This window comes from Cupressus sempervirens, chromosome 6, assembly GCF_028749045.1.
Source record: "Cupressus sempervirens isolate cs-2001-9-10 chromosome 6, ASM2874904v1, whole genome shotgun sequence".
Taxonomy (NCBI): domain Eukaryota; kingdom Viridiplantae; phylum Streptophyta; class Pinopsida; order Cupressales; family Cupressaceae; genus Cupressus; species Cupressus sempervirens.
Window position 1 is genome coordinate 368,785,617 of NC_143123.1, and position 144,179 is coordinate 368,929,795.

The 144,179-nt window shown below is 36.2% G+C and overlaps 1 protein-coding gene across 2 annotated transcripts; it reads left to right on the top strand.

The window, feature by feature from the left end:
- The first annotated feature begins 6,874 nt into the window (after positions 1-6,874).
- Positions 6,875-114,881, top strand: AN3 (SSXT family protein). Of its 2 annotated transcripts, none has more exons than XM_089788204.1 (4): positions 6,875-7,248; positions 53,638-53,714; positions 113,869-113,953; positions 114,082-114,881. In XM_089788204.1, the coding sequence occupies exons 1-4, from the start codon at positions 7,165-7,167 to the stop codon at positions 114,571-114,573; spliced, it is 738 nt and encodes a 245-aa protein (XP_089644330.1). In that variant the 5' UTR covers positions 6,875-7,164; the 3' UTR covers positions 114,574-114,881. The 2 variants fall into 2 exon arrangements, with proteins under 2 accessions (XP_089644330.1, XP_089644333.1); XM_089788207.1 differs by lacking the exon at positions 6,875-7,248 and adding an exon at positions 7,799-7,940.
- Positions 114,882-144,179: the final 29,298 nt, after the last annotated feature.

A 144,179-nucleotide genomic window follows, 5' to 3' on the forward strand; every position in this document is an offset into this window, starting at 1 on the left:
ACAAATGGCATACATCCATTAGGATTATGTCATAGAGAACCTCGTCATGGTAACTCCTAATCTTCGAACTTTACCAAACATTGTTCACTCACCAGGACCTTATGATCATCCTGCACCCAAGTAATCTGATATGGATGGGGGTGTTCCTCTCTCTTGAACTTTAGCTTTGAGACCATCTCCTCTAACACCAAGTTGTCACTGCTCCCATCATCAATAATCACATCACAACATTTACCCTCACACTTGCACCTAGTACGAAATAGACTCCTCCTTTGTCCAGGTTCAGTCTCACCGCTCAACAAGACCCTTTCATTAACTAGAACTACTCCTCTTTTTGCATCCTTTGAATGCAATAACTTAGCATCATCATCCTCATGAGCAACCCTTGCTTGACCATCAGCTCTCCTACCTATCCTTCCATGGCATTGAGGGAACTCATAGGTGCGATGGCCTTCTTTGTTGCAGTGAAAACATGTATCAAAGAAGCCTCCTCTTCCCAAACCTTGTCCATATCCTTTATCTCTTCCTCTTTGGTCTCCAAAGTTTTGATCACAAGAGCAGTTGAAACCCTCATTCCTCTAGTTTTGGTTGGCACCCACATCTTCATTTTTCTTGCGATCCTCATTTCGACCTCCCAATGTGATGCACGAGTACCCTAGGGTTATTACCAATCCTACATGTTGGAGGAATTTTGGCTAGGAGTTGTGGAATCAATGACCAAAGGAGCGGTTCTCGATCATTATTGGATGTAGTGTTGGCCAAGGTGCTTAGTCATTGAAGAGTTTGGTTGCTCAAGGGATTCAGCATCTACTATTGCTTGACACTCACTATAGTGCTAAACATATGTTGGTTACTCGATACCTATGGAACTTGACAATGCTTTTGGGAGCTTAGCAACACCTGTAGTCTTGTTGATGCTCATCAATGTGGCTTACGGGATAGAGTTCTTGTATATTTCCTTGAACAATTTGGTGTAGTTAATGCATGTAGCATGTGATCATGACATGGATCACTTTGGGAGTTTGTATGGACCTATTTGGGTCTTGGTTGTCTCTCCTATGTGCATTTTATTTGTGTTGTAATCCTTCTAAGGCATTTTGGTATTTAATATCTGTTGGAGGCCAACTTGTGGCTCAACATGTATTCAATGTAAAAGTTTATTTAATTTGTAGCTTACTAGGCCGACTTGTGACTTAGTTGGGTATAAGTAAGGGGGTCTTGTGTAGTCTTTTGTTATTATCATCTAGCTTAGAAAGAGGATGAAGAGGAGGAGCAAACTTTGAAGGGCTAGTAGCTGAGGCTTGGTAAACCAAGAGATTACTTGGAGGGCTTGTGAGCACAAGTTGAGATTTCCTTGGAGTTTTCTACCAAAGTGTGGATCTGGACTAGTTAAGGTTTGGATTGGATCTTGAGGGATCTTGATGAACTATTACTTTCTTTATAACTGGTCGTAACCGGAAGGCCTTACAGCCCAACACATTGCATGTAATCAGTTATTTTACAAATAAAGAGTTGTGATTTGGTATTGGATCTTGCTTTGTTGTTGTGTTTCCACTATGTGGTTATTTTTTGGGGGCTAGGACATCTCCTTTGGGGATTCTCCTGGCTTGCACTACATCAAATAGTATCAAAGTGAAGGTTTTCCTTAGTGTATAGATAGGTCACCAAAGTTGAGGCAGCTTGCATAAGGAATTGGTTAAAAGTTGAAAGTGAAGGTTGATCTTGTGGAGCTGATTGATCTTCTAGATTTGTTGATTTGTTGTAGAGGGTTTTGCGAAAATCTTGGAAGATGCCTCCAAGAAGATTGGGCCCTAGAGCAATTGATGATCTTAGTGATGATGTAGAACAAAGGATCTAAGAGAAGGTTAAAATAGATTTTAGATCTAAAATGGAGGAGGTTAAAGCCAGTTTCAGATCTGAGATGGCATTGATGAAGAGTGACATTATTGCTGAAATTATGAGTGCTTTAAGTGGTGTACCTAGAAATGCGGGTATTGAATATGGTTATGACGAAGTAGCTAAAGACTTTGAAATTGTTGGATCGAGTGGTGAGGACATAATTGATTGTGTGGAGAGACCTATTGGAACTAGGGCTAGTCAATTTGCTAGGCCTAGATCTCAATTGAAGTTGAAGCATAAGATGGAGGTTTCTAATTTCTCAAGTACTTGAATCCTGAAGACCTGATTGATTGGATTGGTGAATGAGAAGATTACTTTGAGTTTGAGATTGGAGATCCACTCAGAGTAAGGTTGGCACAAACTAAGTTGAAAGGACACACTACTCTTGGGTGGAAAGAACTACAAAGAGACAGAGAAGAAGAAGGTGAAATGAAGATCACTAGATGGAGGTTGATGGTAACTAAGTTGAAGGATAAGTTCATTCCTACTAATTATGAAATTGAGTTCAAAAGGTTCCAGAATTTGAAACAAAACGATTTGACTATGAAAGATTATACCGAGGAGTTCTATAAGTTGACTATTCAATCTGGGCATTGAGAATTGTCAAAGGAGAAGGTAGCTCGGTATATTAATGGTTTGAGATTCAATATCTAGGATGAGATTGGTATGCTAGTTATTTCTTCGATCGAGGATGCTTATTAGTATGCCTTGAAGGCAGAAGATAAGTTAAAGAGGAAAATTCAAGGTAATTCTAGAAGGAAGGAGAAGCAAGATAGCTTGGTGAAAGTTAAACTGATTGATGAAGATGAACCAAAACCTGTTGATTAGAAGAGAAAGACAAGTAGAGGTGAGTTCAAGGGTACTTGCTACAAATGTGGAGAAGTAGGGCATAGATTTTATGAATGCCCTAAATCTGCTGATAGAAGAAATGTGTTTGTTAATGAGGTTGAAGTCCAAGATAGTCAACTTGAGCAAGGAGAGAGTTTACTAGCTCGACAAGTACTGATTGGTCAAAGGACAATGGAATCTTATCAGAGGACTAGTTTGTCTAGGACTCATTATAAGTCTAGTGGTAAAGTCTACAATGTAATTGTGGATGGTGGTAGTATTGATAACCTTGTTGCTGAGGAGATGGTTCAAAAACTTGTTTTGAAGAGAATGAGACATCCTTATCCTTATAGGATTGACTGGTTGCAAGGCGAGCATGCTTTGGAAGTGAGGGAGTAGTGCCTTGTTGATTTCTAGATTGGGTAGTATAAGGACCAAGTGTTGTGTGATATTGTGGATATGAATAGTTGTCATTTGTTGCTTGGTAGAACTTGGTAGTATGATTGCCAAGTTGTGCATGACTGTGTCAAGGATGTGTTTACAATTGCGAAAGGTGGCAGGAAGCATTCCTTGACTCCTTTGTAGAGTAAAGAGCTCGGTAGAAGGAACTTGAGTATTGGTAGTCAAGTTGAGTTGGTAGATTTTGAAAGGGTTAGAGATTAGTGTGGACAACAAACTTGTGGAACACCAAGGATGGATGTGAAGAAGTAGAAGAAGGTCAAGGGAAAGAGTGTACAAGTTAAGGACTTGGAGGATATGTATGTGAAGAACCAATTTGGGATTTATGTGCTAAATCCTAGAAGAGGTTCTTCCAACTATTGAGAACATCTTTTCGAACTTGGGGTGTCTGATGCAGGAGCATCCTAGCATTGTTAGCAATCCTACATGTTGGAGGGATTTTGGCTAGGAGTTGTGGACTCAGTCACCAAAGGAGTGGTGCTTGGTCATTATTGGATGTAGTGTTGGCTGAGGTGCTCAATCATTGAAGGGCTTGGTCACTCAAGGGGTTCAACATCTACTATTACTCAACACTCACTATAGTGCTTGAAATATGTTGGTTGCTTGACACCTATGGAACTCAACAATGTTTGTGGGAGTTGGTAGCGCCTATAGTCTTGCTGAATCGATAATATGGTTTGCAGAATGGGGTTCTTATGGATTTCCTTGAACGATTTGGTGCATTTAATCCATGTAGCATGTGATCATAATGTGGATCAATTTGGGAGTTTGTGTGGACCTATTTGGGTCTTGGTTGTCTCTCCTATCTGCATATGATTTGTGTTGTAAGCCTTCTAAGGAATTTTGGTATTTAATATCTATTGGAGGTTGACTTGTGACTCAACATATATTTAATGTAAAGGTTTATTTAATTTGTAGCTCAGTAGGTCGACTTGTAGCTTAGCTGGGTATAAGTAGGGGAGTCTCGTGAAGTCTTTTGTCATTGTCATCTAGCTTGGAGAAGAGGATAAAGAGGAATGAACTTTGAAGGGCTAGTAGTTGAGGCTTGGTAAACTAAGAGATTTCTTGGAAGGCTTGCGAGCACAAGTTGAGATTTCCTTGAAATTTTCTACCAAAATGTGGATCTGGACTTGCTAGGGTTTGGATTAGATCTTGAGTAATCTTGCACAACTATTACTTGCTTTATAATTAGCCATAACTAAGAAGGCCTTACAGCCCAACACATTGCATGTAATTAGTTATTTTATGAATAAAGAGTTGTGATTTGGTATAAGATCTTGCATTGTTATTGTGTTTCCGCTATGTGGTTATTTCTTGGGAGCTAGGACATCTCCTTTGGGGATTCTCTTGTCTTGCACTGCATCAAAATGACCTACCACCGCCCCTTCCTCCTTGATCGTGTCCTCTTTTCCTTCCATCAAACTTTTTGTTTAGCTTCTCCTCAACTCGCAAGGCAATCTAGTATGCCTCTTCAATGCTGGTCATTCTAACCAGACTTAGCTCCTCTTGAATGCTAGCTCTTAACATGTTAAGGTAGCATACAACCTTCTCCTTGTCTTCTTCAACATGCCTTGTCCTAATAAGGACTTGGTAAAACTCCTTTGTATATCCCTAGATAGATTTGCCCACTTGCTTTAACCCTTGCATCTTCTTGAACAAATCAAGTGCATGGTCAACATGAATGAATTGCTTCTTTAGTTTGTCCACCATGTGATCCCATGTTGTGATTTTCTCCTTCCCTCTTCTATTCCTTTCTAATCAAATCTCTTGCCACCAAATTTTGGCATGGCCCTTCGATTTGGCCTTTACAAACTTAACCCTATTAAGGTCCTCTATATCCTCATACTCAAAATATTCCTCTAGCTCATTGGTCCAATTGATCAACTCATCCAGGTTTAGATTTCCTGAAAACATGTCAACCTTAAGTTTAGGTCTTTTTCCTAACTTGGAAATGGCTCTAAAAATCTTCTCCTCAGCCTAGTTTAGGACTTCTCCTTCCTATTCTCCTTCCTGCACAACATTTCCTTCTTCATTTTCCTCCTCACTTTCACCCCTTATTACAAGATTCATCCCTCTATGAATCTCCTCTTGCAATGCTTGAACTTGTCTCTAGAGGGCTCTAACCTCAAGGGGAACACCTTCAACCCTTCCACCATGCTTTGTGTGGAGGGACAAACTATCTATGGAGTGCACCCTTTTAACTTTTCCAATCAACTCAAGGGCTTGCAAGATGAGATTCCACAAAAATGAGGTAGATCGCTGATGGTAATTCATCTTGGGGTTGAAAGAGCCAAGATTTCTTCATGGAGTGTTCAAGAGACCACACGATAGCTTTGAAGTTACAGTTTTCAATTCACTAAAACTATCTATTTATTATCTCTTTATGGGTTATAGGGTTAGCCATGAAGATGAGAAATAAACCTTTTTGGACCATTCAAAGAAAAATGAATTGAAAACCTAAGTTATCATCCTAGATATCATGTAACCATTAATTCAAAAAAGCCCTAGATAAGAGTTTAGTAATTTCTTGAGTGACTAGAAATATGAAAAAATCTTTAAGTCTATTATTTTAAAACTCTATTGTAATGAACATTTGTAAATTATGTTCGATAATACATATAGTGGATGGAGTCTTACCTCCATTACCATCACAACTAGGTTGTTCTACACATTGTTGGGCTAGGCGTATGAATTTGGCTCCTTCTGATAGTGACTTGTCATTTGAGAGTGTCTCTTTAAAGGATTTTGAGTGGCTTTGTCGTGCATCTCCATTTTTGACAACAATATCCTTGGTAGGGTTTTGAAGGTTGACAAAAGAATGAACGTTGGCTTGCTTTAGGGAATGGGAGGATTTAATAACTTGCCCATCACCTAGAGTGTTAGGCGCTGTAAATGCGTCTTAGAGTAGCACTAAAGGAAGGCCTTCCACCAATGGTTAGATCTCCTCACCCAACTTATGCATAGTAGGTTGGAGAGTTGATTCTCCCATCTTTATTGTCCAAGAGTTGTAAAATCTAATATTTCGTTTAATGTTGTTTTACACACACACACACACACACAGTTTGACTATTAAATTAAAGAGAGAAATAAGTAAGCATTTAATAATTTGAAGTCTAATTCTATAGTTTTACACCCTTCAAATTGAATTAGTTGTAACTTTAATCTCAAATAGACATTGTCCATTTACATATAGTTTCTATGTAAATTAACATCATATATGATTATACATTCCATTCATTCATGTTCTTTAATATTCTTTTGAACATTTGTAGACCACCAATTTATCTCAAAATATTCATTCCAAACAAAAACAATGTTTATTTCTTCCTATTTTTCTTCTAACTTTTCTATAGTCTCTTACACAAAACGTATATTTTATTGACTAACTATTACCCCCTTTCATACAAAGCCCGATTAATTATAATTAAATAAATAAATAAATTAAAAACAATCTCATTAAACTTTGTAAATGGTCTCCCCTAAAGACTATCTAGGTCAACTAAAGAGTCAAGAATAGACCACTCAAACTTTGAAAAGTCACTGTCAAGTTAAATATACCGATAGTAACTCATAATCACAAATGTAAATATTTAATGGTATACTATTATGTTAGAAGACAAAATATTAAAAAAGTACAATACAAACGGAGGAAAAGTATAATAGATGCCATCGCCTTAATGCAATGTTTGCTTACATTTCCTTTTCATCGATTAATTTTGTCGGCACGTACAGACCAATTCTGATCCCTGGCGTCTTCGCATTTATCTTTGTACCTCTGAATACTGAGCCGCTGTTTCCTCGTCCCCTATACGGCCTCTGCCTCACTTATTCAAACAGCCTTTGTTCATATCCACTCTTCCCACGTGACCGTGGGGCTGAAATGGATCCGCTTGTCTGAACCGTCATCCCAAGCCGAGGAAGGAGCGGAGCAGAAAGCAGCAGAAGAAAGTCAGTGAGAAGCAGAAAGGGGAAGGAAAAATGCAGCAACATCTCATGCAAATGCAGCCTATGATGGCTGCAGCCTACGCTTCTAACAATATTACAACCGATCACATCCAAAAGGTAATGTAAACATCAAATAACTGCAACATTCTAATGTTTATTTTCACTCCTGAAACTCTCAGGATTAGCATGACTATCAAGGCTTTAGTATCCCATCTCTAGGGTTTCATTGCGTTAGGGTTTTAAATGTTGAACTTATTTCTTTTAGCGTAGGACTGCAGCCGGATGGGCCCTTTTTGGCTCTATTATTTAATTTAACGAAAAAGCAGAGGGCCCATATGGAGGAAGATGCCATCTGACTTGAAATTTGATTTTCCCAACTCTTTTCTTTTCCAAAGTGACATTTTTTGTTCTTTTAATTTTGTTTAGAAGCTCCCCTATTTTCTCTATTCAAGCTTCTCCAAGTTCGTATTTGTTCTCTAGGCACGCGTCTTCAAAGAGGATGGGTATAGAGTCTGTTTGTGGACCGTCCAATTAATAAGCTAGCTCATCGAACTGTCAGAGATGATGTTAGTAGATTAGCAGTTTTATTCTTATCAATTTACTTTTCTGTCTCCTGTAAATTGGTAAGACCTTACACCTTTCATCTAACTTGATGTATGAGAGAGCGCATTATTGTGCATACCATACCATTTGGCACAGAAGACTTCCAAGAAGTGCCAGCTTTGTCAAAATTCACCTGGAAAATGCATTTAGTCACGTCTGGGGTGGTGTTATCGCAGCCTTATTGATGCAGAGACCATGCCCTGCAGGTATTGAACTGGGGCCATCATCGTGCCATTAGCTCCTCCCTATCTAGATGGTAGACCATAACACCCTGTTTTGTACCTATATGAAATCACTGGCTTTCTTCTTTAAAAATAAGGAAATCTGATTATTTTAATTGTTGTGCCAATTTGCTTTGCTTGAGTTCTACATATCAAATTAGTTTAGTTGTACTAGCGTGCTATTCTGGTTTACAAAAATCGTCAATCTCTCTCTCTCTCTCTCTCTCTCTCTCTCTCATTATAAGGCACAAGCAACTGTTCATGCAAGAATACTGTTTACCAAATGCAAACTGACAAGGATAATAGAATAGTCAAATGATGAGTCTGGCATTATCGACTCTCAAGTTAAGAGAACTTTTTTTCTTTGTACCCATGAAACCTTATGATCATTGCCTGTGTGGAGCACACTTCTCGAATGACCCACATATCTTCATCATGTCAATAATACTGGGGTAGTTTGTTTTGTTTTTTGTGTAGGAAATCTAAAGCTCGCTAATATAATATATATCTGTAGTTGTACCCTTAAGAAAATTAAGAACCTTGTTATAATGCTAATTATAATAAATGGAAGACAAGGCATCTAGATAGACCATGCCCTCAATGCCTTAATCTATATTTTTGCATTCTTTTTGTTTATTCTTTGCATTTTTATACGGATTTTCAATTAGTGTTGCCTGGGATGCAATAAAAAAAATTGTTTTCTTATTTACTCATGTGGATTATAAATTTACACTTCATTTTTCTGCAGAGAGTGGAGCATTTGGCTTCTGATCCTCTTTAAAGTGATAATATCTCTAGAGTCCAAATCATAATTGATGATGGTGATTAATTTCAATTTTCCTCAGACCTCAAACCAAATTGGTCTGTATAGCCATAAATTTTGATAAAAATGTGATTTGCTCAGGCTGGCTGGAAATGTGATCGAAAAGTTGTATTTGTTGGCAAAATTATCTTTGAGTTCTTACCAATTGAAATAGCTTGGAGAGGTTGTAATATATTACACCCAAATTAAGAGAATTGTCATGGTTTAACCTTTCTTGATTGCTAGGTTTTTTTTTTAAAATTATCCTAATGCGTACATATTATATCTTTAGTATTACGGCAATAGAGGTTCTTGGAAATTTGGAATGTTATAAAGTGTTACTGGAAGGGATAAATGGAAACTGCAATGACAACATAGATGTGATGAGAAATGAAGTATTCAAAACTCGTGTATAATAAATGGATCTTGTGTACACACAACTTTTCAAAATTTTAGATTTTTATGAAGATTCAGTTTATCTTACACATTGCTCACATAATGCATATAATATATTATAAAACTTTATTCCACATAAGTGGAGATGCCTGTAAATCAAAGTATGTGAAATCAAAATCATTAAAAAAAAAAAACACCAAGAGAAATATTACTTTTAATGAAATATTTAAAACTTTAAAATTAAAATTAAATTGCGTTATCGTAGCTGCCTGCAATAGTATCAATAATTTGAACTTCAGTATTTGAAGGATATAGCATCAAAATATATTTTTCAAATCTGAATCATACTTCAATAGATCTCTCTCCATGTTTGGTGTTGAACAAACACTTTTGCTTCCTAGACCTTTCCACATTCCATCTCTAGTTTGACATGCCTCTACATTCTCTCTAAGTACTTTTATTAATTTATCATTTCCATTATTCATTGAGTTATTGCTGTCCCATATCATATGAGGATCTAATTTAAGTAACCAATGAAAGCTCAAGATAAAATATGAAGTTTTGAATGTACATGCATTGCTCACATGTCAAGGCATTAGAACTCTATTTCTGTAAAATGTGAGTAAACTAATATTACGACTCTGAAATAAATTTAGTATGTTTGAGCAAGCTCCTTGGATGAGAACACTAGGGGATGGAGGGACATGATTTTGTGGTGAATTTTTGGGGAGGCCATTTTAAACTGACAGCAAGGGATGGCTATTAAAAGTGAAAAAATATTGGACATTTCAAATTTTAATATGAGTACATTGAAAAGTTATTGATCATATACATTATTGAATTTAATTTAACACTAGATTTGGGCTAAGATTTCACATGAGGGTTGAGAAACGAATTAACAAACTTCATGCTTTCATTATTAATTATATAAAAATAACAAAATGCCCAAAAGCTTGTACAAAATGACAAAAATGTAGAAAATATGTTGCTACCCTCAATTAACATCCTACTAACATTGATCAAAATCAGAATCTTGAGTCTAAGTCATTGCCATTATAAGGGATTGTCTCAATGTTAAAATGATTAAGTTATGGAGAGTGACACACACCTTGAAGGTTTGTGTGGTCTTAAATGCTTCAATTTGGGCGATGATGGGGTGTCTATTCTTTAGACCCAACACACATAAAGTATTTAGGTCAAAGTTTTATATAAAGTATTTAGGTCAAGTTTTATGTATTTAGGTCAAGTTTTATGCATGAGCCAACTTGAGAAATTTATCTTGATTTCGTCATTAGGATAAGATAATTTTCTTGGGATTTGTACAGATTATTGTGGGGTCATTCTTCCCTATTCTATATTGATCTAGAGTATTCTATAAGTTGTTTTAAGTTGTTTTTCCTATTTTGTAATAATCTAGAATTTTCCGTAGACCGTCTTAGCAAGTATAAATAGAGTTTTAGGTTTAGGTTTAGGTCAAGCTTGAGAGCAAAGTTTCTGGATACAAAGTTACCAAGAGAAGAAATCTACAGGAAGAGCTAATGTATGTACTGTTCATTTGATAAATTAAATATAAGCATTTTATAATCTATCTCTTGCTGGTGCTGGTTCCTATTGCTATTGTGTTTGCTTCCGTTGTGTTTTACCTCTACATCATTTTTGGTATCAGAGCTTGGGGAAAGCTCTTGAGGCAATTAGATTTTATGTCTGGATCGAAGTCAGAAGCTAAAACATCAAACATGGTCACCAATGCTGAATTGGCAAAGAAGATGCAAGAACAAGAGAAAATCAATAAGTGGTTATTAGATGAATTTGAGAAGATGAAGGGCCAGATAGAAAAGAAAGCAAAGGTTTCCTCAGAGCAAGAGGAAGAAGGGGAAGAGGAGGATACCCCAAAGCAGGAGGTGGTTAACTTACCTGTAGACCAGAGATACTTTATAGAAGCCCTTGAGAGAGTTGGTAAGAAGGATGCCAAAGGTGACCTACCCATCTTCTCAGGAAAGATGGATGCTGATGTTGTTGTGGATTGGATAGAAGCCTTGAACAACCATTTTGAATGTGAAAATATGGCAGAGAAGGATAAGGTAAAAATTGCCAAGTCAAAGTTGAAGGGACCAACCCTCACTTGGTGGAATTTCATTCAAGGAGAAAGGGTCAAAGAAGGTAAGAACATGATAACTTCATGGGAAAGGATGTGTGCCAAGGTGAGAGAAACATACTTACCTGAGGATTATGAAATCCAACTTCATCGAAGGAGACAAAGTTTAAGACAAAAGGAGCTAGATGTCACTGCCTATACTGAAGAATTTCAAAAATTAAGCCTGAGGTCAAAGCAGAGTGAATGTGAAAGTATAAAAGTTGCTAGATATCTCAATGGATTGAGGTTGAACATTCAAGAAGAACTTAATTTATTATGTCCAGATACAGTACATAAATGTTATCCACTAGCATTGAAGGTGGAAGCCAAATTGAAAAGGAGGCAAGAACAAAATAGCAGAGGAAGAGGAAGAAATCAAAGGGGAAGAGGAAATTTCCAAGGAAGAGGACAAAACCATGAAGATCATAAGGAGATAAAGCAAGAAACCAGTCAAAGTGAAGGAAATTTCAAAGGTAACTTCAGAGGTGGAAGAGGAAATTCAAGAGGTGGATTTGGTGGTAGAAGGTCAAGTTCAATTGTTTGTTTCAATTGTAATAAGGAGGGACATTATGCATCTAGGTGTCCACATAGAGCAAGTTCAAGTTCACAAGGTGAAAGAAGAACCCATTTGGTACAAGATGAAGACTACCAAGAGAAGGAGATGGCTGACTCAGATAGTGTACCTGAAAGAGGAGAAAGTTTAATGATGAGAAGAACACTTTTGAAAGTGCCTACTACCATGGAACCACCACAAAGAAAAACTATCTTTGACTGCTTGCAAATCTGGAGGTAAGGTATGTAAAGTCATTATTGATTCAGGATCTACTGAGAATTTAGTTTCTCTTGAGATGGTTGAGAAGTTAAAACTTAGGAGAATACCTCATCCTTTTCCTTATAAGGTTTCATGGCTAACGAAGGGTCAACAAACTCTCGTAAATGAGCAAGCATGGGTTGATTTTCAGATTGGAAAGTATAAGGACAAAATTTTGTGTGATATAGTTGATATGGATGCATGCCACCTATTATTTGGTAGGCCCTGGCAGTATGATTTACAGGTACAACATGATGGAAAACTCAATATATACACCATCAAGAAGGATGGAAAGGTGATTAGATTGATTCCATTTGCTGATCATGAGGAAGTGGAAGAAAATAAGGAGAGGGAAGCCAAAATTATGATGGTTAATAAAAAGGAATTCTTACGAGACATGAAAGATGAACCTAAGCCTTGTTTTCTTTTGATGCCTAACCCACAACCACAAGAACTCATTGGAAAAGATAGAAAGGAGGTTAAAACAAAGAAGGCAATTCCTAATGAAGTGAAAGAACTTTTGGATAAATATGAAGTTTTGATTTCAAAAGGCATGCCAAAATCTTTACCACCTATACGAGACATTAGTCATTGTATTGATTTCATTCCTGGAGCTACTTTACCCAATAAGGCTGCATACAAGATGACACCACAACAAAATGAAGAGATTGCCAGACAAGTAAAGGAGTTACTCGATTCTGGCTTGATTACGAAAAGTTTAAGTCCATCTGTTGTACCTGCTGTTTTGGCACCTAAGAAGGAAGGAACCTGGAGGTTATGCATTGATTCTAGAGCCATTAATAAGATTACAATCAGATATAGGTTTCCAATGCCAAGTATTGAAAATTTGCTTGATTGTTTGGGAGGTGCAAAGTATTTCTCCAAGATTGACTTAAAAAGTGGGTACCATCAAATAAGGATAAGAGCCGGAGATGAGTGGAAGACAGCATTCAAAACCAATGATGAATTATATGAATGGAAGGTAATGCCATTTGGACTCTCTAATGCTCCTAGTACCTTTATGAGACTTATGAATGAAATACTCAAGGACTTCAATGGCAAGTTTGTCATAGTATATTTAGATGACATATTAATTTTCAGCAAGACAAAGGAAGAACACCTAGAGCACATTGACATGGTTTTGAGAAGACTTCATGAGGAGAAATTGGTAATAAATTTGGAAAAATGTTTGTTTATGCAAGAGGAGTTGACATATCTAGGTTTTGTGATCTCCCAAGGTTGCTTGAAGATGGATAAAGAAAAGGTAAGTGCTATATTATCCTGGCCACCTCCAAAAACAGTTGGCGATGTTAGAAGCTTTCATGGTCTTGCTACATTTTATAGGAAATTCATAAGAAATTTCAGTCATATATTTGCTCCTATGTTAGAAACTATTAAAGGAGGAAGGAAGTGTAAGTTTGCATGGAGTCAATCAGCAAATGAAGCTTTTGAGTTACTTAAGAAAAAGGTTAGTGAGCAGCCAATTCTTTCTTTACCTGATTTTAACAAAGTTTTCCAAGTAGAATGTGATGCTAGCAAAGTTGCTATAGGGGCAGTTCTTAGTCAAGAAGGAAAACTAGTGGCTTTTTGAAGTGAAAAACTCAATGAAGCCAAGCAGAAATACTCTTCATATGACTTAGAAATGTATGCATTGGTTCAAGCTCTCAAAAGTTGGAGACATTACTTATTGCCAAAGGAGTTTGTTGTGTATACCGATAACCAAGCACTTAGTTTTCTAAATAGCCAAGACAAATTAAGTCATAGGCACATGAAATGGATGGAGTATTTACAGGCCTATACCTTCACCATCAAGCATAAGAAGGGTATATCAAATAAGGTTGTTGATGCTCTTAGTAGAAGGAATCTGACTGTCTCCCACATATAGCTAGAAAGTGTGGGAATTGAAGCACTCAAGGACATGTATGTAGCAGATCCAGATTTTGGTGACATCTACAAGGTATGTATGGAGTTTGGTGAGAGATACCATGCTGATTTTCCTGATTTCTTGATACAAGACAGACTTCTTTTCGAAGGAGGACAGCTATGTGTACCCAGGTGCTTTATGAGGACAAACATTATCAAAGAGAAGCACAATGGAACAATGGGTGGACATTTTGGTTTGGATAAAACCTTAGAATTGGTTAGAAGGTACTGCTATTGGCCTAAACTTCAGACTGATGTGAGAAACTTTGTGGCAACATGTATGATTTGTCAAAGGGCCAAAGGAAGGACTACAAATGTTGGGCTTTATCAACCTTTACCAATACCATCTAGACCTTGGGAAAGCATAACGATGGATTTTGTAATGGGCTGCCACGGACACAAAAGGGGTATGATAGTGTATTTGTTGTAGTAGATAGGTTAAGCAAAATGGCTCACTTCTTACCCTGTAAGTCACCAATGATGCTTCTCATATAGCAAATCTCTTTTTCAAGGAAGTCATAAGGATTCATGGGCTACCCCTCAATATAGTTTCAGACAGGGATGTGAAGTTCGTAGGACACTTTTGGAGAACTTTATGGAGGAAACTTGGAACCAATTTATCATTTTCATCAGCCTACCACCCTCAAACTAATGGCCAAACATAGGTGGTTAATAGAACATTGGGCAATTTGTTAAGAACACTCACAAGACAACATGCAGCAAAATGGGATGTAATCCTACCCCAAGTTGAATTCGCATATAATGACTTCATCAATAGAAGTACAGGAAAGTCACCATTTCAAGTGGCATATGGAATTCATCCTAGAGGGATTTTTGAGTTAAGAGATATGAGTTCACAGCAACCAGTTAGTGCCCAAGGAGAAGAATTTGTTACTACCATAAAAGCAATCCATGATGAAGTCAAAGCACAACTTCGAAAAACCTTTGACAAGTATAAGAAGCATGCAGATCAGAAACGAAGACACTTAGAATTTGAAGTGGGAGATTTAGTATGGGCAAATCTCAAGAAGGAGAGGCTACCAAAAGGTAAATCTACCAAACTTATGTTGAGAAAACTAGGTCCTTGTAAAATATTAAAGAAGTTTGGACCAAATGCTTATGAGATTCAATTGCCACCTGAGATTGGCATTTCTCCCATCTTCAACATAGTAGACCTCACACCATTCAAAGCACCCATTGACGAAATTGATACAGGACAGATTGCTGATATAGAAGACATTCAACGTCTACCATTTAAGCCGACACCACAACTAGATAGGATACTTGACACCAAAGTCATTAAGCAGCGAAGAGGAAAGGAGTCCAATCAGTATTTGGTAAAACTCAAAGGTTATTCGGATGTAGATGCTGTGTGGATGATTGAACAAGATATCAAGAAGCAAGGTACCACTCTACAAGAGCTCATCTCAAGTGGGCTTGAGATAAAATTTCCTAGGGAGTATGGTGCAGGAGCACCCACATAAAGTATTTAGGTCAAAGTTTTATATAAAGTATTTAGGTCAAGTTTTATGTATTTAGGTCAAGTTTTATGCATGAGCCGACTTGAGAAATTTATCTTGATTTCGTCATTAGGATAAGATAATTTTCTTGGGATTTGTACAGAGCATTGTGGGGTCATTCTTCCCTATTCTATATTGATCTAGAGTATTCTATAAGTTGTTTTAAGTTGTTTTTCCTATTTTGTAATAATCTAGAATTTTCCGTAGACCGTCTTAGCAAGTATAAAGAGTTTTAGGTTTAGGTTTAGGTCAAGCTTGAGAGCAAAGTTTTTGGATACAAAGTTACCAAGAGAAGAAATCTGCAGGAAGAGCTAATGTATGTACTGTTCATTTGATAAATTAAATAGAAGCATTTTATAAGCTATATCTTGCTGTTGCTGGTTCCTATTGCTATTGTGTTTGCTTCCGTTGTGTTTTACCTCTGCATCAACACCCGTGAGAAATGTTGCTCCTTGTCCCCACTTACAACAATTAAGAGCAGTAACTCTAAAAAATTAGAGAAGTTGGCAGTTGTGCAGTATTTATCGCATATGGTAAACTAGTTTAATGCACACTATAGTACTCATAAGAAAATATAATGCAGAAGTAATTGCAAATGTTTCAGGAAACCATCATTGTATATTTCATTATTGTTTTTCAAGTACATCACATGACAATACAATATCAGAACCAAGATAAGATCCCAACCAAGATACTTTTCTCGTTTGTGACAAGGTGTACATATACTACCCAAAGGGTTGCGACCAAACCATCATGTCATAGTAGATTTCCCTTCGGTTACTTAACAACTTCCTAACAACATATTTAACTATTCTTGAGAGACAATACAATTTTATGGACAACACATGGCACATCCTAACTTCAGAATTGACAGTCCTAAATATGATCAAACTTGAACTACATCTCAAGTTGTTGATCCCAGAGATGCCAAACAAGTTTATGAGTAAGTGATATGAGATGAATTGGCTGGGTTTCCATAAGCATGCTTAGTTTCTTGCTGATGGTAACAGTAGCTGGGGAACTTGTTGGTTGAATAAAAGTAACTAGAGCTCTTGATGGCAAATTTCAGAGAGCAAAGAGAGGAACCTTTTGAAAGGAGGAGCAAAACTCTGTTAATTAGATCTAGAAAATAATATGAAAGCACGAATATGAAGTGGGGATTGTATTGGAAATAGCTGTGTTTAAAGCCTCACGTGTGTAAGAAAGGGCAGCTTTGAAAGAAGTATATACAGTTTATGTGCTTAATAATATATTTCTAAGCATGTTCTTTCAAACATAGGAAAATAATAATGTTCTTTATATCTAGCATTTTATTGCTTCTTTTATGTATGAATATAGATTGCTAGACTAGATTGTTTGGAATATGATTCCTTACTTTAGGACTGCATCAACAGAGATATGGCAGTTGAAATCTGAGTGACAAGATGGCTGTACGGATTTATGTCCCTTTTGAAGGTGTGGTTAGATCCAAAAGCATGCAGAGAATTTGCCGAGTCTCAGTATGACTAGTGATGTATATGATAAGATTTCTTCAGCAAATTTAGACTTTACCTATATAATGTCTTGGTTTGTGGATGCTACTAAATTGATCCACTGGGTCTTCAAAATGATCAAAGTTGGTTGAGTAAATCAACTAGTAGGAGTGCTTGTAACATTTTATTACATCATTACGTAGGCCATTTCTAGGGACTGAAAAGGGAGACATCTAAAGTGGACTTTCATATCATATTTAGATTCATTTTGAAATAATATGCACGTTAAATATATAACGCCCAATTACTTGTGCCTATGCAAAAGTTGTAGACTTTACATCTAGCAGGAATTGTGGAATAACATAGTAGTGGTTTTTGTTGATGTGAATTTGATAACCACACAATGTGTAGGATAGAATATCAGGTATTCGACCCTCTTTGGAACAAGGAAACCCCAAATATTAAACCATGTAACAAAATTGTGAGATCAAAATACAATATGTACTTGTGACTTTTTGTTGGGCACAACTCAATGTTATGATGTTGATGCAAGCAATGGATGAATAACTAGGGCCAAAGGCACACCCAACTATCCAAGCCACCCTGCAAGAGTTAACACAACGGAAGAAAACATGAAGAACAACACCAAGGAAAGAGAGAACAAGGATATATTTATTGATTCATCAAATATTTAGCATACATGCCCAGCTGTAAGGCCTTCTGGGTTACGGCCAATTACAAATGTACAACTTCCAGATCTCCAAATCAGCTTTTTAAATCCACATATCTCTTTTTCTTTTGAACTCTCCCCAAAAATCTGCCCTAACCCTAAACCTAAACACCCTACTTATACTTGCCAAAATGGCTTACAGATAATTCTAGAACATAGAGAAACCACAAGTCGGCCCTCATCAAATATAATTAACTATACCAAAATTAAATGTGAGCAAAGTTGGCCCAATTGGAACTAGGCAGAATGAACTAATGTGCAGGATTACAAAGAAACCCAGGATGCTCTTGCATCATATGTGATTTGCTAGTAACCATGGGGGGACTTGCACTTCTTTTGTGGAGGATCAATCAACTTTATTTATGATAAATGATATGGCAATTTGAGCTCTTCAACAAATAGTGACAATGATTTGAAAAAAAATGAAAAAAGGATATGGGTTTGGGAATTCGAGCAAGAGAAGGTGCCATCTTCAAAGGGTGCACAAATGATTTTCAAATTACTCATACAAATCAAAACCATAAAGTATGCATATTAATGACCATGATACAATTGAAGTTAAGTACTTGGCAATGACTTCGGCCTAACCTTTCTTTGTTACTTACAATTACCATGTACTAAAAAGTATAAATGTAAAGATTTACTGTGAATCAACAATAACATTTTCCATCATTTACTTGGACAAAATAACTTTTATAACTTTTAACTTTGACTCAACATAAACAACCTTTAACTAAGTGAGAAATATGGATCACATGCAACACTTAAAAACAACATAAGTATTCATCGAGCTTCAATGAATTTGATTGATTTATTTCGACACTATTTTGGCAAGAATTTTGCAAAAATTCTCCTTTACAAACTACATTACACAAAAATGTGTTTCTTGTCCCTAGAGGACTCACTTCCATCCTCGAAACGTTCGGGGACGATGAGACGAAAAGGAAATGTCCCCTATCTGTCCTTGATTTCAAAAACAATAGGAAGCTATAGGAAACGCCTCCTGCATTTGGGGATGGTGATCCATTCCTAAAATGCCTAGGGGATGCATGGAACGTTCCCAATCTGTCCCTAAACAAGAAAGGGGAGGCACGCCTTGATTTCAAACATTCTCCACTTGCCTAGTCTTCCCCATGTTGAAGAATTCAATGAAGATACCGAGGTGTACGATTTCTAACCTTGTCTCTAGCTATAGAAGAGCTATGCGAAATTTGTAAAGGTGAATAATGCCTTCACCATGAGACCATATCAGGAATTGCAAGGCTTCGTCTAGAGGAGATTATCCCATGAAGCCATTTTCGGTGTCACTCAGTTTGGCAGTTATTTCATTCAGTTCCCTTCCTTCTCCTATATTAGGATAGCTTGCTTCAATGACTTCCCGTGCAAATTACCAAGGTACTTGGATGATAGGATAATCCAAGTGGAGCTTTGCCAATAAATCCTACAAGTGAATACTCTTTGTGTCGATGCACAAAAGGCGGGCATTCCTTTTCCTTTAACCATCAAGACTTATTCATGTGCATCAAGGGCGAATGAAAATGTTGAAGGCATTCAGGGAGAAATATAAGATGGACTTCTATTATTGAGGCTCAATATGACCCCGTGAATCACATCAGAGACAACTTGGAACAGGGTCCGATCTTTAGGCATGTCCTTGATTTTGAAGACTATTGGGCTGATTGTGCCACAAAACTAGAGAGCAGAGAGATTTTTCTGGAGGCTGACAGTTCAACAAATAAACTTGTATAAGGTGAACATTTATGTGGAAGGAATTGAAGATGATGGGCAATATATATGCAGTTGTCAACATACATAAGGGAAATCAAGGATACCCCCATTGATTCTACCCCACCTCTGGTGCCTACAGCTCAAACCTTGGATGAGCTGATGGTTGGCATCATCAAAAGAACATACTGTTAGAAATAGGGAATACTGAGAGGGGGGTCGGGGGTGTGAATTAGTATTCTACAAACTTTAGCCCAAAACTGGATATAATTAATTGCCTTATAAGTTGCGTATGAAAGCAAACTAATTATACTGAACAGTAAACATAACCATGTAATAAGAGAACTCATAACACCATATTTTGTTAACTAGGGAAACCTTGGCCAAAGGAAAACCCCAGTGGGGATGGTACCCACAAAATGATCCATTAATCAAAATTATCTGGTTAAAGATATTGACCTGTTAGAAGTCTATTACGTGCATATAGTGGCTCGGTCCTTGTTAGAAGCCTCAATCCTATTAGGAGATGTTATGTACAAGTACAAAATGTATGCAAAAAGAGCCCACTGCCCAAACATGCAATATACAATGTAATTCCTTGATACAAAAAGATGGATACAAAAACCTCTTTGCTTGCCGCTGATATCTTCAATATTTGATATACTTCTTGCTGCTCTTCATAAAACTCGCAATCCTCTGATCATACATCAGAATTCGCATCATATAAAGTTCGCATAGTCTTCCTTAGAAGCACACTTAACTTCGCATTTAGAAACTTTCCTTTATAGCTTTGTAATTCTCAAAATACTATCCAATCAGCCTTCAAACTTTCATACGCTTGACAAAATATATTATTACAACTTGTTGTCTTAGGGATAACATCTAGGATGTCGTCCGTAATTAATTAAGTAATTAAACAAAATAATTCCTTAATCTGTGGCTACCCATTTTTTGTCATACTCTGTTCCTGTCTGTATACTGCCGTAACTGGTAAAACTATTATATCTCCTTCCATACTGATCGTTTTGGACTTGCAGACTTGAACATGTCATCCTAACATTCTGTTTTGTCTGTACCTAATTGCACACGTGCCCATAATACCTTTGTCAACTGCACATATCAAAACTGTATCCGCTATGCCAAATAAACTAACTGCTACTTAGACAATTTTCTAAGCATGAATGTTATAACTTCTTCTTCAAGGTTTGCCTTCTTCATACTGAAGATATGTTGCCATAAATGACAACATTCAATATCTACTTTAGCCAAATTGCCAACACATACAAATAGGTAGAGGGGACCAAGGCGAGGAGGAAAAGAATAGGAGTGTCGCCTTTAACTCCTAATCCTACATAGGCCTAAGGCGAGCCAAAAAAGTGCTAAGCTGGTTGATGATGGAAGCCAAAACATTTCAGCTGCCTAGACTTAATCATTGCTCTGTTCCGAAATGACAAGTGTCATTCTCCTCCCCTTTTGGGCTTATCCTCTACCTTCTTGAAGATGCTATCTTTGTAACAATTAGAAGTTAAAGGGCCTATATGTAATGTTTTGAAAATCCATGAAAATGAGATTTTTGAGGCATTTTCATTTGGACATTTATATTGATCGACCATGGTTTTGATATTTGAAACTATTGTTAAAATGTTGTTATACCGTTGCTATTATCATTTATGTTGTTATACTATAGTTATAACTTGTGATACAATGATTTGTTTGCATGTTGTCTTGTTAATAATCAATTATTGACATCTCTCTCTCTCTCTCTCTCGCTTCCTCCCTCCCACCCTCTCTCCCTCTATAACATATTGATATATTTTTAAAACTTCACACATGTATGCACACACATATTTTAAAAATTTGTATATTGTCATCCTTGAAATGTCGTGGAACATGGTTTAAAAATGAATGAGCAAGCCTTATATAGAAGCTTCAAGTACAATGGATGGCTTAGATTGATTTAAGGTCAACAATCAAGATTATTGAAAATAACCCTAATCAGGGTTTGCCTTAACTACCATCTACACGCATTAAATGATGTCCAAAGATAAAATTACATTATTCTGAGATACATATCCTCATGAGGATAGACCAATGAGAAAATTTATGGGGGAATGCATTAAATGTGTTTCGCATGTCTACTTGGAACAACTTGATTGGTGGAGATGAGTGGGCACCTCTTGTAAACTAAAAATTAACTCCCCTTCTTGATCCTCATTTTAGATCATTTAAATGTTCTTGAAAATGTTCTTGTTTTGATATCTTGACCTCGATCCTTTTTCGTGATTTGAACTGGTCAACCATCACTCTCTTGTTTGGGCTTGATTATGGTGCTATCACTTGCATTGTTTGTTCATCATCATCTTCGATGTAATCACTTTGTCTTTGAACTTGACTTTCCTTATTCCATGGAATGTGTCTATTTGCAATTCAACCATCACCTTTGGTTGTGGTTTCTAACAAATTTGGATATAAAACATTGATCATCATAATCCTTTCATCTACATTGTTGAAGCTATAGTGTTACAGTGGTTCCTCCTTTAAGCCTTGTCGTTGAACTTCCATTTCGTTTTCCAATTCTAACCTTCTTTGTTAACTTGATGAGTCAATATTGACCTTGATGTTGAAATCACCTTGTTCGTGAAATGCTTTGCCCCATGCCTTCTTTCTTTTCATCTTCCTCTTGAAAATCACTTTTCAGTTGACCTCTTCCATGTGCGAATCCTTGCAAAACAATAGGAAATAGTTGTGTTAGAAGTGAAGCATTTTGTAAGAAGATTATCACTAACTACTAATCAGATTTTGAAAGAAATCAACTTATGAAGATATCTTGTGCATGATTTACAAACTTTCAACGTTGTGCATTTTATGAAATCTGTCATGTCCCCACTCTAGCTCAGTCTAACAGAGACATGTGAGTCAGCTTATTATGGGGTCTTGTAGGCTGACAGGGTTGGATAGAGACCCAATATGGTTATTCAGTGTTGGGGACTTGGTTTTCTGGTGGGTATTGATCAGTTGGGTGATGTTCCTTGTTTTTAGGAGGCAGTTCCTACATTTATGGGGTTCATTCCTACTTTTTAGGAGGTATGATCATGCCCAGGGTTGGGTTTCCATGAGATGACCCTTTGGGTTCAGCTTCAGAGGGATAGGGCTTGTTTCCTAAATTTTAGGAGCATCCCTAGATTTTAGGGATGAGACTGCCAATGGATCCTTGATTTTCGACTTCAGTCACAGACAAGTGATAGGATGATTTTATGGTTTGTGATGTCAGTTAGGCAGTTTGTGGCTATTTGGGTTATATTTTTAATATTTCCTAAGTTAGCGTTTAATATTTAAATAAGGCTAAGCCATTTTGGAGTAATAAGGGAATTTTGGCCTCATGTGGATGCGTATCCCATGTTATGATAGCTCGTTGGAAAGGTCTTGAAATTCTCTAAATCTTCCTCTTTGGTCTCAGGGCAATTCGGTGAGCGGATTTATTACTATGGTGGAAAAGGTCATTTTCTAGTGACATGGTCACTTTAAAATAAGATTTAATTCATTTTTATAGCCAACGCCAATTGGGGGTCACTTTAGGGTTCGAATTGCTTTGCAAGGGGTTATAAGGAGATGGGCGCCATTTCTCATGATTATGCATATTTTTCAAACACTTCTTTTCAGATTTGCTCTGCTGGAGCGATTTGCATTCTGGGACGCAAACCCTAGGGTAATTACTGGGTGGGACGTAACCCTCAGCAGCATTGGGTATTGGTTTGTTAGTAGTTTCAATAGTATTCAGGAGGAAGGTAGACGCCACTTCAGTTTGGGCCTACAGTTTGTTTTGTTGGGCATGTTCTTTGGCGTATGGAAGGTGAATTCTAGCAGCCGTACACTACCATTTCTTGCAGCCGTACTTGCAGCCGTACTCTATCATTTGCAGCACTTGGATACATAGAAAAATCGGTTACTCAGCAACAGAATCTTGCATCTTATCAGCCCGTTTTCATCAGCCAGTTGTGGCATCATTGTTAGAGGAAATGTACTGGATCTTTTATTTGGCTCTTTAATTCGGAGATATGCCTGGTACGATTTGTATCAACTCTGACTTTACTGCATATTGTTATTTATTTTCAGACTCTTTTCTTGCCATTTGTTACTTCTCATTTCTATGTGGAATAATCATCAAAAACACAAAAACAAACAAACTCTTCTGCATTTTCGTCTAGTTCTACAAGAAAATATTAATAAACAGGAAAAACAAAAATAAAATAAATCTACAACAGATTTGCAGCAGAGATCCATCAGGGATCTTTCAGTGGTATCAGAGCTTACATCCTGCCAGCCTGTAGGGTTTGTGAGAAATTGTCACAACAGATTTTGGCATCTGGGTATTGGATAAAAGTTTTTGATAAATCATTTCAGCATCTAGGTAGTCACTAGTTGGTGGATTGAATACAAATCTATGCATCCTGGTGGAGAAATACACAGATTCTACGAGCGCAGGAGAAACCAGTGGCAAGCAAAGGCCGCCAGAGACGCACAGATACCAGCTATGGGTGAGGCACAGGGTGCTGCTGGCGACGGCATGCCTACAGAGGCAGAAGAAAGAGAGATGGTGCAGACCCTATTCACTACTCAGCCCAGGATCGCTCAGGCTCTAGACAGGTTACAGGATACCTTGGAGCGTTTGGAGATGGGTGGACATAGAGGTAGGCAAAGTAGATCAGTTTCAGTGGCTGGTAGTCAACGCAGCCATCAGTCCCATTCTTTAGTTGGGAGCTCCCTTCATTCCAGTAGGAGGCATCGTCATCGTACACCTACTACGAATAGGCCATTGCTTCCCCAATTCATACCAGGTGAACGGCTAGCGCAGGTGGAACCACCAGAAGTGGGGTTTCAGGAGTCAATTTTGACGGCCACAGCTGAGTGGAGAGCTCTACCTCTTGAGGTTAGGGACGTCTTCCCTCTTCCCCAGTATTGTGCACAGCGTAGAGATACAACCAAGTTCAGGGGAGATTGTGGTAATAGACTACCACAACAGTAGCAGAATTATGACCTCAATAGAGCTACTGGGAAGATTACATTGGCCCCATATAATGGCTCAGGAGACACTAGTGCACGAGCTTGGGTCCACAAGCTGGACATATACCTTTCATTGAGGCCCATGCCTGAGTGTGAGGCTATTCAGTTTGCTGTGTTGCATTTAGAGGGGATTGCCTATGATTGGTGGCACCATGGATTGGTCACCCAGGATCACGCCTTAGTTCACTCCTATGCTGAGTTCACCGAGCGACTCATTGCACGATTTGACTGTAAGGATACAAAACTTTATTACAGGGAGTTGGCTCACCTTAAACAAATTGGTCATGCAGAAGCCTATATTAATGAGTTCCAGCATATTGTAGTTATGGTACCGGATATGCCCCAGAAATGTAGTGTGATGTTGTTCATTGAGGGTTTGCAGGATAGACTAAAAGGATTGGTACGTGCTTTCCAACCAACTACTCTTAAGGAGGCTATTGATGTGACATTGAGATTGGATACTGTTCCCACTTCTTATCAGGCGGATAAGAAACCATTTAGAGATTCACGGCCTGCACAGAAGGCCAATATGACATAGAACAAAGGAGGGACCTCGTCTAAAACTCCTTGGATGAATCAGGAGACGAGGAATGAATTGAGGAGGAAAAAGTTGTGTTTTTCCTGCAAAGAACCATGGGAACCAGGACACCGTTGCATGGGTAAAGGAAAGGTTCATTTGATTGAGGTGACTTCTGAGTTAGGAGATGAGGAGGTTCCTGATACTGATATTGAGGATAATACAGAGGATGTTGAGCATTTTTCGACACAGTTGGAGTTAGACACCGCTGAGCCTGTGGCATCAGCTAAAGTAGCTATGGCTACCCTCTCCAGTTATCCTAAGTTTCATGCCTTCCGGTTGAAAGGTACACTTAAGGGTAAGCGGATCACCAGTTTGGTAGACACAGGTGCTACGCATAACTTTATTGATCAAAAATTAGTTGAGAGGCGTGGCTTACAGTACGAGGAGTTTGGTGGTTTTGGAGTGAAGGTGGTTGATGGTGCCATTTTGGGTTGTACCAAGCGGATTCCACAGCTTAGTATTCAGAAGGGAGATTATACTTTGACTGATGACTTCTATGGGCTTCCCATAGAAGATTATGATGTGGTTTTGGGCATGCAGTGGTTACAGGGTATTGGGCGTTACATTATTGATCACCACCGTATGCAGTTAGAGTTTCTTTCTGGCGAGCAGAAGGTGATTTTGAGGGCAGCGTCAGATGGTGGACCCAGGGAGGTACTTAGCATAATGGAGAGTCAGTCTCTATTTGCTAAGCTTTCCAAATGTGAGTTTGGATTGGGGGAGGTGTTATATTTGGGTCATGTGATCAATGCTGAGGGGGTGAAGGTGCATGAAGAGAAGATTCAGATGATTCAGAATTGACCTGTCCCTCGGAACATTACTGAGTTACGAGGGTTCCTTGGATTGTGTGCTTATTATAGAAGATTTGTGAAGGGTTTCTCACAGTTGGCAGCACCTTTGACAGATCTCACAAAGAAAGGATCGTTCAGATGGACAGAACAAGCACAGGGGATCTTTGATAGACTCAAGGAGGTTATGAGTACTTGCCCCGTTTTGGCACTACCTGATTTCTCACAGCCATTTGTCATAGAGTGTGATGCGTCGGGCTTGGGTATAGGAGCTGTGTTGATGCAGAATAGACACCCCATTGCCTATGAGAGCAAGAAGTTGCAAAACAATGAAAAGTTGTACTCTACCTATGATAAGGAAATGTTGGTTATTATGCATGCGTTAGCCAATTTTAGACAGTATCTTGTTGGCAGTAAATTTGTGGTGAGAACAGACCATAACAGTTTGAAGTATTTCCTAAATCAAACAGAGCTCAATGATCGACAACAAAAATGGGTTAGCAAAATTCAGGCTTATGACTTTGATATCGAATTCATAAAGGGGAAGAATAATAATGTGGCTGATGCACTCTCTAGGAAACCTTCATTGGCTGCCCTATGTTCATTGAGCGAGATTTCAGCAGATTGGAAGGCTCAACTTTTAGTTGAATACTCCAAAGATCAGCATGCTTGTGAGATTATGGAGGGATTGATAGTGGATGACAGATATAGTGTGGTAGATGATATTATCTACTATAAAGACAGGGTTTACCTTGTTCCGGGTTCTCAGTTGAAGGAACAAATTTTGCATGCTCTCCATGATATTCCTACAGCCGGACACCCAGGATATGGTAAGACTTACAGGTCGGTATGTGAGAGATTCTCTTGGAAGGGTCTCAAAGATGATGTTTTACGCCATGTCCGTGAGTGTATGACTTGTCAGCAGAACAAGTCGGAGCATACCTACCTAGCGAGATTATTGCAGCCCTTGCCTATACCGGAACAGAAGTGGACAGGGATCTCCATGGATTTCATTACAGGTCTTCCTCGGGTTTAGGGGAAAGATTGCATCTATGTTGTTGTGGATAGGCTAACGAAGTATGCCTACTTCTTTCCCATTGCATTAGATTTTACAGCATCGCAGGTGGCTGAGTTGTTCTTCAGGGAGGTGTTTAGACTTCATGGTCTTCCAAAGACCATTGTGAGTGATAGGGACAGCATATTCACGAGTTCTTTCTAGTAGGAACTTTTTACACTAGCTGGTACTTTGTTAACACCTAGTACTAGTTACCCCCTCAAACGGATGGGCAGACAAATGGTTAACAAATGGGTTGAGGGATATTTGCGTAACTATGTGTCAGGGCAGCAAAAAGCATGGGTGCATTGGCTGCATTTGGGCGAGTATTGTTATAATACTACGCATCATATGTCCATTGGCATGACGCCTTTCAAAGCTCTCTATGGATATGAGGCATTATCTTTCATTGATTTGGCATTTGGTGACAGTAGAGTTCCCTTGGCTCAGGATTGGTTACAAGAGAACTAGGATGTCATGAGATCTCTTAGGGAGAATTTACAGCAGGCCCAAAATCAGCAAAAGATGTACGCTGATAGGCATAGGATTGAGAGGGCATTTGAGGTGGATGATATGGTCTTTCTGCATTTACAACCATATCGGCAAAGCACCCTAAAAAGGGGGGGGAGCTGAGAAGCTCAAACCACGTTTTTATGGTCCATACAGGATACTCAGGCGAGTGGGAGAGGTTGCATATGAGGTTGAGTTACCACATGGCAGCAAAGTTCATAATGTATTTCATGTATCTTGCTTGAAAAAGGCCCTTGGACAGCATATTATAGTTTCACCTGAATTACCTCCTATGGATGAGGAAGGTAAATTGATTTTGGTCCCTGATGAGATTCTTGAGGTGAGGGAACGACGGCTGAGAAGCCGGGTGATTCGAGAGTATTTGGTTCGATGGAGAGATCTTCTCATAGAGGATGCCACCTGGGAGGGTGAGAGCATTTTACAGCATCCTGCATTACAGTTGCTTGTGGGCAAGCATCTCCGAGAGGGGAGGACTGTCATGTCCCCACTCTAGCTCAGTCTAACAGAGACATGTGAGTCAGCTTATTATGGGGTCTTGTAGGCTGACAGGCTTGGATAGAGACCCAGTATGGTTATTCAGTGTTGGGGATTTGGTTTTCTGGTGGGTATTGATCAGTTGGGTGACGTTCCTTGTTTTTAGGAGGCTGTTCCTACATTTATGGGGTTCATTCCTACTTTTTAGGAGGTATGATCATGCCCAGGGCTGGGTTTCCATGAGATGACCCGTTGGGTTCAGTTTCAGAGGGATAGGGCTTGTTTCCTAAATTTTAGGAGCATCCCTAGATTTTAGGGATGAGACTGCCAGTGGATCCTTGATTTCCGACTTTAGTCACAGACAGGTGATAGGATGATTTTATGGTTTGTGATGTCAGTTGGGCAGTTTGTGGCTATTTGGGTTATATTTTTAATATTTCCTAAGTTAGCATTTAATATTTAAATAAGGCTAAGTTAATAGCCATTTTGGAGTAATAAGGGAATTTTGGCCTCATGTGGATGCGTATCCCATGTTATGATAGCTCGTTGGAAAGGTCTTGAAATTCTCTAAATCTTCCTCTTTGGTCTCAGGGCAATTCGGTGAGCGGATTTATTACTATGGTGGAAAAGGTCATTTTCTAGTGACATGGTCACTTTAAAATAAGATTTAATTCATTTTTATAGCCAACGCCAATTGGGGGTCACTTTAGGGTTCGAATTGCTTTGCAAGGGGTTATAAGGAGATGGGCGCCATTTCTCATGATTATGCATATTTTTCAAACACTTCTTTTCAGATTTGCTCTGCTTGAGCGATTTGCATTCTGGGATGCAAACCCCAGGGTAATTGCTGGCTGGGACGTAACCCTTAGCAGCATTGGGTATTGGTTTGTTAGTAGTTTCAATAGTATTCAGGAGGAAGGTAGATGCCACTTCAGCTTGGGCCTACAGTTTGTTTTGTTGGGCATGTTCTTTGGCATATGGAAGGTGAATTCTAGTAGCCGTACACTGCCATTTCTTGCAGCCGTACTCTATCATTTGCAGCACTTGGATACATAGAAAAATCGGTTATTCAGCAGCAGAATCTTGCATCTTATCAGCCCGTTTTCATCAGCCAGTTGTGGCATCATTGTTAGAGGAAACGTACTGGATCTTTTATTTGGCTCTTTAATTTAGAGATCTACCTGGTACGATTTGTATCAACTCTGACTTTACTACATATTGTTATTTATTTTCAGACTCTTTTCTTGCCATTTGTTACTTCTCATTTCTATGTGGAATAATCATCAAAAACACAAAAACAAACAAACTCTTCTGCATTTCCGTCTAGTTCTACAAGAAAACATTAATAAACAGGAAAAACAAAAATAAAATAAATCTACAGCAGATTTGCAGCAGAGATCCATCAGGGATCTTTCAAAATCAATTTTGATTTTTTGTTCTAATTCCTGATTTTTCACTTGAACGCAGCAAGCATATTGCCCAATTGGCTTTAAACTCAAACCTGGTCGGAATTTTGAAAATTTTGGGTTGTCACAAAGTTTTATTCAGAGTCTTCAGCTTGTATTTGGAAAATCTCTTTGCCTTAATTCTATCTTAATCCAACTTGAATGTTATTAGACACTCAGTTTGTTCTCTCAATTTTGATATTTGCTTCTAATAAGTTTGCTCTCCCTTTAATTAAGTTGCTGCTTGTTTGCCTTGGATGATTGAAGTGAAGTGTTGAATCTCTCTCTTTTGGGCTGCCCTCAAAGAGTCCATGTTTGTTGGGGTTCAAGAAGGCCAACCTGGTCTATGAATTCCATTTCGTTTAATTTTCTCATACTCCTAGAGGCTGACCCTTTTGTGGTGCGAATTTCTTCTCAAAAGTGATCAATTATTTTGAAAAGGTATTGAATATCTAGCCGAAAGGAGGTTGGATTTCCGACCTTGCTTCTGCTTATTGCAAGTCCATGCTTGTTCTCGAAACAAATTGAATTCCGCACTGACTTTGGCAAATTGGATTTTTATTCCATTGTTTGGATTTTCACCTCATTATTCATCGAGTCTCACTTTGCAATTGGAAATTTTATCTCAATGGCTGAGCAGAAATCTTTGCATCTTTGGGCTTTTATCCCAAGGGATGTCGAATCTTTGTCCTCTCTTGGAAATTTTCATTGAAATCAGTATGCCAAAATTGCAAGTGTTGGAAAGTTCTCCTGCAATGCTCAGATTTTCATCTTGCTTTTAGGTTTTTACTTCAACATTCAAATTAGAATTCCCATCCTTGATTTAAATTTGCAGAAGTGCCATTTGAAAGTTGGATTACAATCAAGTTAAGTTTGAAAAAATACTTTGTTTCACCTTTCTCTAAAACATTTTATCTTAGTTATCGGGTTCGGACCCTGTTGCCCGGATCCAGGTTTGGATTCATGTGGGTCCGGGCAAGTTCCTTATTTTGGATTGTGGGTCCACCCGGGTTCGTGTCAAGGCAAACCCGAACGGACCCACAACGAACCCAGGCGGACCCCTGGCGATCCAAGAGGACCCACAACGAACCCGAGAGGACCCACAATGAACCCAGGATGACCTGCGGGTTTACATTCACGAACCCACCCACGAACCCAAATGGGAATTTTTTGTTTGCCCGAACCCACAAATCCAAACCTGCCCCCCAACCTGAATTGACAAATTAGCATTTTATTGATTTGCAGGTTGGATTTCACCCTTGGGTTGGGAAATTTAGCCCAATGGAGGTTGAATTTCCGACCTCTTTTGGTCGTTCACATTAAGATCAGCTTCAAAAATTTCATTAAGTGTTGAAATTCTCTTCATCAAGCTGGGCAAAAATCATCCTTGACTTAGGAATCTTGCCATGCCTTGCAATTTTCCCTCACAATTTAGATCAGAAGGAATTTGCTCACACACTAACTTATATCCTCAAAATTCTTGAGAATCCCACTCAAGACTGGGTGGAAATCCTCATGTTGTTAGTATTTTCTTTCCCACGTAAACTAGAAGTGAGCAATAGATTGGAATTTCCACCAAACTAGATCTAAACTTAAAGAAACTTTACCCAAAACAAAGGCTAGGCCTTGGCAATCCACTTGTGTAACTCTGTCTTGTAGGTCGAAATCTCATGACCAACTGGACAAACCACTCAATAGAATTGAAAATCTACTAGGCATCATGGCTTGACAATTGAATCTTCTAACTTCCTCAAAGATCCAAACTTAGAAACCAAGAAAGGACTTGCACGTCTGCATTGCCCAACCTTCCCGCCTTATCAACCTTTGGAACTTCAAAGTTGTGACCAAGCTAAAGACTAAACTCGCAAACTACTGGACTGCCAAGCAAAAAGAATGGGCTCCCATTTGCAATAGGGCAATGGTGTGAAAAGGTCACAACAGTTTTTTTTTCATCACTTGTTGAAAGGGTGGTTTTGTTTTTGTCATATGCACAAAGAGGTGCTTTTGTTTTCATCACCTTTGTAATCAACCAATTTTGTTTTCATCTTGATATAAAATACAAGTAGACGAAATGACTAGAACATGTTTTGTATTCATATCAAAAACATTTTGCCTTCAATTTTGAGTCTAAGCATGGTGGCCTAGATATGCAAAAAAGCCAAGAAGGTTGAAAACTTGAAGGTGACAATTGAATGCCTCAAGAAGGCAAAGTTGCTTTTCAATTCTTCCCAAGCGTTGAGGAACCTAGTGAAGAATTCCTGGCCAAGATGGATGATACTAACCAAATTTTCTGAGAAGACAAAGTGGATTTTAGTAGATTGGAACGTATTTGCATGTGTTTGGTTGCTGTAGAAGAATGAAGATATTCTTGAAGGCCATAAGAAGACAGTGAGTTTGTAAAATTGCAAGAACATAGTAGAGATGAGGAAACAAATTTTTCACTTCACAGGTTATGTTTCTGTGTAAGTACTTGTGTTTTTCTCTCATTTGTTAGTGTGTTTTTATCCAGTTGTATATATAATATTTCTATGCCATGCTTAATGCTCTACCTCAGTCACCTCATGGAGCATAGAAAAACAAGTAGGATCAGTAACCACCATAGAGTTTTTCGGAAAATGTGTTTGTTGCAAGATGTTTTCCAAATGAAGAGTTTTACTGTTACTTACTTTCAGTTTGCTTTCATGACAAGATAACAAGCAAATGACAATATATTTTGCATAAAAACATTGAGAGTGAAGTGCTGATCATGATATGTCCTCATTTGATTTTCATAAGATAAATTCATACATTACAACTAAACTAAATTGTAGACCTGATATAAACTCCAAACAAAAATTAGAATACTCAGTTCTTATCCCATGTTCAACCTTCAAGCATCAGTAACAATGGTAATCAGTATGAAGTTCCCTAGTCTCCGAAATCATATAGGTCTGCTCCAGCATTGATAGAATGCTTACCAGGAGTTTGATGCACCCAAGAAGGAAGAAACAGAACTGACTAAGTGCAGGTTTCAGACCTGATACAATCTCAGCAACCTAGAAAAATGTATGGCCCTCCTAGAGTAGAATGGTTTTCCTAGAAAATATAATTCTTCACCAAGTACTGCAAACAAGTTCTAAAAATGCACTGCTCAGCAAAGAGGAACATTAAAAATTAATACCAAGAACCCTAGCAGTCCAACTTCTAGAGATATGAGCAGAAATTGATGACCAGTACCTTTGAAATGCACTACAAATTTTGAAAATTCATTCCAGCATTTCTGTGAATGCTTCAGAACTTGCCCAAAACTTAATCCACACACCAAAATAGAACATGACACCAAAATCCATTAATCCACATCAGAAAACTGTATGTCTCCATTTTACTCAACCTTACAATCACCCAACAAGCCGAAACCACCAAAAGATCTCAAAAATTGAACACCAATCAGCTAGGGTGGGTCACTCTGTAATACCCACCCGTAGTTTGCTTTTATGTTCTGATTGTCAAATCCTTTTAGGCTGATTTTGTGCATTGATTAGTTTTAGAGATACTAGATTTGCAACATTATGATATTATTTTATGTCTTGGATACAAATATATCGGTTATAATTGCTTAGTTGATTTCATTTCATGTTTTGTTAATGATGTCTTGATGATTCCTAATTAGTAAATGTGGTTTCTTTCATAACAATGTTAACGTGATGTCTTTAATGATTATTATGTTGTATTGATAGAGATGCATTATTGTACCTGAGCATTTGATGTTAGATTTGTGATTTTTATGATACTTACCCCATACTTGGATGTGTATGGTGCACGTGTTTGTCTTATCTTTCTGTCTGACGTGTTTGATGTGGTTAAGGGAGGGAGTCGTAGTCACTTGCTATTCGGGATCTACATGATGAACCACTCCCCGCCATTGCCTGTTTAGTTTAGATATATATTATATACATGTACATGCTCGTCTTTTATGCAGGATGCAGGTACTGGGCATCGACTTCCCTGAATTGCTAGGATGAGTGTGCCCAATTACAAATACTCAAATGGTGAGAATGGGAAGATAATGATCAGGTCCAATCTCAGCCATAGCCTAAAATACTTGTCCTGCAAGGAGGACTTGTAACAGACTGTCTACCCTTTTTAAAATTCATGAGCCTTTTGTGCGTATGTTGTTTTATGAGTCTTTGATGAATTTTCTATTAATTAAGTCTAATTAAAAGATTAAATTAATGATTTAATTTAATGAAAAATTATTATGACATTTTAATATTGTTAAAGTATCAAACTGTGAGACTTGTATTACTTAGAACAACTTCTTGATATACAGTGAGAATATGCTGCGGGACAAATTTTCTGGATGGTGAATAATGTTACTGAAATTATTTCTAATTAAATGCTGATCTACCAAAGCATCCACTTGAAGACTTTTTGAATTCTGTGTTCATTGTGTGTTTGGAGATACGTAGAGTAAGGAAATATATATGCGGTGAGACAAAACAGAGAGTCACGACCGATATCCGTGACTCATGTTTGAGTCATGTCTATCGGGCATGACTTTCTATTACCTATATGACATGTTAAACCCGACATATTATACCAGTGGATTATATTATAATGTTTGAACCATTGTAATCTCAATATGTTAAATCCGACATGTTAAACTGCCAATACAAGTTAGCAAGGTTAACAATGTCATTTACTTTGATTATCATAGGTTTATTCTATTTACATTATTAAAATGTATATGTAAGTCGAAACAACATATATATAAACATAAATAATAATAACATAATTATACACAGGATTCATAATTAAATCTTTATAACTAATCTATACATTAACACTCCCTCTTATATATATATATATATTTTAATATCTAAACATATATATATATATATATATATATATATATATATATATATATATATATATATATATATATATATATATATATATATATATATTTTAATATTTAAACACACACACACACACACACACACATATATTTATATATTTTAATATCTAAACATAAATAATAATAACATAATTATACACAGGTTTCATAATTAAATCCTTATAACTAATCTATACATTAACACTCCCTCTTATATATATATATATATTTTAATATCTAAACATAAATAATAATAACATAATTATACACAGGATTCATAATTAAATCTTTATAACTAATCTATACATTAACACTCCCTCTTAGACTAGTAATAAAAATACACAGAAGAAATCTTTGATCAGAAGACTTCTTAATGTCAGATATGGTTGATTCATCAATGAAATGATATTTATCAACTTATATTTGACATCATATAACATGAGAGTTGGTCTATCAGAATATCTATAATAAGATATTCACCAAGCTCTTGAGAGTAATGGCCTATTAGAAACATCAATTTAATGATGATCACCAAGTACTCAAAATGGTATTGGCCTATCAGAATATCAAGGCAAGATATACACCAAGTACCAAAAATATATCTATACAAGCAACTTGTAGATAATCAAATTAATGATATCAATCGCCTAGTTGTTGATTTATAAGATAAAGCCTTTACATGAAACAATTTCGCAAAAATGAATCATGCTACAAGTTATTGTAAGGACGCCACTTTACAACAACTTCTCCTAATACAAGTGATAATCATTTAGAAGTCGTCACTTCTTCATGACGTACACAGGGGACAGGCTCATACATGTATGACATCAAAAGTTCACATGAAGTCTCCACGAATACTATCATGTGGTCTTGTCACAACATTCACCATAAAACATATCAAAGAATAACGTTTCTCCCTCTTAGTTTGATATCAACTTTTTTGACCTCTTAGCACAAGGTTCTCTTTGATGAAGTATTAGACTTCCTCTGAATCTGTTATCATCCTTCTAACCTCTTGGAAGCAAGTCATGTCATGCTTCCCTAGTTCAATGGGTATCCTGATAGCAGAAAGCCTTCCAGCCTACATAGATGAGACTTTATCTCATGAATCATAGTCCTTTAGCTATTATAGTTTCTGACTAGTGTTGAATCCATCAACAAGGTCCTACTCCTTCTGAACCAATATCATCCAAAGTTTGATTTAAGCATTTTTATTTTCTGCTCCCTCTCTTTCTCCAAGGTTGCCTCTAATGAACTGTTAGACTCACGTTCATAATTTCAATCATCAAGGATATTTGCTTCAAAAAACTCACATTATCCAGCCTAATCATCAGATGATTTGTGAATCTTAAATCACAACATCTTTGGAGCTACTATATAAGATTGAGTCTGTACAATATTTGGTAGCATGCCTAATGTACCGATCTTCTTTATCTACAAGAACATCCTCAGAGACAAAGGAAAAGATCAAGGCAAATAGCTCTTTTATAGTAATTATAGAAATACAAAATAAGAGAGAGACTACAATGAGTAGATACATGCAATACCCGAGGATAATAAATACTTATCTGCAATAATAATATAGGTTGCTCCTATGAAGTTCCATATGCATCAAATCAGGAAATGCCTCCATGTAAGAATTTGTCAAATTTGAGTACATCTTTTTTTTTTGCTCCCATATAAGGACGGTTCAAATGGGAATAGAACATTGGTTATCATTCCCTCGTACAATGTTAGATTCCTACTCTTATATTATTGAACATATAGGTACGCCAACAAAGTTGCATATATTCGGACACATAGCCTATCTCTTTGTAACTCAAGTCACATTCGTATGGCTTTCGCAATGTGTCACATGCCCATGTATCAAATTATGCTTGTTTACCATCATTTCTTTCTCCATTTCCAAGAAAGAAAATTATTATCAATATTCACACCATCTAGACATCAATGTCGTTCCACCAAATACATCAACTCCTGTTTATTCAGATCTTGTGGGCCCTTGTTCCTTTAATGGATTGGTTTCTTAGTTTATAAGCAGACCTTGCAATATTCCTTGCAAAGACCTCGTCACTCGATCCTTTCTATGGGTCACGAGTCTTGGATATATGCCCTCCCTCTAGGTCTACTGCTTTGATGATAACTTCCTTATTGCCTCGGATATGCTCCCTCTTCTCTTTGTGTCCCCACATCATGTGAGTGTGGGTGCCTAAGTGAGTCGTCAAGTGTGAGAGAAAGAGCTTCTCATGTTGTCATCTTGGATTTTGGTCAGTTTGTGTTGTTAGGAGGTGACAGTCTATCTGAGATTATTTGGTAGAGCTTCGACCATCCTACTGGGGATGAAGTTGCACAGAGGCCAAAAGTTGATACCATGAAACAATTTTCTTGAGCCACTTCTAGGACTTTTCTCCTTCCAAATGGATGGAAACAATGGTTCTGTGAGTCTCATGTTACTTAATTACTAGAGAGTTGAATTCATCTATAATTCACGTTCTTTGGTGTGAAGCCTCCAATGTTATAGCTCCAGAGCACATATATATATTCTTTACCAATAATTATAATTTTATAATAAGGCTCCTCCCAAAGTTCTGGAACAGATTATTGTCGTCTCTCCATTTTTGTTAAGAGATTCGAGTTTCTATACATACCTGAAATGTATTTAAATATTTATAAATGCATAATTTCGTGCAAGATTGTCTAATTGTTCAAGAAATATATGCATTTATATCTTTATTCCCGTAGAGTGGTACTGCTCTGTATTTTCTTTCTTATTTCCTTTTCGTGGTATTGCTGAATCAATAGTTAGTTCTATATTTTCTAACTGTTCTTTTTATTTCCATCTCTCTTATTTGCACCTTTCCATATATTAACCTTTTCCATAAGATCTCCATTACATTATGGTAGCATAGTCTTATAAAACATGCATTTAGAGGAAATCTCATCTAGATTGCAACACAAAGGCACATAATCTCTCCATTCCTATATGGCCTAAACAAGAAACTCTCACCCCATATTTATAACATCGTTTTGGGATGATGTTGTTGCAAGGAAAATTTATAGTAGTATGGGAGTCCAATATCTTTTACAAATTCTTCAAGGAGTCTACTGATAGGCCTCTCCCTACTTCTCGTCCATATATGTGGTCCATTTGCTATGTCAAATTTATACATCATGAATTAGACAAAATTCCTTTGTAGTGTATATCTCATAGAACATATGTACACTGTCCAGTTTGATCGCTATTAGGAAATCCAGAACTACAAACTTCTTCTTTGATGATCTTAATATCATTGTATGTATTAATGTGAAGCCTAGTGCGTATGAGATCATGTGGAATGTTGAAGACACAATGATATCTCTATTGTTGGAGTATATAGGACCGCTACTGAATCCACAATTTGGCAACTGATATTAAATTTGTCATTTAATCCATGCAGGCACACAGATGGCTCTTGTGCACATAATCAACATTAGCAATTCCCATATCTCCTTTCTTTGATGATATACACTCCTTATTAATTCCAATGCCTTCCTAATTATAACCATATAGTTTAGATGGCACTGGTGCATGTACTATCATTCATTTATTTATTCAATAGTGATTTGGTAATTTTGCTTTCCTTTTCTCCAAATTGGTTGTGGACCAGTGGGGCATTGAAATCTTTGTTGTAGGATGGAGTAGCAGGTCTAATGCTTTGTATTGTTAAAATTTTAAGTGCATATTTTATATTAGACTGTTGTTCTTATTCCCAGGGGTTCGAATCTGCTCTGATACCATGTTAAAGTATCAAATTGTGAGACTTGTATTACTCAGAACAACTTCTTGATATATAGTGAGAATATACTGTAGGACAAATTTTCTGGATGGTGAATAATGTTACTGAAATTATTTCTGATTAAACGCTGATCTACCAAAGCATCCACTTGAAGACTTGTTTAATTCTGTGTTCACTGTGTGTTTGGAGATCCGTAGAGGTAAGAGAATATATATGCGGTGAGACAAAACATAGAGTCACGAGCCATGACTCATGTTTGAGTCATGTCTATCGGGCATGACTTTCTATTACCTATATGTCATGTTAAACTCGACATATTATACCGGTGGATTATATTATAATGTTTGAACCATTATAATCTCGATATGTTAAATCCGACATGTTAAACTGCTAATACAAGTTAGCAAGGTTAACAAAGTCATTTACTTTGATTATCATAGATTTATTCTATTTACATTATTAAAATATATATGTAAGTTGAAACAACATATATATATATATATATATATTTTTAATATCTAAACATAAATAATAATAACATAATTATACACAGGATTCTTAATTAAATCTTTATAACTAATCTATACATTAACAAATATTTAATTAATTGAGAAATTAATTAAATAAAAAGAATTGAATTTGAAGATAAAAGTTATCAGAATAAATTTAGAACGTGATAATATTTATTTAATTTAATAATAATATATTTAGAGTTCATTTTTAAATAAATGCTAAATATTATTGTTATTTAAGTTTATAAATATTTATCAATTAAATGCTCAAAAATAAATTAAGAAGTGAAAAGATATTAATTTATGACAAAGATTTAAGTTTGCATGATGCATGCATGAGATTAAAATATAGGAAATTAATTAAAAAGATAAAATATGTGAACTTAATAAAGATATTTTCATAAAGTGCGCATAAGGTTTAAAAGTTAATAAATTAAATAAAAGAGGAGCTAAGTGAAAAATTAAATAACATAATTTAATAATTCATTTGACGTGCATGAAAGGGATAATAAAATAATATCTTAATTAAAAGCAAACTAATTGTGCGTTAAAGAATTAATTAAATAAAATAATTATAATTTTAGAGATGTAGAGACAAAAACCCTAAAAAGGTAATTAGAGTTTATATTAGAGGGTTTTCGGGTCATTATTACACACACAAGTTTCAGGGAACACAGGTTTTGGGGAGCAACTTGAAGGGTTTGGAAAAGAAGGGAATTTTTCGTGGCTTGAAGGATTTTGCTTAGGAATTTTCATCTAGCTATCAGAGTTTAGCATCAGTACGAGGTAGGATTTTGAAATTCGAACAATGTATTTTCAGTTGGAAAAGATCTGTTTGCTCCGTGTTTGATTGGGTGCTTGAATCATGTTTGTCACTCTAGTTATTCTTTTCTCCAGATCTATATGAATAGAATTTGATTGTTAATTGTTCTGAGGAGAAAGATATAGAAGAAGAACATACTATAGATCGTTTAAGGTTTGATTGAAAATTTTACATAGATTTAATTTACATCTTAGATGCATCATTTATATATGTATCTACATATATTCATGTACATATTTATTGTACAACTTTATGAGGAAAAGATTAATAATGAAATCTACGCGTGTTGGAAAATTACCAGACTGGTACCTGTAAAAAGAACCAAAAATAAATTATATATATATATATATAAAATCTAATTTACGAGAATAAGAAATAAAACAAAGTAAATATAATACAAAAATATTTATGGATAGAAAAAGAAGAAAATCATACAATAATCATTGAGTAAAGAAAAATTATTATTTTTATTTAAAATATTATTATTGATATTTAAATAAAAATAAAACATACATTGGAAATATGTTTTTAAAGTTTTTGTAATAAATAAAATTTAAAATAATAAAATAGCATGTCTTTAATTAAAAACAAAAAAAATTAAATAAAAATAAAAATATAAAACAAACTTAATACCCCACTTATCACTCGGCGGCACTGTGCTGCGCTGACTGCAGTAGAGACTGCGGCAGCAGCAGCAGTACTACGTACTGCTGCTACGGCCACAGCTGGCCTGCGGCCAGCAGCCTTTTTGAAAGCCGCACGGGCTTTAAACACAAAGTTTAAGTTTATTTTTATTTGTTTTTTTAAATTTAAATTTAGTTTATATAAATTTATTAAATAATGTTAATTAATGATTATGTTATATGAAATTTAATATATATAAATATTAATAATTTTTATTATAAAATGTTAATAAATTATTATTAATTATTCTTTTATTAATAAATTAATAAATTGATAATTGTTTAATGATAATATAAATTATTATTTAAAAAAATTAAAATTATTATTATTATGAGATTCAATAATATTTAATTATTATTGTTAATTAAGTTATTATTAAAGTATTTTAGAACCATAAATTGTGTATTAATTTGAATACGTTATACAATTATTAATTAATTTAATTAAATATGATTTAGTTAAGATTAATTAATAATGAAGGACGTTCATTTAAGTTCTAAGCTTATATAACTTCACTAATATTGATTTTAATAAAATTATAAGCTTCTTGTTCTAAGATCAATAAGTATTATTTAATAATTTAAATAAATAATTACTTTCGATTATTTTGAAAGAATTGACTTAAAAACGAATGGAGGTAATTATGCAATTTATAGGAATATAAGAATGGGTTGAATTACAGGGGTAAACGATGAATCTTATCTACTTGAATCTTACACTGAAAACATAAACTAGAGACCTTATTGTTAGACTCAAAATTTTGTATTTTCAAAGACAAACCCAAACTATTAAACTGTACTGGTTGCTTGTACTGTCTATGCTTTTGGATTTTGGATTTTTGTGGTTGATTAGATGTTGACCAGTCTAGCATGTACACCAGAGGCTTTGTGAGATTTCTTTTATACTATTTATGTGGCTAGATGTCATGATGTGTTTTGTGATTCATATTGGAGATTATATTTATGAGATTTGTTTGGTGGAGCATTTATGTACTTGGGTTTGGAGAACTATCTTATTTTTAGGTTGCCTGTTAAGGAACCAAGTTTGATCATTACAACTGTTGTGGTATGGGACACAATTGTGTATTTATGTGCTTAGGAGAGGTTGTCTAGGTACATGTCTTTGGGAGTGGCTTGTAGTAGGGGTCCAGGACCCAAAGTGGTCAGTGCCAGGGTAACCTATTGTAAGTTATGTAATAATTGATAATTTAGTAATTAATATTTTTGGGGGGAAACACACTAAAAAGATAAGTTAGAAATATTTGATCTACCCATGCCTTGAGTGCTTGTATAGACTAAGGATGGGAATGGGATGACAGTATAATTGGTTGCCTCGTCTTCTTGAGAGGGGTTTCTAGTTCCACATGTGTTATGTTGAGGCTTCGGGGTTCAGAGTAACCAGTCTAGGGTAATTCAACACTTGAGGGTTCGGGGTCCATTGAGAGACCAATCCAGGGTAACTCAAGTAGTTTGACCATGTGATGGCACTCCCTAGTATGTAGCTTGAGTCTCCTCTGTAGATTTTGTGTACCTCTGGTGGTGTACTTATTGTTGATGTGTTTATTGTGGTTTTTTACTTTCATTGATGATGATTGGTGATTCATGGATGATGTACTTTTGACTTGTGGCTTTTGACTTGAGGTGAATATCTTTCGTTGACTTTATCTTATGATCTTGGTATTCGATTTATACTTGGTTCATGTATGATGTTTGGTTATGAGGTGTTGGTATTGGATTGAGTGTTTCTTTTTTTTTGGATTAACTTATCTTCTTGAGTAGTATGTGTTACCTTGAGGTAGTGTTGGCTATTAGGAATTCCATGCCTAGGAATGTTTTATGTTTGATTAGCCGTATATGGATCGTTCATTATCTTCCTTGCACGGTGGGAGTGGAAGCCTGACTAGGTAACCACGCGGTCGAGAGGTAGTGTCTTCTTACCATTTGGGTTCCCCCTCACATTGCCAGCTATTGGATGATCGTTGCAGAAGATGTACCTTTATCATTATTACTTCTTATCTCAGAGACTTCTTTTCAGTTGATGTATATATGTTATCATGTATTCTGGTGTATTGTACTTATTCACACATACAATGCGACATGTGCAGTGGATGTTATTAATTGGATGTACTTTCGTTGTATTAGTTATGCTTTGCTTATGTGATTATGTATCTGTTATTTCTTTATGATCATGAGGCATTGTACTTGAAACTTAAACTAATTAATTTAAAATTATTAAATGTGACTCAACGTAAAGGAACCGTTGAGGAATTGAAACTATATCTGTAATTGCAGATGTGTATTTGATTTGCATGATTATATTGCTTCCGCATTAATGTTATCTTGATGTTGTTTAAACTTAAAAAAAAAAATAGTTCAGTAAACATTGTAACATGTTAGGTTTATTTCTCTTGGGTTCCTGAGCGGGGTGTTACACATTCACCACTGAAAACAGCTATCTAGCAGAGAGTTCCTGTCCTCCAACCAGTAAGGGTTTTGGAAGCATTCCAGCAGCATAAACTTTAGTTATTAAAACCAAGCATGCCAAATGACAGTTAAAAATGTGGATTTAAAGAGTGAAAGAGAAATTAAGGGGACCCCTCTTCAATTTTAGATCACTTTCCCCTAAAACTGTTTTCAAAGCACACAAGAAAGCCTCCAAAAGGTTCAAGCATTCACCACTGAAAACAGATATCTAGCAGAGAGTTATCGTCCTCCAACCAGTAAGGGTAAACTTTGGAAGCATTCCAGCAGCATAAACTTTATAAAACCAAGCATGCCAAATGACAGTTAAAAATGTGGATTTAAAGAGTGAGAGAAATTAAGGTGACCCCTCTTCAATTTGAGATCACGTTCCCTCCAAAACTGTTTTCAAAGCACACAAGAAAGCCTACAAAAGGTTCAAGCACTTAGAGTCCTCAAAATATGTTATTACATCTGAAACATGAATTGTCTTACTCTTTCTCACTTTTATGAGATGTGTAGAAAGATGTTAAGCTATATAAAAGAAACTGTAGGGAAGCTTTGAATTATGACCATTTTGGTAAGAATATCTGTTTCTTTGGGAGTTGTAGAAGTTGGTAAAACAAAATCTCTTGATTATAAAGGATATGTCCATTGTGCTTACCTAAGTCTAGAAATCTTTCTTGTTTGTTGTAATCTAATTTTAATAGAAAATAATTTTCTTCTGGAGTGTTCCTTGCTTATGATGTTGAATTCTTTTCGACCTCCTAACTGTTCCTTTCAATGCCCAAATGACAATATTACACATAATGGGCAGCATTTATATCAGCACCGACAGCTGCACGGTACTGTGTGTCCTATCTTTGCCTTCTTTGTACTCTGGGACAGAATGACATACAAGTATTTATAGAACTCTTTGCCGGCTTTCAGTCTTTGTCTTCTGTTCAAGTTTTCTCTGTATTCAAATACGAATTGGTGAACAAATCAAAACATGAACCAAAGGACTGTTCAGTTTTCCAACAATGAGAACACCCTAGCAATGGGCAAGCGCTTGAAACATATCAACAAATGCAATGGAAGTCGCCTTTGTGGAAAGAAAGGGTGTGCTATCTGGAAGCAATTTGACATGTGCCCTTTTCAACACATTTAATGTGAATAAAAGCCAATATGTTTTTGAAATGAACTTAAGGAGTGCCTTCCTCCAAGCAATGTGCTCTGTATTTAATATAATTCTCAGGTGCCTGAAACAATCTGGTTGCAGATTGAGAAAACTGACTGTGGATTATCTATCATGGCAGAGACAACTTTATGCCAACAGCTTATATTGAGTTTGGAGCAGGGGTATGAGAATCTGAGAATGACTGGGATTTCCATGTTAATCTGGGTATGACGATAAATATGTCCTCCATTCCACATCGTCACTATCAATTTACCCCTACTTTAATTTCTGAAGAATTGAGATCTTGTTTCACACCATTGGAAAGCAACTTTATGAATAATATGCATTCATTTTAATAGATCTATAAGAAGTTTCAGATTCAACACCACCTTTTGGGGCATAAAGACCTATTGATGTGAGTTTTATGCGACTACAATATGCAGGAGGAAACACTCAATGCTTCAAGATAAAATGTTGAATATTGAATCCTCTCTTGAATAGACACCATGTATGCTAAAGATTGCATGAAAAGATCATAGAGGTGGCTCTGAGGTTTCTTCAAATGGTGAATTTAACTCAAGTGTTATGATATGAGTATGTTGGTCTCATGAGTGGACTTACACTAGCTCACTTATTCAATTTGACCTTTGGATGGAATGGCTTTACAATATGCAATTAAAATATTTTAACCCTCAACTTATGAAATGAAATGAACTTAAACTTACAATTCTAAACTACTTTACTTCTACCCAACGATGCAAGGGATTGTGATATGGCTTTACAATGTGCAATGAAAATATTTTAACTCTCAACTCATGAAATGAAAACAACTTAAACTTACGATTCTAAACTACTTTACTTATACTCAAGGATGCAAGGGATTGCGAATATTTTTATGACTCTACTAGATGCAGTTTCCTCATCAACTTTACCCACCTAGTGCAATTGTCTAAGATGTGTTTGAAAGACGTTTAAATTACTACCATCTCATCAAATCCCATTTATGGATGCAAATCAATGAGGAAGTATCAAATGAAGTTAAATTCATAATAATGCCATTTGACCACGCAAGACAAGACTTACAACCAGTAAGAAACTAGCAGTTTTGTCTATGATAGAGTCAAGAAAGGATGCATTCATAATTAATTTTACCCAACTAAACTACTCAAAGCAAATTCTAACTAAATACTTGAAATCAAATTTGCTTTCAATGAAGAATGTAAGTCATCATGCAATACTCCAAAAGAATATACGTATCAAGTTATCAACCATGCACAACACAACAATGAATATAGAGCTAATTTGGTAGTATATTTGTGAAAATTCTCCAACAATCTCCTAGTAGTTCCCTATACAATGAGTGACCAAGATTAAAATGGAATCAATGGCCCAGTTTTATCTACCAAAGCCCTCGTACATCTAACTGCTATAGGCGTTAAATGCTTGCCCAATTACCATTAAAGCACCTTCATTTGGGGCAATTGAAAAATAACATTGCTTCCAAGCGCCAATAAGAAATTAGCTATGTTACCGGGTTTGGACCTTGGAGCTCGGGTCCAGATTCGAGCCCGAGTTCGGGTAGGGTCCCTGATTGGGATTGTGGGTCCGCCAAGCGCAAATTTGGGCGGACCCAGAGTCCCAATCAGGGACCCTGCTTGGACCTGCCGCGGACTTGGGGGGATCCGCGGCGCATGGGGCCATAAAGTGGTCCAAAAAACAATAAAATATGAGTTTTTAAATTATTTTTTTGTTTCTAACCCTAAAGGAAGGCAAATAAGATACTTTTCATTCATCTGATCTCTCATTTGCTTTCTCATTTTGGTGTGGCCATTTTGCAAGTTTGAAGAGAAGGTTGTAAAGATTGTTTGTGGAGTCTCAAATCCTTGCAATTATCAGTGCTGAGTGTTCCAGGTATGCATTTGATCCTTCCTTTTGCTTCTTTCATAGTTTGTTTTTTAGTTTTTTTTATTGTTCTAAATTGTTATCAAGTTTTGTTTAAAATTCTGAAATATTTTATATTTTATTTTTGTTATAGATTGCAAGAATCGTAGAATGAGTAGTTAGAGTTCAGTGGGTGGGGAGGGATCCCAAAGATTTAAAATTGAGAAAAGTTCTCCTTTGTGGAAGTATACAACAAGAATTGAGCAATGTGTTGGAGGGGGAGGGTGTATATGGAAATGCAATTCTTGCCAAACCCAATATAGAAGCTCATATTACTGGGTTAAACATCATTGCATAGGCCCACCAGGTAAAGGGATTAGCATGTGTGAGGGGCCTCGAGAGAGAGGTAAAAAGGGGTTATCGGCTTCTCAAATAGCAGGCATGTTAATAGAACAACAAGAGGTTGATAGGTTAGTGTCAAAGGGGAAAAATGATAGATCAAAGCAAAAATCACCAGCACCACCCTCTCATACAACCACTAGACAACATCCCTTCCTACCTACTCCATCTACGGATGAAGATGAAATAGAAACACCCCCATCTCGCAAGAGAGGCCCATTAGATAAGGCATTTCAAAATGAATAGAGAGAAATTGCTGACATAAAGGTTGGGGGTTGCCTCATTACGAATGGTGTTCCATTCAATTTAGTGAGATAACCTTATTGGAGAGAGATGGTGCAAGCAATAAGTTAAGCACCTCGTGGTTACCAAGCCCCTAGATAAGAAATGTTGAGAACCACCATATTGCATGATGAGAGAGAATGTAGAAAACCTCCTCAAACCAATAACAGATTCTTGGATCCAAACGGGTTTGAGCATTGTCTCTGATGGATGGAAAGATTGCAAAAACTGTCCATTAATAAATGTGATTGCTGTTTGCCCCAAGGGGGCAATGTTTTTAAGGGCGGTAGATTGTGAAAGTCAGGTAAAGGATGCAAATTTTATTGTCCAGCTTCTCATTGAATCCATAGAGTCTGTGGGAGTTGACAATGTTGTCCAAGTAATAAAGGACAATGCTAACGTTTGTAGGGCTGTGGGTGCTTTGGTAGAAGCACAATATGATCATATCTTTTGGACACCATGCACCGTCGACTCCTTGAACTTGGTGATGAAAGCAATTGGCACCTCAATTGAATGGGTCAAAAAAGTGTATGAGGAGGGTGAGGAGATCCAAATGTTCGTGACAAACCACCATATGTCACAAGCAATTTTCAGAACTTTCTCCTGCTTGGAATTATTGAAGGTAAATTTTAAACTTTATTTAGTTTCATTTATCATTTTGTGTCATACTTTACATAATTGAATAAAATATTTTTAACTTTTAACTTTTTTGTGTTGATTACATATTTGATATTTGAAAGTTGTTATTATATGAACTTACAATTTGAATTAACATGGCAGTAGGTTGTTGGAACAAGGTTTGCTTCACACACAATCATCCTTAGATGAGTTGTGAGGGTGAAAGAAGCATTGTCCTAAATGGATATTAGCAGCAAATGGGGTGGATGGAAGCAAGCCAATACAGAAAGGGCTAAAATTGTAAAGGATATAATCTTGAGTGATGATCTTTGGAATAGGGTGGAATATGTATTAGAACTCACTGAGCCCACCATGTCTATGCTTCGGTTTGTCGACACTGATGAGCCTTGTTTGGGGGACATATGATGCCATGGACTCCATGCTAGAAAGAATGAAATCGATAAGTTCAAATTTTTATACAATACTTTATCCTTGTTTATTGAGAGATTTTGATTTTTAATTTTAATTAAGTTATTAGCACTACATCAAGATAATTTACATGGACATCATTTGACATCCCAGGTCATTCAGAGGAGAGAGCAGGATCCTGAGGAAACCTTGTACAATCAGGTGAAGAAAATTGTTCTACATCGCTGAAACAAGATGACTGCACCTTTACAACTCCTAGCATATGCACTTTCTCCTAGATATTATAGTGGAGAGATACTTTCTATTCCTTGTAGAGTGGCACTATACAAAGATTCTGAGGTTGCTGGTGGGTATAAGATGGCATTTAGCAGGCTCTTTAGTGATCCTGGTGTGGCATCGAATGTTAGGAGAGAGTTTGTAGATTTTGTCTCAGGCTAAAATGCAGAGCCTTATGCAATCAATTACCAAAGTAGAATGGATGCCATTGGATGGTAGTACTTACGGGCAAAGTTACATGTATGTCAACCTCTTGCCATTAAGATCTTGTCACAAGTAAGCATTTAAGTTTTTTTTTCCTTTTCTTATGGCCACTTAGCTTGTAGAATTAGCACTCTTAAATTCCTTGTATTGTAAATTACAATTTCTAATTTTTTAAATTGTGTTGGTTGTCTCTTTAGGTTGCGAGGTCTTGTATTGTTGAGTGGGTTGCTAGATGTTGAGGAGGACGAGGAGAAATATGTGGCTGCATTTGGGGCTAGTGGAACTGGTTTGGGTTCCAATGATAAGGAAAATGATTTAGATGAGGATGAAGCCATTGATCCCTCATATTTTGATGACCCATTTGACCCTTGAAGGGCATTTGCATCTTTTATACTATGAGTCTATGATCATTGATAAACTATTAAACATTTGTCATTGACTCATTTATCACCATGTTTCAAACTTTATTATCTGTCAATTTGATGAAGTAGTCTATGTTTTGAAATTTCATTTTGCATTTTAGTAATTCAATGTATGATTTTATTTACAACATTAACATAGATTAATGATTGAGTATTGTTAACCAAAAATGCCTCCTTGCCAAATATTTGAATTTAAATGCCATAGCCCACCCAATAGTCATCCCACTTTTAATATCAAATAATGCCAATGCAAATACAAAATAAATGAAATAAAAACCTTATTGTATTTTCATATAAATCCAAGTTTATTTTTCCAGCCCCACAACTTTCTTAACCGTCATATCTTGCACAGATCTATGGTGTTCGCTTTCCCGCATTCTGACATTGCTCAAACTTCAAGCAATGCGGGAAAGCGACAATGTGCCATGTGTCATGTGTGTCCTATTTTCTTGCGGGCCGCAGACAAGGCAAGAAAGCTGTTAGAAGAGTTGGCGCATGACAAGCATTTTATTGGCTGAGTTTCTGACATGGTCGGTAGTGTGGGCCGCATGTTCCTAGTTTCTACCTTCACCGTCAGATCTCCCAAGATCAACGACAAGTGCTTTCTTGCTTTATCAAGATGCAAGGCTTTTAAGGAAAGCGGGTGAGTGCCTTGCCACCACATGGATTTTGGTGGACCCTTTCTTGTCAGAGCCGCAAAAGTTAAACTTGTCAGAACGACTAGGCAATTGTTAGAACACGTTAGTAGTTTGGGTGTATTTTATTGGACGAGGATGATGACTGGGCCAGGTCATTACGAGGGTCTTGCGTGACCGTCAATCTTGTGATGATCGATGGTTATCGCTTCCCCGCATTATGAAGTTGGAAAGTTTTTAAGGAATGCGAGGAAGTGACAATGTGCCATGTGTACTTGCGTGTCCGTCCTTCCGTGTAGGTCGCCAAGGTTGAAAAGAATGCCAGGTAGTTGCTGAGGTGGAATATGTGTCAGTTGCTTTGTACTGATTTGCCAAAAGCTTACATGGATGCTAAGGAGGATGCCGAGTGTTTAGTGGGCCCAAAAGTTTTAAGGGCATCTGCAGTAATAACAAAGGTTTTTTGTGATCGTCAATCTTGCAGGATCAACAATCGTTGCTTGCTCGCATTTTGAAGATGCGAGGAAATTAGACAATGCGGGCAAGCGCCTTGCGGACACGTGTCCTTGCGGGCCCAGGTGGAAGTTAAACAGGGAGCGATAGCGGTTAAGTTGGTAGTTTCATGAGGTGGCGCGGTTAAAGTAAACATGGCGGTCAAACACTTGAGGACCTCACAGGGTGGCAAAAAGAAATAATACCATTAGGCCACGTGGCCGATTCTATGAGTTTCTTCATAGACTTGCTGATTTTTCAGGGTTTTGACATGTCAAAAGGTTGGAAGGAAGCAACATTCAATGGCAAATCCGATATTTTGATCGATTGCAACCACTCTGCGGTTCCCCCCATGCACAATTATGGCTAAGCTTTCTTCTTTACCGTCTGGGTTGCCCATTTTTCTCCATTCTGCATTGATGGCGCCGTTTATGTCACTTTCAGGATTTCTCCTAGTTAGGCTTGATGATTTTCTTGCATCTGAAAGTGTACCCAGGATTAGATCTTTTTGATCTGTATGATTGCTCTCAGCAATCTTAATGGTGGTAGTTGTGCTTTGCCTTAGGGTAGAAGCTATTTGAGTTATGCTTGAACTATAAAAGCAAATTTTGTAAATTTTCTTAGGGTCAGTTCTTCTCTGTTTCTTTGGTATGCTTTGGCATGCACATTGTAAATTCCATTTGCCTCTGAACTATTTATGATATTCTGCCTTATCTCTTTCAGCCATTGATGTACTGTGCAAGATCTATTTGCCTCTCTTCAATGTTTTGTGGCTATCTGCAATTTGCATGACTGTATCTCTTTTGGCCTATGAATGATATATAAGTGAACTCTTTTCTTCCTTGTGTCATTCATTTTGGTTGTCTGATTTGCATGTGATTGTTGGGTTTAAGCAAGTTTGAATCTGTATATCTTTTGGTGTCATGATAGTTAATTGTGCATGTATGGGCAGATAGAGGATCAAACACTCTATTTTGATGCATCACCCCTTAGGTTATAATAGGTAGATTTGCTTTTATGCATTTCGTCTCCCTTTTCCTCTCCATGTGTAGTTAGTTGCATCCTAATGGTAAAGGAAGCTGACCTTCTCCAGAGACTCAATCTCAAAGTTCAGGTCCCACAACTTGGAGGTTGCTTCCATGTTTCACAAGGTTGCTTGAGATGCATTCCCTCAGGCAAGGTGCATACTTTTGTGACAACAAGTATTTAATGTTTATCTTTGACATTTGGCATTGATCATTAATCATGTAACATTGATATTTTCATACTATAAAATGACTTAGTAAGTTAGTTTTACAACTATGCAAGTTTCTCTTTTTTTTGCCCAAACCCACGAATCCGAATCCGTCCTCGAACCCGAATCAACAACTTAGGAAATTAGGTTAGAAGAAGCCACCAATCAATGGGCCAATAGGAATGAAACACCACTTTGTGGGCCAATAGGAAAATTGTAATGCTTCAACTGGCCAATCAAAGGATAGGTTAGGTACAAGGCACTAGATGCCTTCCACATGTGCACTTGGCGCGATTTGATTGGTTGATCTTTGACATGTGCAAACCTGATTTTTTTGATTGGCTGAAGACGAGTGGGTGCCAATTTGCAAGGTAAAAATAAATAATTAAGTTCAACTTGTAAAATAGCAAGTGTGAATTAAATTAAAATAATTTATGACAGAGGCCCCTTTATAAAATTATGTTTGAAAGAAACCTATTTTTCGCTCATAATACCCACATCTCTGCATTATAATGTCAACCCCTCAAAAATCATATAATTCCCAAAATCAGATTAAACTCTTTTCTATAAATACTTGACCACTCCTATCAAAGCTAGGCAACTTTATTGAACGGAATCAACTCCATTTAATATTAAAAACTTTGCTGGTTTAAATCGATTAATATTTTTTCGCATGGACTCTATAGCAATTTCAAACCCACATTTTTTATCATGCATATACCTGTGCTGAAATGAGAGGTAAATAGGGCAAAGACATATTGAGGGTGCAGAAATTAGAGGTAAATAAGGCACTTATACAAGCCTTAGATTGGATTTGTAATGAAATAAGGCACTCCTCAATATGCCTTGGGTGGTAAATGCAATTAAACAAGGCAAGATCAATAGCGGTTGAGTGGAGATTGCATGGTAATAAAGCGAAATTAGCATGCCCGGGAATCTGATAATTCATTCCAATAAGGCATCTTCACTAAATCTTGAGCAAAAATTGCGCACAAATAAGGTGTACCTTTTATGCACAGAGCAGAAAAAAGCATCAAGGCAAATTCAGTATGCAAAGGGCAGAAATCACGAGTGAATAAGGTGTATGCCTTAAGTGTAAGTTGGAATTATAGGGGCTATGTGGCAAGGTGAGATGCATAAAATATAAAATTTATGTTACATATAATGGAGATTTTAGGTTTTTGGAGATTCTAAAAAATTGCTGACTCTGCCAAATTTCAAGAAGCAACACACCTCCATCAGTTCTCTTCAGGTTAAAACTTCATCTTCACTCCATCTTTTTACACTTTGGCCAATTCATTTGATCACAAATCTCTTGCCTTCAATTCCACATCCTTAACTAACTTGATCCAACTCTCACTACTCATATCCCTAAGTGATTTGATCCCTAGCGAGCCAAAACTTCTCAAACTCATCTCCTAGACTCAGAGATTTGAAAATTGTCACTGAACTAAGAGTACACCGGACAATTACCCCACTTCCAAGTGAAAAAAAGGGTCCCCGTTTGCAATGGGGCGATGACGTGAAAACCTCACAACAAAACTAAGGAGAAAATGAGCAATGCAAGAAATCTAGAGTTACTTGAGAAATCTTTAGAGACTAATAGTCTCCCTTGCTAATTTCAATTGCTTGAGAACAAACCATCGGCTTTTTAGAATATACAAAAGGCAAAGGAGGGGCACTGATTAAATGGTCTTAAACGCCAAGGCTTCTGAAATGCAGGGGCTGCCACAAGAATCTTTGACGAAGAGTTTAAAGTTGAAGATTACTCCATTTGCTCGGTTTGTGAGGCTGGTTTGAATGTTGACACCAATCAATCTGATCATGTGCTTGCAAAAGATAAGAACAGCATCTCATCTAGTTTTTCGCTTTTTCAAAAGTAGTCTGATAGGTAAACCTGTCACTCGTACAATTAAGAAAGTGTTCTATCACTGGGCTGCTGCTTCTGTTTGTTCTCCTACCATAACTTCTCCAGCATCACCATTCCTTTGTCGGTAGACAGCAGAGCCACTCTTTTACCATCCAACACATGTTAGGTTTGGAGGTCAGATAATGCTTACAGAAAAATCAGCAGTCTTTGGAGATGTCTTTCCTGCTTCCAACCAATCCTTGAAGATAATGTCCTACCTGCTCCCAATCCCGATGAAGACAATGCATCACATTCCACTAGACAATCTAGTAGACTACAATCAAAGAGTCCACTGCCCGTAGGTTTGGCTAACATCAATGAGTTTTGATAGCTTCTGCAGAGCTATCATGTTCTAAAATTCTCAACAAGAACACATCTCTCATCCTGTCCACTTTGCTTCTGAGCAACTTGTAAGCTATTACAGAAACCAAAAGGCAATCATTTGTTACCTTCATAAGTAAGAGGAAGGGCCAGCTATCCTCAGACCTTGCAACCAAAACCTGCTCAATAGAATGGAGGTCCAAGAGAGGATCCTCCAGACTGGTTTGACTTTCAAGAGAGAGAACTGTATGCGCACAACATCTCCAGCTGTAATACACACCAAAAAGGCTTCAACTTCCAAAGAACTTGACTGTTAGTGGAATTGCTCGCGAAATGAAACCATGGTATGTATGGCCTGATATTCTTGGTGAAGGAACTAGTATATAGAATTGGATACTTAAGGGAATACTCTGCCTCAGGTCAACAAGAAATGCTTATGCACCCTTAGAACTTGAAGATAAAAAGTTTCTTTATGATCAACTTTATGTAATGGCTCAGAAATTCAGTCTTCGTTTTTGTATTCCAAATAACCCTCAAATATGCAACCTTCCATCTCATAGGTTGTTCTCAGCACTTCAGTCATACATTATGTTTCTTTCCTTTGTGGTTGGGCACCCTTCTTTATGGTGCTTTAGATTTCCTTTAATAAGGTGAATACTGTTGAAGGTATCTTGTGTCTTCAAACATTTATCGATATATGCATACACATAGATAGATCGACTGGTGTGTATTTCTTGCTTGTTATTCTTTATGATTCAGTAGTATTTCTTTGTAATTCAAATAGTAATTGAAATGCTACCTTTGTGTCTGATAAATAATGTTCAAGGATTGGATTTTTTCTGTTGCAGTACTTGGATGAGAACAAGCAGTTGATTCTAGCAATTATGGACAATCAAAATCTGGGAAAGCTTAATGAATGTGCACAGTAAGTTGTCATGCCTTTAACAGTTGCTATCTTTTTCTAATTGTACTTAAGTTGCTTCTAAGAATTTTTTTTAATCTCATTTGTAAATATATAGATGACATCATGTCTCAGGACATGCTAGTTTTGCAGAAAAATTCCCTGAATGGCATATGTACATATTTTTTGCCGCTTACTGATATCCTTCTGCGATTTGAGAGAAAAGGAACTTTTTGTCAATAGGATGGACTGGTTTACCAAGGTAGCTGGCTGTATTCAAATTTCTATGAAAGTAGAGAGTTGTAAATGACAAATATATGTCCAAATTACATAATACAAGCTATATGTAAGCCTAACATATTTGTGTCAATCCGAAAACCTTTGCAAGAACTGAGGATTCTCTAGCTAAATGAAATTCTGAATCATCAATTCAATTTTTATATTTATGCCTATGTATACATTAGTGGCCCGAGGAAACAGTGGGAACAGAAACAGGCCACTATCATCTTTTTTAATCTAGGTCTGTTTCTTTTTGGTCTACAATACAGTATTAATTATAGTCAGTAAGTTCTCTAGTAGATATTTAACAATAGTCTTTCTATATTATTGGAAATCAGGGATATTTTTCGTTGGGTTGAAGTTAAAGAATTTAAAGCTCTTAAGAAGATCAAGGTATTGAGGATGAATAATGTTGGATAATTTTGGTCAATGGAGCTTTTTATAATTTGAGCAATGAATACAATATTGTGAGGCATGAGGCGACTTTCGACATCCCTTAGGAGAATGGAGTTGCCAAGAGATTCATTATGATGATGATGGAGAAAGATAGGGGGCAGTAGTTTGGACAAAAAAATCAGGGATGCACAACTTCTCACTTGATTAGCAGGTCTCCTACTTAAGCTTTTGTTTGTTTGGAAAGAAGCCTTCATTGAGCATATCAAAGTTTTTGATTCTGAGTCACATAAATCTATGTGTAAGAAGAAGAGCTCAAATTGTGGAATTTAAAGTAGAGGAGACTGTTTACATTAGCTAGGAGATGCATCTCTGACCCCTTCCAATGTTTCTGGGCGATTTGGGCATGTTTCTTATAATAGAAACTGGTGCAAAGACAACCCTTCTTGAAAGAATGTCCTGTTCGGTTTCACTTTAGTCTCTGCTAGAAAAAAGAAGTCAATAACCTGTGTCATATGCCTAAAATAATAGGAAAACAAAATGAAAACGAATAACCCTATAATTGTGGTATGAGTTCACTTTTCAACATTCCAAATAGATGTGATTTTCAATTCCAATTCATGTGTCATGTTGGAGCAAATGTGATTGTAGATTTTCATTGACTAGTTCGAATGCCACACACGAGTATATATGGGAGTGTCAAGGCTTCAATTTATATTGTTATTTATTTGATTTGTTTAGAATGTTAGGTTGGATGAAAATAGAATTTGTAACATTTGTGGAAATGTTATTTGAATGAGCCAGAACAATATGAATATAATAGGGACCAAGAAGGGCTTATGGGAAAGTTTTGCATTCAAGATCTCATGCTTCGGCAATAGGGGCCTCAACAACAATGTTGAAAGTTGGAGATGGATGTGACTTCTAGAGATGTGATAAGAGAAGACGTAGGTCTTCTTGCAAGAGGCCAAGCATTGGTAGCTAAAGCCCCACTACAAAATTGTTTGATATGCAAGGTTGAGATACGGTTGATGCAACAATTGTATGCTTCTTTCATGTATATTAAATACCATTTAATGTTTGCTCACTCAACTATCAATGAGGAGATGGTTCAAGCTATCCATAATTCTATTCAAGGGTATGAAAAGCTTTGCACTACTACAATTGATAATGAAAGTGTTTGACCGGAGCAACAAATTGTACCGATATGAAGAGTTTTGTTTGTAGAGGGATCCAACATTGTGGTGGTTGGGTGGATAGATGTAAAAAATTGCCCATTTAATATTATGGTAACATGCAACAAAGACCTTTATTTTTTGAAGGAAAAGATTGTATAGAGCAAGAAAAGAATGCAAAATTCTTTCATAACCAACCATCATATGTAGTTCAAGTTGTTATAAATAGTGCCCCTGTTTGTAAAGTAGTAGTCTTGTTGGTACAAAAATGGTACAAACATATATCTTGGACACTAGTTGTGTGCATTTATTGAATAATGCACTGAAGATATTGGCAAATTTCAATGTATTTTATATCTCGTTGAAATGAGTTACAAAATGTAAATGTTCATATTTAATCATCACCACATACAAGACAAGGCATTTTATTGCAAATCTGTCAAGGGAGACCACCTCAAAGCCATTTATACACATTTTCTTCTAATTCTATACTACTCTAGCATCTTTATACACTAAAGAAGCTTTGTCTTCTATAGTAAGTAGTGATGCATGGGCATCATTGAGATAATCTATATAGGTATTGTAGTCGAGGTGAGAGTTATGGTTTTTGATGACCATTTGTGCATTGATGTTAAATTTGTTGTTGACTTTATCAAACCATGTTTGAGAGATTCGTAAGGAAAATGGATTTAGTGTGAAAGAATAAAGAAAAAACTAAATGTTGAGATCTTTCTCTATGAACTTTGATAAAAGAAAAGATGCATGGGAAATAGAACAAAATTAAGACATCTCTTTATTGTGTTGCTTATTTCTTGAATTCTAGGTTGTGTGATACATAATCAAGGTTACTAGGAGGTAGGGTTACTTGGAGATTGGTACTGATGTGACTAATTTTCAAAATCAGGAGACTAGGTATTTGGAGATGCCAATTTTTTTAATATAATTTAATAATTAGAGATAATAACAAAATGTCTAATGTCATTGTGTCAAAGAGTGAAAGAGTTAAAAAGCACATATTTCATATGAGATTATCACTACATATTGAAATTCACAATTTTGATGCTAATACAGAAACAAAAAGCAAAAAATTGGAATTCTTTGGCCTCCTCTTATACGTTTTATCATCCATACCAATGTAAGGAAACTTGGCAATAAAGAATATAACCGTTTCCACATAACCCATAATAAATCTAAAATAAACACGGAATTAAAATCCACATGCAAGAGAATAGACAACATACCCACAAAATTGTGACACAAGATATACCCTGGGAAACCCTCATTGAGGAAAAAACCCAGCCTCCAAAAGCATCCATCAGCATGTATTATTCAGCAAAAAATACCATTGCCATACAACCATGGAAGCCTTCATGGCCATAGCCACAACCGAGAAAACTATGTGAACAAGCATGAATCCACACATCCCATGCCATGCTTTCAACCTTCACAAATGCTCCCTTGGCTAACCTGTCAAGCCTTGTCCTGCTCGACTCTTGCCTTTTGTCTTCTCCTTGTCACTCTCTCTCTCACTCTACAACTACCCTTGTGGCTGCTTATATAGTAGCAAGTCCCACAAAACCACTAAGTGGTATTACATAAACCATGTGCTAAAACCATGTGCTACCTAACCCACTGACCCCACATTTAATATTGGGCATTTAATTATTTTCCCCCAATATTAAATAATTACATGAAATATTATCACAATGTTACAATACAACTCATCAAGAATATTCCATGAGAATCTTTACATGTTGCACGTCCATCTAGGTACAACATTACATAATAAAAAATAAAATAACAATATTATGCAATGTGTGCAACACCCATTATCTCAACAACCAAGGTTCCTCTAATGGTAGTATAATTGGGGACAATTCATAAAGGTCATATGGTTGAACCGCTTCATCCACTATGGCTGTAACTTCTCCATCGAGTGGATGTGGACTCATTTGGTTGAAAGACCCTCCATGAACCCAAGATCAACATGAGAGAGAAGACAAAGTGAGCTATTAATGTAGACCAAGTTCGCTACTTTCTTTGACCCTAATCGGTTCCTCTTAGTGAATGAATGAAACCACAAGTACTCCAGTTTCTCTTACAGGATGAAGAGCTAGCTACTCATGAGAGCAATTTGATTGCAAGTGATTTTAGTTCAGGGTTCTGCCCTGCATGGTTCCACCACCACTTTATATAGTTTGTATTTTTCTGCATATCATATAAAGCTTCTATGGAAGAAAAATCACTATACCCATGTGAAAATTTACTCAGTTGACTCCTTATAATTGAGGCATCCTCACATTGAACATAAAATGTTTTTATTGCAGCCCAACTCCCTTTTTTGCCTATATATCCTCATAAGGAGCCCTCTTAGTGGTCTCATGTATTATACCATTTAGGATTTAAGCTAAGTTACCGAATTCTCTCCAATAACCCTCAAAGTCTGGTCCTTGTCAAATTCTCCCCAAATTCTCCCCAAATTCTCGTGCAGAACTACGAATTCGTTGCAAATTTTGTCAGAGGAACCTAGGCAGAATTTGGAGCGAATTTTGAAGATTTGCTGCCCAATGGTTGAACCTGGGCTGAATTTGGTCTAGAAACATTTTTTATTAGATATTTGCAAGTGTTTTTTTTGGTCTAATTTGGTCTATTCGATGCTCCCAACCCTAAATTGACTGCTAAAAAGACCAAAAAAGATGGTTTATATATCATTTATGCATTTGTAAATGAAAATGAACACTTGCTTATAGAGGAAATCCGAATTGACAATAGGTGATATCCAAATTGACGATTAAAGAGGAATTTCTTTACAAAAGATACCATATCTTTGAATCCAGGGCTTAAATTTGAATCTCGACTTTTAATCTAGCCTGGTTAGAAATCCTCTAACCGATAGAAAATAAAAACTTCGATAACTGCATTTATCTTTTCACAAGTTCTTTCATTCTCAGATTGTCCTCTTGATATGGAAATATGTTCCATGCATGTGACCAAGCAAGTGCACCATGTTGTATTTACGAAATGGCTACGCAGCAACCAAAATGCACCATTCTTTATATTTTAAATAAATTAAAAATTATGAAGTAGCTGTATTGTAATTTTAAAATTAATTATTAAAATCAAACAATTGGTTAAATCAAGTGCAAATATGTCGCTACATAGACACTGCTGTTGTATTTATGGCTAAATGATGCAATTAATATCCTATTGAATGGAAACATAGATATGGTGTTGTATTTTTCTATGTTGCTTTACTATTAGCATAGTGATGTATGGACTTTTTTGTTGTTGCATATACACACACACATACATATTTAAAAAATATATGTTTTTGTACGGCCCAAAACAAATCTGAATCCAACCCATATATGTTTTTGTACGGATGAACCCAAAATGAATCCGAATCCAACCCCCAAAAAAATTTGGTCGAGTTTCGATCCAGATTCTTAAACCCGCATCTATTCCGGAATCCGAACAAACAACTTAGGGTTTAAGACATAGGAAACACAATGAAGGGGTGTTTTAAGTATGTTCCATCTTCCATGTAACTTTTCTTCTATCAAGGGATATAAAAAATGTATCTTTTGCCTCTATATTTTCTTGACTCTTTCAGTCATGGAATTTATTTCTTCATAAACTTCTCCTAATCATGGCTTGTCTGAATGTGCAAATTTAAGCACCTCACATATAGGCCCAATGAAGTCCATAAAAAATCCAACATCACCCCAAAGACAATCATCAAGGACCAAACCTCTCACCTAAACTAGTATTTATGAAGATCGTCTCCAAGCCACCAATGCATCAATAACTATTGTGGAACACAAAGCTCCTTTTACTTCACACAAATGATAAAAAAAAATACATTAAGAAGCAAACCACATACCAATAGGTCTCTAAAGTTCCACCTTGGAAAATCCATTGAAACTTGCCAATATGTGAGTGCACTAATTAATAAATGCACCCACCATGGCGTCCAAAATATATGCTTGTACTTTTTTGGCATTAACATACCTATTGCTTTATCAGTAGGGCCAACATCAATAACATCATAGACTTCATGTGATGCCCCATTTCCTGATGTAGGAGTATCTCCGATGAATTGGTGATCGACATCAACCCAAAAAAATATTGTTTGTTTCATTTAGTTTTGTTTTGGTTCGTCTTGGTCTCAATACCACTATTAGTTTTGCATTGTCTTTGTTTCGTTGGCTCCAACTCATAACAGGAAAGTTGAGATGATTGTGAGTTTTATACATTGGCATTGCTTCATTAGAAGTTAAAATGCAAAGTTAACATATTATTCCCTGAATTTATTATGGACTCAATAAGGTTTCACCAAGTGCCAAGAAAAAAATATATAGAGGCACCGGCTAGAAGATCACAGCTTATGGATGTGTAGACAGGCCATGAGGATTGTTTGACATAATAGTTGCAGAATATATGCCAAATGGATTATAGAAAAGGCTTTAGTTTCTTTCAAGTAACTGAAATGGACAGGTGTAGAATTTTTTTTTGGGTAAAACAAACCTTCCAAAACGAAGGCCAAGCATATTGGAAACGGTTGTTTCCAGAAAGTGTCAAAGCAGCCAGCAAGAGAGGAGCATTGTGGTGTTACTTGGAGGCCAGTGATATACAAGAGGACTACATAGAGAACACAAGAGGAAGCACACAAAGGGAGGGTGGCTGCACATACGTAAGAGGATGAATGCTGTGTAGTTGGGCTGTGTAGTAAGGGGGATTGATTGTGGGTATCAAGTTGGTGTGGGAAGGGAGGCATAAGTAAAGGTGGATTTCTATTTCAGAGTTGCATAGAAGGTAAAAGGGCAGCCATGGGTATTTAAACTGTCCTTAACTCACACCAAAGGAAACAGGGATGAGGAGTAGCGGGGGAATGAAAGAACAAACCCTGGCGTGATAGAGAGAAGGCAGAGAATAAAAAGTCCAAAGAGTGGGCTTGTATTGTAATATGATTCAAATTGTGTGCATTAAGAATTCACTATCGTATGTCTTTTAGATTGTAACCTTAGATTGTTGCTATATCTGAATTTTGGGCAGAGAATTGCCTGTTTGAATTTGAGAGTTGTGTTTGTCGAGCGTAGGGGATTATACCCTTTGCATTACCTTCTCAATGCTGTCCCATAGCTGGTTATGAAGTGATTCTATTGTTTTTTCAAGCCCTGAAGAATATATTGCTGTCAAATAATTAAGGCCTTCACTGCATGTCACCATGACATTAATTAGTAGAGGATTTCTAACATCTGTCCACCCATCTGTCTCATACTAGCATCCTTTTGTAGACCACACTGTCAGTTAGAATAGTGCCAAGCTTTTCAGATCCAGGCAGTTTATATCCAAAGGTGAGCAAGCAACATTGAACGGTATTCCATTTGCATAAAATAAGCATTGAATCACTGCAACAACTGCCTCTCAATATGACACATCAACTTCCAATGGTCTTTGAACTGCCAACATGTGGTCTTCTGTGATACTATTGTGTTGGTACATCTCTAGAAGACACATTTGCCTTTGTCTCTCTATTCTGATTATGAGTTGTAGCAGTTGCCCCTGTCATTTAAGCATGGGAGGAGCTCATATTATAAACTTTTCATTAGCCCTATCTTGATCCCTCACAACGTCACATCGTTTTACGACATTTGGACAAGGATTGACAACTTTTCCATCTATGTGAAAGAAATGAGTCTCACCCTCGTGCAAGCGCCTTGCCATGCCATTAGACAGAGCTTACATTTGATTGTGGTTGTTCCACCTGCATTTTTTTGCACCAAAACATGATTACAATTCTTCCACAATTGGTACAAGGCTTGTTCCCCCTCTGACATTTTCCATGGAAAATTATTGTTTTTAGCAGTAGCTCTGCTATTCCCCTTCTCAGTGCTTATACTTTTTCTAGCATGTTCAATATTTCAATGAAGTAAACTAAAGAAAATATTTCTACAAGTGAGCTAGCTGCTAGCACGTGCAATATGAATTATATGCAAATTAATGAAATGTAATACACAAATATTTTATTTGTGTATTGAAGATAAATTTTGCACTGATTGTTTGCAAATGAAAGACAATTTATGCATTTAATAACTCGTTTTCAGCTAAATCTTGAATTTTATGAGTTCTGCATGTACAAAACCCTGTTGTATGAGGATGATCATATTAAAATTCATTGAACTAACAAGAATTTTTATTTTTTATAAATATTTGCATACTTGATTAAGGGATGAGAAGAGTTTTTTGAATGGATTTAAGTGGAGACGTGGACAGGAAATTGCTTTTGTGCATATGCAGGAAGCAATATATAGCATGTATAATGCTTTTTTTAAAAATAATTTTTTTCTCTTACATGGTGAATTGCTCTAACGAATCTGATCAGTTATGGATTGTTTCATTTTATGAGTTTCTTGTCCATTCTAGAATCCAAGCAGCTCATTGTTCACATTGACTTCTTTCTTTCTATTGCTTGAAACTAAACAACAGCATACTGTTCCAATGTCGGAAGCTCTATTCCTTCTCCAGAGGCTATTATGTAGTTATATACTCAACTTCTCTTTGCTGCACCACATTTTTCACTTTTTCCTTAGTTTTTCTAAACACATTTTACCCCATTGTTTTTCTAGAGATGTCAAAAACTCATTGGGAGACTTTGGAGTTGTTGGGCTACATTGGAATTGTGGACCTTGTAAACCCAAATGCCTTTGGAGACGTCTTGGATACTAGAGACACATCCGAGTCCTCGAGATGCATCCTAGGGGCCAAAGATGCATTCTCTTGGTAACCTTGTACATAATTCACCAAGGGGAAGTCTCAATATGAGGACAGTATTATTGAAGGGGTTTTGGATTGTGGTGAAAAAAATTCATGGCTAAAATGAGGATTCTTCAATTATTAGGACTTAGTGCAATAAGATTCCCACGGGTTAGGTGATTTTTCTTTTGTGGAAGTCTTATAGCACATGCACGTAGAGAAAGATCTTAGAGTGGTGGTGGAACCAAAAAAGTGAAGTGCTTGATTTGCAATCATTTGCAATCAGATAGTTTTGACAAGTTTCCAACTCTTCATCTTGCGACAGGATTTGGAATGCTTATGGTTTCACCCATTCACTTAAGGGAACTGATTGGGGTAGAAAAAGAGAACCTAGTCTACACATAGCTCACTTTGACTTCTCTCATGTGCTCCTTAGATACAAGGGGATCCTAAAGCAAAATGGGACCATATTTGACTTGATGGAGCGAATGCAGTGTTGGAGCATATGAACTGGGTGATGTAGATGGCCTCATTGAGTTATCCCATTTATTACTCAGAGGAACTTGAGCGTGGGAGCGATAAGCATTTGGAGAGCATCATAGTTGAAGACTTGGAAATTGACAACATAGATAATGTATGTGTTGGCAATTTGGCTAAGGAGAGTTGTTAGCGTTGTCATTAATGGCAACATAACATTGATTTTGAGATGACAGAAGTCAAAGTTAAGTTTGGAGGAACTATACTTAGAAAATTGTCCAAGTATAATACTGGTAAACAAGGAACATGCAGATAATTTTGTTTGGTGAGCTTCACAGAAAGCATATCAGGTTATGCGAGCTTAAAGGTAGATAGTATAGACACTATAGATGACGTATGTAAGGCTGCTAAAGATTATGTTATGATTTGCATTAGTTTTGGAAGGATTTCTAGAGACAGTTATAACAATGCAAAACAGGGCAACTGACACAGTATTCGGTTTTTGGTTAAGGAAATTTTTTGGCTTGACAAAATAAATACTTAATAAGGTAAGGATGACCTCCTAGATGTTAATCCTCACTTGGCAAAAGTTAATTTGATGATATAGTAACATGCAAGACAGCACAAGGCCGATAGTTCAAAGATTATGGTATAAGGAAGATCTTTTTGTTTAGTGAAGTTGCCAATTGTATTGTAATGATATGATTGTTATATGTTCACTTTGTATGTCCTGTATAGATGCAAAATTGATGATATCAGCAGAGCAGAGCAATTGTATGAATGTTTTGTGAAGTGGAACTACAAGGACAAATCAGATATTGAAGATATCAGCACTGTCAAGGTTTTGTATCTATTCATATAACTTGTAATGTTGTATATGCATGTTTGGGCAGTGGGGTCAGCTTCTATTTTGTATTTTAATACTAATAACAACTCCTAACAGAGTTGAGGCTACTAACAAGGTCTGGTCCTCTCACAAGGACAAATACACTATACGGATGTAATAAACTCCTAATAGGGTCAATATCTTTCACAAGATATTCTTGATTAGTGAATCATTTTGTGGGTACCATCCCCACTGAGGTTTTCCCTTGGCCAGGGTTTCCCTTATTAACACAACATGATGTTATGAGTTTCTTTATTTTGTGCATGGTTTTACTTTTCAGTTTACTGTTATATGCAAGTTTAAGATTAGTGAATGATATCCATAGTTGGACAAAAGTTGTTTAAAGCATGTAAGTGATCCCCCTCCCCTCCTCCCCCCTTAGTTATATTGGTGGACTTCACCTTCTAACAGTATGTTTGGAACCTCATCCATTGAATGGCATCATATGATCACTTACATTTATAATTTTTTTGTTTTATGTATATAGATCAGCATTTTGCCTTGTAGCATAGCTCTTGAGCCAAGGGTCTTAAACGTTGACACTATATTGATCTATTATATTAGCTTTTATGTTTAAACTTGAAAGTTCAATGTTACGGTATTGATTGTCAAAGAAATTAAAATAAAAAACAATCAATCTCTCTAGTTTTCCTCTCATAAAACTTAATGTATATTTTAAGTTTCAATATATTATATATTAGGGAAAAATTGGCATGTCAAGTAACCATTGCTTATTTTCTTTTTTTGTAAAATATGAGACACTGATATCAAGACTCTTCTCCTGTACCAATACTAATCTTCTGACTACTATGGTACAATCACAATGTGAGAGGGTACACGCTTTGGAATCTGAAGACTAGAAAGACATTGTATAGTTGGAATGTGATCTTTATAGAGTTTAGATCATTAAAGCCTTTGCAACAAAAATATGAGAAAATAATGATATAGAAAAATTCAAAGTTAGACGATGTTATAGCTACTTCTAATCTAGAGATTCAAAATAGACTAATGTGAACAGTTTAGCTAATATTTAGGAAGGAGAACAACCTCCAATCCCAATCCCAAGGAGCTGAACTTGACAAAGAATATATTTTTGAACCAAATATATGACTTAGATGCATCTTGTCATTGCCTTCTAACTTGAATACAAAGCCTTGTGGTAAATTTGTTGTATCTTACTGTGAGTCGGCATTTTGACCACCAATTTTAAGCTTGAATATCCAGCCTTCCTAATGACCCTCCCTTGGAATATCTCAGTATTCCCCTATGATTTATATTGAGAATGTTATGTAAAATTATGTTGTGGAAGGCAGGTTTCAGATGAAGTTTCATGACAATGAACCAAAATGCTCAAGCACACAAGTTCAAGGCTTTCCTTTGTAAATTTGGAACCAATTGAACAAGCTTCAATGGTTCAAAGGTTCAATAGTTCGAAGTCCAAATGCAGATCCAAGTCAGATTTTGATATGCAGATTCAAGTACCCTAGTTTGAAGTTCAACTTCAGATTCAGAGTTCAGCTCAGAGACATGATCACGGCTGCAATTCAATGGTTCAAGAGAAATGCGAATTCCAATTTTCAAAGTTTAGAGTTCTAGGTTTGAAGTTTTGAATTGGGTTCAAATTATTAGAATGCAGATTCATAGATATTCAAATTCAGGTCAAAGACATGGTCATTCTTCCCAGAGGTAGAGAGCAACACAGGCACACAGTTCAAAAACATATAACCAGTACAAAGAATCTGATCCACTGATTTGAAAATGATAGTTTAAACTCAAAATCATGGTACAGGGATTCATATTTTTGAGTTATATGTGGATTTAACAAATCATCAAGGATGTTTCCTCCTATTCATTGCTATTTTGAGGATCAGGCAATAGGGGCAAAACCTCAGCTCTACAAGTGTTATGTTCTCACTTGAACTTAAGAATCTATTCATCCTCAAAACCTAACTTGGTATGAGGAAGGTATGAGCACATTGATGGTGCAATGAGGTATGATAGTTGTAGAAGAACTCTTAGAAAGAGTGGCTTTTCTTCAAGAGACTTTCTCTTTTATGATTTGATGAGAAAAGCCTCCCAATGAATGAAACAATACATCATGTGAATAACATGTAATGGTCAGTCTTTGAATCCATAGAACAATCACATTAGTGATGCTTGACATGTCATAGGGGAATCATACCAATGACCATGGGACTGTGCATTGACGAAAGTTTGTGTAAATGCAATGGAGATCGAGATGTAATGGACAGTTTGAAAGAAGAGATTGCTTGATTGATACTAAACCGAGATCAAAATATTTATTGTAAGTGTTGCAATATGCCAAGTTGGCATCCTATTATATTGCAAATCATTCCAATATATTTCATGCAAGTCCACATTTTGACGATGGAGGTACTAAGGCTATCAACAAAGATCGGGCCACAAACTTTTATGAATAACATTGTCATCAAATCATATTACACACCATAATGGATATAGTACAGATCCAAAGGAAGGTTGTGATTCTTCACACTATAAATCTAATGAATGGGAGCACCGATGATGTATAGATCATTCATTGTGATTTCCATGAACAGAGCATGTGAGCTCAAGTTTCTTGGTAGAAGACGACTTGGAAAGACATAGCCCGGGAAAGCATTGAAGAAGGGCACTGACTGCACACATGATGACTGTGGACCAAGCAAACACATGTCATCATGTACGGGGAGATACTTTGCTAAGTGTTGTAAAGGATAGTTACAATCGGGCAGAACCATGGAGGCGTTGACATTGCCCAAGATCTGTTTAATAGAATGACAGTCATGGCAAAACATGAAAATCCCAAGTGTCTCGATGGTTACAATCATTGACACATGCATAAGACAAAGGAAAATCTCTTGAGGATGTCTCCCCGAATGCATATTCTTCAAGCTTTACCATGGCACGTGAAAGATACCGATATCAGGTAGCTTGTATCGTGCTTGGTTCAGATGTCATAGTGTGGTAGATAATGCAAAGAGGAACACGACAAATGAATGCGAAAGACCTAATCAACTGTCGATGATGAGAACACGGGATACATGTAGCATGCTCGACAGTATGCCCTTGGCATCCATTCCTCTGAGAAATGAATGTTGTAGTCTAATCGGTCTCTGTTCAAAGTAATGGCAACAAAACCATTATTTCTCCCCCATATTCACAATATCAAAGTCAATATATTTGAGGTGGAGAAAGAAACCCACAGTGCGGAAACCACATCCAATGAAGAACATCGCAGCAAGTGCCAGTAAACACCCTCCAAATCCGTAGAATACAGACAGATAGATTTCATCATTTACACTAGTATCTCAATAAGTGGTAAAATGGCCTTGGGAATGAGTTATTTAAAAATGAAGAAATCCCATTCGAATACCAATATTGAACAGGGACTTTCTTATATCCACGACTCTAGAACATATAGTCTGCCCAAACCCGATCACAACAACTTTACGAGTTGAAAGAACTTTGATCCTTCAGTAATGTACAACATCGAATGATAAGTCTGATGTTTTATGTGGGCTAGGGATTGCCTACTCTTCTCAGTGAAGTTTTGAAGAGGAAATGTAATAGATTTTGTTGATATTGATAGCTTGAAGAATTATAAAGGCGGTTTGTTGAGACCTTTCTGGTGTATTGTCCAGTGATAGTGAGTTTTCCATTTGAGACTCAAAACAAGAGAAATAAGGCTTAGTGATCAAAGATCCCATAATAAGGAGAGTTGTATCTTCAACTATTGACCTGTTGAAAGACATGAACAAGGAAGCTGATTTCCATATGGCTTAGTGTCTTTTCAGAGTGCTCACATAAAGATTGGGAGGATAAACATGTTATGGATAATATGTGTAAGCCATGGTTCTTTCTCAAGGAGACACTTATTAGTCAGGTGTTCCATCTGTCCAAAGAGTGTCATTTTATCACTAGAGGGTAACTTTAATGTTGATAAAATATAAAGTCCTATATTTAAAAAGATAATCTTTAAAGACATTGAAGAGTTAGTTACTCAAACTGAAAGGAATCATTCGGAAAAAGAAGATAAATATGCAAATGGAACCCAAGTCGAGGGTTCTTTTCTTGAAGGAGGTAGACTGTGTGTTGCATGTGAGGGGAATGTAGAATCTATATTGATGAGCAATTTTTGATTGTAATCAGGGCTGTTGGTTCTAAGTTAGATTTCTTTTCCAGTTTTCTGCAAGTATTTTGATTTTCAGTAGTATTCAATTGGATAATTTTTGGGTTGAATGAAGATTCCATTATTTCGAAGATTATGCGCTTCGGATCAATCTTATTCTTGGTTTATGTGTGAATCGGGGCTGAGTAATGGAGTTAAATTCTACTACTGAACTTATTTATTGTAGAGGTTGTTCTTGTTCGATTAATCATTTCTTGAGCTTTCTAATCGCATATATGAGGTGAAAGACCTGTGTGTGTTTTCATTGTTGTATGTGAAGGTCATTTCTTTTCATTTCTGTTTAGTCATTTACCCCCTATCCAAGAATAGTGAGGGTAGCCTTTGCTTTTAGGTTAAAAGCATTTCTTAATTCCATTCTTTGCATATCCAATCGAGGAGCTATACCTTGTAAAATTCAGAGGGTGCTTGCATAACCTCATTGCAATGTGACCCAACTGTTGGTGTTGTTTTGTCTTCGAGCTTGGGCGTTTTTGAGTCATCTTGCAAGCTTTTCGTGTGAAGACAAATATGTTTACAAACACTTACCCACTCTTCATCTGCAATTTGTTTTTCATTGGATTGATGGTGGTCAAGTGAACGTAGGCATCATAGAGTAGTCGATCAAAAGATGCAATGTGTATTATGATATGTGAAGGAGACTTTGTATTTTGGCTTTGAGTCTAACATAGGAGACCATATGTGTCAGTTGGCTACATAGATTTGGATTGGGTACTTGATGATAGGAGATCTACTTGGGTATATGTCTTCATGTTGATAGAGTTTTTGATTTGGTGGTCTTCCAAGAAGCATCACAGTGTCAAAATCAACAACAAAGTTAGAGTACTTTCGACAGTCTCTAGAATTGAATGAACTAGTGTGTTCTTGGAAGATAGTAGATTATTTGTATGTGTTAAAAGACACGTCGACGATTCAATGTGACAGTTTGAGTGCTCTTTAGATCACGAAGAATCTTGACTTTAATGAAAGGACTAAGTATATCAAGGTCAAGTATCATAAAGTTTCTGAACTATTGCAGCTTTAGAACATTTTGATTGGCTATGTTCGGATAGAGAATTGGGTAGTGGTTATCTTTACCAAGCATCTGATGGAGAGTAATATCGTCAAGTTTTGGGAGCAGTAGTGTTTACTATTAATAGCTTGTCATTTATGCGTATTTGTATCATGACATTCCCTTACTCATCTATGTATTGTAAATATATTGTATATCCTCCAATTTCACATTAAATAGGAATACTGGAATTGGAATTTATTACACATTTATTGCTTAATGATGTATTACAATGTTGAATTAACATTTAAGTGTGTTGATTTATCCAATGCAAGTTGTATTCCTAAGGTAACCACTCAAGTGGCATGCTACAACAAGGCTGATGTATGTTATCATCAATCTTGCACGAGACTAATGAAGCAAAGTTACCTAATGTCATGCTTGTGTCTCATATCAGGCATCCTTCTGTTTGACAACATAGGCCTTGGGCTTATGATTATGCCTGTTTTTATAGCAAAAGCAAAATTCGGTGTTGTTTGACAACAAGACAAGAGATAGAGTTGATCAACTATTTAGATAAGATGAAACTCTTCAACCAATACAATATGATTAAAACCTTAGCCTTAGCAACCTCCCAACTTGACTTGATTCGAGGTTTCAATTTGTGACTTTGAAACACCCCTTCAAGCATGAGAGAAGCTTACAAAAATATCTAAGAAAACATATGTTGCGAGGGGACACAAACCGGAAAATTGTCTCATAACTTTGAATCCTCAAGAATTCAGCACTATTGATAATTTAACCCCATCTTGATGTTAATCACAATTGCACAGATTGCAAACTCTCTGAGTACTCTCCCAGTAGTCAAGTACTCTCTATTTTCTTGTTGGGTGAGTTTTCACAAGTTTAACTTTAGCTTTTTATAGGCATAGAAAAATGTAGGTAATAATGTCCACATGGATAAAACACTGTATAAATTGCATTTTCACATGTTTCTTTTGTTATAAAATCATGTGTTTTCTCTTTCAACATGTCAATTTTTAATTGAGCTTCACAAAATTATTTCTTTACAATAATTTTTAGTACTCTAAGTTGTCAAATTTTTGTGGATTTGAAAATTTTGGGCTTGCTGAGTACTCTTTGAGTCCATAGGTAGGACAAATAATTATAATCTTCTAGAATTTATATTGGTCTCCCTAAAGTTTTCATTTTATGTGATACAATCTTTTCTAGAATTCTAAGTGTATTTTGTTAATCTTTTTAATAAATATGTCCATGCAGCCATCAAATTTAACCATTGATAAAACATAAGGATAATTCATAATTGAGCACTTAGAACACATCAATAAGAACAATGGTTAATAAAAAGGCAATTAGTCAAATTCTGCTTCTTTGTAAAAGTTGAAGAAGCAAATAGTGACCTACATATTTTGCAAACACTAAGTTATATGGACCCCATATGCTAGTAGAATATGGCAAATTAGAATGTACTCTAGAGAAGAGCAATTTGAGGTAGGATGAAGATGATGTTCCTACCTCATAGGATTCTTTTGCTAACAAGAAATTAGTTGCCTCTGTTCTCTCATCCCTATTTTTTGACATACACATTGCTACAACTTGAGTTTCCCCTACAACTGATTGAAGCATTAACTTGGGGATCATTCATTGTGTCAAAGTCAATCTCATTTTTCTTCTATCATTGTAGCATTGACAAAATATTTTTCATTGACAATTCCTCCAATGTTTTAAGATAGACCATGTTGAGATATTAAGGGATAGTTTCAAAGGCCTTTATTATATTGATCAACGAAATCGTAATTTACTAATTGCTTGGGCTTATGGGCTCTATATTGATGGAACAAAATCAAAGCAAGGCACAATACTGACTAACCTTGTTGAAAGAAGTATTTGGCTGCTTCTAGGTATAACTCCCATGCACAAACAACATTTTACAATATTGGACCTTGGACTTAGGATTGCAACTTTCACTAGATTTAGAGTGGGGTGCTTTTGGTTTGAGGAGACTCATAATTAATCACTAAAAATATCATGAGCAAGTTCTTATGCATTGCCTCTTATCGTAATAAATATAAACATAGAATTTGGAACCTCATTCAATCTTTTAATTTGAATGCCTTTGACATTCAGTTGTTTGTAGAGACGAATGCTTTGGCTGATTCCTTTGCCTCTTCAACGTAACCATTCTATCTCTTTCGAATGAGTTTGAGTAGAGGAAAATTACCATAGAAATAATCCACCGTTCATTCGTACTTGAAATTGGGATTTTGTAGCAAATTATCAAGTTGCTATCACCAATGTTGAAAATGCTTTTTTCTCTCGCGATGACCTCCCATCTGCATGTAATCGTTTCCCATGAACACCATTTCGCATGCAATTTTGGCTTTCTTTTCCACGCATGGCTTCTTTGATCATCTCGAGCTTGGGCGTCCTTCGCAATTTGCTGGTGTGTCTCTCTCGTGTGGGATCTATGTTCATACTCGAGCATCCTTCATTTCGCGATTTGTTGGTGTGTCGGGTTGATCAAAATGCGGGTCTGTGTTTGTTTATAGTGGCTCTCTCACGCGGGTCACGTGGGGTGTGTTCGTGCTTGGACATCCTTCATTTCACAATTTTCTGTGTTCGTGCTCAGGCATCCTTCATTTCGTGATTTGCTAGTGTGTCGGGTTGATCAAAACGCGGGTCTGTGCTTGTTTGTAGTGGCTCTCTCATGTGGGGTCTGTGCCTTCGTTCTTTAACTGTTCTCCCTCTCTCTCTCTCTCTCCCCATGATTGTTCCGACCCTCATTCCTCCTCTTCTACTCTGTAGTTGATTGTTCTGACCTCTTCCGTTGTTGCTTGGTGTCTGGTTCACATTGCTCGAGGGTTTGTTTTCGATTGTCTTAGGTTCAGGTTACAGATTGAAGATGACTGTAAATGGAGACGCAAGCTCATCACAATCACAACCTCTGACCTACTAGAGGCTCTGTGATCGGTTTACTAAGCTGGAAATGGATAATCAAATGCTCAGAGAACAAATGCTATCATTGACCAAGACAATTACAGAACTTGAACATGCCACAAGCTCGAATACTTCTTAGATCAAAGGTTTCTCTGATACTTTCACTTCTGAAACTGTAGGCTTAAAATCCCATTTGGAATCCATAATCAAGCAGCTTGAGGGGTTAGATACCATCAAAGTACAACAATATGAAATTGCAGCAAACACTCCTCTGATTTTTGAAGTTGAACAGAAAGTGAAATCATGGGCCTCTCTCTGCAATAACACAGTTCCTACTGCACCTTTATCGAGTTTAGATAAGAATGTTTATGGGAAGATAGAGGATGAATGTGTGAGACGTGCTCGTGAGCTCAACCTGCGAGACCATGGTCTCCCTCCCACTTCTGACCCTCTCTCTACTGGACGTTCTTTCCTTAGTGATCAACTTGGTATATTCAAGATCATACTGGATAAATGCTGGATTGGTTATGGCGAGATCCTTTTCATCCCGTTTCTCACCTTTTCATATAGGCTCTGTGCTCTTAGAGCGAAGAGGAAGTTGTTCTTTCTCCCCTCTAAGAGTTTTCTAGATGAAGATCTCACGAAGGCACAGATAACCGAGCTGAAACATGCTCATGGTCTTGTGGCGAAGGCTAGACGGGCTTGGAGATGGCTAGTTATCAGGAATCTCAAAGCAATTATTCGTGATTCCCCCCTAGTGGATGGGAAGTGAGATAGGCCCCCAAGACCAAATGACAGTCTCGCCAGCAGTCGGACAAGAGGGAGACCCCCACTTACTCTCTTCTTGTTAATTGCTTGAATGGTAATGATTCCCTATGATCATTACCCGATTTCTTCCACGATGCGATGGGATCTGCTGACGTACTGGTCATCACTGAGACCCATGAGAGTCCCGTGCATCCTCTTTTAGGGTTTGCAGGCTACCAGTGGTTATCTGTTTGTAGAGAGGAGGTTTGTGCTTCTAGTGGGGTCCGTGGGTTTGGAGGTGTTGCTTGTTTGATTAGAGATGATATATTCAGCTTTACTTTTGTTGTCCACTCCGATACATGTGCCAGATTCATGTGGGTCCTTATTGACCGTAAGAGTCATCGTTAGAGAGATATCTTCGTTGCTGTTTGCTACTTCTCGCCAACCTCTTCTCCTTATGCTATTCATGGCACCGAGGATGGAGATCCATTTGCTGACCTTTATGAGTGTGTCTTAGTTTGCCGCTTCGGGAGACATCATCATTCTTGGGGATTTCAATGCGCGGACTAGAGAACTCCAAACTCCGCTTTATGATTGATGGTCTGATTCCATCTGCACCTCAGAGATTGATCCTACTAGTTTGGGACTTCAACGTATTTTTGATGATGCTCTTGGGCTGATTTCTCACTATGGTCGCCATCTACTACAACTTTGAGTCCTCTGGACTTGTGATCTTGAACGGTCTTTCATGCCAGTGTTGTGGACTATGCCCTCACCTCTCCCTCCTTCATCCCCTTCATTCACAACTTCACCATCTCATGCCTTCCTCTTGCGAACCATGCTATCCTCAATATTGCTCTTTGCATTTCTCCTCACTTGTCGCCTCCTCTCCAGTCTCCCCATCTCTTCAAGTCTGGTGTCCCGATCCTTGGCTTATATCTCTCTATACTCTTTAATAGAGTGGTTTGTATTGATTTTTCTGATTTTTGGTCAAGGCAGCCGATTTATCCAATTCACAAGACCTGTCTTGTCTCTGACCCTGGTAGCTAGAGGACCATTATGACTGGGCACACATTTGCCAAACTATATGCTACAACTGTGAATGCTATGTTATCCAAAGAGCTTGATAGGAGAGGTTGTAGAGCTAGAGGAGAGGCTGGTTTCCATGTTGACTAGCAGACTATGGATGATCACATTTTCACTTTACGGGCTATTATTGAGGAGGCTAGACACAGATCAATGAAAGTATACTGCTGCTTTATTGATTTTCGCAAGGCTTTTGATTCCATTTCTAAGATGGTTCTATTTCAGAGGCTTCGTGTGATTGGGATTTCAGAGATGCTACTAATTGCTATCATTAGATTGTACGAAATTGTGGTGGATAGATTCAAAACTCCTAAGGGATTCTCAATTTTGATCTATAGCACCATTGGGGTTAAACAGGGCTGTCCTCTCTCCCTCATTTGTTTGGTTTGTATATTGACGAGCCTGAGGACTTCGTTTTGAACTCCTCGCTCCCAAGTGATGGATGCTACTTGCATTAGGTCTTGATCTCCATTCTTCTTTTTGCGAATGACGTGGTTCTTCTAGCTTCTTCTCCAGAGAGTTTACAGAGGCTTCTTAACGGTTTGGCTTCCTTTTGTGACCAGCGATAACTTGTGGTTAGCCTGGGTAAGACTCGGGTTATGGTCTTTAATTGCTTAAAGACCTCTCATCTTCACTTCTTCTTCCAGGGACAGGAGATTGAGATTACTTCATATATGTATCTAAGAGTGAAGTTCTCTCGACCCCGTTTCAGTATGAGACCGACAATTCACTCCAAAGTCAGTAAGGATATGGGATCTCTTGCTATGCTTGAGAGATAGTGTTTTAGACACCATTTTCAGGATACCTCGTCCAAGCTATCCCTCATAGACTCCCTAGTTCAACCAACTATTCTTTATGGCTCAGTGGTTTGGGGGCCTTCTCTCCTTGTCTCAGATTGGGCCTCGATCAAGCGGGTGTAGACATTGCTTCTACGACATATCAATAGATGCCACAGGTTAACTCTTCATAGTATTATTTTAGCCGAGTTCGGTGCTCATCCCTTTAGACTTGTGGCCATATTTGACATGATTTGCTTCCGTCATCGCCTTCGCGGTTTTGTGGATTCGACTGGAGATCGATATAGATACTCCTACCTGGCTTACTACTCTTCTGCAACAACTACGAGTTCTAATACTAGCTCTCGAGCTCACTGTTGGTATGCTCAGGCATCCTCTCTGTTGATCTTGATTGGGAGTGATATTGATCGCCTCCCTCCATACCAGTTCTCAATGAATGCCCCTGCTCATCTCCTCCCCTCACGTCAGGAGTTAAATGAGCACGTTAGACTTGATATCTACAGACAATACATTATCACTACTTGGAGTAACCCTCTTGGAGGTTTACGTTCGAGGATGGTCTTCTATGCTGATCACTTTCTAGAGATCTGTGATGGGATTATTGTTTGCCCTACCTACCTATCTTGACATTGGTGTCATGCCCTGTGTATCTCTCTGGGATCCTTTAGAGTTGGTTCTCACCGTCTTCCGGCTCATACCGACCATCATATGGACAATGGGGAGCGGATCTGTCAATTGTGTACTTTAGCGGAGGTTGAGATAGAGACTCACTTTATTTTTCGTTGCCCTATCTTCTATGAGATCAGAGGGAGATTTCATTGTTTGTTTCGTGACTGTTTTTCTCTTTCAACTTTCTTCAGTTACATTGACCAACAATGTCTCGCACTTCATCTTCAGGAGCCCACCCTGCTTCACAATAGTACTTTACAGTCATTACTTCCTTACCGACATACCTTTATCAGGTCATCATTGCCTCTTTCTCACCCTGATCTTTGTTAGGTGGTGTGAAAAGGTCGTCCAGTTCCACCGGTCATTCCAAGTTTGCAAGACCCCGCAACAATTTCTTTCGACACTCCTCCAGGAGCTCACATAGACAGATCAGGGCTCATGTCCACCTGCAGTCATATCCTTCTGTGACTGATTTTCTTTTTGCCAACGAAGGACTCCTAGTCTTTGCCTTGGCACTTCTCTTTTCTTCTTGTTTATTGTTTCTTGTTTGCTTTTCTTAGACACTATTTGGTGCTCCTGCTTTTGTTAGCTGTCTTGTTGTAAATTCTTAGGTCCATAGACCTTTTGTGGTCTTTTGTTGGACATTGATATTATGATCTTATCTTAGAGGAACAACTTATCCTCAACTTCATGATCGACTTTGGAACCTTTGAACCACAAATAGTATGAGAATCTATTAGGGCTTACAAAAAAGGAAATACTTGGACAGCAATCAAATATGAACCTAGTGGCCAACAAAACACTCAAAGGTTTGACTTCACTTGATACTAGAGAATCACTATAATCACACCACTGCAATTCTCAAATTATGGCTTGCCCCATTTTGCCAAAGCCAAGCACAGAACCTTCTAGACATAAACAAAGGCCCATCAACCCAATTGTAGAGTTGTCTATTAATCCATACATAAAGATACAAAGAAGCTGTTGTCTGCGAAGTTAACTTTACCAAACTAACATTAAACTTGGGTAATGAATCTGGCCCCGGTTGATAAAAAGAAGTAAGAAATCAAGTTATGTTCGAATTGTAAAAATCTTAACCAAGCATGTGAGAATGACAATCATCCTATGCCTTAAGTAGATAAAATCCTTAAACTGTAAATGGCCAAAAATGATGTCATTTCTGGATATAATGAAGTCTTAGTTAGAGGGAATGATCACATAAAAATTCCTTTCACCACCAAGTAATGCTTGTGCTTTGGGCTCATAAGTGGGAGGCACATTTTAGAGAGCAATATGAACTTTTCTCTCCAAGGCTCTATATATATATATATATCCTCACAATCTTCTAAAGCTGCAAGCTTCAATGTTGGAAACATCTACAAACTGTCTTTGAACAATATTGTGAACATTGTAGAGAGCAATATGAACTTTTCTGAGGCACATTGTACAGAGCAGTATGAACTTTTCTCTCCAAGGTTTTCCACACAAACACGCACACATGCACGGACGCATGCACGCACACACTTTTCTCTCCAACGTTTTCCACGCATGCACATGCACACACACATGCACCTACACACATGCACATATGCACACACAAACACCCCCACACGCACACACCCACACATCCACACGCACACACCCACCCACATGCACACACATGCACGCACACACACACACATATCCTCACAATCTTCTAAAGCTGCAAGCTTCAACATTTGAAACATCTACAAACTGTCTTTGAACAATATTGTCAACATTGTATTTCATTAAATTTAAAAGCATCATCTTTTGCATGATAAAAAAATAAGCTTCTGGGAAGTAATGATAATGCACACTATATCCATTAACCTGAAGAGAGAGGACTCGATTGCTAAAATTCCCTTGCGAAATACAAAAATAAGCTCAGGTCTTTCTTTGGTGAAACTGATATTAGAAATTTTGTTTCTGGATTTACTGAAATTGTCAAACCATTGATCAATATGCTGAAGTAGGATGTAAAAATGTGATGGACTACTGAAGCAAAATCAGTCTTCCAAGACAACAAAGCTGCTGTTGCAAAAGCTTCAGTGCTGGCTAGTCCAAAATTAACAAAAGATTTTCACTTCCATGTCTGTACATCAAATCACACAAGTTGCAGTAGAGTAAGAAAAAGCATGAAGAAGATGAGAAGCTGAGCATGTTTATGACTCTATGAGCACCAACCTGAAAGATGCAGAATATGATGAAAATCTGCATTGGTCAAAATGGCAATGCCTTACTTCATGTAGTTAAAAAATACAAACACCACACCTAAGAAGCAAGATATACACTGTGTGCTTGATCCAGTGCTTAAGATGATGTTAAAACCATAGTTGAAAACCTTGAACTCGGCAAAAATTCAGCAAGCCCTAAATATGCGACTCGGCATGAATTTGCAACTTAAAAAATTCCATTAGAGACCCATTTCTTTTTGCAAAATTCAATGACAAGATGTATTCAATGAGTCCATATATGAGTACAAAAGTGATTTCTATTAAATTTTGTTTGATTTCAGTGCAATTTAAGTACCAAATGGTATACTCATGTGGAAGCTTAATATAATAGTTGGCTGAAAACTATAATGAATTTATGATCATTGACTTTTAGTGTCATCATTATTCAGCAATAGCATAATTCATAAATTACATGTTAGAACATTTACGTCTTCCTCTTTCCTATTCTAATTAAAATTTTGGGAGACTTTCTAAATTTCTAATAATCACATTTGCATCTTGGATACCGATTGTATGAATTTCACCATTGATCAATGGTCTATAATAGTGATAAAATTAGTTGTCTAAGTGTTTGCTATGATTTTTCAGTACAGAAACTTGCAGAGAAATTTTTTTCGCAAGCTTTTAAAAACTTGTGGAGTTTTCTGAGTGTCTTTCATCTATGGCGAAGACAAAATAAGCTAGGTGAAATGCCCGGGAAGCGAATGGAAAAGCTACGGTAGTTGGATCAGGATATCAAAGTAACTGAGCCTGTCAGAGGACAAGGCGATCATCAAAATTGGTCCTGTAATCATTGTGATGCAAATTGAGAAAAATAACCTGGATAGTGGTGATTGGTAGGAAGATATTGACTTTTAAGTTATTAACTCTTCAATGTTTATTGTTCGTGGCATTTAAATTTTGTTTAAAAGGGAGCCTTCCATTCAAATCAACACACTTTATGATTAAGGGCAATAGTTTGAATAGGAAGAACTACAAAGAGGTAAGTTCAGTCTTCGACAACTTTCATGAGAAGCTAGGGGCTAGTCATTTCTTGGGAATGCTATCAAATGTCAACTTTTGGGGCTGGATGTTATTGGATGACCTGGTTCAAAGATGCTCACACATGTTTGGATATGACACAAATCTCAAGCTTTCTTTGGGAAAGAGAAATATGTGGCCTTGCCTTTGCATACCATCATAGAGACTATGGCTCTAGCATGAAGGGGTCTAGATATTGTTGTGGGAATCTGAATAGTAAATCTCAATTTTCTGGGGAACACAAGTTTGTGCTGCTACAATGGACTGTTGTAATAGACAATGAGTGTTTGCGGCTATAAAACACAACTCAACACAAGCTGTGCCATTAAATTCCCACAAGAAAACATCATTTTTTTTGGTCATTCCCTTCACCTTATGCATGAAAAGGGTCTGACTTTCCAACCTATTGAGTTTACTAAATGGTCAACTGACCATAAGATCATCCTGAACTTTTCATTCAATTATTATCCCCAAGAAAATGGCCTTGTAGAACTGACAAATAAGAATTTGATCTGGACTATCAAAATATTTGCTAACCATCTCTGAAGACTGCCCTTAATTGTTGAAATATGTTCGATGTACAAACTGGACGGGGAATACATCAATGATCAAGACTTTTTCAATTCTAGTTGGTGTATGGGCTAATGGACTCTAGTTAACATGAAGATATTGTCAAGAGTTGGTTTGACAAAAGAGCCAAGAGTAAGGCTTTTAGGAGCTCAAATTTCATTCTAATGTATCACAAATCTTAGGAGAAGCAAGGGCAACACCACAAACACAATCCTTTGTGTTTAGATTTGTATCAGATTTCAATGATTTTTGGGACATAATGGAATCAAGTTGAAAGATACTCAAGGAAGAAAGATTTTCCATTCCTAGCGAGCTGTCAATTCTTGAAGTATTATTTATCATCTATTCCTCCATCTATTCCTCCTCTTCAAGCCTAGCATGGGATCCTTTTTCCAATTTTAGTTTTTAATTTTATTTCACCTTGTTTTTGCTATGGTTGATGCTTTGTTTGACAATATTTTACAGGAAAGTGTTAGAGATGTGTGGTTTATGTTCTTTTACATCAGATTCTCTTTTCTTTGAACAATCTAGTCATGATGAATAATTTAGCAAATTGGAGTTACCCGCCATGTCAAAGGAAAATAGTGTTTTTGATGTACATGAAAAATCCATGGGCATACCTCTTAATATGTAGCCTACCTAAATGAAAAGGGAGATTGAAAAGGATGATTTTTTTGGATTACCCATTGTTATTAATAGAGTTGCATGTAATTTCTTGGCGGGGGCACATGGGGACATGGGGACGAGTTTCTTGACCTGCGGACCAAGGACCTAAAATTGGGGATGACGAGGAGACGGTGGTGTGGTGGAGGAGACGATGGCCTTGATATTCAAATTGAAATGAATTAAAATCTTCAAGGCATAATTTGCAATATAACATCTTTGCAAGTGCCCAATGAATGACAAATTAACTTTCTGAAATTAAAAGTTGCATTTAGTATCTAATGGCATGTGCCATATAGCAAGTGACCCTGGGGTGTCCTTGATGGAGGTGGTGCACTTGTGGAGGGACATTTTCCACAAGTCCTCTAAATCTAGAATTGTATTCCTATAGGGGATGTGGGCTTTTTGTTTAAGGGGGGAAAGTGGGGGGTACCTACCCCTGTAGAATAATTATTATATATTTTAAGATGATCTTGCTCTTTTGGAGGATTTTATGTTTGAAAAGATCAACTACCTTTGTGTGCTTAAAGGCTTTGGTTATGTCATAATTTGTAAATTCTGCAAGTGATTTGACTTGTCAAGTGCTGTTTGGATTTTTTGCTTAGTGAGTTTTTTAAAAGTTTGACTCCCAAGTTTTGTATGAACATAAAAAGATTGTAGGTAAAATCACCGACATGAATAAAACGTTTGTTAAGACACATTTTTCACAATTTTTTTTCTATAGAACCCCATGTCTTTTTAGATGTCAGTTTTAAATTTAATACATATTGTAACAAAATTCTGCAAAAATAAAATGTTTAAAAAGTATCTAAATCTTGAATAATATTATAAAGAAGTGAAGGTCACCATTTTTTAAGATGGGCATTGGCTAAACAAGAAGCTTCATCATTCTAAAGCCATTGAGTCATTAAAAAAAACTGCGTTGATGGCATTATAAGTGGAGGCAACAAGAAGAACAAGAGTAAAGCTCTAAATAAATTAAACATGCCTCCAAAGGTAATGAGGACAAACTCAAAAAAGTCCTTTCCTGCAAGGCAAGCTCACACATAACCTGGTTCCAATGTCTTTCCTTAGTTATTGCTTTTTAGCAATCACGCAATAGATTGTAGTATTCATGCAAGAAATTTTGGTTGGAAAACAAATATATGTCCTATGGAGTAATTTATAGAGACTGTAACTCTTTTGCCCCTCTTGTAGGCTACAACATTATATGCTAAAAGTACAATGAATTTGGGCACATTACATGTCGTAGAAGTGATTTTGTAGAATGTCCCTTGAAGAATAAGGAGGATGCTATGGCTAATCAATAGGAGGAAAGTACATAAATACGAAAGGAAATAGAGAAAAGGGGATATCAATGTTTGTGCAAACTGCCCTACATACTCAAAATGGGAGAGACCAATGGTATATTAATAGTGGTTAGTCAAGCAACATAACTAGTAACAAGAGCAAATTCCTCAAGTTTAAGAAAGTTAATGAAGTGACAATGAAGTTTGGCAAGAATGTTACAACAAATATATAGAAGGAAAGGGTACTCTTAGTGTGGATGGAAAATATAAACTAAGAATGTTCTATGTGTTGAAGGTTTGAAGTATGATCTCTTAAGTGCGAGTGAAATATGTGACCAAGGACACAATCACATTTCATGTTAAGGGATTTGAATTCAAGAAGGAAGGAAAATTGATAGATGCGAGGAGAACAACCAATAACCCTTTACATTCTTAGAGAAATCAAAGTTGAAAAGTGTTATATGGGGCAAGAAGACGGGAGTTGGTTATGATTAATTTGTGTACATACAAAGATGAAGGATATTGAGCTAGGGAATGCTAATGCACAAGAAATGGATTTTGTATAGGACCAATAGTGAGAACAAAATGGTAAGGAGACTCCAAGATACTGGGCTTGGTGAGGTTGCTTTGTTTCCTATTTCAAGTCAAAGCATGAAACTATACACGTATTACTATCTCAAGTGATCAACTTCATGACAAACACAAATATGAACATGAAAGCTCATCAACTTTATCTTCACACTTTCCAACACATACTATTCCACATGATTGCACATTTAATCCATGCATCAAGATGCAAAAATGATCTTCTATATGTATCAAGACAATCACCAAAAGGGTACTCTTAGAGTGGATGGAAAAATAAAAACTAAGAATGTTTATGTTGAAGGTTTGAAGCATGATCTCTTAAGTGTGAGCCAAATGTGTGACTAGGGATACACATGCATTTCATGTTAAGGGATTTGATTTCAAGAAGGAAGTAAAATTGATAGATGCGAGGAGAACAACCAATAACTATTTATATTCTTCGTGAAATCAAAGTTGAAAAGTGTTATATGGGGCAAGAAGGTGGGAGTTGGTCATGATTAATTTTTGTACATATAAAGATCAAGGATATTGAGCTAGGGAATGCTAAAGCACAAGAAATGGATTATTGTATAGGACCATTAGTGAGAACAAAATGGCAAGGAGACTCCAAGATAATGTTCTTGTTGAGGTTGCTTTGTTTCCAATTTCCAGTCAAAGCCAAGAGTTCGTCATCACCTGGATTAAGAACTGTGGCTTTGATAAGCGGAAAACACACTGGATAAGCTATCAGATTCATTATGAACTTTTGCGGATTTAGTGAGTGTTCTTCAATTTATTGCTATTTAAGGAGACAAAAAGAAACAAACCTAGAAGGATATGAAGATGTATGGAACATTTGCCAATTACTATTTCATATTTGTATATTTATCCAACTTGTTTGTTTTCTTTGGGAATTGATTTTTTTGCATTTTTTCTCGGAATTTGGGGACTTTTTTTATGATTTGCACATCTCCTAAGTTTCAAAACAAGCTTTGGCTTTAATCACATTTCTAGAAAATTTTCACAATTTTATTTTAAATTAGCTTTATAATTTACACATTATTCTTGGACTTTTGCACAAATTGTGATGGTGAGTTAACAAGATACACAATTTTCAATTTAGCCTAGAATTTTTTTGGCACCAATTTGCCCAAGCTTGGCATTAAATATAAAATGTCCTAAAACTTTTCACTAACTTTATGTTTTCATTGATTCACATGGTTCCACCACATAGTAGTTGGACTTTGGACCTAGAGCAACTGACAAGAGCTTGATTTGGTCTTTTAATGGACTTCAATATTTAGTTATATCAACTTATATGGATATGAAGTGAGACTGTAGGAACAAATCATATGCTTGTTCACTGCAAGCAATTAGCTTTTAGCATATGCATAAATCTTTGAATACCTTATGCTATACTTTTTTGAATGTTGGATAAATGCTCCAAGCCAAGGTGCATAAATCTTTTGTTGTTTCCTATTGAATGTCATTTTGGAGCTTTAACATTTTTGGTAAGTCGCGGTGTGCTTTAAAAAGTATTGTTGAGGTCAAGAAAATCTATAAAAATAATTATGACCAATGTGCAATTGTGCTATCTAGTGTTAGAAAGGGACATATCTCTGCCCTTGACCCCTCGAGTTCCCAGTAGGAGGATGTCCCTGGGACAGGGGTACCTAGTCCCCATGTCCCCCCATGCCTGCTCAATCGCCGCTTAATTGCTGCTAGAACACGGGGATGCCAAGGACACCCTTGAGCATCTCAGGGACTTGAGGAAGTCTCATGTCCAAAGACATTCAAAATGTTTATGTAATTTAAATTTCTTTATATATATATATATATATGTTTGCAAGAAAATCAAATATATGCATATTTTTGGTTGATGGAAGATCATTTTAGTTCATTTGCAAATCTAAGACATTTATATCATTTTATTTAGTATTTTAATTAATAATTTGATATTCAATGTTCATCGTTCAATGTTCAAGTGTTTAGTATTTGGTTCTTAATAGCCTTATTCATCTTTTTGTAACTAGCATTTTATGTACTAAATATATAGTATATAGTATATACAACACCACCCCTGACACCCCCTCAGTGGCATTTGCACATTGAGGCCCTTTGTACTCCTATACTGGAAACTTGTTCCGATGTCACCCTATTCAGAAACTTGTTCTTATGACCCCCTAACTTGATGGTCCCAATGGGTGGGGTAACTATAGTGTTATCTAAAAGAAGTCATCTCGCATAGATTGCTAACTTCTGTGCCTCAAGAGATCTAAAGTACAAAAATTTAAAAATATAAATAGAATAATCTTGAAGTTTGAACATTTTTATTTTTGTTAATAAGTCAAGTAAGGATTGCATCTTTTTTGGCTCCTATACATCTGAACCTTATGTAGTTGAAATAAGAAAAACAAAAAATGAAATTCTTTTTTGAAGAATAAGTTGATTAATGGTTTTTTAAATTTTCCATTGTGTGATTTTAGGAATCACACAAACAACTGAAGGTTGAAGATATTTATTCTTTGTTTTTATGCTTCGTGTGATTTGAAAGGAAAAGGAAAAAACAAAACAAAAATTCTTTATTTGTATGCTTCGTGTGAGTTGAAAGGAAAAGAAAAAAACAAAAGGAAAATCCAACTCAAAAGTGAAATCCTCAAGTCTTAATAGCTTGCATTAATTTATATTGTAAGTTAAACTCCAATTTTTTGTTCTTGCAAGATCATAATGAGTCTGGAGAAGCTAAAAATAGACATTGAAATTACAACATTCATGACCTAAAAATAGACATAGGATTGTTCCAATTTTTAAATGGATAGTTCTGACTTTTCCACCTTGAGTAGATAATTTATCACCGTGCCTAATATCGTAAGATAAAGACAGTTTTCATAATTTGTTTCACCTTGGCCTAAATAGCCAAGGGTTTCTCATACATTTAACATTCATTCTATTTGCATTCTTGATAGGAACATTTTACTATGTTTTCCATCAGCTCTCTAGATTGTCGATGGCTATCCCCATAGCTAGATTTTACATGGTATCAAAGCAAGTTGGGTGCCTTTTGTTAGTCTTTTTGAGAGATCTTGAGTACAAAGCTTGGTAGATATGCTCTTCTCTTGCATCAAATGAGGACTTGAGTAATAAGGAAAATTCGATAGAAATACAAATTATTGGGAAATCCTCTTTGTAGCTTTGTATTGAATGTCAAATCGGAGCTTGCTAGAGCAAATTTGAGCTTAGCATTGTGTTCAAAGGATTTGGGAAAGTCAAATTTTCTTTTTCTTTTATCCAAATTAGACTTTAAAGGCTAGAATCATGAAGGGTTTGAAGTTGGGAGGTGGTTACTAGGTCTCGAAGGTAGGGTGATTTTGGAGCGGTTTGGATCAAATCTAACATTGCAATCACATTAGGAGGCCCAAGAGCCTAAAGTTTGGCTATTTACTAATCAAAATCTCCCCCCCCCATGGTTGTACAAACACAATAAATATGTAGGTTGACTAAATGGAAAAATCAAACAACCATGGAGTATACCAATGTTTCTAGATTTTGATATTATCTTGATATTAACAGTCTTTTAATTCCCCCCTCTTGCGCAACTAAGGCCTAATAGAATTTTGTACTATTTGCAGCGGTGCAAACAAGCTTTGATTTTGGTGTCTTGGTTTTCCAAAAATTGCAAATTCTCCTAAGTGATTTTGAGTAGTCCCCATTTTAGGAAATTCTGTGGCTTTGTTTGGGCTCATATATTAATACTTTTGGGTGACATTTTATTTTTTGGAAGTGGACAAGTTTTTCTAAACTTAAGTGGTGTAATTAGATTGATATCATTATATATGAAAAATTGTACATTTAACTTGTGACCAAAGTTGGGTAATCTATGTATCAAGACCACTTTGTTGTTTTTGGCAAGTAGCATTTGTAATCACACTACTCACAAAGTGACAAACATTTATATTCTATATCTTGTTGGTGGTAATGGTGGTGGGGGTGGGGAAGCTTTGTTTGAGTGAATTTTTGGCCAATTCTTCTTATGTTTGTGGTTACATTTCTCTTGACTTTTGTTCTCATTTCATCACTGAGCAATCTCCTATTCCACTTATAAGACCTTATAACTATTTTAAATGGAAATATGATTTGAACAAATTGTTAATGATAACCAGATTGTGTAGGGTAATTCATGGGCTTGATGGTGAAACAAAAGCTATGAAGCTAAAACAAAATAAGTGGTTGAATAGCTATGATGAAGTAACTGGATGTCTATGGCATATGCTAGTATGAGAATTTCACATTGAAAGATTTGATTAACCCTTGTTGTATGGAACAAATTTTTAGATTTCTTTGGGGTAACAGATGAAATTCAAGAACATGTGTTGGATAATGAAGTGATAAGTCACACAATTGAAATAGTGTAAAATTGAAAAATAAATCAAATACATAAATGGTGCTAAGCGTTCTTCGAAAGCTAAGACCTCGATGGTAAAATTAATTTTAAAATAGATACACAATTTGTGCTAGTTATTCTTTCAAAGCAAGGACCTAAATATTTAGCATTTGTGCTAATTTCTATTCTACAAAGAATGCCTTTAGGAGTAAAATTGGTATACCTTATTTTGAGGATTTTGCTATGCAACTTAATAACGAGGAAGATAAGCTTATTCAACATTGTGTCATAAAGTATTCAAAATCCCAAACCTTGATTACAAAGATGCAAAGATGAGAAGTCTTCTAGTGACAAAGATAAGAAAAATAACAATCCTAAGAAGAACACACAATCCACATCTCTAATTTCACAGGAAAACAACAAACTCTTTAATAAGGGGGAGTCATCTAAGAAGGAGAAGCTGACTCGTGGCATATTGCAAGAAGATGGGACATGAAGATCACTATTGTTATAAGAAGGATATTGATGAATTGAAACATCTTCTTGAGATGAATAAAATCGATTTGCCTTCCAGATTGTATGCCCTAGCTTATTTAAAAACAAAAAAAAATTAATAAGGAAAGAGTTACACTTTTTGGACAAGTACGAACAAAGGACAAGCTCTTTGTGCTTCTATAGGCCATCGTTCAAGGAAATGGCTTTTAGATTCACAAGCTTTTCATATATGGCATCTTCATAGTCTAAATTCTCTTTCTTTGAGTCTTGTAATGTGCCAACTATTCTAATGGGCAATTACACATATAAATGTAATTGGGAGGGGATCTAGGAATATTGGGGATGATACCTTATATTATGTTTTATGTGTACCTCACTAGCTTACTAGATCACTCATTAGAGACTTGGAAAGTAGAGCAATCATTGCTATTGGGGTGGTGGATTATGCATTTTGGTTGTGATCTTTTTTAGACTTGTTCTTTATTAATGACTTTTATTCTTTAAATGGTGTTCACACTTATAGTGTAAACTCTGATATTTAGAACTGTGGTTACATGAACTTGGCTGTTCTCCCATGTGATCCAATTTTTGAGCCCTGCATTCCATTGCCTCCATCTACTGCTGCATTTAATGATACTTGTTTATTTGTAGATTTGGCTTCTTGTGATTCAACGTAGTAGGATATACATTGCCTTCTATATGTAGTGACTTGGGATGACTACTAGATAGATATTGCAGGTTTGTTTGTGGAGTCCTATCTTGCAGACTTGAGAGACACCATGGATGATATACATCTTATCTTTGATAGAATTGGCACTTCTTTGGTTGTTGTGAGGGAACATTCCCCTGTTCATTCTTTACATTATCATTCTTCATACCTTGACATAAGTTTGGATACTTTGGAACAACAATTGGCGTAGGCATCTTTTTCTTCGAAGGAAATCTTCAAGTCTTTGCATCTTGTTGTTCATTTATCTTCACTAGAGCTTGGATTTATCTCTCAACTGTGTGTCCTAGAAAGCTTGATTTGGAAAGGGCAGCTTTCAACCATGGACATGGGGATGCTTGAGCAACTTCCAAGGCTCCATATAGTTTGAGATTTCTTCCTACATCTTCCCTCTACAAATGGGCAATGTCATACATACACCTTCGGTTTTCTTTCTTCCTAAGGGGAGAAACATTGTGGAATGATTGTGAACCATCTTCTACATTCCGTTTTGACCATTTACCATTGGTGCATTTTCTACATTGATGTAACATCCCATTTTCCCGGGTCTTAATTAACAACTAACATACTCAAAGAAATATAGTTATCACTTCATCTTCATAGGAAGTCAGTTAAATCAGTTTCGTTCATATGAAAGGGATTGACGGTTAAAAACAGTTAAACAAAATTTCTTAAAGAAGATGCTGAAAACACCATCAATGCATTTGCAACCACTCGAGTTAGTCCACAATACCACTATAACAATATCACATGACGACTACCATCTAAAAACCGCTATCTCAAAATCAAATGATGATTACGATTAAATACCACTATATTTAAAATTAGGGCATCACATACCACTGTATCAATTAGGGCATCGATTATCGTTGGATCATTTAGGGCTTTTGATACCACTGATTCAAATAGGGCTTTCGATACCACTGATTAAATTAGGGTTCCAGTTGTCACTGAATCAATTAGGGCTTCAGATTCCTTTCCTTCTGATTACTTAACTACGACAGTAACTCAAGATTAGAAAATATGCTCATATTCGATATTCATGAAAATCACTCCATAAATCTATCCCTTGCATCTAGGTGTAAAATATTTGTAATGATGAAATAACTCAATTAATCTTACCTTCTTGCATATATATCATAAATGTGATCATACCTGTTTTTGATAAACAATTGAATGTATAGCTTATCTTTCTCTGATGTACGTCCGACAACTTGGGGAGAGGTGAAACATTGTTAGGGGCTTAACCCTCCAACCTCGGACCAAAGTTTATTTTCCCACACAATCTCCAACGAGAAAGACCCTCCCTACTCGGAATAAACAGGGGTCACCTTGTCATCAGCTGAGCATCCTGGTAGCTAGACACATCTCTCGACTTGATAGCACGAAATTAAAATAAACGAGATCATGCATGAGCTATTAATTATTCATTATTTAGATATTCGAATTTGATTTCATTATTGGTTCTTGCAAGTTAACTTCACCTCTTCATCATTGTATGGCTTCTATGCTGGGTGAATCCTAGGTGCCTGAAAGATTATGATCATCCTGTTATTATTTACACTTCTTCACCATTTCCATGGCTTCATCGCTGGTGAATCCTAGGTGTTAGAGAATCTATAAGTATTCTGATCTTGTTTTACACCTCTTCACTAATTCATTGGCATCTTGCCGGTGAATTCCTTGGTGCTAAAAGTATTCTGAAAATGTTCGGAAAATTTATAAAAGCATGTGCATTGATATGGATTTATGTAATCAGTCATGTTTGATGCAATTGCCAAATGAATTCATAAATGATATATACTCAGTGATACTCGGTGAATGATCTCATATACATTTCAGAATACAAACAACTAATATTATAAAATTGATTTCTATTTAACATGCCTAGCCAGCTATGGATGGATACTCAATTAGGGGGAAAGGATTTGAAAAAAACAAGTTTAATTTATTCTCAACCCTATCATTATGTATTGGCTGAAGATAGATATTAAACTCAGTAAAAAAAACGAATCATGAATTACAATGTGTCTATGGTTTCCACTCTTGGAATGAGAAATCCGACTGCAGTCGGGCTTATCCTTGAAAGAGAAAGAAAGTAAAAACAAGAGCTGGGACTTGTGAATAGAATGTGGCTCTTCTTGCCCTGGCCGGAACTCCTATTCACCCATTAACTTGAGACTTATTCCCAGACTTCAGTCGCCGGCAGTATTAAAGGAAAAATAAAAATCAGAAATCGAGGTGAGTAATGTTGGAAGATTTTCGGTTGTGAATGTCCAACTTGGCTTAGTAAGAAACACAATAGACAGAGATAGGAGAGCATAGAAAGAAAAGAAGGAAGGGGGAAATGCCAGGTTTTGAATTCTTTACACAGCAAGGCAGACAATTAATATATATATAAAGTACCGGACTTCATTCACGGCTAAATGAAAAGGAAGGTCGTGCCTTCTTGGCTTCCGCTGGTTATAATATATGTCAATTCGAATTCCAAGCATTGAATCGATTAGAAGAAGAGAGGGAAAATAAAATAAAAAGGGTTGGAAGTTGGAAACATTATAAGATAATTCAAATTGCAAAATATTATATTGATTTATGATGCCAAGTGTTAATCGGTTAAAAGCAAGAATGGAAAGAATAAATTTAGAAGATTAAAATTCGAATATTATTATATTTTGAATATTATTATTTATATAAGCACATGTAAATATATTAATGAGGTGACAACACTCAAATAAATTATTATAACGGTGCAATTCATTTTTATATCTATATGCTTGTATATAGATATATCTATTATGATAATATGATGAAAGATTATTTAACATCCTTGAGGTTCGTTTTATAATTCAATTATTTTAATTAAATTCTTTATTAAAATAGCTCATGCGGGTCTCATAGATGTATCCTGTTTTCAAGTTGCTAGGTCCTCAACCCATTTGCTCAGTGATGGTGATGCTCTTGCCTAATTTTTTTCTGACAATGCTTCCACCCCTTTGACATGCCTCCCACAAGGAAATTCTCCACTGTTAAATTATATTATCATAATAAATTATTTAATTATGAATAATCACAATGGTTAACTAACTAACATGTTATCTTCACTTGAAATCATAACGACTATCTTACCCTTTTGCTAGATTATAACAAATTAAACTGCTAATTGACTTCATGTGAACCTCAACGGCTATATTTCAAATTAGGTCAAAAATTGGGATGTAACAATTGAGGGGGGCTACATGGTCTCTCTTATTCTCTCTTGATCCCTTACACGGGATCCGTGAATTTCATATTCTCATTGATCATTTGGGAAGGAGTTTTGTCCCATTGAGTTTTATTCTTTTCTCCATTTGTGAGAGATTGCATTGCATTTACACTAAGTAGCCGAATTGGGTACAGAAACAGGTATGAGTACGTGGGTATGAAATATTGGTACGACACATTGTTTTAGGTGTTGGGTACGGGTACTGGTACAGGTACGTCCACATATATATGCAAAAAAATCTATATATATATATGTGTGTGTGTGTGCTGCTAGAAAACATACCAATATAAAAAACAAATTAAATTTAGAATTCAAATAGCAACACATATGCTAGCAGCTAAACAAAACCATTATAAATTTCAGATTTTGAAACATAAGTATTTAATTTGAAATTCAGTTTTCGATATCAAAAAAGATCGAGCTAGTGTCATGAAATATAGTTATTGTTTGCAATAGAAATAATACTAGAAATCACTGATCAGCTCACTAATCAGAACCATATGGGTCATCATCACTATCAAGATTGTCATCAACATTGACATAAGATAATTGAATCTCACTAGTACTTGCACTAAAAGTATGCTGACTACTTAAATCCTCAATTGGTAATGTTTGTGCAGCAATAGAAAAATCCAAGTCAGTATGCTCCGGTTCTACATCCCAAAACTTTGCTGCCCCTTCCTTGTACTCGTCATTTTTGTGAGTAAGAAGGCCCAAGTTTGAATGCACATAGACTAAATCCTTAGCTTTGCTTGATGCCAACCGATTGGGCTTCACTGAATGGATGAAGCAGTATGTAATCCAATTTTGTTTGGCTGAAGATGATCTAGCAACCTAATGAAGAAAAGGAATATCTCATTGGAGTATCTAAAATTTAAGTAAATCAAATGAGTTTGTTAATATCAAAATGACAACCAGATTTAGAGAGTATACAAATTTATACGCTTACTTGTGATAAAACTTTGATTGCTAGAGTTTGGAGGTTTGGTGATTTGTGGCAATTGAGGTATCACCAAGAGTGAGCATCCTTCCTATACTTGTCACAAATAGCAGCAGGACTATGACCAGTGGATGATACAAAATCAGCAAATTCACTTGTAACTGCATCTTCCATTCAATAACAGGGAAGAGTTTAGCAATAGCTTTCTTGAATCCTTCACCTACTTCTGCATCACGATATGGTGGCATCCTTGTTGGCAAAGCAAGAATCTCTTCGCTATAATATTTGGGACTCAATGCAAAGGCAAGAAGATGGAGTGGGGTGGTCATTTTGTTTCATCACTAAAAAATATTGATTGCACCTCTTTAAAGAAGGTTTCTTCAGGGTCTTGCTCTTTGGCATTTATGATGGATCTCATATTTTCAATCATTGAGTCTATTCCACCATAAACCTCCCCCAAGCATGGCTTATCCATGTCAGTAAAGCGTATCATAGCTAGGATGGGCTTTGTGAAACTAAGAAGGTATGCTACATGATCCCACCAAGCATCTTCCAAAATCCTTTGCCTGATAATTATTGCCATGTCAATGCTGGACTGCCTCCATATGGTCCATTGTTGGCTGATAATAGCAGAAAGTGCCTCTCGAACATTCACCAGCCATCTCAAGACAATAGTATTCGATGCAAATCTAGTCTCAGCAACCTATTTGAAAATAAAAAACAAGTAATTAAAAATAAAGAATGTGCATATATATATATATATATATATAATTTTACTAAAATAAATCATTGAAGTAAAACATTGAGATGAAGTATTTGGATTTTGAATTACCTTTAATAGCTTCAATTGCGAGAATGATCTAAAATTAGCTTGCGAGAAGTGGTGGTTTGTTATGAACATTTAGATATATTGAGCTTCATCATACACTTGTTTAATCCAAGTTATTTTAGTACCCAACTTCTATATAATGAGGTTGAGTGAATGCAAAACACAAGGTGTCCAAAATATATGTGGGAATTGTGTCTTAACTAACATACCAATTGCTCTACAATTCTTTGCATTGTCCATTACAACTTGGACAACATTTTGAGGACCTACTTCATTAATGCATTGTATGAGAAGAACAATAAATTGGCATCCTTCACTTGGCCCTCACAATCAACAACTTCTAGAAACATTGCCCCTTTAGGGGACTTTGCAATCACATTAATTAAGGGTCTATGTTTTGCATCCTTCCACCCATAAGAAATAATGGAGACACCTGTTTCTTTCCATGAGGCCTTAATAGGAGCTAATGAAGTCTATATGTTTGACCTCCTTTGGCAATAAAACCTTCTCATAACCTGGGCTTGTGTACCCCTTTGGAGCTTCATTTATTTTTCTTACTATTTCTTGCCAATAGGTTGATCTAACAACATTGAATGATAAATCGTTCTCATAGAGGCACCTAGCAATGGTTTCATTAGCAATATCTCTAGCACCATTATTAAATGCCATCTCTAATGGTACTCTTGCTCTCTTCGGATTACCAGCCTCATTTTCATTTCTCCTCATAAATGGATGGCTTTCTACGACACTATCAGGAGCAGCAATAGGTGTATGACTATGAGATGATGAAGCATGTGACTTCTGTCAGCCCCTTCCTTTAAGCAATGGATGCCCCATCCTACTTCCAACCCTTTCGTCTGCTTCCTCTTGCTCCTTAATATATGCTGCTACTTTAGAAGCTGGTATACATACTTTATCTTTTCCTGGACAAAATTAGATTCCCTTTCCAAGAATTTCATAGAAATGTGCTTTCATTTGGTTATAGGTGTATATGAGCAATGTTAGTATGCTAATAGAAACCAAATTTAAATAAAGCTTTTACAAACTAAACAAAATTCATAAACTTCAAGATAGACTAAGATGAGCTCTCAATTGAAAATATGAGCCATTAATGGGCTCTCTCAATGAGAAGCTCTCTTGTTGAGTGGCTTTATCTAAATGGATAAGATGTATGCTCAATATGCTTCCAAAGGCTTCAATGGATGATTGTGGATTTTTGGTGTGGATAGATGGCTTTAGTATGGATTTGGCTCTCAAAATAGCATTATAACTTTACTTCATGGATTGTGTTATTTTGCAAAGGGGAAGGATCCAATTTATAGGCAAGAGGCTTGAGGGATTGAGGGCTAAGATGCAAGGATGGGAAAAAGCTCATGGAGGGCTCGGATTGCATGAGAAGAGAGCACATGGATTGTGCTTCCTTATAGCCAATCAAGGAGTGACACATGTCACATGGTGAGAGGATGAAGGAAAGGGGAAGGATGAGTCAACAAAGGAGGCTCAAGGGATAAAATCTTCATAAAGACCCTCATAATGACTTGTAAGAGCAATAAAAGGGCTTGTAAGAGTCATTTATGACCTAATGGACTTCATAAAGTTTTATGGTTGAGATATTTTGAGGGTGATGAGAGCAATTTCGACTTGGACTTGATTAGGAAGGTTTTAAGCTTGTTTAGGCTTGTGCAAATGATTAGAGGATGGATTAGGATGGTTTAGGATTAGCTTAGGGATAGGCAAGTGGATGGCATTTAATGAGGGTGGGTGAAGGAGGAGATATTTGTTAACTTTGGCTTGGGTTAGTAAGTCTTAACCCATGTTTAGGGAATGTGACAAGGTTAGGAGGGGATTAGGATTAGGGTTAAAGACATCTTCTAGAAGAGTCTAGGCTTTGGATGAGGATAAAGACTTTCTAGAATAGTCTAGAATTTCCTAGGATGAGGATGAAGACTTTCTAGAAGAGTCTAGAACTTCTTAGGATGAGGATAAATTAGATTTTTAGGAAATAAATAAAGTTTTATTTATTTCAAGGGTTTGGGTTGAAGAGATATTTATTAAAACTTTTTTAATAAACATGAGGATTAATATTTAATCTTAATTAAATATTTTGAGTTGGGATTAGGGGTAGGAAATGATGGGATTAGCCTTTAATCGAAATTAAAGAAGGATTAGAAGATTTTGGAAGAGGTTATTGGTCATAAGGAAATTGGCCAAGTTTTGGGCAAAAAATAAATTTTTTATTTATTTTAAGATTTTTGGTCAATTTATTAATTAAATAATTAATAAATAAGGAAATAATGTTTAAATAAGATTTAAACATTTTTGGGAGGGATTCCTTAATTAAATATTTTTAATTAAGATAAAGGGATTTAATGGCATAAAAATAAATAAATAAATAAAATAATTAATTAATTAATAAATGATGATGTCATCAGGAATTTTTTAGAAAATAAAAATACTTTATTTTCTAAAGGTTTTTTAGGTGTCTACAGTAGGAACTTGTATACTTCACATCACATCCATGACATATCCAAATACATGTCCTTGCACCTGAAACATGCTCTAATATTTTCACATGCCTCCACAGTGGTGAAGCTTGATCGACATTGAATGTAGTAGTGTTTGCCATTGATGTAAAAATCGCCTGAGGAGATTAATTGCCTAGGCCTCAAAAAGTTTAATCAGGAAAAATCGGAAAAAATCGGCAAAAAATCGGGGAAAAAAATCGGGAACTCAAAAATCACTAAATTTTAATAAAAAAATGCGATTTTTTTACAGAATTCAATGTTTTTTTTGCATCTAATGACTTAATTACTAACAATACATAAGAAACAATCATGTTTAGATATATATCAATGCAAAAAGAGTTATTAATCGGTAAATTACTAACAAGTAAGTAGTGACAAGTTGTAAATTACTAACAACTAACAAGTTCACAACACATGAGAAGTTGTATTCTCATAAATAAAGTGTCAAATGTAAAGAGTTCAAATAAGCACATCAACATGACTACAAATAAGTACAAATGTCAAATACAAGACTATATCTTCCTCTGCCCAGTCGCTTTACTAGCGAGTGCGGGAGAGGGTAAAGCTCTAGAACTAGAACCTCGCAGTGTCTGGGCCTATGTCTGTGCCAATGCAGGAGATGGTGTAGCTATAGAACTAGATGTTGGTAGCTCCACATTCGCTGCACGCAAGATGTCAAGGTCCTCTGCAGTAAGCTCAATGTCATCATCCTCATCATCGCCCTCGTCGATGTCATCCAAATCGATGTCATATCCAGTTCCACCGCCTTCCTCCTCCGCAGCCTCCTCTGTGGCCTCCCTCTCCAAATTGGAGATGTCCTCCTGTGTAAATAAAGGAGCCTGCTCCTGTGCTGTCCAATCATAATAAGGATCTATCTCATCCAAATCGATTGGCTCAGGAGGATCTTGTTGTGCCCTTTTCATGCACAATTTAAGATTATATTGCACATAGACCATGTCATTCATCCTCTTTTGGGACAACTCGTTTCTCTTTTTTTTGTGGATGGCCTCAAACAAACTCCAGTTGTGCTCACAATGTGATGTGCTGCAAGGCTGTGATAGGATTATGAGAGCAAATTTTGCAAGATTTGGAGTGCTTGCACCCCAAGTGGTCCACCAAGCCATTGCATCACAAAAATTGTACAAGTTATAAAATACTAATAGACAACAAAAAGTGAAACATAAATGTTAATTGAGCATTTGAGATTCAAAAGTTTGCAAATGTATTACCTGAGGTTTGTGTAAGCCTTGCTCTCTTGCAGAGAGGAGTGGAGAACACCTTGCCCCCTGCTCAAGTGAAGATCTCCTGCTTAGCGATGATTTTATCTCTTGTTTCCTCGCTGGTTACCATCTTTTGGATGCACTCACTTAGGCCTCTGATGACCTCTCCATCAGGATCTGCATATGTACCATCAGGGTCTGCATATGTACCATCAGCCCTAAAACCAAAAACCAAAAACAAATAAGTCTTGCAATTTTAGTACACACCCAACACCTTATGAAAGCAAAATGAACTCAAGTCTTCGTTAACTTAAATTTGAGTAAGAATGAGCTTATGGTATACCTAAAACGTGGGTTGAGGAAATATCCTGTTGCATGAATGGGTTGGTGGAGCTGATTATTCCACCTTCTATCAATGATCTGCCAAATGGGTTCATATTTGATGCTTTCCCCCTTGTAGTAATTTTTGACAGATTCTTTGGCCTTGTCCATGGCCTCATATAGTTCACCCATTGGCGTTTGGTCTCCATCAATCAAACGCAAAACTTTTACTAAAGGCTCAGACACCTGCAATATAAATTTGAAATTAGTTGACAAGTTACAAAATTATTATTTACTTGAGTTACAGACTTAGTATGTTATAAAGTTGTAAAGTGTAAACTAAAACTTAAAATTTTGTAGTTACCTTTACTATTTCATCAGCCTTATTTGCAAAATATTTATCAAACACAATCCGCACAACATTCTCTCCTTCACTCTTCTTTGAAAATGTGGAATCAAGCCATTTTTTGGAAACAAACATTTGCTTCAAAGAAACCAAATTATCGAGAATGCTTTGCAATGTCAAGAAAATCGTTGCAAACCTTGTGACGGTAGGCTTGACAATTTCTTTGCCATAAGTGTGCTCTCTCATCAGGCTAAGGACCCATGGGTGATTGTATATGTATTTTATCACCTGCCTTGCATCCTCCACAATTGGAGTGACCCACTCAAGTTTGCCCATGTCCTCCAAAAGAAGGTCAAGGACATGTGCTGCACACGGGTCTAAGAGAGAGTGGGGTGCCTCTGTTGTAGGAGTTTTCCTGCCAATTGTAAAAGCAAATACTAATTAGTTTCCAACTTTTCAAAAATATCAAACTATTAAAAATTCTTCTTGTGAAATTCACAATGCACATGTAACATAAAATTACAGTTTACCTAGTGATACATATGCAACAGCATTGTCTGTGATGAATTGAACCACATTTTCAATGCCAATCTATAAGACCATGTTCTCCAACATCAATGCCAATGTCTGAGCATTTTTTACCTTGCTGGAGGCATCGATTGATTTCAGGAACACCACATTATCATTATAGCAGGCCAAAAAATTAGTTATGGTCCTGCTCTTCCCATTCGTCCACCTGTCAGAAAGAATGGTGCAACCAAATTTTGTCCATTCTTGTTTCTGTTCCTCATCAAATTCTTTGGCCCTTTCAATAATAGTTCCAATAAGCCTACAAAAACAAAATTTAGTTATGTCTTAGATTCTTAGTAATTTTAAATTGATTTAGACTTTAGTAATCAACATTCTAATTTCTAGATAAATTAATTAAAATTTAGAATTAAGTAAAAAGTTAAAAATTAAAAGGAAATTGAGTGTAATAAAATTATTCGCTTACCTGCCACCCAACACAAAATGAGAAGGGGACTTGTACCCCTTTCCTGCAACTGTCAACCTTGTGGCCAAAGCCTCCCAATAGGGACTGTCAACAACACTAATAGGAAGGTTGTTGAAAACCTAGAAATCTGCTAGTGCATTGTCGACCTGGTCATGGACCTCCTTATTCCATCTAGTGGCCTCTAATGAAGGTTGTGCACTAGGTGTGTGCCTTAGCACAAAATAGCTCCCTATCCCAAAAGCACTTGCTGATCCTGATGGTGCGGAAGTGCTAGGAGGTGTAGGAGTGGGAGTGGGAGCGGAACTCGTGAAAGAAAAACCACCATGTTTGCAGACACGTGGCCCACGATAAGAGCCAGCCATGCTCTTAATGGCTGCCTCCTCCTGAACATCAACGAAACTGCCCTGGGTCTCTGCTATGGCTGCCCTGACATGCAATTTATTCCGCTCTCTTTGCAATTTTTTTTGCTCTCCAGCTGCGAGCAAGGCATTTGCAAACCTTTTTATTTCTTCTGTTGTACTCTCACAAGGATTTGTATCATGTTTTGAGATCCCTGCGATGTGATATTTGAACCGGTAAATGCCCTCGGAAATTACTTTTTCACATCGAATGCAAATCACCTTGGTTGGTTCATCGAGTGCTTCATAGGCATATTTCCATGCTTGATCTCTCGCATTCTTTGGCTTGGTGCCAATGTAGCCTGAAGGGCATGGAGTCAATGGCCATTTGTCTGCCATTTAAAACTGCTGCGGGTTGCCTTACGCATACAAATTAAAAAAAAAAAACTATAAATAAATTATAACAAGATCAAAGTTAACAGTTAAACAAAGAATTCAAGCAACATTCCAATAACAACGCCACTAAATTGAAATCTAAATAACATTCAAACAAACTAGCTGCTAGGGTTTCAAATTTTTCAAAAAAGTGCAAATTTCTAACATAAATTCGATCTAGAATGGAAAAAAGTGCAAATGAATGCATTTAATCTTGCTTACATTCATCAAATGCATTCCTAACTAATTAGGAATGTATTTTTATCCATTTACATGCAAGAAAAAAGAATACAATCTCCTGCAAAAATAAAAAACAAAGATTCAAATCACTTACCTAGTAATGAAGAAATCGAATCAAAAGGCCTCCAAATGCACTCCATTCCTCCTCTTGCCTGCCAAGAACTCCTCTATCCTCTCCTCTCCAAATGCCCTAAGCAATTTAAAAACCGAATGAAAAAAATATGTTTTTTTGTCACTTTATGTGATTGCCGGGCGTAGGCGATTTTTTTCCAAGAAATCGCAATTTTTAGGCGATTAATCGCCTATTAATCTGTGATTTTTTTGAACTGCAAAAAAATCACGATTTTTGGGGCGACTAAATCGTTGGCCCCAAAAAATCGCGATTTTTTCTAGTAGATACTCACATCTATGGTGTTTGCCATAGTAGATTTAAATAGCTGCTATACAAATACCACCCAACAATTTAGTCAGAAATGACTGAGATTTTCTTTTAAAATTATATAAAAATTCAGTTAAATTTAAATAATTTTACTTAATAAAGTATTTGCATTCTATAAGATACTATTTTTGAACTCTCCACTAGACACAACAATTAGCTAACCTCTTAAGTATATCATTTTAAATTTTTCTGATCGGTAAGAGGCCGAAGCCAAGACTAATTATTATGTATTGTTATTAATTATTATTTTATTAAGCACGGGTAGATTCGAACCTAAGACCTCTTTGATAAAAGGCTCACAATTTACCGTGTGTTGTAGGCTCTTGCCTATTCTTTATTTTAAAATTATTATTTATATTATAAAATTTCAAAATTATATATAAGAATATAATAATATAAACTAGTTTCATTTATATAATATTTAGTATTTATTATATAATAATACTATATAGTAATATACTAAAAAATATTAATCAAAATTGAATACAATATTAATGCATATGCATCATTTAAATATTTTAATATGCATATAACTACCTACATTTTGTGTTTTAATATAGTTTTGATTTTAACAAAACTATTGAAATGGATGAATTGTGTTTAATCGCGTACAATTTTACAAAACTATAAAAAAAAATGAAGGAAAATACCTCTAGGTTGTTGCAGCCTCTGTTGCAAAGTCAAATGGTGTCTTCTACCTTTGCAAACCATCATGCTACCTTTGCAAACTGAGCCTTTGCAGCCGTGAAAGCAAACATGAAAGCAAACCCAGCCGCAAACATGAAAGCAAATGCAGGTGTGAAGAAGAGAAAGCAGCCATGGGAAGAAGAAAATGAGGAAAAGCAGATGCGCGAAACAAAAATTAGGTTTTCCTCATTTGAAAAGTCAAACCTAGGCTCGAATCTACTTGGAGTTTCCTGCAAATCACCCCATCAGCTCGAAATACGACCAAAAACGACTGCAAACAACTTGAAATGATTTACATGTCAAAATAATGTACCGTGTTCGTGCCCATAGGGATTCAGACCAGATTTCGACTCTGAATCGTTTCGTTTCTAGAGTTGATGGGCTTAGGGGGCCGATTCGATTACTTAGCATTTACATGAGTGCCTAACGTGGCCTAGTAGTTGGGATCCAACAACCTTAGATCTTTGCATGTTTCCCCCAAGTTACATGATGGGGGTGCTTGTGTGAAAAGGGTGTTCTAGCCAACAAATTCATCACCTAGGTCCTAATCACGTATTACTTAAGTTTACATAGGGAACACAAAAAACTCTTCCCACTTTAAGTGGATAGTTGTCACTTTGCTAACTTTAGTGGATAAGTTATCACTTTATATCATAAGATTAAGACACTTGTCATAATCTTATGCTATCATATGTCTCACCTTGGCCTATAGAATTAGGGGTCTCTCATTTATTGACCCTAGATCTTGTTTGGCTATGTCCATAGCCAAAGTTTATAATTTTTACCCTAGGCTTATTATGGTTGTGTTCGGTTGTAAAAATATAGATATATCAAGATATAAATTTAACTATATTAATAGTAAATTTTAATTGTATATACATACATATGCACATTCAAGGAAGTTGGCCTTTTAAGTGTGGTGTAGGTCATGATAGATGTGGCTTGTGTGTAGGGTAATTGCAAAGTTGGTTAAATCTGCCTATAAACACATTTTTCAGAGCTCTTATGTGCATGCCATGATCAAATTGTTGAAGGGCATGGGAAGAATTAATCAAATCAACTAAGTTTTACCCCGGTGCGGCGGTGCGGGGGGACGTCGAGACAAGTTTCGGGTGCGGGAAAAAAATAGCCTCAATTTGGGGATGGCAAGGGGACGGTGGGGGAGCGAAGGGGGGGTTCGGGGGGGGGGAGGAGAGGGAGTGGGGGGAGGGTGTTGCATAGTATATATATAATATTATTAATATATATGATTGAAAATGCTACTTATGAAATGATACTTCAATATATTATATAATATATAACAATGTAACATTAACATATCAAATATAGTTGACTACAATGAATAGAGAAAATTAAAATGTGATTCACAAACCATAATTTCAAACTTGAAACTTGAAATTTCATAACCATTACTATTACTAATGACCATTTGACAAATTAACTTAGTTTAAGATGCAAGATTCAAAATTTATTGTTCAAAAATGATTTTATGAATATCATATATCATAAAGATGCTCATGATGACAAATGAGCTGAATAGCATGAAACAATGAAATAATAATAATGTATCATAGCCATATCAAAGTGAGTATAATCAACAAAATGACAAAATGCCAATAATGAGAATGGATGATTCTCAAGTGCTCTCTAATCATCCCCTATGCCGAAGTCCTCATCACTGGAACTACTAGACTCCTCCTGGGTAAGATCCTGATCCTCTAAAGGAACACCAACTAGCCCTACATTGGCTTTTGCATCGGCATCCTCATCAATCTGAGCTGGATCCTCTGGCTCCACATCCCATCGTGTTGCAGGGCTCTCCTTGTACTCGCATGTCTTGTGATCTTTGAGCTGCAAGTGACCATGTACAACAACCAGCTTCTCCGCTCTCTTAGAGGTAAGTTTGTTCCTCTTAACAGAGTGAATGAAGCTATAGGTGGACCAATTCCTCTCTGCAGTTGAGGAGCTAGACACCTGAGATAACAAAGTTGAAAGTTACAATTTACAAGTTACAAACAAATGTTCATACAATTTGTAACAAATGATAAATGGTAAATCGATGATTAATAATTATTGAATCAATGAATCATAAATTAAAATCAGCAAGGTAAAACTCTTCAAGTTAAGATTGTAAAGGGCTGGAATTAGTTATTAGTATTACAAACCTGAGAAAGCAGTCGAATGGCTAGTGAGGTGATCTTTAACTTTTGTGACCCATGACATTTCCACCACAAAATGGGATTCTTTTGTGCCATGGTTTTGAGATCCACCTTTGCAATATCCGAGTATCCTACAAGTTACAAGTTTTAAAGTTTACAACATAATATTAAAATTATAAATAACTTAAATAAAGTTATAACTTATAAGTAAAGTAACAATTAATTATTAAATATTAAAAGAACTTATAATTATAAAGAGTTTAAAGCACTGAATCAAGATTTAAGGATTACCTAAAAAACTAGCAAATTCAGACCACTCGGTGTGAATCTCACTAGCAGTCTCAGTATCATACATTTTGGCAATGCATCGAAAGAACCCATTCTTCACCTCATCATCCCGAAGTGCTGTGACTCTACCAGGCCTAGGTATGTACCACTTCGGGTTCAATGCATAGGCAGCCATGTGCAAAGGAGTGCTCAACTTCTCCCACCTGCAGTGAATGATAGGTTCAATGTGCTCCGTATAGAATGCTAGAGTGGGGTCTCTCTCACACACAACAACCCTCATCTGCCCAAGCATTGGAATCAATGCACTCATAAACCTCTCCAGGGCTAGGTGAATTTGCATCTCCATACCTGATCACCTGAAACACTGGAGTAATGATGGAGACTGTGTATTTTGCATCACTCCAAAACTGATCACTTTTCACGGTCTCCTTTACCCTCTTCCCCTGCTTTGTTCTGGACTCAGGCCATCGATTCCATTCTTGTGTCATAACCATGAGTTGCAATGGCTCTTGCAACTCAATCATTCTCTCGAAGAGAATATAATATGATGCATACCTGGTCTCAACTGGTTTCAGGAATTGCTTCTTTGCGAAGCTCCTGAAAAGTGCATGTGATGTATGGTGATTGCAGATAAACATCTGCACCTCTCTCCCATCATTAACCACCTTTCTAATCCACTCTATTTTCCTTATGTCTTTGAGTGCATTGTTCATGGCATACACACAACATGGAGTCCACCAAATATGCCTATAAGCTGCCTCAACAAGCCTCTTTGCAGCTTTGCACACATGTGCTGCATCTGTCACAACTTGGACCACATTTTGTGGTCCAACCTTCTCAATGGCTTCCCTAAGCACATGAAACTGAAAATCAACATCTTTACGATGCCCTGAACAATCAACTGCCTTCAAAAAATATGGGCCCTCCGTGCATGTAACCATAATGTTGATGAGTGGATGATGACTAATGTCCATCCACCCATCCACGATAATGCTGCAACTTGACTCCATCCAACATGCTTTCATTTGCTCCATCAAGATCCCAACCTTGTCATAGGCTCTATCCAACACTGTAGTCCTCAACTTGTGGTCACCTGGTGGCACATATGATGGCTCTCCCTCATTCACTGCCATGGTCATCATCCTCACAAAATAGGGAGATCGAGCCACATGTGTAGAGATGCCATTGGCAAAGAAGAAATCACGAACAACATCATCTAACTGGTCCTTTGCATGCATGTTAAATAAATGAGCAATGGGGTTACTATCAGTACGACTTGTTGTTGCTTTTCGTTTCCCCCTACTGCTTTCCCTTGCTCAACTCTGTGTAGGTGAGGAGAATGATGGTGTAGGTGACACAGTCCCTGCTCTTTGATGCAAGATACGAGTAGATGTATCTCGCTGCCCCTGTAATTGCTGTATATGCTGTACCTGTTGCCTAGCAGACAAAGATCTAGGCACTGGAACAACACTATCATCAGGAATGCTCCATAGTTTATTCACTTCAATTCTGTATCTGACGTTCTCAGGATTTGATAAGAACATGCATGGGTTCACACCATAGCCACTCCAAAAAAGGTGTGAATTAACTCTTGTAATGCTGCCAAACCATTCTGCTCCACATATATTGCACTTTCATTTGCGTGTGCCACCCCTTGAAGGTGTAAGGTGTGTAATTTTTGTAGCAAACTGTTTAAGAGGGGACTTTGGGTCATAAGGACCCCTAGCATACTTCCTCAAAATCTCTGAAGGGCAATCAGTAGAAGGCACCCCTGGTGCAACATAAGGAGGCTCTTCCTCAGGCTCAAATTGACCAACTATATCAGCACCATGATCACTTCCTTTATACTCAGGTTCAGGCTCATAATCAGATGCACTTGGCTCATTAATTTCCATGTCTTCTGCACTTTGGCTGGATCTAGAAGCCATTTATAAAACTGCATTTCAAAAAATGAAAATAAAATTATAAAAATGATCATGATACATTGATAAGAAGGACATGATTTCCACAGCAAGTCAAATTGTGATGTGAATATCAGGATTTAACTGTGTGATTTTGAGTCAAACTCGATGACCCATGTTTCATGAGTAGTGATTCAACATGAATCCATCTCTCATGAGAATAAATGGAACACTTAGCACTCATTGGATCTAGGTGATGCTCACAGGGGTGAAGCACCGGGACTTCCCGGGAGGTCACCCATCCCAGTACTACTCCAGCCTGAGCGCGCTTAACTACGGAGTTTCCTCCATTAATCTGGGACACTCGACCAAACTGAAAGTCGATGAAGGTACCTTGGTGTCCGACAGTGTAGGGCGACCATTGTTGCAAAGTATGGCTGCCAATGATGCAGTCATATTGGTCGACGGGAAACTGGAGAAAAGTAACAACACAAGTTTGCGAAGCAAACTGGATAGGGATATGTGCTTGGAAACGTATTGGATTGTTTGAATGGGTGACTGAATGTATGCTGGTAGAAGTGGGAACCCAACAATCTAATGGAAAGGCTTCCTTTCGGGCGAGATTACAGTCTGCGCCGGAATCTAAAAGAGCACATAGCTGATATGGCTTTAACCCAGAAAGTTTAATAGTTAACAGAAATGCTGGGCAAGGATTTTTCATACCTCTCTGGTAACCGAACACTTGCTTCGGTTCTTCTTCTGTAGACTGCAGATGAATGCTGGAATCTGCAGGTTCACTTATTGCTTCTTCAGGGATTGGTTCCTGAATTAATTCACTTTCTAGAAGCAATTTGTCGAAAGCAGTCAAGGAACTACTGCTAGCTTCATATTCTTTTAGCTCAGCTTGAATTTGATGGATCTCACGAAAGATATCGGCTTTTGCTTGATACAAAAAAGCCAATCTTTGAGATAGCCATTCCTTACGTGAAGCTTTGGCAAAAGCTTGTTGTCCTTGTTCATTAGGCACGTAGCCATGAGAACTAGATCTGGAACTTTGACCTGGAGCATCAGGATCATATGCAGGTAAGATCTCTTCTTGTTCCCGTAACAGGAGTTTATTCCGTTGCTCTTCCAAGGAGGCTAATTCTTTCTTTATCTGTTCAAACTGGTAGGGAGTCATGAACTCCTCTCTTCTTTTCAGCAACTGATTGCTGCGAGCTTGTATTCTGTCAAGCTCCTGTTGAGGGGTCAATTTCAACCATTGAGGGTTGATTTGACTGAGGGATCGATGTCGGTCTGTGAGACGATCAGCTCGGTGATACATATTGCAATAGAAAGAGATTTCTGATTGATTGTCTTCATCTGGTGAGAAGAAATGATCACTTTCTTCGTCAGTAGATTCTGATGTAATATGCAAGTGTCGAACTTGCATGATATCTTCGTCACTGTCTGACGAGCTTTCTTCAATGCAAAAGTCTTCAGAATCACTGGCATCTGAAACAATTGAGACTGGTTCATTCAAGAGATTAGCAGATTGTAAAGCGCGAACGCGCTTACCTTTCTTGTCTCGATCTGGGCATTTATTTGCAAAGTGTTCTCCTTTGCAAATGTAGCAGGTAGGCTTGAAATCTTTTCTTTTTATCTTGCCTTTTCTTCTCAGGAACACTTTCCTTCGTTTTCTGAATTTAGGCTTATCTTCATAAGACCTATGAGCTTTGTATTTCTTGAAGGTCTTAGACTTTGATCTATGTTTATCACAGCCATAGGAAGTAGACTGGCAGTGACAGAGTCCAGCTTTGAGGTAAGGGAGTACCTCTTTCTTCTTTCTGCGATTCTGCTTTTCGCTACAAAGATCGCTGTTGATTTCTTTTATAAATTGACAAAGCTGTGGAAAGGTTACATCATTTATACTCATATCTGGAGTATTCATTATACTATACAAAATCTTTTCCCTATAAAAGGATTGCAATTGTAAGGGAAAACCATTAAGGAACGTATTATACATCCAAACATTGTTATTAGTTTGGCCAGATCTATAGAAGTTGGTGTACTGATCGCTACAGTATTGATCCAACTTACTCATATCACAAATCCTATTCTCTGTGAATTTTTTCAGTGCTGCACGCTGCTCATTATCATGTTGACCCACGAACATTCTGTAGAGAGCACTACTAACAGTAGTAACACCGGCATTGATGAGGTCATCTTTGTAATCCGTTGGGAGACTGTCCCAAGCACTTCTTGCAATGCCTGTAAGGGCATTCAGACCTTTTCTTATAGCCTGATCTGGTGTCATGTTAGCGGCGTAGATGGCATTATCCATCCAGGTTCGTAGTGCATCCAGTGTTGCTTTATTCTTCACAGGGTCATAGCTGTCGAGATTGATGTACGGAGGTACATTCTCGTTGAAGGCATACAGCTGATCATAGGGGTCTTGAGAGACCATGTTTACTTGTTTCCAAGTCCCAGTCTTAGAATCATATTCCTGTGGCTTAGGCTGAGGGACATGGATGACTAGAGCTTTACCAGAATGTAAGGCTTTCAACCTTTGATGATCTGCCTGAGAGCTAGGAAAGCTACTTGGTGGTTTGGCAGGCGGAGGTTGTGGTAAAGCATTTAATTTATCAGTCACAATATCCTTAACAGATTGTAGGCTACTATGGATGCCTTGTGCATCTGCAAGTTGCTGCGAGCATACCTGTGTAGTAGTCTGTTCAATGACTGATAGCTTCTTAGCAATAGTCTGTGTCGTTGTAGTGATGCTTTGTGCTGTAGTGGCTATGCTGTGTGATGTTGCAGACAAAGAAGACAGACGATTGGTACTATCTGCCCACCACGCTTCGCTAGAGGCGCGAAAGCTTGCAACCCCATTTGCAAAACCTTCACCAAGTGTTGTGCCTTATGAACCATTCATTAGAAAGCCCCTTAAGCTCATCAATTGATAAGTAGGACATGATTTCCACAGCAAGTCAAATTGTGATGTGAATATCAGGATTTAACTGTGTGATTTTGAGTCAAACTCGATGACCCATGTTTCATGAGTAGTGATTCAACATGAATCCATCTCTCATGAGAATAAATGGAACACTTAGCACTCATTGGATCTAGGTGATGCTCACAGGGGTGAAGCACCGGGACTTCCCGGGAGGTCACCCATCCCAGTACTACTCCAGCCTGAGCGCGCTTAACTACGGAGTTTCCTCCATAGTTAAACCCAAAGCTTGCAACCCCATTTGCAAAACCTTCACCAAGTGTTGTGCCTTATGAACCATTCATTAGAAAGCCCCTTAAGCTCATCAATTGATAAGTAGGACATGATTTCCACAGCAAGTCAAATTGTGATGTGAATATGACTTGTTGTGGAAATCATGTCCTACTTATCAATTGATGAGCTTAAGGGGCTTTCTAATGAATGGTTCATAAGGCACAACACTTGGTGAAGGTTTTGCAAATGGGGTTGCAAGCTTTGGGTTTAACTATGGAGGAAACTCCGTAGTTAAGCGCGCTCAGGCTGGAGTAGTACTGGGATGGGTGACCTCCCGGGAAGTCCTGGTGCTTCACCCCTGTGAGCATCACCTAGATCCAATGAGTGCTAAGTGTTCCATTTATTCTCATGAGAGATGGATTCATGTTGAATCACTACTCATGAAACATGGGTCATCGAGTTTGACTCAAAATCACACAGTTAAATCCTGATATTCACATCACAATTTGACTTGCTGTGGAAATCATGTCCTACTTATCAATTGATGAGCTTAAGGGGCTTTCTAATGAATGGTTCATAAGGCACAACACTTGGTGAAGGTTTTGCAAATGGGGTTGCAAGCTTTGGGTTTAACTATGGAGGAAACTCCGTAGTTAAGCGCGCTCAGGCTGGAGTAGTACTGGGATGGGTGACCTCCCGGGAAGTCCCGGTGCTTCACCCCTGTGAGCATCACCTAGATCCAATGAGTGCTAAGTGTTCCATTTATTCTCATGAGAGATGGATTCATGTTGAATCACTACTCATGAAACATGGGTCATCGAGTTTGATTCAAAATCACCCAGTTAAATCCTGATATTCACATCACAATTTGACTTGCTGTGGAAATCATGTCCTACTTATCAATTGATGAGCTTAAGGGGCTTTCTAATGAATGGTTCATAAGGCACAACACTTGGTGAAGGTTTTGCAAATGGGGTTGCAAGCTTTGGGTTTAACTATGGAGGAAACTCCGTAGTTAAGCGCGCTCAGGCTGGAGTAGTACTGGGATGGGTGACCTCCCGGGAAGTCCCGGTGCTTCACCCCTGTGAGCATCACCTAGATCCAATGAGTGCTAAGTGTTCCATTTATTCTCATGAGAGATGGATTCATGTTGAATCACTACTCATGAAACATGGGTCATCGAGTTTGACTCAAAATCACACAGTTAAATCCTGATGTTCACATCACAATTTGACTTGCTGTGGAAATCATGTCCTACTTATCAATTGATGAGCTTAAGGGGCTTTCTAATGAATGGTTCATAAGGCACAACACTTGGTGAAGGTTTTGCAAATGGGGTTGCAAGCTTTGGGTTTAACTATGGAGGAAACTCCGTAGTTAAGCGCGCTCAGGCTGGAGTAGTACTGGGATGGGTGACCTCCCGGGAAGTCCCGGTGCTTCACCCCTGTGAGCATCACCTAGATCCAATGAGTGCTAAGTGTTCCATTTATTCTCATGAGAGATGGATTCATGTTGAATCACTACTCATGAAACATGGGTCATCGAGTTTGACTCAAAATCACACAGTTAAATCCTGATGTTCACATCACAATTTGACTTGCTGTGGAAATCATGTCCTACTTATCAATTGATGAGCTTAAGGGGCTTTCTAATGAATGGTTCATAAGGCACAACACTTGGTGAAGGTTTTGCAAATGGGGTTGCAAGCTTTGGGTTTAACTATGGAGGAAACTCCGTAGTTAAGTGCGCTCAGGCTGGAGTAGTACTGGGATGGGTGCTTCACCCCTGTGAGCATCACCTAGATCCAATGAGTGCTAAGTGTTCCATTTATTCTCATGAGAGATGGATTCATGTTGAATCACTACTCATGAAACATGGGTCATCGAGTTTGACTCAAAATCACACAGTTAAATCCTGATATTCACATCACAATTTGACTTGCTGTGGAAATCATGTCCTACTTATCAATTGATGAGCTTAAGGGGCTTTCTAATGAATGGTTCATAAGGCACAACACTTGGTGAAGGTTTTGCAAATGGGGTTGCAAGCTTTGGGTTTAACTATGGAGGAAACTCCGTAGTTAAGTGCGCTCAGGCTGGAGTAGTACTGGGATGGGTGACCTCCCGGGAAGTCCCGGTGCTTCACCCCTGTGAGCATCACCTAGATCCAATGAGTGCTAAGTGTTCCATTTATTCTCATGAGAGATGGATTCATGTTGAATCACTACTCATGAAACATGGGTCATCGAGTTTGACTCAGAATCACACAGTTAAATCCTGATATTCACATCACAATTTGACTTGCTGTGGAAATCATGTCCTACTTATCAATTGATGAGCTTAAGGGGCTTTCTAATGAATGGTTCATAAGGCACAACACTTGGTGAAGGTTTTGCAAATGGGGTTGCAAGCTTTGGGTTTAACTATGGAGGAAACTCCGTAGTTAAGTGCGCTCAGGCTGGAGTAGTACTGGGATGGGTGACCTCCCGGGAAGTCCCGGTGCTTCACCCCTGTGAGCATCACCTAGATCCAATGAGTGCTAAGTGTTCCATTTATTCTCATGAGAGATGGATTCATGTTGAATCACTACTCATGAAACATGGGTCATCGAGTTTGACTCAAAATCACACAGTTAAATCCTGATATTCACATCACAATCATGATACATTTCAGCCCAAGTAAAAATAATTTAAAACTTAAAATTTTACTATTTAATTTTAGCATTTACTATTTAAAAATTTAAAGTACTAAAAAATGAAGCTAAATACTAAAAGTAAATACTAAATAAAAATATGGCAATATGGCATATGCTGAAACGTTTTACTAAGTTACTTTCAAGTTTCAAGTTTCATTCTTGAATCTTGTTGATAGTTGAATCTTCTTAGTTCTATGATTTTTTATTTTATTAACTATATTAATTTTTAGTTTTAAAAATTTTTCATTGTTTTTAAAATAAAAATATGGCAATATGGCATATGCTGAAATGTATTTTACTAAATACGTTTCAGCATATGCCATATTGCCATATTTTTATTTTAAGAACAATGAAAAAACCTAAAAATTAATATAAATTATAAAATAAAAAATCATAGAACTAAGAAGATTCAACTATCAACAAGATTCAAGAATGAAACTTGAAACTTGAAAGTAACTTAGTAAAACTAAATAGGAAATACTAAATACTAAATTTAAAAATTATAAATTGATTTTTAAAACAAAAAAAACTAATTAAAATAAAAAAAACCCTACCTTGAAGGCTTGAACTTGAGGAAACACTTGCCAAATCAAACTTTCTTGCTCCTCTTGCTCCTCTTGATCTTGCAATCCCTTGCAAAACCACCCACTAATCTCTCACAAGCTCCTCCAAACACTTTTTCTCACTTAGCTCCTTGCTGCTCCAAAATGGTGAAATGAAATGATGAAATGAAAATGAGATCTATTGGTCTTATTAAGCCTTCAAATAGACCACATGGGACCCACACCCAATTAGGGTTAGCATACTTGAAAAACAAAAACAAAAAAAAAAGCAAAAAGTATTGTTTTTAAAAATTTTTTTGGGCCTCTTCTTGGCGCACCCTGTGAGCACCGAGAAGCACCCCGTGAGCACCCGAGGTGCACCCGCGCACTTGGGAAGCATCCGAGCACCACGTCCCACCCGGGTGCTCGACTTGTGCAGCTGCGAAAAAGCCGTTGGCGGGGGTGCTTGGGTGCGTGACGCACCCGCACCGGGCGCGCCCAGGTTTTGACCTGGGTGCACGCACCCGGGTTACATTGGGTTTACTTGATGTGAGAGGTGTATATGTTTAGTTGCAACCATCAAACATTTCATGCATGATTTTGAACCTTGATCATATATGCATGTTGCTTCATTCTCATGTAGAGGTTGATTGAAGTACAACAGCCTTTGCAACTAATGCTAATGACACATGGTTGGAGATAGTGCACTAAATTCAGGTTAGAGTGGGGGAGAGGATGTGGGAACTGGTGAAGGTTGATAGTATTTGGATATTCCAAATACATCCTTTCCATCATAGTACTAGTTTTATAGTGGTCAAATATGGGGACTCTAATGCTGCAAGTGGGGAGCCGAATGACTGCCTTGATACACATGCTTGGCCAAATTAAAGGCTCCACCTTGCATTTCTAGAGTGAGAAGCATTCTACCTAACGTTAAGCAGAGGTGGGAGAAGTTAACAAGCCTTGCACATAGTTGCATATGCATCAGACCTCAAGTTGTATGTATAAAGGTTTAGTGGAATTGTCGTCATGTAAATAGTAAGGTTAATACAGGCTTCATGAAATCAATTTAATGGATGTATAGTGTAATGGGGCCATCTTCATCTGCTGTGAGTGGATCAAATTCACCACATTCAAAGTCCCAAGAGAACCCAACTGGGTTGGCTATCTGCTTGTAGAATGTTTATTTTGGCATCTTCCGCTGTGGTGGTTTTCTGGGGACTCTACTTTTTTTAAATATATAAAAACAGTTTTACTTCAAAATTAATCACTCTATCTCTCATGAAAATAAACTGAACACGACATGAAGAAGGATGCTTACAGTAAGGTTCTACTATTCGAACAAGATATTAATTTATCCTTATTTTACTGATATTCATATAACTATTTATTTAATTAAAGAAATTAGTTTTCCACAATTCATAATAGATGCTGCTGTTGTTTCTGGTTTAGACTGTGTGTAATTTTTTTGCATCAATGTTTTGGATCACACACTATGATCCATCATCATCACACTTTCAAACCAGGAACAACAGCGACCACTATTAATTTGTTAAAGGTTCAGTACATGCCGTTTTGTTAGGTGATTGATAAGAAATTAAGAATTCATACATTCTGTTGAGAGATGTCCGAAATCATGTTGGGAAATCATGTTGGTAATTCCTTTGTTCCTTGTTCCTTTATAAAAAGATTGCATTTTGTGAAGCATGGAGGATAATTTTAATATTGACAAGGATTAGAGGGCATTCAAATGATGATGGATCAGAGAGTGATCCAAAATGTTGATGCAAAAAGTTTTCGCACAATCTAAACCAGAAACAAATGCAACTATTAATTTGTGAAAGGTTCAGTACATGCCATTTTTCTGGACGATCTATAAGAAACCATACATTCTTTGACATATTCCCTTTGAGAAAAGTTTGAAATCATCTTGGGGATTGCTTTGGTCATTTATTAAAATAATCCAGTTTGCAAAGCATCGGGAATAATTTCAATACTGACAAGAGTTATAGGGCATATAAATGGATTATTTGAACCCATAGTGTCAGAAACACTTAGCACACCCAGAAGAAGCCCCGGCACCTCTATGGTCTGTTTATTGAATCTCTTAGCTACACTCGTATGGTCTTTATCTCCATGAGGTTTCTATCATCCTGCTGATGGATCACTTTGTGTGATCTGAAACATTGATGAAAAATAGGCACACAATCTAAACCAGAAAAAACAGCAACAACTATTAATCTCTTATTAAAGGTTCAGTACATGCCATTTTGTTAGCTGGTTGATAAGAAATTATGCATTCTTTGACGCATTCCCTTTGAGAAATGTCTGAAATCATCTTGGGAGTTTGTTTGCTTCTTTATGAAAAGAATCCAGTTTCTAAAGCATGGAAAATGATCTCAATATTGACAAGGATTATAGGGCTTTCAAATGGATTATTTGAACCCATTAAATATGCAACACTTGCACACCCAGAAGAACACCTGGTACCTCTGTGAACTGTTTGTTGAATCTGAATTTCATTACCTTTGGGCTTTACTAGCTTTGCTGCTGTTTGTATTTTATTACTTTTTTCAAACACTGAAAACACAGCTCCAAGTGCAAACACAAAATTAAAAAAAAAAGATTCCTTGCTGTCTGAAACTTTGAATGGTAAAAAAATGCAAACATGTTTTGTCGAAATGTAACACTGGATAATGAATTTATATCAACCAATGTAGTTTTGATGGGTTCTTGTTTTCTTCTCACTGCTGTTCTTGTTTCTTTTCACCACTGTTCTCCTTTGTTCGTCTTCTCACAACATGCGAAATGGCAAAATGATTATTTGTTTTTAGGTGTTTTAGTTCTTTGTTTTAGATTTAATGTTGCTGTAAAATGTAAAGTGTGTGTGGGAACGTGTGAGGCTCCCACACCTCTTTTTGGCATTTTTTATATTTTTCTATTCTAAATTAGTTTTTTCAAAGTCTGAGCTGTAGGGGATGGCTAGCCATTCCTGGGATGGTTGGGGGATGTCTAGGCCTGCAGTCTTCCCTTGCTGCTTCTTGATCCCTATTTATTTTGATGCACTTCTTATTTTTCTTACACATAGCAAATGGTGGGGTAATGTTTTGTATATATTTTTGCACCCCAAAAATATTTCTTGTGAGGGACGAGGTAACAAATTAAAAGGGACATGTGTCTGGGGTACATAGGATTTACCTTTGCAAAGGCAAGCTACTATTGCAAAAAGGATAATATAGAAAGATACACTTCTCTGCAGAAATTCTGTGCACTTCTTTGAAAATAAATTAAGAATGTGCATTAACAAGTTCTTGATTCCTGATTTTCGGCATGTCAGATGCTTTTAGTTTGAGAAGCTTACTACCAAATTTAATAAGCATTGTTTAGACCTTTTTCTTTCCTGAGAATTTATATCCTATGTGCAGGTACCAAGCAAAACTCCAACAGAACTTGATGTATCTAGCTGCTATTGCTGATTCTCAGCCTCAAGTTCCTGCTGCACATGCTCAGGTTTGACTTGAGGAGAAGAGACTATCTATTGCTTTCAGTATCTTTCAGTTCATCATGCTTGTTGATTTTCATTCGTGTATTATTTATCCTTAAAAAAAGAATTATATCTGTTAATTGTCTTCGTCCAGATTACTCCTAATGCAGTTGTGCAGTCTGGTGGGCATTTCATGCAGCACCAGCAAGCACATCAGCAAGTCACTCCTCAGTCTCTGATGGCAGCTAGATCTTCCATGTTATATGCCCAGCAACCGATGGCTGCTCTGCATCAAGCCCAGCAGCAGCAGCAGCAACAACAACAACAATCTCTTCACAGTCATCTTGGTATAAGTTCTGGAGGAAGCAATGGTTTGCACATATTGCATGGTGACGCGAACCTGGGCGGTAATGGGCCTCTCTCATCTGTGGGCTTCCCTGACTTTCCGCGTGGGACTGGGGCCTCTGGTGAAGGCATTCAGGCCAATAGAGGCATGTGTATAGATCGTGGTGCAAATAAGCATGATGGTGGTGGAACAGAGAGTGCTCATCCAGGCCCTGGGGATGGGCGAGGGAGTTCAGCTGGAGGCCAGAATACAGATGGGTCAGAACAGTCGTACCTGAAAGCCTCAGAAGAAGGTAACTAGTTCGATTCTTTGAACAGTGTACCATTTCCTAACTTTTCCCTTGGGCAAGCTTGGAGATTCTGATTTCAAAAGAGTGTTGGTGGTTTACAAGCTTTCATAACATATTTTCTGACATTTTCCAACAATGATAGGATATCATGACAGGTTAACTTGTAGAAGAAGTTAATATAGTCTTGGTGACGATTGATGTAAAATTATGGCAACATGAGAACAGTGAATTGAGAATGTGTGCTGACAGTATTGTTCTGATGACATTATCACTTTAAAGTTGACCTCTGAATGAAATTGCTCTCCACTTCTCGTATAAATTTTGCGCATGGGAATATTATTTTTCCTAGCATTTAGAATGCAGTCCAACTTATTGGGTGCAAGTTATGTTGAATAGAATTAGGTTGCGAAATGGTCATATTGAATCGTGAATGCATGCTTCCTTTGTGTAGGACACCTTAATTTTTTTGGTCCTCTAGTTAGTAATGAGAGAAGGCAAATGTAACAAAGCTAATCCTGTCTCACTTATTTGTAGGAGACAATCAATGAAACTGAATTACATTTTTATAAACTGAATTACATTTTTATAAACACTTGGTATTATATTTTGATACCTTCTGTTTGGTGCATTTGAGGTCGTATGTCATAGATCCTTTGGAAAGTTGTGACCCAGGATGTATATGAATGCCGAAGCATATCTAGAAATGCTTGGCAAAAATTATCACAGGTTTGGTCATTTATGGACAAAGAAAACATTTGGTAATCATCATTGCAATAACATTTCATTCCAGGGGGGCAAATGGAGATTATTTTCAACATAACTTGTTCTTGATGAATTTGAACAAATTAATCTTTGTTGTCAAGTAGATCATTTCTTGTACAATAATCCGTACCATATGATTATTCCTTTTCCATACAACTTCTGCAAGTACCATATTGAGTTATGAAAGAGGTTCATATTCTGATTATGGACGGCTTCTATTTTATATCAGCAATGTGGATTGGGGATTTTGTTTCTGTTATATTCCACTAATATTTGAGCTGGAATGTAGGTTGCATATAGCCTGATTGATTACTGTTTGGATAGCATTCTTTTTGTGGATGAAGTATATATTTTTGTTAAAACTTTCAATAATATAAATATGAATCCCATGTCTACCAATTAAGAGAGATGTGTACTTTGGGCACCTTATTTGGATTGAACCAAAGAAAGGAACAAAAGTTTGTAAGATCACTATGTGCTGAACCAAAGTTTTCATTTTTGATGTTTGAAAACTAGGTGAAGGCTGTTATTTAGGAAACATACAAGAGGGGCTTTCAGAGCACAAGGGAAATTAGATTGGTTCATATTTCAATATTTTAGTTTTTTAAACAGGTATGCTCATAACGTGACTGCTTATCTTCAGTTTTATATGGGATGACCATTGGGTTGACTATAACATAGTTCCAAGAATCACAGCAATTCATGTGATTCGATTCAAGCCAAACGATTTTTTGTGAATTGGTGAATCGAATCAGTGATAAAGGGTTTATGAAATAAGCTGCTCACTAAACTTCAAGGGTTTTTTAAATTTGCCGATTCGTGGGTGATTCGATTCCGATTCATGGCCGATTCACGATTTGATTCGGCCTTGCCGAGTCCGATCCAATTCCGATTCTTGTTACTTTGGACTATAATACTGATTCTGAAAGTTTAATTGACATATTGTAATTGAACAATTAGCAAAAAGCTTCCAGCTAGGTTTGTGCTTGCTAAACAATGGGTTCAATCCCTTAATTATAAGGTCAAAAGTTTTATTCATAAATGGAAGTTTTTAGTGGATTAGATATGCCTTACGGCAATCATAATAGTCTGATATGCAGATAATGTATACTATGCATCTATTTCTCTTTAATAGATGACCAATTCAATACAAAGATGATTCTAGTTTATGTATTGTAAGAATTATTGACAATATTACCAAATGTATTGGATGTGATAACTTCAGTTTCTTCCATAAATACATTGATGTATAGTTCAATCTCCGTCTCAAGTATATTGCAACAATAAATTTAGATCCATTTGGAGTTTTATCCTTCTATCCAAAGGACTTGTAGAAGACAAATTCACTACAAAGAGTGGCGAGGAGGGGGAAGCGGGATGAATGTACTTATAAACTTTTACAACTTCTAATTTTAATCCAGACTGTGCTAGATTAACCCAATTACGTGTTCACACTCAACACCGACTCAAAATGTAGAGAAAACAATAGAAGGATTACTGAAGAACAATTTCAAATCTTCTGATATCTGAGTACTTAAATGATGCCAAATTTGACAGTAGCCAGGAAATCAAAGATTTTGGAAATGTTATACCTGTACCAAGATAAATTCAGAGAAATATATTAGTGCATCTACTGTTGATATTCAACGCATCACAATAAAAGCCCTTATTATGATCGCAATGGCACCTACACCTGTTATGTTTCTCTCACACACAATAAGCTGAGACGCATTATCTTCATAATTAATACCCTTTTCAGCAGTTTTATACTACTGTCAGTTAATTTCAATAACCTGAGATATTGTGCACACCAACATACAGACTGCTTTGAATACATTTACACACTTAATATAGACTTCATTTAGTTGGAGTTGTTCCAACTACCATTGCTAGCTATGAATGAATGACTGAAAGGGTTTTAATGACATCCACAAGACCACTGGTCTAAGGGACCAAAAGGCCAGTTAGGTAGCCTGCTACAATTTCTCCAGGTTGTTCCTTTTGCTGTGGATCTGTATTAGGAAGCTAGCTGCTTTGTGTAATCTTGTGGTCTCAAAAAGTTCCTTTAAGCTGCTTACCTGCATGCTATCTTTGTACTACTGCAAATATCTTCGTATGCAACACACTCCTTGACGAAGTGCCATTCCGTTTCCACCACTCTTACTGCAAAAAGTACAAGTTCTCTCTTCCCAACTGCAATATCCCAAATGGATATTATCCGATTTTATCTCAACAATAAAATTTCAGAATGCAAGCAGATAGTTCGTGTAATAAACTTTCAGATTAAAATGACAAATACTAATATAGAAGACCTCAAAAATTACTATTGTCTTATGATATTTAGCAATATAATATCATAATCAGCAAATCCATACAAATTCTCCGGAAAGACGTTATTCCTTTATACATCAGCAATGCCATGCCAGTAACAAACATCAAGTCCAATCTTAAAAACAAAAATATAGTCAGATTGAAAATAAATAGTGAAATACATTTGTAGACTCAAATGTGAATTCTGATTTGAATCCACCATGGATGATGAATGGAGGCTACATCCAATCCATCTAGAAAATGGCTTGAAAGTTGGCATGCTTAGGTCTGAAACAAGAGAAAGCTAGTAGCTTCCTAAAGTTCTCCAAAGAGAAATGAGCAAATACTGTTAACTATGGAGTCGGGACCTGCCATGTTGTGATTCCAAAAATGAGAATGCAATTCCTCTCACTAAGATCCTTGGATCCCATTCGAATATCAGAGTCTCTGTTGTGACTATAGGTTGCGCAACTCTGATTGTAAATCTCCAACTGTATAGCATTCCAACATGATCCACAAACTGTAAAACATATATTATGTTAACATCTGAGTCCCAAATCAGCTAGTGAACTTGATCTTGGGAGTAGTAATAGGTGATTGATGAATCTCCAACCTCGCAAATCAACGAACCAAATAAATAGATGCCCAACACACTGCCCAAATGCAAGGAAACCAACTCATCTCGACTCAAGATGTCACTATCATAACTCAGATCAACATAAAAAATGACAATGTTGTCACCAATAGGTCGTTGAATTGGAAAGGTAAACATCTCGTGTAAAATAAAGCACGTGTATTTCTCATCTGCATGAAACTCACTATCCCTTGTAGGCCAAGCCAAATATGAAAATGTACTAGTAGTCCAAGCAGGACAACCATTGATAACTGGAGTAGGTAGAAAGATAAAATCACCAATCAACAAGTTGAAAACTTCCATATCATAATAACTTAGTGATAAGTCTCTAGGTAAGCTGTAGAAACCCATTGGGCACACTAAGGACAACTTTGAATTATCTGCTTCACTATAAGTATCATCACTAAGATCAACATCTCCATCAATGAAATGTTGACCTCTACACATAGTTTTCGAAGTAAAGTCACATGATTCATCTTCTATCTCATGACATGGTGAAATCATGTTACTGTTGTAAAAATCAGAACTTATAGATTTGACCTTTTGCTGGTCCTTATGGTCTTCATTAGCAAAATGTGCCTCGTTAGGATGGGGAATGGTGGAAACATTGTTTTGGTTGTCATGCCCACAAATGGTATTGATTCCTTCAACAATTTGTGTTATCTCCATAGTTCTATTCTTTTGTTCATCTTCCCTGTGAATGGCTGCAATAGAATTCTGATATTCAGCTTGATTTAAGAAGTAATGTGTCATACTTAGTTGGAGACATAGCTCATTTATCTAAATTCTCTTTATCTTCAACATGTTTGATAGGTATATCCCCATCTTTGAGCCACTTCAAGTACAATCAAAGCCAAAAAAGAACTTGCTTTGTGTCATTGTTTTAAAATAGTCCATCTTCATGGAGAGGTACCTTTTCATTTCAAGACATCATGTAGGTAGACATCCTCATGAAAGTGCTTGTGAATAACAACTTCTAATTCACTAAATAAAATGCCAGAGCAATCCTTACCATTAACCATAGAGGAACCCTTCTCATAATCTTCACCATGTTGAAGCTGGACTAACGAGTCCTTAACTTTTTCAATGCTGATCTGTACTTCTTGAGTTGGCTCTTCTTCCTTGTCACCTTCACAAGTGTGATTAAGTGACTAGTTATGTCTGCAAGTAAAACAAACCTGCTCTTTTCTTATTCAATTCTTGCTCATTTTATGAGGTTCTACAACTTGTAAATCCCTTGCCCTTGGTTCTTGTTTAGCCTGATGTTGTTTGTACTTCTCAAGTTGACTTACATTGTTTGAGAACCTTGTTGACCAACTTATAAGCACTTTTTGAAGCCTTTTGTTCTCTAATTGAAGTTGCTAGCAACATTTGTAGTAGTGGCTACAAATGAGTCTCACTCTCATTAATTGTCATAACCATAATGTTTCGAATGCTTGCAATAACATCTTGATTGTGTTCTTCCTTAATTGTGCTCAATAGATTTTGAAACATGGTATGAATTAAATCATACAATCTTATGTCAAACATAATATTGTATAATCTGATTTTTGAAAATGACTTCAGTATAACAACTCTTCTAGGAAAATGACAACTATCGCTATCCCCAAGATTTTGAAAACTATCAAGAATAAGTTGTACTACATCCTTCATGAGGTCTTCATAACATCGTTGTGGCGCTAAAATTCTTATGACTTCCATCAAGCAAGAAGCAACCGACAGTTTAACTCACCATTTGAATGTTTCAGCCACTTGCAATGATTCAATGTTGTTATTATAGGAAAAAGAGCAATCTGCAACAAATCAGCAAGTGATTTTTCTACCATGCTTAAACATCTTTCCAATTTAATCAAACTGATGAGATCATTTTTCCATTGTTTGTGGTTCTGACCCAAGTTTATTTCTCGTCTCAAAGAGTAATTTGGCCAACTCCGTAATGTCAATTGATGTCATTTTTAAATCTGATAATTTCTTTATACTTGTCCCGTTCACTTTTCTTCTCAAGTTTTTGGTCTACTAATTTTCTTACTAAGGATGGTAAGAAATTTAGTTTGCAAGTATGTTATTTTGCAAATGAAATTCATGGAGAGAAAATGTCACAATTCACTAGCAACTTGTCCTATTCCTTAGTTCTTTAGAAAATGATAAATAGACTATGCATCTTACTAATGTAACAAAAAAGTAAATTGAAAATTATTTGCTCAAATGATCATTCATTCTAACCTTTATACATCGTCAATTCGTCTTAGCTCAATAGCTCCAAGGAAGTGGTCCAATCTTTCCTCCTGACACTCCAATCTTAGAGCTTGTGTAGACACACGGGTTTCCCCGAGATCTTTTTTCTTCTATTATATTCCCAATTCTCGGTCACAATTCTTCTCCTTTGGAATTTAGCCAAGTCCCGACAGTTATCCCGATTGTCAGCTAATTCCTAACGATCAATGCTCGTACTTGAAAGCCTTCGTTGAAATGTAATCCATGCTCAGAAGTTCGCTTTCACAATGTGCAACATTTAAATAGGCACTTGATTAAAAATTCCTCAAGATTTAAGTTTGTATCAAATCCCCTTTCAATATAAATCCTTTGTTTTACTAGAAATGACAATATTAATCGACAACCCTTAGGAAATATCAAATTGATTCCATTTATTCACTCTTGTTTAGTCTCCCGAATAAAATATCCTTTGCGGCAATACCAACCTCTTGTCTACTTTCACCTAACAATGCTAATGCTAACACTGCATTATTTGGAAGTTTCAATTGAACTTCGATTTGACGACAGACCTTGAAACTTAACTCCTTCAATATAATTGTGAGGATAGGCATTTATGATGCCCATTGATAGACAACTCGACCATTAATAATCTCTCGTTATTTTGCAATAATTTAACATTTTATTGAACTAAACATGTCGTTACTGTTAGCATGAATGTTGATGGAATTTCTTTAGGGGATTATCCTAAGCATTAGAGAGTTCATTAACATGATTGACAAGTTGCATTCATGACTGTGCCTGTTTTGATGTCAACATAGTATTGTTTCTATAAAGACTGGCATACCAGCAAACAAAGAACGAGGTCATACGAACTACTTAGTGAAGATGAGGTTAAGCGCAACTGAGGATACGTTCTACACTATGTTTTGATGAAGTGGACATGTGCGCATGCAAAGAAGCGAAGACATGCAAGAGTTGTTCAAGAATTATAGAGGATAGTGTGCAAAAAGAGTACCTATGAAGTAGTTTTTGATTATTAGATTGTATCTCTTAACAAGTATAGAATTGTGATGAGAAAAGTTAGACAATGATAGTAAACAACTTGATGATGACATCATTGAGTGTGCGAGGTTAGATATCACGTGCAAAATATGTGAGAAGTTTTAATTACTATGAGCCAACAGTGTTTTGTAATTGCAAAAAGATGTATGAATTGTAATATTTTGATGAGGTCCTATTATAATTAATTGGGAAAGCCTCAAGGCTGACTCAAAGAATTATTTTGAGGATATGGTATAAAGGAAGGTTATTTTCTTTGTGATGAAGTGTGTGGATTTATATGTGCAAGAGACGTGAGTGATTATGCAAGTGCGAATTAAACAAGTGATATGTGAAGTTGGTAAATGTGTGTAAGCGATCAAAGGGATCACTGTCATGCAAGTTTGAAGATCTGGTATTGAAATCTAAAGATGTTTGGTCCAGTCAAGAGGATAGAGAAGGAGTTCGAGTTATTTCATTTCTATTAAAGATCAGTTGGACAGTGAGTTCACTGGTCTTGCCCCTGAAGCTGTTTGGATAGTGGGTGCTATTACCAATTTAGCCTACCTCCTAAATTGCTATGTTAAGCTTGCTTATATACTGCGCTGTGTTTTAAGTTGCTCATCATACATATTACAGGATGGTTTGGATGCAGATGTGAAGTACAGAAATCAATAAACAAGAGAAATTGATCATTTTTATTCAAGTTACATACAAGTACCAAAATAGTAAACTTTTATTGAAATATATTTCAGAACTGTTTTATAAGGTAAAAAATGTTCAAATTTTAGACAATACTTGATACAATTCATTCAAATACCACACAAGTTGTGGCAACTCATAATACCCTATTTGAATAAACACATTGCATAAACAGAAAAGTACTGGAGAAATAAGGGGAAAAGCCTCCATTACCTGAAGGGAAGAGTCGTTCATCTGAATTTTGAAGAAGATTTGAGCCCACATCTCCATCTTTGAATAGACCTGCAAAATGTAAAGAAAGCAATGGGAACCATTCCAAATATCTCTGCACTACTTTCCTACAACATGATTATTCAGATAAATGCATTAAAAGATGCAAAGGCAAGAGACATATCTGAAAGCAGAGCAAGTTTTATGCTAATAAGTTTGTTTCATGTGTAGATATAGGTATGAAGACTTGACGTGTGTAAATTACATACATGAAGCTTTCTAGCTAAGATTTGTAGAGGCCAAGACTGAAGGACTGAGGAGACTATTGAAGGGACTCACATAAATTATAGGCATGGAAGCTTCTGGTCAAATCAAGGAGCGAAGACTGAAGACAATGAGGATATTATTAAAGAGACATACACAAGTTTTAGGAACTTATCGTATTCATTTATGCATTACAAGTTACAAAACAAGTTACAAAACAAAGAGATAACTCTTTGTTCAAAGGATACAAAGATAAAATCCATGACGTGCTGTGATATATACCTAGCAGGTTTTAGTCATAAATATAAAGAGGAAGGATGTGTCAAATCTGGAAATAAAATGCAAAGATACTTATAGACTTTTTTCAGATTTACAAATTCATAATCAGCAAGAAGAAATAACCAACATATATAATGGTGTCCAAAATCCAAATACCAGAGAAAAATCCGAAATACCTTGCATTTCGGCTTAGGGTTTCTTCAAACCTTATTTCTTCTCTTTCCATGAATCGACAAGTGCAAATGAAAGAAATATCTGACTTTGCTTTGTTATGTATTCCTATTTGAAATTGAGTAAATTTTGGGTTCACCCATAGGAATTTAGAGGAGAAAGTAATGTTTATTCATAATCAGCAAGAAGAAATAACCAACATATATAATGGTGTCCAAAATCCAAATACCAGAGAAAAATCCGAAATACCTTGCATTTCGGCTTAGGGTTTCTTCAAACCTTATTTCTTCTCTTTCCATGAATCGACAAGTGCAAATGAAAGAAATATCTGACTTTGCTTTGTTATGTATTCCTATTTGAAATTGAGTAAATTTTGGGTTCACCCATAGGAATTTAGAGGAGAAAGTAATGTTTATTAACATAAAATAAAACTTTACTTGTTTAAAGTTATATTATGTTAATAAATAGTTTTTTAATTTTATTTTGTTCTAAATATAGAATATAAAATTGTTATTATATTATTTATTTTATTTTACCAATTAATTAATAATAATTTTATTTGAACAAAATAATTTATTTATTATTATTTTCATAGAAATATGTAATTAATATTAATAAGTTGATAATAATAAATCAATTTGTTTTTGATTAAGAAAAACAGGTTTTGAAGGGTGCTTGAAACCCTGTACAAATCTAAAGATTTTCAATAAGCACAGATGCAAAAGTATAGCAGACAAAAGAGGAACCGATCGCTCCCCAAACAAAGGGTAACCATGGTGACAAAAAAGCCTATCACCAGCCAAAACCAATCATCCAACTAGGAGGCTAAAAACCAAACTAAGAGATCAGCCTCCAAAAAACCAGTCACTACAAGGGAGCTCACGATTTTCCCTTTGATTTAGAGCCTTCCTTGCACAATCGGAGGTTCATTTCTAATGGAGGACTAGAGGGCTTAGATTTCTTTCTTTTTACAACCACTAGTAGATTTAACCCTAAATTTTGACCTAAAATTTTGACCAACAAATTTAAATAGCTTGGTTGGTCGGCATTATAAAGGAAACTTTTGTTTTTTTTAATACATGCCTGCGTTGGTCGCAATTGCGACCAATTCTTTTTCTTTTGTCTTGGTCGCAATTGCAACAAACGTAGGCAAGATAAAGACAAAAAGAAAGAAAGTGGCATTTCATTGGAGCATTTCAGTTGAGCGCAACAAGTCAGGTGAGTGCATTTCACTTTGCACCATACCAGTCGAGCATCATTCTGCGGATAATTGAGGATTTCAAGCACATTCTTTATCCTTGGAGCATTTGGAAACCCATCTATTGTAGCCCTAAACTGGAACTGCCAGTTGTCATTCGAGCATACACACATGAACTTGCTTGGCTTCATGTCGCAATCGGTGAATAGGTGAGTTACGTTGATACCTTCTTGTTTAAACAATGATTGATTGGGGATTGATTGGGGGAAGGCGTAGTTTGAAGAAGCCCTAGTTATGATGGTTACCTTATGCCTTAGGGAAACCCTCCCATTTGTGGATAATTCCATATATAGTATCAAATGTTGGTGCATTAACTTTCTCAAATTCATTTCCTTCACCCTTAATATAAATTTGGGATTGGTGTCCTTCATTTCAATTTGTTGTGCCGAGAGTTTTTTGTCCAAATCTAGTCTGCCAAACAACATTCATGTCTTAACTCTTATGCGCCAATAAAAGTTTTAAAACTCTAAGTTAACATGAATGCCAACATTTCAAACCCTTGGCATCTACGTAGTGGACTTAATCAAGTATAACCTACCGGAGGGATGAAATAACATTTTTTTTACACATTAAATAATGTAAGTGAATCTGCCACTGTCCGTAGTTTGTTTTCCATTTTGCTCCAACGCCGTTCATTTGCCTTAGTTGTGAGTGTATAAAACTTGCCTGCCAACAGTTTAGTCTACGAGATGATTAAGCATTGACAAGAGCCATTTCAATTAGTTAGGCAGATGAAAATATAAGTGAATCAGTAGAGCATACGAAAACTTGATCCCCTTGTCGTGTACACCATATTATAGCAAAAAAGAAATGGTATAAAGGGAGTATATTTAATGTGTTACCAATTCTCACAGGATCAAACATGGTTGCATTAAAATCTAAATGTGGGTTTGACAGATAAAGGAGGGTATCTATGCAGTGCTCAGAGGAATGGCAAACCATCCGCTGGTTTAAATAGCATAAAAGATTCTTTAGAAAGGTAGGTACAGACAATTTGTGGACAAATATATTCATTTACTATTTTTTGGTTTTAATTTCAATTTGGAAGTTAGTTTTAGTTGTTTGAAACTTTGCAACTGATACTTGTAGTCACTGAACATTTGGTTGCTATACATATATATACATAATACATATACATTAACAAAGAGTTTATTGAAAATTTTATCACTCCTATTCAATTGCTTTCATGTGAAAATTTCAATTCAGTTCTAACCTTATGCAAAAGTGTTCTATAATGTATATGATGATTACCTTAACTTATGAACATTTGAAATTTCTTATAATTTTCCTTGTTTTCTTAATTACAATCTTCTACATCCTGAAAATTCAAAAAAGTCCTGCATCCCTCGTTGTCCCTGTCCCTCAAATTTGGTGGAAAATAATTTATGTACCCTAATTATTCTTTATATAATGAATTCTAAGGAAAAAGAATAGTCTTAAATGCAAGGGATAAAATTAATTAAACAACTATTTGCATGATGTTTTGGAAAAAAACCATTGTAGAGGATATTACGAGTACATACCATTCCCAATAGCCATAGTTCCAAGGGCATGCCATGTGTAGTTGGGTGCCTTGGCAACAAACTCAAATGTGTAGTAGTTCTTTCCCTCAGTTGTGCGCTGCATCATAGCATTATAATGTCAGTTATGCATTGCATCATAGTATTATAATGTTAAAAATAGTATGGCAATATCATGATGTCAAAGATTAAATAATGAGTTTCTGGGTGGCATATATTTTAGGGTCTATTTATTTTAGTGTTGCCAAAGGCACCATTCCTTACAATCAACATCCTCCATTATTTTTTGTAAGAAATGAACTTTGATAACAGGTATATTATATGAATATGATTGAACAATCACTCAATGAACGAATTTATAAGATAAAATATGAGAGAATGAATCAAGAATCAAACTGCATGGCAGAAACAAAATATAGCACAAACCCCAAGTTGCTGTAAGCATAAAAAGAAAGAATTTGAAATCTAAGACTAAAACAAACCCCACATGCTATAAACATAACTTTTCATTGACATTTATGGAAGATGTTAAAATCCATCTCATAATACTTGAGAGAAGAAAACAATTACAAAAATATAAGAACGAGGATACAAAGAAAATTCTTTTCGTAACTAGAAAATCCCTGCAATAATATAAATTTATTTTCAATCTCATTTTCTTTAAGAAGAGGGGGAGGAGTATGTTACTAATTTAGAAAGCCCTTGACAATCTCTTAATGTAGTTGACCACAATTCTGAATTGCCATTAGTCAAACTTCACCAACATTGAGGCCATCTCACAATTAACTTACACATATTGTCCTTTCAACTTTCTGTGATAGGAATTTTCTCATTTCAAAAAAGAAGTGTACAAGAATGACAAACTAGATGAATATCAGAATATAGCTGGTACAAATATACAAGATGTCCAAATAGAGAAGCCATTAGAAAGTGATCAAAATTAGACCATTAGAAGTATGTTCAATACCAATTTTGACATGTCTTATTTTCAAAAAGTGGGTGTCCAAAATCTATTTCATTAAATCCTTCTTAAACTTCCTATGGAGTACCTTTTGCTTTTTATATGGAGTACCTTTCGCTTTTCATATCATATTTTAAAACATTGAGAGTACTTGGTGGCATTTGGCCTTGGCTCAATATCATCATCACAAGGTTTGCTGTTGTATTAATCTCAAATATATTCTAGAATATCCATAGCTACTTTGTCTTCTAAAATGGTTTCGAGTTGTGAAGAAGATATTGATGAATCTTTTGTCACTTTGTTCATACACTTCAAATTAGTGCAATCATAAACAAGATTTCTCAATCTTCTAGACAACCATAGTCCCTTATAAGACTGAATACGCTCAAGCTAGCTTCAATTCCTTTCACAAGCCCGTGAAATTGCTCCTTGGCTCAATAATCTAGAAGCAAGCACTGTATCTCACAAGCGTCTGCTACTAAAGAGCTTCATCCATGTCAATAAACATCAACATCAACATCAATATGCAAGATGTCCTTGTGACTTGTATATTGAGATTCAATTTCCAATTTTACTTGCAATTTTAGGATGTGGTTAAGGTCTTGTAGTGGCTTCATAAAGCTCACTTGTGACTTAGTGATGTAGGACCATCATAGTGGCTGAACAATCTTCTGTCACCTAAAAAGACTTTGCTTTCATTTTTTGCTCCGTTTAGTTAGTTTACAAGATGGGCTGGTTCTGATATTTTGTTTGAAGTATACATTATGAGTTCTGCTATGTGGTTCGAGTTGTGTGTTTGGGAGTCTAAGTAATCTACTATATTGTTATGAAGGTTATTGTCATGCCTTTGATTTGGCATTAAACTTAACAGAGGAATTGTCTTAGGACACTATGATTTCACAATTTTTTCTCCTAATGTCAATAGTGAACTAATTTTATCTCCTAATGTCAATAATGAACTGACAATAGTTCATGATTACCATAACAGATCACAGGGAAACAAGATTGCTGCACATGTATATCATACAACAATCACCTATCATACAACAATATGAGCAAAATCAAGTCTAGAAAATTCCCTATCATACATGATAAAAAAGTTTTGCTACAAAATCTTACCAAGAATAGAGAAAATAGTAAGAGAAGAGACACCCTTTAATGTCAGGCACTTGTCATTAACAACATTGATGAAATAGTTTAAAGGAGGAGAATTAAATATTGTGCCACCCTTGAAAATAATTGTAAGCTTTGGTAATTAGAGTCTGGCAATACCTGAGACATTGAATCATAGATCAAATTAGCTTTGTACAAGTCTTATTCTCAGATACAACAGTCATTCTGAATGCTGCAAGGATTATCTGGTATGTAGGCTCTACAATATAGGTCAAGGTGGTGCAAAAATCAATGATAGTTCTCCCATTTCCGCAAACATCAATACTCCAAACCTTGGGATGGATGGGAAGAACCCCATCAACAAAAAATTTCTTTATCCCAATGTAGTAAAAGGCTCTATAAATATGTTCCTTAGAAAAGGAGAGTAGCTCATTGATTTCTTCAATGACTACCTCAATGGTGTTTGCCCCAATATAAATTAACTTGTGTGGGGGGAGAAATAGTGTAGTCCACCAAGTAGTAAGAAGTTTTATTCCAAAAAGTTTACCAAGTTGTGAGGTGAATAAAATAGGCCCATTCCCCAACCCCTTTACATATTATATTCCAAAAAATGCTTAACCTATAAAATTAGGTCCTCAGATTTTAATCCCACAACTAAATGCCACATTGGGGATTCTGGTACTCTCCCCTAAGCTTGTATTGAGTGTTTCAGTCTCCATAGAGAAGATCCCAGTTCTATCTGAGAGATTTGCATAGATATGGTAAAACATGCATGAACTATGGATCCTTGTGCAATTACATGAAGAATTCGAGAGAGGAGAAACTAGTTGACAGATTGGTGCATAGTAATGTACTAGCGTAAAACTTGAGAAATGCCCTGCAAAGAAGGTTGATTCAGGATTTATATGGAATTTCCATTTACAAGTAGATCACTAATGGGTTAGTATATTTATTAAATTAATAGGAGTTATATTGGCTTTTGTATATATTCTATATTAAATCTCAAGCTTATATTTATTTGTACATAATCGATGGTGCATTTTATCAAATCAACTTGGCTGATTACCTTTTAACTTGAAGGAGTCTATGTAGTAGGAAATGGGCCATTCACAAAGTTTTAATTGAGGTTTGTGGAACTTTTCCAGAAGAGCTTCCTTTGTGCTAGGTAGTAAGTATTATGCAATTAATATGGAATTATTTTTTTCCTTTGTAGTGCTTCTCCTCTTCTAAACTCTGTGTTAAATTCAAGGAGTGCATGATGCTTGGTGTATATTGTAGGCCAAATGGCGATTCCTTGTTTCAAAGTATAATTTATTCAAAAGCTTGCTCAGCCCAATTTATAGAAGAATTGTCTCTGCACTATTTAGTAAGTATAATTTGTAGTTGATATGAGATTTATACTTTATAAGTTTATTGTCTTTCTTATATTACTGCCTGTAATGAATTCTTCTTAAGTATTTTATTGTCATCATAGATGCATTTTTCACATGAAGTCAACTACCTTATATCTTAATAAATTTAACTCCATTTTAATAGGAATTTGATAAGTCAGATGACCTCCATCAACTTCTCTTAAGTTTATACATTTGCACTATCTTCGTAAGGTTTAAAATAGAAAAAGATAGAAATGGGAACTCAAAGACCTCCAAAGCCTCCAACAGCTATGAGGTAAGTATTGAAAGCTTCACTAAAATATTGAAGCACATATCAAATTTGAATGCTTTTATTATCATAATTGAGAATCTGCAAAGTAGAGTTCACATAAAGCAACAAAATTAAAGCTTAAGAAATTAACAATCTCATATATATCTGGAAGTTACAATCTTTATAAATAATGTAAAGAAATGAAGTAAATAAGTTAACATTCTTCTCTTGCTGAATAGACTAACTGCTTCTCTTTTTACAAAAATAATTTGACAACTATGAACTAGGGCCAAAAAAATGTATGGAATGTTGTCGGAAGTTTATAACTGTCAACTTGTCATAATGGCAAGAAGATACTAATTAACCTTTACTAGGACCTTACAAGGCTCACTAATAAGCCTTATTAGGGTTTACTCCAAGACCCCACACTAGGATAATTCTTTACTTAATCCTCCTCCTCTTTCCAAGGATATCTCTACCAATTTCCTACTTCAATATTCCACTTTAACAAGATGCAAGACTCAAAGCATCAAGATTCATTCAACTCAGCAAGGAATTCACTAGTGTTGTAGTAGGATGGAGGGATCCCATACAAGTCTATTTGATTAGGTTCAAAGTGTTATTTCTCACAAAATTCCATGGTTTCTTACCGATCTCCTCAAACCCTTATTTTAGGGCTAGTAGCCTTTTACCCTAATTAGGCCTCCAAATTTTCCATTTTGAAAATATTTCAAAAAAACTCAAGAAGATACCAATTAAGTTATGGTTTTAGAGAGCTTGAATATTTTCAAGGTTTTAGTTCTTCAACCCCTTCGTACAACTCATTCCTATAAAATAACCTACTTACAAGGGTTTTAAGACTTTACTTGTTCACGAGCCTTACAAAGATTCAAAAGGAACACAAAAAGATTCAAATCCTTCTTAGTTCTTGAAAACTATACCTTTAGATATTTCAATACATACTCCAATCCTTGATTGGCACAAACCAATCAAACTACTCCTCTATCCAAACCCTATAACCATCAAGTCATCTTGTCGGGTATGCCTGAATCCACCTAGGGATTAATTCCAAAAATAGAAGATCATTTCATATTGACGTCAAGTTATTTATAGTTCCCTAATAGATTCCTAAAGGTTTTTGTGTTCCAACATTTAGAAATCAAATTAGAGCAATTTCTATGATAACTACTAATGCAGAGGAAGGGTGGTTGGTATTAAATACACAATAATAGTTACAAACTTAAGAGACTTAGATACTTGTGCCTATCGACAACTTCAAATTCTTCAAGGAATTAACTTGTTTAAGTCTATCACAATATTCCTAGATGCTGACTTGGTTTCTTAAACACCCAATTAACTGGCACGGGGATCTTTAAGACTCTAAGACAATACCATACTTCTATAAATTTGGCTCAAATGCACAATACCCTACGTATCAATCCTGCTGCATGCTTGGAATGGGGACAACTTTGGTTTTCCTCAAAATGTTTGACAATCTAAAAACACTTCCTAATACCCTTTTTAAAGAGTTTTATAACATAGCAAAGGATTGTATATGGTTACCATAGACCAATAGGATTATACATAACTATACCCCACATCTTTGTATGACAATTCATCAATTTAATAAGGGACATCACACCTGCTATCCTTATCTCTCCAAACTCACACCAGAGTCGTGAGATGACTACAAATGATCAAATTTCATAAATGATTGACCTCTCGGGCCCTGGAAAACCATAGTCCTTGAATCTTGACTCAAACTCAATTTGACTAGAGTTCCCTCAAACTCTTACGTCCACACACTAGGAACTAGAACATTAATGTTGAAAAAAATACTAGATCTGAAGAATGCCAATTATTTTGCTGCTTTTTCGGATCATATTGATAATATAATATATGTTTTGACTTTATGGTACTCATTTTTGTGTTAATTCTCTATAGATAAAGGTGAAGCATCTTGTAAGAAAAAATCTTGCCATCACAAAGAAGCTGCCAACAAAAGATTCCAGCATGCGGATTCTTTTTCTGAGGAAGTTAGTCATTTTGTTGTGGATAATTATTTGTAGAATAGAATTTAGTCATTTTTTTGTGGATAATTATTTGTAGAACAGAATCATGTTTCAGTGGAATCACAAGCTTATGGAATTTTGATGTTCAATAGTGAACAAACGGTTAATTGAAATGCCTTATTTCAAATTGAAAATCAAACAAAAAAAATGGTGCTCTCTAAATGATGAAGACATTCATTGTACTTTTCTAGCATAACATTAATAGATATTTGTTTTTTATCTTTAAATATTGCTATACTATCGTGACATTTTTCATTTTATAATTTTTTTTGTACTTTTTGAAAGAGAGATAAGAAATTTGTGTTTAATATTATTCAAAGTGCATTACAAGAAACACAAAAAACCAAGTGCTTTGGAAAAGAATAACTCAATTGTAGTGAAGAATGGGTCAATTGCAACTTTAAAAAATGGTAAAGAAGAATCAAGTGAGGACGAGTCTTTTGATGAGGTACTCCATGGTTAAGCCAAGTCTTCAATACATAATAAAGCAACTAAATTTCATAAATTGTTTTTTTGATAGTTGATTTGTTTAACTATTGCCCATCAAAAATTACTTAGTACATCTCATCTTTTTTCTACACAAGAGCTTGTAGTTTTGAAGAATCTGATAGTGAAGAAGCTGAAGAAGATATTGTACCAAAGGTATATGTGGTGTTCTTTTTAAAGTGAAAATGTGATTGGAAATTTTGTATATTGTCATATTTCACATGCAGAAAGGTCAAATTGTAAATAAAGGTGAAGCTGTATGGATTTAAGTTTCTTTATTATTTATAATGCTCTCGATTCCTCCTTTGTAGCTGTAAAAATACTTGTTTATTTTCACCTTTCTAGATACCCTTTACCAAGTTCTTGAAGATTCCAAAATATCTTGGGCTAACCCCACTCCAGCATGTAGGCAAGTTTCTTGGCCGAACCATACTTTGTTCTCGGACCATCCTTTGCATCTGCCTATAAATAAATGGGCACCCCCGAGCTAAACTATCTAGATTGCCAAGGGCATAGAATTGTAGGGCTTGAACTCCCTTCCGGTTCACCCTGGAGGTTTATTAGTTTGGCAAGACAATGAAATATGTCCTAACTCCTACTTGGTTCATAAACCTAACTCCTTTCCTTTTTCTCCAAGTTTTGGCTTTACTACTATGGCAAAGAAAGGGGTGTTTTTCACCTTGAGGGTCTTCAAAAACTCCTTCTCTCCAACCATAATCACACTAGATGCATGTTGGATCTCCTTCCTATCTTCTAGTAGTGGTCTCATGGTGTCTTCCCATTTTTGGAGATGATGTAAACATTGCTCCTTCCATCATGCTTAGAATTGACATCAAATTTCCAAGGCCTACCTAATAATAGGTGATAAGCATCCATTTTTGCAACATCACAGACAATCTTGTCTTTGTACTCCCCTATTTGAAATTGAACATGAACTTGTTCATTTACTATGACCTACTGTTCCTTATTTAGCCATGAAACCTGATAAGGGTTAGGATGAGGCAACTTATTCAATCCAAGCTTCTCTACCATTTCTACTGAGGCTATATTATCAGTTGAACCAAAATCTACAATAAATTTGCAAACCTTACCTCTTACCTTGCAGAGAGTTCTGAATAATGTCTTTCTTTGCGGAGGTTCTTGGTCTATGACAGTCTTCAAAAGGGTTTTATTGAACATTAGAGACTCTCCTCTCTCTGGATCAAAATTTCCTCTTGCCCCTTGGTCACTTTGTGCATCCTCCTCTTGAGCTAAATGGACTCTCCTATTCCTTTCTTGGCTGTTGCTGCCCATTTTCTTAGGAAGTACTTGTATGTAGCAAGTGCAATATGTAGAGGTAGAGTTATGGAAGGTCAACTAAGTATTTGTTTCTTTTCATTTTTTATATTTCTTTATCTCTTTATCAATCTATCTCTCTATCTATACCTCTTTCTATTTGTCTCACTTTAGTATTCATTTCTATATGTGTCTCCCTCTTACTACTCCATTTGCAGGTTGCAAACAAATCATCCTTCTTCCACCAACGAGTCATTCCATTCAAGAAAGACCATGTCTAACGATATCAATGCACAAAAAAATAGGGAGACAATTGCTAGACTATGGTCTAACTTAAAAAGAAAATGTGATGGAAAATGTTATTGTCCTTGCAAAATTGTAAGGGCTTAAAAACTTGAAGATATCTAATCAAAACAACGGAGGAACATTGTAGGCAACATGGTCACATTGAAGGGGGAAATGAATATCGTCCATTGGTATGTATTTTAATAATTTATAAATTACATAAGACATGATTTGATGATGACACCATGGTCATGGCTAATATAAGGTCATCATTTTCATATAGGTCAACGCCCCTGAGTTTCATGTTATGGACCATGACAATTTTGAGAGTGCGAATTTCCAAATGAGGGAACATGGAGGTGTGAATATTGAGGTAGAAGGTAATGATACCATAGAAGAAGACCATGATGATGAAGATCATGATGATCAAGATGATTATGATGATGATGTTGACGCAGAGCTTGATGTACCTATACTTGAGAAGTCACACGAGTCCCTATATGAAGGCTCCAAAATAGCTCTTCTTGCCATTGTATTGTTGTTGGTGAACTTGAAGGTTATGAATGGTTTATCCAACATAGCAATGGCATGTATGTTAAGGTATGTCATCTTCTTTCATTATTTTACTCGTACTTCCCTTACAATTAAATTTAGTTCGTGTAGCAATTAATATTCTTTAAATTAACAAATTATATTTTTGGTTCTAGGTTGAAATGTGAGAGTTTGTTACCACCATCAAACATTCTACCTCACTCGTACTGAGAATTATCTGCCATCATGAAAGATATTAGAATGGACTATCAAACAATACATGCATGTTCAAATGATCATATTATATATCATAAACAACATGAATTTGCAACATAATGACCTTTTTGTCATACTAGTAGATATCAATCAGATCGATTAACAAAAAAGGTGCCTCACAAGGTTCTTCAGCATATTCCCATTATTCCACCGTCTACAATGATTATTCAGGTGCAATAGCTTGGCATAATTTATGGATTACCATGCATGCAATAGAAGTCAAGAAGAAATTATGCGAATTCTTGTAAATGATTTGGCATTTGAGGAAATAGACAAAAAATGGCCACACTTTAAAGAAGAACCTCGTAATCTCAAGCTTTCATTGGCAGCAGATGGTGTCAATACTTTTGGAGAGATGAGATCTACTTACTCGGTGTGGCCTGCTTTTGTTATCAACAATAACATACCTCCTTGGTTGTCCATAAATAGAGAGCACATCATGTTGACACTGATTGTTCTAGGTATTTTTTGATTTAATGGTCATCTAAATTAATTTATTATTACTAATCCATCAAAATGGTCATAATAATTATGTAATGTTTTTGTTCATTCAACTAGGTAAGTACCAAGTTAAAGATATCAATGTATATATTGAACCCCTTATAAACGAGTTGATGGTGTTATGGAATGGGGTTACTATGTATGACATTTGTAGACCAATAGGACAAAGACAATTTCAATTTCATGCAATGCTTATATGGACAATACATGATGCCCCTGGTTTAACACATTTTTGTGGTATGTTCTCTTCTTAACACCTCTTTTTTGGTATGTTATAGTGACAACACATAGTTAACACATTTAATCCAATTATACACAATCTTGTAGGTCTTCAGATAAAGGGAAAATTTGCATGTCCAGTTTGTGGTCTAAAGATGAAATCTTGTATTCAAAAAGTTTAAGAAAGCAGGTGTTCAATGAGAATAGACACTTTCTGCATAGAAATCATAAGTACCAAATTACCGAAAAACATCTTTTCAATGGGAAAGAAGAGACTACGTCAAAGCCATAGAGAATGACACCTCGACTATGGAATTTGGCATACAATAAAATAAGTCGTCGAGGTAATGTCATTCCATGTGATGGTTTTTGTTTCAAATTTATATTTTGATACTGTGTTTTGTTTACTGATGATGTAATTTATGCTTGTGAAGTTCATCAAGGCATCAATGACCAACTTCCAAAAGGTCTAAAAATTTATCCTACGCAATTTACTAGGTTGCCATACTACGAGCAATTTTTTGTCAATGCATTCCAGGAAAAGGTTGGTGGTGATAAAGATTTTAAAGAAGCATTACAAGCTCTTAGGGGAAGCCAATGTGATGTGTCATATGAAGCAACTAAAATCTTGGTGTGTATCTTTGTCTATTTTAGAAATATATATATTTTACATTCACCTGTATCAACTAGGTCAGGTTCTAATTTCAATTTAAGCTAAAATTTGAGTAAAACTTTGGAGCTAATTAGTTCCAATGAAGATGTTAAAAAAAATAGTTGATTGCTACTGATATTAGGTTATCAATATATTGAATCTATTATATAGGAATATATAGAGGAGTTGGAAAATCTGCCCAAGACCAAAATACTTGATTTGTTTCACAGAAACTATGCTCCTGTTATCATTGTAAGCAATATACTCAATGATTTATATTAGTTTTTAAAATTTGTCAAAGTTTAGATCGGCATCCACTTTTTAGGCTTTTTTTGAATTCTATTCTTTGTTTGACAACTGGATTTACGATGTATCTACTACACATGAGCAATTTAGCTTCAAATGTATACAATCTTATTTATAATTTCCTGAGTTTGATATTCTTTGTTAGGAAGAAAATATTAGTAAGAGCTCAAAGTGATGCATTCAAATATCCCATTGATGAATCTCATACCTTCAATCCAACTCGTGTAACTCACCTATCTTGGAGACCCAAGTTTGAGACTGAATTGAATACATAAAATGGTTCTAAATGTGCATCATATTTGTTAGAAAATGTATCTTTTAATTAGGTTAAATATTAATTTTTTGTTTGCATGATATTTGGGTGTTATAATTTCTTTGTGGTTGAGACAGGACTTTTCTGTACATGAATTTCCTTAGGGATGAAAATGGCCATAAATATGAACCTGACGTTGATTTTTTCCATGATAAGTTTAACAAAGAGGTGGGTGGTCATAGAACTGCCACAGTGCTCATGTATTTATCAGATGTGATCTAGGGGGGTGAGACTATTTTTCCCTATTTAGAGGTTAATTTCTTTGCATCAAACACCCACTTTATGTGGTTAATCCATATCATAAAATGTAAGTGAGCTCTTACAAATATTATTCAGTCATCTTTGTTGGGTAGTCAAGAAAGTGATGGCCAATTAAAAGACAATTCTTGGTCAGAATGTGCCAAAGGTGGATATTCAGGTATAAATACTTTGGATTTTTTTTGTTCTCCAAATTAACACTGACTAAGCGTTCATGTTTACATTTAATAATCTTAAGGATGAAAGATGAAGTGAAGCTTATATTCTTTATTTTTATCAATATAATTTATTTTCTAATTCATAGTCAAAACTAAAATGATCTATGAGATGATTGTAGTACAAGTGAAAAATGAAATTCATGTTGTTTTTTTAATATAGTGAAGCCAAGAAAAGGTGATGCTATTCAGTTCTTTAGTCTTCTGCCAAATGGGACAGCTAATGAAAATAGTTTGCATGGAAGCTATCCTATTATAGGAGAGAAGTGGTCTGCTACAAAATGGATACATGTGAAGGCATATGACTTCATTAAAATGGGCACTTCTGATGAATGCATTGATGAAAATGATGATTGTGCTAAGTGGGTTGCTGCTGGGGAATGCAAGAACAACCCCACCTATATGATTGGCTCTCCACATTCTGATTGTATACAAATTTACCCCCTGCCTCAACATCTTTCATTTCCTAAATATTCCAACATGTACAACAAAGTCAAGAAAGATCATTAGAAACAAACTAGTGCACAACTTCTAGTCCACATCAATAATAGGTAGACAACTCACCCACCATTTGGGGAGGTGAGTGAGAGTCTACATACTGATTTTTTCCACCTTTGGACAATTTCAAGCCTTAAGTTTAGTAGGGTCCCAACTACAAGAGGAATGTGGAAGAGCCCATTTCAAGAGAGAATCAACAACAATAATTTCTATATATTGACAATGTTTTATCTCAACAGTCAAGCCTTGATGTGAATCAAGAGCAACAACATTTAGAGAAGGTTGCACATGGTGAGAGTGGACCACATCAACAACAAGAGGTCGGGTCAGATCCATTAGGCCACAAAAGGCTAGTTCAATAGAACCATAAAATTGGGAGGAGTCATCATTACCCTATGGAGAGTCATTAGAGGAAGAGTTAGATGCACAAATAGTCAAATAATTATCATTTGTGTCCCTCCAAAAAGTGACAACACCTCTTTGACATGCAAAAAGATAATCTATAACCAAATATCCAATGGAGAAGCATTGATGAATCCAAAAGGGGAGGTCCTCATAATCTAGTAGTTGAGCCCATGACCTATCCCCTACCATGAGAACTTTCTCCCAAAGGAGAGGATTGGAGATGCCAATGTCAACTAGAATGTGAGGAAATGTAGAATGACCTGTAATACCCCTCTATTAGTATAAGTAATTTGGGACATTTTGGAATATAAGATTTATCTTAACAAATAACACATGAGACTGCATAAATGAAGGAATTGTAAGGGTGTATTTAATTATATGTTTAGCTTTAAGAATTTCAATCTATATGACATCTATCTAGTTGACTAGTTCCTAAAAGGTTCTATAGGGTCTTGATTTAATTAATGCATCAATTGAATTATTAATAGTTAGAAGTATCTCTATCCTTAATGTACTAGTTGGTATTTCTTATGATGCTTAGAACTTATTTTACATCATACATTGATCATAATATGTTGTTTAAATGCATCGTTTAAAGTGTACCTTGATTCATATTTATTCAATATCATGTTTTCAATACCTTGGATCATGCTTTATATGTTGCTTAGAGTTCTAATTCATTCTTATGAATAAGTATGATTTGGTGTTAAGCCAACCCAACTAAAAGATTATGCTTATGTACATATATGTATGCTTATTTTATTTGGCATGAGTTTTGGATGAGGGGAGACAGTCGTAGTCACTTCTTCAAGAGATATACACGATATCACACTCCTCCTTCCTTGCATGTCTATATATATATATATATATATATATATATTTGTGTGTGTGTGTGTTGTATTTTGTTTTCCAGTGATGTAGGTGTGTGCAGGTACTAGGCATCGACTCCACTTGGATACACATGTCTTAGCATGCCTCAAAATCCTTGAACCAGTTGTTGTTAAAAGGAAGATAGAACCATGATCCATATAGGTGCCCTAACCCTAATATTCTTGATTAGGGAGTTATCTAGCTTTTGGTGAGCTTTTGAGATTTTTCCTGTAATTTGATATTGTGATACTTTATTTTGAAATGGTGGTTTTATGTATGGATGCAATCTTAAGTTGATACTTGGATGCATTAATGGAACTATTGTTGACAAGCATATATTTTCTATGTGATAATTGAGTTCTAATGTTACTTTAGTCCACAAGTTGGTAGCTGAATTTTTAACATAATTACCAAGTACATAAATTATAGAAAATGAAAATTAGATAGAATATCAAAATTATGATGTTTATTTTGAATTATTTTGGTCTACCTTGTTCTACAGTAACACTCTACACAATTTGTTTTATAGTTGATTGGGAGTAGATTAGCTCTGATTGGTCTATTGGTGAGTATTACATCATTAACCAAGCAATATTTTATTCAGATCTCAATAATTCAATATCCATTTCTGATAAAAATTATTGTTTATAACATCTTCTTGTATTTATGTTGTACATGCCTATATTGCAACATTTTCATTAAGGGTTGGTAGAATTCCATGGGTTATAATGTCTAAGGTAAGTTCTCATTAGAAAATTGCATTGAGTTTGCTTTTTATGTAGTTTGCTGAGGTTAGTTTTCTATTATGTTTTCTTTTTATGTAAATTACATTGATTTGGTGAAATATTGATTGAGGTGAAAGATGCTCTATGACTTTGTGTTGGTATCTTGGATTAATTTTCAACCTAATTTTAGTTTTGGGTTGAATGTTTCAATAAAGGACCACTTCTATTGGTGGATGAAGTACAATGAATTCTATGATAAATTTTGGGAGTAGTAGTTGGAAGGCGATGTAAATGATTAGAATAAGGTGGTGTAATGCTGGAGAATAAAAATTCAGCCAAATTATTTCTAACCCGAATTTGCAAAGATGCATATGAAGTAAACTATTGTCATTTCAAATAGGGCACTTCTGAGAATCACTTATAATTTCATAATGTATGTACCTAGAATGGAAATGACCGTTTCCTTTGCAAGTGATCATCAAGCAGCTTAATTGGCCATAATAATTATTCATGCAATGTGGATTAGTGATAGAATTGTTGGAATGACTCACAACATGTTGCAAGTGTGTTTTCTATAGAACAACAACATTCTAATTGGTTTTAGAGGCATTACCTTAATCAATTGGAACGTGTATCTTTTCCAACTATTGAAATTGTTGTTTCTTATAAGTTGCAAATGAATGGTATTCTACAAGTTGTATTTTGAAATTTCTGCCAACAAGGCTTTGAATAAATTGGTTTGAAGTCATCACAACATTGTTCTAGATAGGGGATTCAAGTAATTGCCTTGTTGCAGTAGATGGTGATCTCAACTCCCATCACTCTTACTATTTAACAAGAATGTTTGAGCGACATTTTAGAGTTGGGCCTTAGAGACTCAGATTAGTGTATATTACAAATTGAAGTGATTTTTCTATGTGGAACCATAACTAGTAGAAGGAAATAGGTGTTGAAAACATTCTACCAAGAAAGAGAATAGAAGACCTAGTAACATGGTCGAAAGGGAGAGAATCTAAAGACAATCGGGCAATAAAGAGGTGCTATGAGTTGAATGATAGAAAGTAGGTGCTAATGAATTAGTTATAAGAGACAATGACCCCTTTCATAACTGAGAATTCAAATTTTAAATTATGGAGAAATATTAGAGTAACATCCTCTAATTTGCCCATTTAAGTTATAGATAGGACATCAAATCTAAAATTGAGCATGGTGAACTATCATGTCCATGTGGAATGTATAGTGTTTAATGTATATCGAATGGATGAGTGAATTAAATATATGCATATATGATTGGGATTTACAAACACAGAGGTAGCCAACCATCTTTTAGAACTTCGTGGTCATCTCTAGTACTATTATGAATATATTTTCCCTTGAAATCTTCAAGAAAGGTAAATGGAATGTGTGAGCAACTATTGGATTGGTCAAGTTATCCACATAGAGGTATTGTTTTATGTTATTTTTTTTTAATGTTAAGGACATGGTGAGGGGTCCTTTAGGTGGGTTTGAAGGTAAGTGGAGGCTTAGTCTGATGATGCCCTAGTTTGAGGCTTAATAGTGAGGGTTTGGGAGTTAATGCATAAAATGAGTATGGCTAAGTAAACCAGTGCAAGAATATGTGGTTTGGCAATAAATTGAGACATTGTACAAAATTTAAGAGCTTGGTTGCAAGATGAAAGGACACTTTCTTTGTAAAAGTAGCCTAATTGGAACTCTTGAAAGGGGTAGCAAGGTTTGGTCTGAGGTATTGGTTCAAAATAAATGTTGTTAAATTCGATATATGTTGTATAAATTTTTAAAGGGTATCTAAAACCCTAATGTGTTTGGAGAGTTGTTTGGGAGAACTTGAAAATAAGTTGAAAAAACTAGTTTGGCAAAGTTAGTAGAATAGTTTCTCTATTTCCCGACCAGTCAATTTGCACCTATGTAGAATAGTGATTTGATTCAAAATTTGGATGAATGAAGTTGTACATTATTGATTTCTTTTTGGGAGGTTTCTAGATTTCATTCTTGCAATCTATTAGTATAGCTTTCTTCCTTTGTGATTTCTTATTTTGATGCATCACATAGTATGCTATCAAAATTCTGTGATCTATGTATCAAACTTTTCTTATCTAGCTCAGTATCTTCAATATAAATAGAAATTCAAATATTTAAGGTCTTTAATGTAGATCTATAGAGTATGACTATTGAATTTATTTCAAATTTGAATGCTCTTGAAATTGTTTGCATATATTTAATCTATGTCAACGTTTTCTATGATCCATTATCACCTTGTCTTTTCTAGATCATTGTTTCAATACATTATAGAGTATGATCCATGTTCTTACAATCCATCATCAAGATTATTATTATTATTTTAATTCATTATATTGATGGGTGTTTGAACTCTTTGAAAATCTTTATTATAGACCAAGAAAGTAAGACTGCCTAATTTGTTTTTAGATTCAGTTATTTTTATCATTTTTTCCTATCAATATTTTAGATCATGTTCTATGATCTACCATCACAACTTTTGTGTTCTCTAACTTCCTATCTTGATCATGATAGATAATGGAGTATATGCCATTTCCATAATGTCTTCTTAATAACTCATAAATATTGATGCAAAAGGGATTTATGAAGTCATACCAAAATATTTGAAATTCATTAAATTCTGAGAAAAATAGTATACACTAAGTAAACTACTTATGAACATAATCTTTATTTGCTCTGAATTTTCATTTTTTGAGTTGATTGTGTATTTTTCTAAACTCAAAATTAGAAATCATAGCTTTATCTATCATCATAACTTTTCTCTTTTCTAGCTCATTATCTTGTCCGATTCATTATACACTTGACCACACTCATATGAAAAAGTCTTAATTTGTATCTTAAATTGGAAAGCTTGTAGACTTGATTGCAGGTATCTCTGAAATTATATTTATGATCTAGCATGACTTTTTGTTTCTTTTCAAGCTCACTATACTAAATAATACATCTTGGCAGTTCTCTTTTTCACTAATTCATTGTCTAGATTATAGATTCTAAAATATGAATTGCAAAGTCGATGAAAAAATATTATACATGATCAAAGTGAACTGTCCTTATTCTATTCATTTTGTTTTGGTGTTTATTTTATAGGAAGAGTATTTGGGGTTGTTCAATATGATGACATTCTAACTTGTGTGTTTTCAAAACTTGTTTAAACTAACAAGGTAAAAATGAAGCTTAAAGGCCACCAAAAGAAAATTACAAGCTTGGCATTTTCACACTTTGAATATATTGGTATCTTCTGGGGCCAATGCCCAGGTTTGTCTTCATTTTGTATATCCATTGCCATCTCATTTTGTACATTCACATGTTTATAGATTCAAATTACTAAATGTTTGGCCAATGTTCTGGCAGCGTTGTTTCTGGAGCATTAATAGACGGGAGAAGAAAAAGTCAAAATTTTTACAAGTGCAGATAGGAAGATCATCACCACTAGTTGGGGATACAAGAGTACAATTCCATAATGATCAAGTTCACTTGTTGGTTGTTCACGAGAGCTAGCTTGCTATTTATGATGCTTCTAAGTTTGACCGTTTGCATTATGTAAGTCTTTGTCAGTAATTTAGAATTCAAATTTAGTAAGTGATAATGATATAAGCTACCTTCTCTATATGAGTGTAAACTGATATCACATTTGTTTGTATTGCAGTGGACACCTCATGATTCTTTATCTGCTCCCATTTCAAGTGCAGTATATTCATGCAACTACCTTCTCTATTTTATGATTTAACTCAAAATGTATCCTTTGATTATTCATGTAGTGTCCATCCTCTAGTAATTGCATCACATCTATTTGACTCAAATCAGTTCACTCTTGGAATGATTGACGAAGGAGTTTATGTCATTGAGCCTTCAAAATCAGTAGGAAAGTGGGGTGTGGGACCTCCTCTAGATAATGGTACCGTTGGATCAAATCCAACATTAAGAAATCAAGGTTTAGAACTAGCTTCAAGGTAGTTCATCATATTAGAACATGGAAAATGGTGCCTTGTACTACCTTTTTATGTTTATGTACTACCTTTTTATGTTTATCACTTACCTATCTACAACTCCATAATCGATATTGATGATAGTCTCTTGCCCTCACTGTTCTCCTTTTGCTATATCAGTCTTGTAACCTGTATATATATCTTCAAGAGCATGGTGCTTCTTTGTGCATAAGTTTGAGCTTTTAGAGAAAATCATTCACTTATGAACATTCCATCAATGATGATGTATACTGAGGGATTATGGCTTTTCTACCTATTAAGTGGAAGTTTCACATTTTTTGAACATTCAAATAACTTTACTTTTATTGATGTAGCTGAACTACAAGTGCCTTTTTGTTCTTGACAAATGGTAAGCTTTCAACTTTTGTGAAGCCATTACGGATGCAAATGAACTACAACTGGTGGGATGTCAATTTTAAGGCAATTTTTATTTCTATAGTACAGTTCAATTGCTAGAAATAGGCTCAGTGACTGATTGCATTTTAATATTATGTCTTGGATGCTCTTGCCAAGGAATTGATCAACAAGTAGCCAAATAAGGGGTTATAGTTATATATGTGCTCTTATGATGATGTGATTGGGACTATAAGTTTTTTTGTCACATTTATCTGTTTGAAAAATAGAGATT

What these genes read in the sequence shown, in the direction of transcription:
- AN3 (XM_089788204.1), top strand. Translation starts at nt 7,165, where the DNA reads ATGCAGCAACATCTCATGCAAATGCAGCCTATGATGGCTGCAGCCTAC. An exon ending in CAACCGATCACATCCAAAAG is followed by an intron (nt 7,249 to 53,637) that starts GTAATGTAAACA and finishes TTTCTGTTGCAG; the next exon opens with TACTTGGATGAGAACAAGCA. An exon ending in TTCCTGCTGCACATGCTCAG is followed by an intron (nt 113,954 to 114,081) that starts GTTTGACTTGAG and finishes GTCTTCGTCCAG; the next exon opens with ATTACTCCTAATGCAGTTGT.